This window comes from Oncorhynchus gorbuscha, linkage group LG16 (genome assembly GCF_021184085.1).
Source record: "Oncorhynchus gorbuscha isolate QuinsamMale2020 ecotype Even-year linkage group LG16, OgorEven_v1.0, whole genome shotgun sequence".
Taxonomy (NCBI): domain Eukaryota; kingdom Metazoa; phylum Chordata; class Actinopteri; order Salmoniformes; family Salmonidae; genus Oncorhynchus; species Oncorhynchus gorbuscha.
This window is the reverse complement of record NC_060188.1, coordinates 87,578,998-87,709,177: the sequence shown is the minus strand read 5'-3', so window position 1 is coordinate 87,709,177 and position 130,180 is coordinate 87,578,998. Positions and strand designations below refer to the sequence as shown.

The following is a 130,180-nucleotide window of genomic DNA, read 5'->3' as shown; positions in this document are numbered from 1 at the left end:
GTTGAGACTGGAATATCTAGTATTGGTATTTGGTTCATCAAAATATTAGAAGGGTTCAATGAAAATTCTGTATTTAAGGTTGATATATACTTCAAAGTGCACAAGACTTCACTCTCATATCTTACTATCACTTCGATAAGGTCAGTTGATGTGATCATGTCGCAGTCAAAAAATGTGGCAGTGGCGTTTGCACCAAAGAAGAGTAGTAAACAATACATAATACAAACAGATAGTTCTAAGAACTCTCGCCTGTCCAAGAACAGCAGCTCATATTTCTGGTAGCTACATTACTGGCTGTTGTCTTTGTCCTTTCTCTCTTCTCTGGCCACTCTCTCAGACAGATAAAGAGGGAGCCCCAGCCTGGCTTTGTCCGTTGGTTTCAAAGCCTAAACGACTGTCTGTCACATTCTTTTATCTGAGACTGAGGTGAGGGATTCAGGCTTGCGTCCCAAAATGGCACTTTATTCCCTACGTAGTGCACTACTTTTGACCAGAGCACCTATGTACCTTGGCCAAAAGTAGTGCACTATATAGGGGATAGGGTGCCATTTTGGATGCATCCTCACTACGGCTTCTCCTGTCAACCTTCTCTTTGTCCTCTGCTGCCCAGGGGTGGCTGCATCCCTCCACTAACACAAGATTGACGATGCATAAAGACATTTGATCTAACAAAAGATTGCCACCGTCTCTGACAGACACATTCTAACAAGCCACATGTACTACCACAACTACAGCAAATAAAAAGGTATTTGGTATTATTATCCATGTCTTGGCTTTCATCCAAAAACAATAATTACACTCAAAGGTGATGAGAACTCATGAGGGTTGGGATGAGTAAATACTATGTAAATAATGAATGATCAGTGCAAGGTATTAAAATGTATTGGCTGGCATAGCTGTGATTGTGAAACACTTCAATATTATTTTATCTCACTGAATCGCATCTGTTCTGCCCTTGAAAGCCAAGCATTCATGTTTGCAAATTGCTTTCCTGGGAGCTTGCTTAACTGACTTGCCTAGTCAAATAAAGGTAAGAACAAATTCTTATTTACAATGACGGCATACCGCAGACAAACCCAAACCCGGACGACGCTGGGTACTCCCTATGGTGCTTCCAATCACAGAATGGAATCGAACCAGGGTCTGTAGTGACACCTCTAGCACTGAGATGCAGTGCCTTAGACCGCTGCACCACTCCGGAGCCCCTTAGAGCCTATTCATTTACAATTCATGACATCTGTCGTGATAAGCATACTAATATATACGCCTGTACAAAGTGCTGTTTTTGGAGTGTCAATAACCTGAAACAATGGTATGGTGTCCTATTCAAAGTATTGGGTGGATTGACCTGGGATTTCTGGGAATTTGTGATAATGGAGAATATACTGATCCTGTGGTGTCAAAAGACACCAGATATATCTGATTGGAAACAACAGATGCACAAAGTGGAACTCTGATCCATGACAACAAACACAATATACCGTTATCTGATAACTTTATTAACAAGTTAAAAAAAGACAATGAATTACAATATTTACAGAATATCCAGAGATCAAATGGAATACAATTGTAAACAATCATTCTAGGCCCACCTTTAGGAATCAGATTTTCACAGGAGAAAAGGCAAAATGGAGAATCTAAAGTAGTAAAACTATAGAGAACAGTCTGAAGAGAGGAGAGAAACTTAATGAAGACAAACTAAATATATATATTATATATATATAATATATATATTACACACACACATACAAGTATCCAGTGTGTTATGACGAGCAGGGATTAAATTGGGAGGTGGGAGGAAGGGGTGTGACCAACAACCAATAGTCCCACCACCTTCAGGGTACAGTGACAGTTCAATAGATTTATATGAAAAATTTACCAATTTTGGGGAACAGAGAGACAGGACAGTTTCATCACCTTACAAAATCCATATTTAACCCCTGGTTTTCAGTGAAGCGGCTGCCACTTTAAAAGCTTATTTCCTCAAACAAACATTTCTCTAACGGGTTAATGTTTAAAAAGCTAGGCTAGTCCTTTAAAAGGAAAATAGGACAAGGGCTAAAAGACTCAGCGCCCCCCCCCCAAGTTGTTTTTAAGGTACAAAAAAATAACCAATATTTCTTATCAACCAGACGTTGTACAACAGCTTATTATTAACATTTTGATTTGGGAGTCTGAAAAACACTCCAAAATGTTTTTATCTTTAGATTTTTTGTTTGATTTATTTGTTTAATTTGAGACCAACACCTAAAGGAAACGGGTTAAAGTATCCTTTCTGAAACACCACAGTTTCAAACACTTAACAAGCAGTTTGTTTTCTCTATACACGGCTGCATGTCACATACGTACATGCAGGACACCCTATAGGGGAACTGGATTCTATCAGAGCCATATATACATTACTACTGTATATATATATATATGTCTCTGGGTTCTTCCCCCTATGCAACAATGGTTCTTTACCCAGGAAAGACATTTGTAGCAAACATAGCCAGCTAAATATTTTGGTACCAAGAAAACTTTTTTTTTCTGTCATTTTGATGGCTCAAATGAGTTATACCAATAACTGTCAATCACTTTGTATTGTATCGTTTTTTTTGTTGTATTGGTTCCAACCAACCACTGTTGGAAAGAAAACATTTGTTTTGATGAAGCTTGAAATAATTGCTATTCATAATTCTAATAAGGCTTTGGGGTATTTGAGCAGCAACTTCTAACATATACAATCTCTGCCTTGTTTGTCAAAACAGCCTAGTCTAAAAAGAAGCATACAGAAGAGCAGGCTCTCCTAGTTATCTCCATCAACAATGACAGAATCATAGAATACAGCACAAATGCACTGGAGAACATTAGTTAAACACCCCAGTGTTCTACTTTCACATTGCTGGTCAGTCACATTTAAAATCCTTTTTCTTTAGCATACAAGTTGGTTGTCTTTCAAATGCTGTCACAATTCTCTATTGATGAGGTGAATTAGCTGCTAACGTCATGCTATTTTCCACACATTATTCCCTCTATTGTCTTCTGACGTTGAAGATATATATATATATATCACCAGAGTACAGTGTAGATCGCTATCGTTAGACAAAATAGCAAGGGAACTTAACCAATTAAGTCAAGCTGCTGGTTATCATGTTGTGGGAACACGGTTGTGTCAGTTCACTTTCAAATGTCAAAATCTCAACTGTCAGAAGTTGAACTATAGACAATAAATGCAGTTATAAAGAGTGGAAGTGATGGGAATGCCTAAGGCTGAAGGCATCACATCATATTCAAGGAAACCATATTAGGGCAAAAGCCAAGACAATATTCTAAAAGTTGGATATATACTATAGATAAATAAGGTGCAACTATTCCTCAATGAATTATTCTACTTGATTTACACAATGCTAAAAAAACGACTGTAAAGTTATCATTGGGGTCAAATCCCAGAAATGTCCTACTGTTTTACAGCTAGTATAGATGGGTGAAGAGTGACACGTTGAGAAGGCATATCTAGGATCAGGTCCACACTGTCCATATAATCTTCTTCATTATGATCTAAAAGGCGAAACTGACCCTAGATCAGCACTCCTACTCAGAGACTCCTGAATACAGGCACAGGTCAAGAAGAGTCATCTCTCATATACTGTCCACCTCTCAACATCATGAAACTGACGGCAGTCAGCTGCTCACAGTATATCGTCCTCCACTGCCCGTGTCCCCATAACGGGCTCAAACCAGCGACCATCCTCCTTGACAACGTACCGGCCGATTGAGCTATACAAAAGGATCCAATTGGATGGCTCCATCGACGACATTTCAAGCTAGCTGTGGAGTGACCTTACGGCACATTCTTAACTCTGTGACAACGACAACACTAGACGATGGGATTATTAGGATAAGGACATGAGGATCTGGATGGTAGCATTGAGGTTAAAGGTGGGCCAGGGATTAAATGGGGGTCAGTGAGCTGCATGTGTGACCCCATACAGTAGGAGGTTAAAGGGGGGTCAGTTAAATGTGTTACCCCATACAGTAGGAGGTTAAATGGGGGTCGAGGTGAAGGGGGTCAGGGAGCAGGAGGTTAAAGGGGGTCAGGTTGCAGTAGGAGGTTAAAGGGGGATCAGGGAGCAGGAGGAGGTTAAAGGGGGATCAGGGAGCAGGAGGAGGTTAAAGGGGTTCAGTTAAATGTGTTACCCCATACAGTAGGAGGTTAAATGGGGGTCGAGGTGAAGGGGGGTCAGGGAGCAGGAGGTTAAAGGGGGTCAGGTTGCAGTAGGAGGTTAAAGGGGGATCAGGGAGCAGGAGGAGGTTAAGGGGGATCAGGGAGCAGGAGGAGGTTAAATGGGGTCAGGTTGCAGTAGGAGGTTAAAGGGGGATCAGGGAGCAGGAGGAGGTTAAAGGGGGATCCGGGAGCAGGAGGTTAAAGGGGGATCAGGGAGCAGGAGGTTAAAGGGGGATCAGGGAGCAGGAGGAGGTTATAGGGGGATCAGGGAGAAGTAGGAGGTTAAAGGGGGATCAGGGAGCAGGAGGAGGTTAAAGGGGGATCAGGGAGCAGGGGGAGGTTATAGGGGGTCAGGGAGCAGGAGGTTAAAGGGGTCAGGTTGCAGTAGGAGGTTAAAGGGGGATCAGGGAGCAGGAGGAGGTTAAAGGGGTTCAGTTAAATGTGTTACCCCATACAGTAGGAGGTTAAATGGGGGTCGAGGTGAAGGGGGGGGGGGTCAGGGAGCAGGAGGTTAAAGGGGGTCAGGTTGCAGTAGGAGGTTAAAGTGGGTCAGGTTGCAGTAGGAGGTTAAAGGGGGATCAGGGAGCAGGAGGAGGTTAAAGGGGGATCAGGGAGCAGGAGGAGGTTAAAGGGGTTCAGTTAAATGTGTTACCCCATACAGTAGGAGGTTAAATGGGGGTCGAGGTGAAGGGGGGTCAGGGAGCAGGAGGTTAAAGGGGGTCAGGTTGCAGTAGGAGGTTAAAGGGGGATCAGGGAGCAGGAGGAGGTTAAAGGGGGATCAGGGAGCAGGAGGAGGTTAAATGGGGTCAGGTTGCAGTAGGAGGTTAAAGGGGGATCAGGGAGCAGGAGGAGGTTATAGGGGGATCAGGGAGAAGTAGGAGGTTAAAGGGGGATCAGGGAGCAGGAGGAGGTTAAAGGGGGATCAGGGAGCAGGAGGAGGTTATAGGGGGTCAGGGAGCAGGAGGTTAAAGGGGGTCAGGTTGCAGTAGGAGGTTAAAGGGGGATCAGGAGGAGGTTAAAGGGGGTTCAGTTAAATGTGTTACCCCATACAGTAGGAGGTTAAATGGGGGTCGAGGTGAAGGGGGGGGGGTCAGGGAGCAGGAGGTTAAAGGGGGTCAGGTTGCAGTAGGAGATTAAAGGGGGTCAGGTTGCAGTAGGAGGTTAAAGGGGGATCAGGGAGCAGGAGGAGGTTAAAGGGGGATCAGGGAGCAGGAGGAGGTTAAAGGGGGATCAGGGAGCAGTAGGAGGTTAAAGGGGGATCAGGGAGCAGTAGTAGGTTAAATGGGGGTCGAGGTGAAGGTGGTCAGGGAGTAGGAGGAGGTTAAAGGGGGATCAGGGAGTAGGAGGAGGTTAAAGGGGGATCAGGGAGTAGGAGGAGGTTAAAGGTGGGGTCATAGAGTAGGTTATATATCTTTAAAGAACCCCTTGTTTGGAACTTCCATGGTGTCAAAGGTGCTTTGATACATACAGTGCCTTCAGAAAGTATTCACACCTCTTGACTATTTCCCACATCTTGTTGTGTTACAGCCTGAATTTAAAATGGATTAAATGTAGATTTGTTTGTCAATTGCCGACACACAATACAGAATAATGTCAAAATGGAATTACAGAACCAGTCAAAAGTTTGGACACACATACTCATTCAAGTATTCATTTATTTTGACTCTTTTCTACATTGTAGAATAATAGTGAAGACATCAAAACTATGAAATAACACATATGGAATCACGTAGTAACCAACAAAGTGTTAAACAATTCAAAATACATTTTATATTTGAGATTCTTCAAAGTAGCCACCATTTGCCTTGAAGACAGCATTGCACACTCTTGGCATTCTCTCAACTAGCTTCATGAGGTAGTCACCTGGAATGCAATTCAATTAACAGGTGTGCCTTGTTAAAAGTTAATTTGTGGTATTTCATTCCTTCTTAATGCGTTTGAACCAATCAGTTGTGTTGTGACAAGGTAGGGGTGGTATACAGAAGATAGCCCATTTTAGTAAAAGGCCAAGTCCATATTATGGCAAGACCACCTCAAATAAGCAAATAGAAATGACAGTCCATCTTTACTTTAAGACATGAATGTCAGTCCATTCAGAAAATGTCAAGAACTTTGAAAGTTTCTTCAAGTGCAGTCGCAAAAGCAATCAAGCGCTATGGGGCGGCAGGGTAGCCTAGTGGTTAGAGCATTGGACTAGTAACCGGAAGGTTGTAAGTTCAAATCCCCGAGCTGACAAGGTACACAATCTGTCGTTCTGCCCCTGAACAGGCATTTAACCCACTGTTCCTAGGCTGTCATTGAAAATAAGAATTTGTTCTTAACTGACTTGCCTAGTAAAATAAAGGTTAAACATTTTTTTTTTTATAAAAAAAATGAAGCTGGGTCTCATGAGGACTGCCACAGGAATAGAAGACCCAGAGTTACCACTGCTGCAGAAGATAAGTTCATTAGAGTTACCAGCCTCAGAAATTGCAACCCAAATATATGCGCTTAGTGGGACTATCATTTGTTTTTCAATAGGACAATGACCCAAAACACACCTCCAAGATGTGTAATGGCTATTTGACCAAGAAGGAGAGTGATGGAGTGCTGCATCAGATGACGTGGTCTCCACAATCACCTGACCTCAACTCAAATGAGATGGCTTGAGATGAGTTGGACCAAAGAGTGAAGTAAAAGCAGGGGGTGATTGTGGAGGCCACGTCATCTGATGCAGCACTCCATCACTCTCCTTCTTGGTCAAATAGCCATTACACATCTTGGAGGTGTGTTTTGGGTCATTGTCCTGTGCTCAGTATACGTGGGAACTCCTTCAAGACTGTTGGAAAAGCATTGCAGGTGAAGCTGGTTGAGAGAATGCCAAGAGTGTGCAAAGCTGTAATCAATGCAAAGGGTGGCTTTGAAGAATCTAAAACATATTTGGATTTGATTAACAGTTTTTTGGTTACTACATGATTCCATATGTGTTATTTCCATAGTTTTGATGTCTTCACTATTATTCTACAATGTAGAAAATAGTAAAAATAAAGAAAAACCCTTGAATGAGTAGGTGTGTCCAAACTTTTGACTGGTACTGCACGTTGTTAGAAATTATTTGAAATTAATAAAAAAAATGTTTAGCTGAAATGTCTTGAGTCAACAAGTATTCAACCCCTTTGATATGGCAAGCATAAATAGGTTCATGTTACATAATATGTTGCATGGACTCACTCTAGTGCAATAATAGTGAATCATAGTAAAAAAACATGATTTTTGAATGACTACCTCATCTATGTAACCCACACATACAATTATATGTAAGGTCCCTCAGTTGAGCAGTGAATTTCAAACACAGATTCAACCAATGCCTCGCATAAAAGGGCACCGATTAGTAGTTGGGTAAAAAAAGCAGACATTGAATATCCCTTTGAGCATGGTGAAGTTATTAATTACACTAATTACACCCAGTCACTACAAAGATAGAAGCGTCCTTCCTAACTCAGTTGCCGGAGAGGAAGGGATCGCTCAGGGATTTCACCATGAGGCCAATGGTGACTTTAAAACAGTTACAGTGTTTAATGGTGGTGATAGGAGAAAACTGAGGATGGATCAACAACATTGTAGTTACTCCACAATATTAACATAATTTACAGAGGGCAAAGAAGGAAGCCTGTACAGAATAAAAATAATCAAAAACATGCATCCTGTTTGCAATAAGGCACTAAAGTAAAAAAGCAAAAAATGTGCCCCCCCCAAAAAACCAATTACCTTTTTTTGTCCTAAATATAAAGTGTTATGTTTGAGGCAAATCCAATACAACACATTATTGAAAACCACTCTCCATATTTTCAAGCATAGTGGTGGCTGCATCATGTTCTGGGTATGCTTGTAATTGTTAAGGACTGGGGAGTTTTTCAGGATAAAAATAAATGGAATGGTGCTAAGCACTGGCAAAACCTTGTTCAGTTTGCTTTCCACCAGATACTGGGAGATTAATTAACTTTTCAGCAGGACAATAACCTAAAACAAAAGGCCCCATCTAGACTGGAGTTGCTTACCAAAAATACCGTGAATGTTCCCGAGTGGCCGAATTACAGTTTTGACTTAAATCTACCTAAAACTTTATGGAAAGACCTGAAAAGGGTTGTTTAGCAATGAACAACAACCAATTTGACAGAGCTTGAATGATTTTGAAAATGATAATTGGCAGATGTTGTACAATCCAGGTGTGGAAAGCTCTTAGAGACTTACCCAGAAAGTCTGTAATCGCTGCCAAAGATGCTTGTATCTCCAACAAATTGACTCAGGGGTGTAAATACTTACGGAAATGAGATATTTCTATATTTACTTTTCAATAAATGTTCAAAAAAATCTAAAAAAACATGTTTTCACTTTGTCATTATTAGGTATTGTGTGTAGATGGGTGAGAATTTTTTTTTTTAATACATTTCGAATTCAGGATGTAACCACCAAATGTGGAATAAATCAAAGGGTATAAATACTTTCTGAAGGCACTGTATAGGCTTCAAAATTGCATTCTCCAATTTCAAACATGTTTTGGGGAAATGTCACCCACTCTTTCTTTAAACAAAATAAATATCTTAGTTCAGTAGACGTGAACTAGGACTTAACCTGTGGAAACTGACGATTTGACCTGAATGTATGCTTTACAGTACCCTTCACTATTGGTTACCAATATATTAACATCTATTCTATGGGACCAGTGACTAATTTTAAAGTTCAGCCATTTACATCTTTTTGGGATGTAACACATGTAAACCCTGGATTGCTGATGCTATGTATTGGCCAATGAGAGGCTTTGAAGCCACCGGTTGGCCATATTGGCCCTCCACAGAAGAAGCAGTCCATAGAAATGAATGGAGTTCTACAGTATTAAAATAGAATGATTCAAGGTCAAAATGAAATGTATTTAAGTATTTTTGTTTCTGTAGTAGGGAAAGTAACATTAGCACTTTCAAAACATTATACTTTAATGAAAATGTTTTTATATATATATTTTTTCAAATTGTATTTTTATGTTTAGCTCACATAATCTAATAACAAAAATATGCATTAACATGTCTGTAATATACCGAACAAAAATATAAATGCAACATGTAAAGTGTTGGTCCCGTGTTTCATGAACTGATATAAATTATATGTTCCAAATGCACAAAAGCTTTTTCTCAGATTTGTTTTTACATCCCTGTTAGTGAGCATTTCTCCTTTGCCAAGATAAACCATCCACTTGACAGGTGTGGCATATCAAGAAGCTGATTAAACAGCATGATCATTACAGGTGCACCTTGTACTGGGGACAATAAAAGGCCACTCTAAAATGTGCAGTGTTGTTACATAAACACAATGCCACAGATGTCTCAAGTTTTGAGGGAGTGTGCAATTGGCATGCTGTCTGCAGGAATGTCCACCAGAGCTTTTGCCAGAAGTCCACCAGAGCTGTTGCCAGAGAATGTTATGTTAATTTCTCTACCATAAGATGCCTACAAGGTTATTTTATAGAATTTGGCAGTATGTCCAACCAGTCTCACAACCACAGACCACGTGTAGCCACGCCAGCCCAGGACCTCCACATCTGGCTTCTTTACCTGCGGGAGCATCTGAGACCAGCCAACTGGACAGCTCATGAAACAGGAGTATTTCTGTCTGTAATAAAGACATTTTGTTGTGAAAAACTCATTCTGATTGGCTGGGCCTGGCTCGCCAGTGGGTGGCGCAGGCTCCCAGGTGGTTGGGCCCTGCCCAGTCGTGAAATCCATAGATTTGGGCCTAATTTATTTATTTAAAATGACTGATTTCCTTATATGAAGTGTAACTCAGTACAATCGTTGAAATTGTTGCATGTTGCATTTATATTTTTGTTCAGTATAGAATAAACATGGCAAAAACAAATGTAGACATTATAAATGCATTTCTATAGCTTCCAAAATATTTTTTTCAACGGTGGGGGAGTTCCAAGATGGAGGTACGGCGGCTTCAAAACAACGCTCCCTGTCAGTCATCTAGTGTATATATAAATCATTGAACACAACCTATTGTTTCCAATATGTTACACTTAAAAGCTAACAATGCTCCAAAAGGTGACAATTCCTTTGACTTACTTTTTTATGTTTACATCTTTTTTTTTTGCAGCCTATTTTTGATACCCAACATCAATATCCATACAACCTAATGTTATGGTCTCTAGCACAGTGACTACAATGTTAGGCCACAGTTCTCTTCTCTTCCATCTCTTCCTATAGGTCATTTTTGGTCTCAAGTATTTCTTTGTCTTCCTCATTCTGATTTTTACTACTCTGTGATAGGTCAGAGGCATATCCTCTCTCCACCTCCATGCCGTTGCTGGATAGGTCCATCCCTCTATCGGTCATTGTCACGACATCCAACGAGCCAATAAGAAGCTGAGCTGAGGTTTCTATTGCTGGAGTGGAGCTAGTGTCTGTTGTTCTGCTGTTGGTAACAGTCCTGCATGGGGATGAGAGGGTGAAAGGTCAGTGTCCATCACCATAGGAACATACTGGGGGAAAACATGCCGAAGGAAGAGGCTGAGAGGGAGGGAAATAAGTAGGAATGGAGAGAGAGACGGGAGAGAGATGGAACAGGAAAAGAAGAAGAGAGGGATGTAAGATCTTAGTAAACAAAATTACGTTGAAAATATGTCTTTCAGACATCTAGTTGCTGAATCAAAGTTGAAAATATGTATTTTCCGGACTTTGAAAATACATATTATACAGGGCATTGAAATCGGGTGAATTTCAGGTGCGGAATGAAAGGTGAAAATACATATTTCCCGGACGTAGAAAAGGCTTCAATTACAGACATTGAAAAGACATTAAAATACTTATTTTTTCAGTCATTGATTCTATCGCCAACTTTCATATGCATATACACTACCGTTCAAACGTTTGGGGTCACTTAGAAATGTCCTTGTTTATGAAAGAAAATAACCCTTTTTTGTCCATTAAAATAACATCAAATTGATCTGAAATACAGTGTAGACATTGTTAATGTTGTAAATGACTATTGTAGCTGTAAACGGCTGATTTGTAATGGAATATCTACATAGGCCCATTATCAGCAACCAACTCTCCTGTGTTCCAATGGCACGTTGTGTTAGCTAATCCAAGTTTAGCATTTTAAAAGGCTAATTGATCATTAGAAAACCCTTTTGCAATTATGTTGGCACAGCTGAAAACTGTTGTTCTGATTAAAGAAGCAATAAAACAAACCTTCTTTAGACTAGATGAGTCTCTGGAGCATCAGCATTTGTGGGTTCGATACAGGCTCAAAATGGCCAGAAACAAAGAACTTCTTCTGAAACTCGTCAGTCTATTCCTGTTCTGAGAAATGAAGGCTATTCCATGTGAGAAATTGCCAAGAAACTGAAGATCTCGTACAAGGTTGTGTACTACTCCCTTCACAGAACAGAGCAAACTGACTAACCAGAATAGAAAGATGATTGGGAGGCCCCGGTGCACAACTGAGCAAGAGGACAAATACATTAGTGTCTAGTTTGAGAAACAGACGCCTCACAAGACCTCAACTGGCAGCTTCATTAAATATTACCCGCAAAACACCAGTCTCAACGTCAACAGTGAAGAGGCGACTCCGGGATGCTGACCTTCTAGGCAGAGTTCCTCTGTCCATTGTCTGTGTTCTTTTGCCCATCTTTTATTTTTATTGGGCAGTCTGAGATATTGCAACTCTGCAAAGAACTCAGACACTGTGTTTTCTGATCAATTTGATGTTATTTTAATGGACAAAAATGTTGCTTTTCTTTCAAAAACAAGGACATTTTTCAGTGACCCCAAACGTTTGAACGGTAGTGTATATTCTCAATGAAGTATGCATTATATCACAATATTTTTCAAGCCTGTTTATTATATGAAAAAGGAACTCAAGATTACAACAGAATATTTATTCTGTCACATGCACTTATTTATGTGAGCTTTTTCAAAAGCTTTAAAATGTGCTATTCTTGCTATGACTCTGATATTTTGTGGTTTATCTACTTAAGTTGAATGCACTGACTGTAAGTCGCTCTGGATAAGAGCGTCTGCTGAATGACCAAAATGTAAATGTAAAAACAAACACTTGCAAAGCATGCCGGGTATTATTCTAATGAGCCCGCCCCAAACAAGTGCATATTTGGTCAGTATGGACCAGATCCAAATCTGAAGAAATCATAGATGTCTATGCTATGTTTCATCAATTTGAACATTACAGTACAGTAGAGCACAGTACAGTATGGTACAGTACAGTCAACTTTAATTCAGAAGAGTACAGTACAGTAGAGTTTAATTCAATAGAGTAGAGTACATTAAGAGTAAAGTAGGGTACATTACAGTAGAGAGGGTGGGGTGAGTTGAACCAAATGGGTAAGTTGTGCCACCCTTGTTTCTAAGAAACCATACATAAAATGAATAAGGTTCATTTAGTCTGTGAAGGAAGAAACCGCATGGAAAAATTGGTAAGCAAGTTGCGTAAAAAAACATTTTTTTACAAAGTCAAATGAATTTATTGTCAAATTTATTGTCAATTGTCAAAGTCAAATGAATTTATTGTGTTTGAGGTTTTGTGATGCTTGTATCGAAACCAAATTAGATAATGTATATAATCTATATAAGCTTCAATATAAGGTCATAAAACTAGCATGAAAGTGCTTCATTGTAGCTGTTGTAAATGTTGACCCAATGGCCATGGGGTAAGTTGACCCAATGGCCATGGGGTAAGTTGACCCAATGGCCATGGGGTAAGTTGACCCAATGGCCATGGGGTAAGTTGACCCAATGGCCATGGGGTAAGTTGACCCAATGGCCATGGGGTAAGTTGACCCAATGGCCATGGGGTAAGTTGAGCCCATGGCAAGTTGAGCAAATTCAAGTGTTTTATTCCCAAGTGTAATGCAAGGCATTATCACTGGGATATATTGGCCAATGTTAAGTGTTTACAAAAGTACAAAGTGTTTTGTTATTTGTTCAAAGATGCTTAAAATGATTAAAATACAAAAAAGTGATTGTGTTGAATTGTGTTTGGGAAAAAAATACAGATATAGTTTTTTAAAAGGTAGTGGTAATATTTCATTCAGTACATAAATGTGTAGGCGGCTTAACTTACCCCATTCCCCTTTTTTTGGACAAACTGTGTTTTCAAAACAGTAATATTTACAGGGATACAAAATATCCTGAAATATGTGTAGATATCTTTATTAGAAAGAATATTATATTTCCCTTGATGAAGTGATGCTGAATGTAAAAAATGGCTCTACTTCACTCTACTTTATTATTATTATTTTCTATTTTCTCTCTCTCTCTATATATATATATATACACATACACTGCTCAAAAAAATAAAGGGAACACTAAAATAACACATCCTAGATCTGAATGAATTAAATATTGTTATTAAATACTTTTGTCTTTACATAGTTGAATGTGCTGACAACAAAATCAGACAAAAATTATCAATGGAAATCAAATATCAACCCACGGGAGGTCTGGATTTGGAGTCACACTCAAAATTAAAGTGGAAAACCACACTACAGGCTGATCCAACTTTGATGTAATGTCCTTAAAACAAGTCAAAATGAGGCTCAGTAGTGTGTGTGGCCTCCACGTGCCTGTATGACCTCCCTACAACGCCTGGGCATGCTCCTGATGAGGTGGCGGATGGTCTCCTGAGGGATCTCCTCCCAGACCTGGACTAAAGCATCTGCCAACTCCTGGACAGTCTGTGGTGCAACGTGGCGTTGGTGGATGGAGTGAGACATGATGTCCCAGATATGCTCAATTGGATTCAGGTCTGGGGAACGGGCGGGCCAGTTCATAGCGTCAATGCCTTCCTCTTGCAGGAACTGCTGACACACTCCAGCCACATGAGGTCTAGCATTGTCTTGCATTAGGAGGAACCCAGGGCCAACCGCACCAGCATATGGTCTCACAAGGGGTCTGAGGATCTCATCTCGGTACCTAATGGCAGTCAGGCTACCTCTGGTGAGCACATGGAGGGCTGTGCGGCCCCCCAAAGAGATGCCACCCCACACCATGACTGACCCACTGCCAAACTGGTCATGCTGGAGGATGTTGGAGGCAGCAGAACGTTCTCCACGGCATCTCCAGACTCTGTCACGTCTGTCACATGTGCTCAGTGTGAACCTGCTTTCACCTGTGAAGAGCACAGGGCGCCAGTGGCGAATTTGCCAATCTTGGTGTTCTCTGGCAAATGCCAAACGTCCTGCACGGTGTTGGGCTTTAAGCACAACCCCCACCCGCATGGAGTCTGTTTCTGACCGCTTGAGCAGACACATGCACATTTGTGGCCTGCTGGAGGTCATTTTGCAAGGCTCTGGCAGTGCTCCACCTGTTCCTCCTTGCACAAATGCGGAGGTAGCGGTCCTGCTGCTGGGTTGTTGCCCTCCTACGGCCTCCTCCACGTCTCCTGATGTACTGGCCTGTCTCCTGGTAGCACCTCCATGCTCTGGACACTACGCTGACAGACACAGCAAACCTTCTTGCCACAGCTCGCATTGATGTGCCATCCTGGATGAGCTGCACAACCTGAGCCACTTGTATGGGTTGTAGACTCCGTGTCATGCTACCACTAGAGTGAAAACACCGCCAGCATTCAAAAGTGACCAAAACATCAGCCAGGAAACATAGGATCTGAGAAGTGGTCTGTGGTTACCACCTGCAGAACCACTCCTTTATTGGGGGTGTCTTGCTAATTGCCTATAATTTTCACCTGTTGTCTATTCCATTTGCACAACAGCATGTGAAATTGATTGTCAATCAGTGTTGCTTCCTAAGTGGACAGTTTGATTTCACAGAAGTGTGATTGACTTGGAGTTACATTGTGTTGTTTAAGTGTTTCCTTTATTTTTTTGAGCAGTGTATATATATGTATATATATATATTTATTTTTACTCTACTATACTATACTACTTTTCTGTATTGTACTGTATTGTACTATACTTTTCTTTACTGTACTGTGTATTGTACTAAGCTGTGCCATACTGTACTTTGATGTGCTCTACTGTACTGTGTACTGTATTGTACTCTACTCTGCTCTACTGTGTTGTGCTCTACTGTACTGTGCTTTACTGTACTCTGCTGTGCTCTACTGTACTGTATTGTACTGTACTCTACTATGCTTTACTGTACTGTACTCTACTGTGCTTTACTGTGTGTATTGTACTGTACTCTACTGTGCTTTACTGTGTGTATTGTACTGTACTCTACTGTGCTTTACTGTGTGTATTGTACTGGACTCTACTGTGCTTTACTGTGTGTATTGTACTGGACTCTACTGTGCTTTACTGTGTGTATTGTACTGGACTCTGCTGTACTGTATTGTACTGTACTCTGCTGTGCTCTACTGTCCTGTGTACTGTACTGTACTCTGCTGTGCTCTACTGTACTGTGTAATGTACTCTGCTGTGCTCTACTGTACTATATTGTACTGTACTCTGCTGTGCTCTACTGTCCTGTGCACTTTATTGTACTGTACTCTGCTGTACTCTATGGTCCTACACTGTACTATATTGTACTGTACACTGCTGTGCTCGACTGTACTGTGTACTGTACTGCATTGTACTGTACTCTGCTGTGCTCTACTGTACTGTATTGTCGTCTGCTGTGCTCTACTGTACTGTGTACTGTACTCTGCTGTGCTCTGTACTGTACTGTACTGTACTGTGTACTGTACTCTGCTGTGCTCTACTCTACTATATTGTACCATACTCTCCAAACGTATGAAACATGATACATGAATCTATGATTGCTTTTTGGTAAGGACCAAATCTGAACCAATTATAGATGTCTACGTTTGGGCCAAATAAAGGCCAGACCGGACCAGTTCTGAATCAAACATAGACGTTTATGATTGGTTCAGATTTGGTCTGGTCTGGACTAAAAATCTACATCCTTGGACATGAAAATCAAGGCTGGGCCAGACTGCACCAAAAAATGACGTTGCTGTTGGTAAATGTTTAGCGGGGGTGGGGGTGGGGCACAGAACTAAATACTAATATAAGATATTATAACGTATCTCTATGGACTCACATTCCGTGGCGGAGGACGTGGCGTTCCCACTCTATGTTGTTGGTGAAGCAACGACCACAGAACTCACAGGGGAAACGCTTCTCAGCAGAGGCAGACACACTGCTGCTGCTAGGGGAAACCACAGGGACATCTGGGGGACAGATAGCGATCAGCATGATGAGGGGTTAATATCAGACATACAGCAAACACAGATATAACAGGACCCCAGTCACATCACATTACTGATCAGTGACAGGGCCAGTAACAGGGTTGTGTTCATTAGGGCACATGTAACAAAACGTTTTGAAACAGTCCCTCCATGATTCAGTCAGTTTTCTTCTGTTTGGTGCCTAATGAACACAGCTCAAAGATTCTTGTTTACCTTTAGGAAAATGCTTTTCTGCCACTCCCCCTTCCTCTTCCTCCTCTAGGTCTTCATCTCTACACTCCTCCATCATCTCTTCTTCCATGACCGTTCCATCCTCCTCTCTCTCCTCTTCCTCCTCAGCGCTACTGCGAATCTCCTTTAAAGCATCCAGCTGATCCAGATTGACCCGCCCCATCGACTCAAAGTTACGGATCACCTGATCAACAAGAGAAAGACAGAGGTATCAGCAGTATGTTCTCACTGTTGTCACCTGATCAACAAGAGAAAGACAGAGGTATCAGCAGTATGTTCTCACTGTTGTCACCTGATCAACAAGAGAAAGACAGAGGTATCAGCAGTATGTTCTCTCACTGTTGTCTCACCTGATCACAAGAGAAAGACAGAGGTGATCAACAAGAGAAAGACAGAGGTATCAGCAGTATGTTCTCACTGTTGTCACCTGATCAACAAGAGAAAGACAGAGGTATCAGCAGTATGTTCTCACTGTTGTCACCTGATCAACAAGAGAAAGACAGAGGTATCAGCAGTATGTTCTCACTGTTGTCACCTGATCAACAAGAGAAAGACAGAGGTATCAGCAGTATGTTCTCACTGTTGTCACCTGATCAACAAGAGAAAGACAGAGGTATCAGCAGTATGTTCTCACTGTTGTCACCTGATCAACAAGAGAAAGACAGAGGTATCAGCAGTATGTTCTCACTGTTGTCACCTGATCAACAAGAGAAAGACAGAGGTATCAGCAGTATGTTCTCACTGTTGTCACCTGATCAACAAGAGAAAGACAGACAGAGTATGTTCTCACTGTTGTCACCTGATCAACAAGAGAAAGACAGAGGTATCAGCATGTTCTCACTGTTGTCACCTGATCAACAAGAGAAAGACAGAGGTATTCTCACTGTTTCACCTGATCAACAAGAGTCACCTGATCTCCAGCTCGTTCTCAAAACCCAGAAAAATGCCCCCACCTGGGATGAATTCTGCTTTGCTAGGTATCAGCAGTTGTTGTCACCTGATCAACAAGATTGACTTTATTAGAATTAAATGACGTTTTTTTTGCATCTATTCATGTTTAACGATACTGTATAACATGAAGCACAATTTCTATAATTTACGAGCACCACCAACCATGATTGATAAGTATCATGTCAGAAAATAATTATATAATTGGCTTTTAGTACAAACAATGAGTTCAAGGAACAGGAGCTTCTTTCGTCTTCCCTTAAAAAACAGCTAGTGTCGTCTGAGCCCTTTTAATGTCACTTCAACCTCACGAAAGGCCATCTGCACTCGTTCAGCATCTCATGCATTATCCCCATTTAGGGACTATGGGAAATGAAACCTATTCTTTGTGATATGCACTCAGAATAGATAGCCGGATGTATGTGTGTGGGATGTGAATCATCTTGCTTGGTTTACTTTGTATGACTTGAGATCCTTTTTCCAGATAAGCACATTTTATCTGCATGTAATGGTGGTTTAATAAATTCTATGATAAAGTACTGAAATAACTGAGAACTTATTAGACACGGATATAAAATGCACTGAGACCTCTTGAAGCGATCTCTGAGAGGAAGGGATGCCAAAACAGAATTGTATACAAGTTGGCACGATCTTGTGATATTCTCAGGATGACATCCTTAGAAAACTGCCTATTTTAAAAAGCAAGTAGGTAATTTAGGATTTTTAAAAAAGCCGACCCATCCCCAGGACACGTACAGCTTTATTAAATATGGATGTGTAGGCTACCCCAAAGTAAAAAATAAATAAAAAGATGAACAGGAAGAGCATGGGTCAAGGCAGAGTATGATGGGAGTTGGAGTTCAGACCACATCGTGGAGGGGTGTGTGCCACAGAGTGAAAACAAGACTATACTATAATATCAACACACTTCCCATATTGACAGGATGAAGTTTCTTGCATATGTGCCAGCCAGACAGGCTGCATGATGGGAGTTGTAGTTCTGGGGTCTGACTTACCTTGTGCTCGTCTCGGAGGTGTTCCTCCAGCTGGTGACGCTGCCTGCTGTCGTAGTAACACAGCTGGCACTGGTAGGGTTTCATCTCGTTATGCTTGGTGATGTGCAGCTGCAGGCTCTGGTCGCTGGAGCAGGTGAAGGTGCACTTGTGGCAGCGGAACACCACACCCGCCAGGTGGCGAGACAGCTTGGAGCGGGACACCTCCAGGGGTACCACGCGCTCCTCTGTGGGGGTGAGGGAGAGGGGGGAGAGAGAAAGAAAGAGATAATGACTATTGTGTAAACACCATAACACTTACAACTGTGAAGTCATATCTTAGCACAGGAGGTTGGTGGGACCTGGGGAGGAGGGGCTCCTGGTAATGACTGGGGTGGAATCAGTGGAATGGTATCAAATACATTAACCACATGGTTTCCATGGTTCCCAGGTGTTTGATGCCATTCCATTTGCTCCGTTCCAGCCATTATTATGAGCCGTCCTCCCTCAGTAGCCTCCACTGTATCTTAGTAAGTGTAGCTAATCACTTTGGTTTGCGACTATATAGTGTAATGTCCCGGAACTCCGAGGCGAGTATGGCTGTGACTTTAAGCTCAATAAGATCATGACACCTGGCACTAAGAGATATTTCCCTCTGAATTGTCTTATCAATATTTGAGCAGATAAACTATGGCATACCCCTGTGCAGGACGATGTGGTCGATCATATTGCTTTTGTATTTGGTGTGGTAGAGACAGAGTGGACAGCGCAGGTCTTTGTGACCCTCCTCAAGAACCACGGTGTGTCCTGCTTCCACATGCATGGTGAATGCTGACCTGAGAGGAACCGAACAGATGCAGTGAGGCCCAGCGGACAGAAGAAAACAACAAGCACAATCAGTTGCCAAGCAACCATCATAAAACTCCCCCCCAAAATAAGATAAATAAGACCATTTGTCTTTCCTTGATTCCTCATGTCCACTCTCCTCTCCATTTTGTCAGCATGTATTTGTGAGGGACCTAGGATCCTCTCCTCCAATGCGGTTTAAGGAGGAAAGAGGATGTGAGGACTCAAGGAAGGATACATTTGTTGTCACAGTATCATTCATTTTCTTACTTGGAGCAGGTGAAGAAGGAGCAGTCCTTGCACTTGAACAGCTTCTTCCCTCCGTGTCTGTCTCTGTAGTGGCGGCGCAGGCTCTGCATGTACCCCGAACTGAACTCACAGAACTCACAGGTCAGGATGCCATCCGGACGCGTGTCGGAGGTCGCGCCCTGGGCCGGGGCGGTGGGGGAGGTCACATGACCACGAGATGCTAGCTGATAGTGACTGAGCTGCTGCCGTACGTCCGCAGTCTCATGCAGGTACCCAGCGTCTAGAGTGCGGGAAGAGAGAGTGGGGGCTGAGTGTGTATATCGTATAATACACTACCATTCAGCAGACACTTTTATCCAAAATGACTCACAGTTACAGTACAATTAGTGATTTTTATTTGTGTGTGATCCCTCTGGGAATTGAACCCACAACCTTGGCATTGCTAGTACCACGCTAATGCAAACTAAGCCACACAGGACCATATGGATAAAAACCATGAAGAAATACTGCCTTACAGTAACTTCCTTTTTTATTCTGTAGTAATTAATCATCTACTAGTTATTAACAGAGAAAACACCCTGTCAAGAACTCAAACTGGCTGTGAGGATTCACCCAAAGAGCTATAAAAGTAAACATTGCTTCAGAATCTGGATCTGGAGTGTGTTGGGTTTTACTTATAGAATGCCAGAGGATTCCGGAATGGAAATCAAACCCACCACGGCTCTACACACTAAGAATGGGAACCTCAAGGGTTCTTTGGGAAGAGTGATGGTTCTATGAGGAACCATAATGACTTAAAGAACACTTCGAGCCCTTCAATGGTTCCTTACAGTTCACAAAAGGGTTATTTGCTCTTTTAGTGCTAATTGAAATGTAGGGAAGTGGCTCAATATAATATTTTGGAGCGTGGTTTACGCACAGCTGTTTTTGTGCAACCATGAGTGAGAGTGTCATTCCAGTTGATCTAATCTGTTGTTTTATGCCATAAGATGTTATACATGACAGGTGCCAGTAACAGTGTCTTGTGAAAGAATCAAGTAAGGCCTTGTGTCAATTGAGAACTGTTGAATAAATAAGTGGTTATCAATTCTTTCCTCAGCGACTCCTCAACGACTTCTGGCCCTGGTCGCTAGTACAGCTGATTCAACTTGTCAATTAACACAATAATGACACCCATCGAATTTTAACAATATGGCTAACCAGAATAAAAAACCTTGTATGATTCTTCAAAATGATCAATAAAGAACCTTTGAGATTGAGGAAGGTTCTCTATAGAACCACTCTCCATAAAGGTTCTGTAAAGAACTATTAAAAAGTGTTCTATAAAGCTCCAAAAAGGGTTGTAACTACAGCGAAACCCTTTTTGCAAGAAAAAGTATGTGAACCCTTTGGAATTACCTGGACTTCTGCATAAATTGGTCATAAAATTTGAGTATGTGAACCCTTAGATTTAATAACTGGTTGACCCTCCTTTGGCAGCAATAACCTCAACCAAATGTTTTCTGTACTTGTGAATCAGACCTGTGCAACGGTCAGAAGGAATTTTGGACCATTCCTCTACAAAAAAACTGTTTCAGTTCAGGAATATTCTTGGGATGTCTGGTGTGAACCACTCGAGGTCATGCCGCAGTATCTCAATCGGGTTAAGGTCAGGACTCAGACTGGGCCACTTCAGAAGGCGTATTTTCTTCTGTTGAAGCTATTCTGTTGTTGATTTACTTCTGTGTTTTAGGTCGTTGTCCTGTTGCATCACCCAACTTATGTTGAGTTTCAATTGGCGGACAGATAGCCTTACATTCTCCTGCAAAATGTCTTGATAAACTAGCAAACTCATTTTTCCGTCGATGATAGCAAGCTGTCCAGGACCTGAGGCAGCAAAGCAGCCCCAAACCATGATTCTCCCTCCCCCATACTTTACAGTTGGGATGAGGTTTTGATGTTGTGCTGTGTCTTTTTTTCTCCAAACATAGTGTTGTGTTCCTTCCAAACAACTCAACTGTAGTTTCATCTGTCCACAGAATATTTCACCAGTAGCGCTATGTAACATCCAGGTGCTCTTTTGCGAACTTATGACGTGCAGCAATGTTTTTTTTGGACAGAAGTGGCTGCTTCCGTGGTGTCCTCCCATGAACACCGTTTTTGTTTCGTGTTTTATGTATCGTAGACTCGTCAACAGAGATGTTAGCGTGTTTAGTGTTTTACGTATCGTAGACTCGTCAACAGAGATGTTAACATGGTCTAGAGAGTTCTGTAAGTCTTTAGCTGACACACTAGGATTCTTCTTAACCTCATTGAGCATTCTGCTCTGTGCTCTTGCAGTCATCTTTGCAGGACAGCCACTCCCAGGGAGAGAAGCAACAGTGCTGAACTTTCTCCATTTATAGACAATTTGGACGGCTCATAATAATGGCTGGAACGGAGCAAATGGAGGCTTTTAGAGATACTTTTGTAATCCTTTCCAACTTTATGCAAGTCAACAATTGGGTCTACTGAGATCTCTTTTGTTCGAGGCATGGTTCACATCAGGCAATGCTTCTTGTGACTAGCAAACTCAAATGTTGTGAGTGTTTTTTATAGGGCAGGGCAGCTCTAACTAACATCTCCAATCTCATCTCAATGATTGGACTCCAGGTTAGCCGACTCCTGACTCCAACTACGTTTTGTAGAAGTCATTAGCCTCGTGGTTCACATACTTTTTCCAACCTACACTGTTAATGTTTAAATTATGTATTCAATATAGACAAGAAAAATACAATAATTTGTGTGTTATTAGTTTAAGCAGACTGTGTTTGTCTGTTGTTGTAACTTTGATGAAGATCCGATCTAATTTTATGAACAATTCATGCCGAAATCCAAATAATTCCAAAGGGTTCACATACTTTTTCTTGCCACTGTATATAGAATACTTTATTAATAGTTCTTTATAGAACCTTAGGAACGGGTTCTTTATAGCACCACAGAGGTTCCATTTAGAACCTTATGAACATGTTTCTTTACATAATCTTCAAAAAAGGTTCTATATACAGTGCCTTGCGAAAGTATTCGGCCCCCTTGACCTTTGTGACCTTTTGCCACATTTCAGGCTTCAAACATAAAGATATAAAACTGTATTTTTTGTGAAGAATCAACAACAAGTGGGACACAATCATGAAGTGGAACGACATTTATTGGATATTTCAAACTTTTTTAACAAATCAAAAACTGAAAAATTGGGCGTGCAAAATTATTCAGCCCCTTTACTTTCAGTGCAGCAAACTCTCTCCAGAAGTTCAGTGAGGATCTCTGAATGATCCAATGTTGACCTAAATGACTAATGATGATAAATACAATCCACCTGTGTGTAATCAAGTCTCCGTATAAATGCACCTGCACTGTGATAGTCTCAGAGGTCCGCTAAAAGCGCAGAGAGCATAATGAAGAACAAGGAACGCACCAGGCAGGTCCGAGATACTGTTGTGAAGAAGTTTAAAGCCGGATTTGGATACAAAAAGATTTCCCCAGCTTTAAATATCCCAAGGAGCACTGTGCAAGCAATAATATTGAAATGGAAGGAGTATCAGACCACTGCAAATCTACCAAGACCTGGCCGTCCCTCTAAACTTTCAGCTCATACAAGGAGAAGACTGATCAGAGATGCAGCCATGAGGCTCATGATCACTCTGGATGAACTGCAGAGATCTACAGCTGAGGTGGGAGACTCTGTCCATAGGACAACAATCAGTCGTATATTGCACAAATCTGGCCTTTATGGAAGAGTGGCAAGAAGAAAGCCATTTCTTAAAGATATCCATAAAAAGTGTCATTTAAAGTTTGCCACAACCTGATGGAGTCTGCAAAAGACCTGAGACTGGGACGGAGATTTGTCTTCCAACAAGACAATAATCCAAAACATAAAGCAAAATCTACAATGGAATGGTTCAAAAATAAACATATCCAGGTGTTAGAATGGCCAAGTCAAAGTCCAGACCTGAATCCAATCGAGAATCTGTGGAAAGAACTGAAAACTGCTGTTCACAAATGCTCTCCATCCAACCTCACTGAGCTCGAGCTGTTTTGCAAGGAGGAATGGGAAAGAATTTCAGTCTCTTGATGTGCAAAACTGATAGAGACATACCCCAAGCGACTTACAGCTGTAATCGCAGCAAAATGTGGAGCTACAAAGTATTAACTTAAGGGGGCTGAATAATTTTTCAGTTTTTGATTTGTTAAAAAAGTTTGAAATATCCAATAAATGTCGTTCCACTTCATGATTGTGTCCCACTTGTTGTTGATTCTTCACAATACAGTTTTATATCTTTATGTTTGAAGCCTGAAATGTGGCAAAAGGTCGCAAAGTTCAAGGGGGCCGAATACTTTCGCAAGGCACTGTAGCTCCAAAAAGGGATCATCTGTGGTAACAAGCCAAATAACCCTTATTTGGCACTATATAGAATCATTTGTTTTTAGTGTGTACTGTACCATCCCAGAACTGTGCATGTGATTGGCACCACAACCACAGTGGATGTCTGCATGTGAAAAATGCCTCATTCAGCACAGTAGCAAGACGAAGCCAGTGAATATGTAGATGAGATGGCAGGTACAGTCAAATTCTTTGAGAAAGTAGTAATCTGTCTTCTTAAATGGTAGTAACGGAAGCCAATAGTTCTGCCCAAGAGCTGTTGAACCGTGCTGAACCACTGTGAGGCAGGAAGGAAGCAGCAGACTCCTTGGGGACTTTAGGAGATCAGCCAAGTGAAATATTTTTACACTAGTATCATGACGACCACAGATATTCAACAGTCAATAACTTTCATAGGAAAACCCTGCACCTAAGTACAAGACAGCACAACACACACACATACAAGACAGCACAAACATTAGTTGTAACGTTTAGAACTGCTAACGTTCTGCTCTGTTCCCCCTCAATGGTCTGCTGTAGCCAAGGGTGACATGGCGGTTGCATTCCACAGTGCTTCTCTGCTCTGCTCTCGGTGTTCCACTTCCACCTAGAGGGAACATTCCATTGTGCCCGCAGCTAGATGACACCTGCCAAGAACATTCTAGAACAGAGCGGGGCGGTCGGTTGGGAGGGCCAGGCACCTGACATGCTAGTTTAACACCTCCTGGAACCAGTCATGGGCACAAAAAGAAAGGTGGATTCTGTTTGATCAGGTCTAACAATGTGAATCCTGGGATTTCAGAAGGAGACCATATGTTAGCTCCTATCCCAGTGTTTCCCCTAGCGGTGAAAAGGGCTGCCCTACTGAGTTATGATGCTCGACAGACTTGAAATGAATGAGGCTTGTACTGGTTGTAATTGAAAATGTGTATTTGTGTCAACAGCACCCAACCCCAAATATTGTGTTTGTAGTATTATTGTTCTGTATATATTGTGTTTGTAGTATTATTGTTCTGTATATATTGTGTTTGTAGTATTATTGTTCTGTATATATTGTGTTTGTTTAGTAATTTTACTATTTGATGTTAACTGTGTTGTACACAAATGTACAATTCAGTCCATGATTGCATTAAACTTATAAAACCTATTAATACTACTACTTGAGGCCTTTTGTAAAGGGTGTTTTCACACTTGGTCCTTTTCATACAATTTTTGTGAATTCAGTGCGGTTCGCTTCATTTTTGTGCGGTGTGAACACCCCTACAGAACTCAGACCCCTCAAAAGAGCCCCCGAAGTGAACCAAACTGAGACCATCTCACGTGGTCCAAACTGAGACCATCTCACGTGGTCCAAACTGAGACCATCTCACGTGGTCCAAACTGAGACCATCTCACGTGGTCCAAACCGAGACCATCTCACGTGGTCCAAACCGAGACCATCTCACGTGGCCCAAACAGAGACCATCTCACGTGGCCCAAACTGAGACCATCTCACGTGGCCCAAACTGAGACCATCTCACGTGGCCCAAACTGAGACCATCTCACGTGGCCCAAACTGAGACCATCTCACGTGGCCCAAACTGAGACCATCTCACGTGGCCCAAACTGAGACCATCTCACGTGGCCCAAAAACTGAGACCATCTCACGTGGCCCAAACTGAGACCATCTCACGTGGCCCAAACTGAGACCATCTCACGTGGCCCATCCATCTCACGTGGCCCAAAATGAGACCATCTCACGTGGCCCAAACTGAGACCATCTCACGTGGTCCAAACTGAGACCATCTCACGTGGTCCAAACTGAGACCATCTCACGTGGTCCAAACTGAGACCATCTCACGTGGTCCAAACTGAGACCATCTCACGTGGTCCAAACTGAGACCATCTCACGTGGCCCAAACTGAGACCATCCTACGTGGCCCAAACTGAGACCATCTCACGTGGTCCAAACTGAGACCATCTCACGTGGACCAAACTGAGACCATCTCACGTGGACCAAACTGAGACCATCTCACGTGGTCCAAACTGAGACCATCTCACGTGGCCCAAACTGAGACCATCTCACGTGGCCCAAACTGAGACCATCTCACGTCCAAACTGAGACCATCTCACGTGGTCCAAACTGAGACCATCTCACGTGGTCTGAGTTTGGTTAGCTTGAATTCCAGGTTCTCTTGTCATTATTCCAGAACCACGCACTAGACTACTGCAACACTGTTTCCCCTGACATAACCCCTCATAATAGTGGCACAAAAGAAACGTATGCTCTTTTTGGATATTGATTAGAGATTGTCATTGTACTGACACAATGTTCAGATGATTTGTTTTCAATATGTGATCTACAGTATAAGCTAGTGAGCTGTTCAATCCATTCGATTACAGGCTCAAAATGGCAGATACAGGCTCAAAATGGCCAGAAACAAATAACTTATTTCTGAAACTTGTCAGTCTATTTATGTTCTGGGAAATGAAGGCTATTCCTTGAGAGAAATTGCCAAGAAACTGAAGATCATGTACAACGCTGTGTACTACTCCCTTCACAGAACAGTGCCACCTCGCTCTAACCAGAATAGAAAGAGGAGTGGGAGGCCCCGGTGCACAACTGAGCAAGAGGACAAGTACATTAGTGTCTAGTTTGAGAAACAGATGCCTCACAAGTCCTCAAATGGCAGCTTCATTAAATAGTACATGCAAAACATCCGTCTCAATGTCAACAGTGAAGTGGTGACTCCGGGATGCTGGCCTTCTAGGCAGAGTTCCTCTGTCCAGTGTCTGTATTCTAGGCAGAGTTGCAAAGAAAAAGCCATCCTCCACCAAACTTTACAGTTGGCACTACACACTGGGGCAGGTAGCGTTCTCTAGGCATCCACCAAACCCAGATTTGTCCGTCAGACTGCCACTCCTGCGGCGGGCCGGACGCATACACGCTGACACGGTCGACAGTTGTACGGGGTTTTCTTTGACACAAGTGAGCAGTGTGTTAAGAAGCAGTGCGGCTTGGCAGAGTCGTTGTTTCGGAGGATGCATGGCTCTTGACCTTTGCCTCTCCTCAATCAAAAAGGCAAGGGGAGTGTTCTTCTGTTTTTTTTTTTAAACCCCAGAGTTCACTTTAAACAGGACTGAGATAATCTATTTTAAAAGAGGTGTTCTCCTGTACAGTGCCTTGCAAAAGTATTCACCTCCTTGGCGTTTTTCCTATTTTGTTGCACTACAACCTGTCACACCCTGGACATAGAGAGGTTTTTATTCTCTATTTTGGTTAGGCCAGGGTGTGACTAGGGTGGGCATTCTAGTTTATATATATATATATTGTCCTTTTTGGTTTGGGTTTTGTGGGTAGTTGTTTTCTGTTTAGTATCTGCACCTGACAGGACTGTTTCGGTTTTCCCTCTTTGTTATTTTGTTGGAGTGTTTTGAGTATTAGATTTATCATGAACACTTAGCACGCTGCGTTTTGGTCCACTCCTTCACACGACGATCGTTACACAACTGGTAATTTAAATAGATATTTATTTGGATTTCATGTAATGGACATACACAAACTAGTCCAAATTGGTGAAGTGAAATGAAAAAAAAAAGACTTCTTTAAAAAAAAACGTAAAACTGAAAAGTGGTGGGTGCATATATATTCAACCCCTTCGCTATGAAGCCACTAAATAAGATCTGGTGACACCAATTACCTTCAGAAGTCACATAATTAGTTAAAGTCCACCTGTGTACAATCTAAGTGTCACATGATCTGTCACATGATCTCAGTATATATACACTTCTTCTGAAAGGCCCCAGATTCTGTAACACCACTAAGCAAGGGGCACCACCAAACAAGCGGCACCAAGACCAAGGAGCTTTCCAAACAGGTCAGGGAGAAGTACTGATCAGGAAGCACCACATTATAAAAAATGGAAAGAATATGGCACCACAACAAACCTGCCAAGAGAGGGCCGCCCACCAAAACTCACAGACCAGGCAAGGAGGGCATTAATCAGAGAGGCAACAAAGATAACACCGAAGGAGCTCCACAGTGGAGATGGGAGTATCTGTCCATAAAATCACTTTAAGCTGTACACTCCACAGAGCTGGGCTTTACGGAACAGTGACCAGAAAAAAGCCATTGCTTAAAGGAAAAAATAAGCAAACACGTTTGGTGTTCACCAAAAGGCATGTGGGAGTCTCCCCAAACATATAGAAGAAGGTACTCTGGTCAGATGAGACAAAAATTGAGGTTTTTGGCCATCAAGGAACATGCTATGTCTGGCGCAAACCAAACACCTCTCATCACCCCAAGAACAACATCCCCACAGTGAATCATGGTGTTGGCAGCATCATGCTGTGGGGATGTTTTTCATTGGCAGGGACCGGGAAACTGGACAGAATTGAAGGAATGAAGGATGATGCTAAATACAGGGAAATGATTGAGGGAAACCTGCTTCAGTCTTCCAGAAATTTGAGATTGGGACGGAGGTTTACCTTCCAGCAGGACAAAGTCCCTAAGCATACTAAAGCAACATTCAAGTGGTTTAACCTTTTACCTCCACCCGACACGCAGGCGTCCCATCTAGACATCTGGAAATGCAAATGCGCTACGCTAAATGCTAATAGCACTCGTTAAACTCAAACGTTCATTAAAACACACATGCAGGGTACTGAATTAAAGCTACACTCGTTGTGAATCCAGCCAACAAGTCAGATTTTTAAACTGCTTTTCAGCAAAAGCATGAGAAGCCATTATCTGATAGCATGCAACATCCCTAAAGACCCGCAGGGGACATAAACAAAATAATTAGCATAGTCGGCGCTACACAAAATGCAGAAATAAAATATAAAACATTCTTTACCTTTGACGATCTTCTTTGTTGGCACTCCTAGATGTCCCATAAACATCACTATTGGGTCTTTTTTCGATTAAATCGGTCCATATATAGCCTAGATATCGATCTATGAAGACTGTGTGATCAAGGAAAAAAACAGCGTTTTATAACGCAACGTAATTTTTTAAAATGAAAAAGGCGACGATAAACTTTCACAAAACACTTCGAAATACTTTTGGAATGCAACTTTAGGTATTAGTAAACGTTAATAATCGATCAAATTGATCACGGGGCGATGTATATTCTATAGCTCTACGTCTCGAAATAATGTCCGGGTAAATCTCAACAAATATCCTGTTGGAGACCGGAAGAAATGGCTGTCTCTTGTTCATTTGACCAAGAAACAAATCCTAGGCAAATGACAAGACTGTTGACATCGTGTGGAAGCTGTAGGTATTGCAACCTCGGCTCCAGGTAATGTGGTTTCTATTCAACAATACATTCAAGTGGCGCATTGATATATTTTCCAGTTTTCAGTGATCAGATTTTCCTGCGCTTTTCGATGAAACGCACACTCTGTTATAGTCACAGCCGTGATTTAACCAGTTTTAGAAACGTCTGAGTTTTTTTTATCCACACATACTAATCATATGCATATACTATATTCCTGGCATGAGTAGCAGGGCGCTGAAATGTTGCGCGATTTTTAACAGAATGTTCGAAAAGGTAGGGGGTAGGATCAACAGGTTAAGGGGAAACATTTAAATGTCTTGGAATGGCCTAGTCATAGCCCAGACCTCAATCCAATTGAGAATCTGTGGTATGACTTATAGATTGCTGTACACCAGCGGAACCCATCCAACTTGAAGGAGCTGGAGCAGTTTTGCCTTGAAGAATGGCCAAAAATCCCAGTGGCTAGATGTGCCAAGCTTATAGAGACATACCCCAAGAGACTTGCAGCTGTAATTGCTGCAAATGGTGACTCTACAAAGTATTGACTTTGGGGTGGTGATTAGTTATGCACGCTCATAACTAATCAGCGTTATGCACGCTCATAACTAATCAGCGTTATGCACGCTCATAACTAAACAGCGTTATGCACGCTTATGTTGTTTTTTGTCTTATTTCTTGTTTGTTTCACAAGAAAAAATATTTTGCATCTTCAAAGTGGTAGGCATGTTGTGTAAATCAAATGATACAAACCCCCAAAATTCTATTTTAATTCCAGGTTATAAGGCAACAAACTAGATTCCAAGGGGGTGGATACTTTCGCAAGCAAGTCTATATATGAAAACACCCTAAAAATAAACGGTATATCAGAGAATAAATGAGGGTTCATTTGAATAAGATATGTTAATCGCAATTACCTTCCTGGTTAAAAAATAAATAAATAAATATCAAACTAAAAACAATCTACGATCAATAAAAGTCTTCCATCTCAGTCTGCTTGGTAATACAGATGGAGCTCTTACCGTCAAGGTTAGAGGTCAGGGGTGTCTGGTGAGGGTCTGAGCCCAGCCTGAGGGGCCTGGTCTGGGGGCCCTGGGTGGTAGCGCCAGCACGAAGCCTGGGGAGGGTCAGAGCCTCCCCATGGTCCCTCAGAGAGTGCTCCTTCAGCTGGCTGATAGTCATTGAGGAGAAGGGGCAGGACAAGCACTTATAGGTGTTCTCGCCTGTAAAATAGTAATAATAATAATAATAGCAAGTAAAGTAACCCAGAGTCAGAATGGCTCATAATAAAACATGGGTTTTATGTAACCGTTAGAGATTCTCAAGGACCCAAAGACACCTGTATGTGTCAAGAATAAATAAAGATCATATCAATATTTCATGTATCTTTTGCAGTTTGATGATAATATTTCACTAAATATAATTTCATCAAAGTCACAGTAAAAAAACAACTAAAAAGAAAAAAAACTATGATAGTGTAAAAGAAAGGACTCTCTCTCTTCGGCAAAGTAGCAGAAGCGTTGGTCAGAGCGGCTCTCTTTTGAGAGCGGCTTTGTCCAACTTAGTATGGAGTCGAACACGCCAGTCAGTTTTTAGACTCCGAGTCACTCAAGACACGACAATCTGCCGCTCGTCTGACAATTTTCTTTTTTTGACACTTTTTATGATGAGAACCCCGAATCTATTCAAGGGCAAATCGATTGGCTTGATACTATATTGTAAGGCCAAAAGCTTTCAGCTAGACTGACAGAGCCAGTGCCTTTGGCAGCCAACGGACCTGAAAAGAGGGGTGCTGACACTCATTTTCTACTGCTCTACCCTTCAATGACTTTTGCACCTTATCGAGAGAAGCAGCATTCACATGCTACAAGCTATGGATTCCACTGCATACACATGATCCATTACCAAGGCAGCAATCCAAACCCAATCTTTTTCAACTGTCCTGTAATCTGGTTTTAATGTCCATTCTAGAATGCCCTTCCAACAAATCAGAAACTAGTTTTCAACACTGCTGTGGTATAAATACTGTAAACAACAGAAGGCGTTTTGAAGAAAACCACCACCAACAGACCATGTTAGAACACTTTCAACATGTAATCAAATGTTAAATGGCTCTGCTTTGGAGTCGATTATCTGAAGCAATTGTTGATTGTTGTTGACTCTTCTTTCTGTGTTCTTTTCCAATCATAACTGAGACAGCATTCATGACTAGTTTTTAGATGGTTCTTCTATGTTCTCGCATTGTCATTTGTGATATGTCATATCTATTTGTCATATCTATTCCTCTGTTCTGGAGTTGGTTCCCTGGCTGCACCAGTGCAGCCTATAGGAGTAAATATCCAACAACATCACACACAGAGCAAATCCGCAGCCAATTGTATGACAGATATTCACTGCACTAAATGACAGGCTGAGTTTAAGATATTCCCATAGGGGACATCTAAGAGACTACTGATATTAGTGTTGATTTAGTATCCTCGAACAGCTCTAGTAAAGTCATACATTCAGACTAGGCCACAGACCCAATACACAGCTGGGGACAATAATAACCCACTAGCTTGGTCCTAGATCAGTAGATCAGCCAGCTCCTATTAAGTCATGTTTGGCAGCATGAACAGATCTGGGACCAGCAGGCTAATAACATACCATGTTACAGTACACGTGGGTTGCGTCTGAATTGTCATCCTATTAACCACAGCCCTGTAAAGGTAGTGCACTACCCACATGAAAAAATACTACAGTTTACTATACTGCCCTACCAAGTAAAAGATATATAACTACTCATTGAGTGTAACTGGGAAAAATAGCTTTAAAGTTTTAATTGTCCAGCCAAATGAGTCGGCAGATCACTGAAAATCTGTTGTCTTACTATAAAGCCTTTTTTTCTTTTCATATTGACTCTGACATGACCTTTGACCCTAGACTGCAGTTACTGCCTTCTTGCTTCATACACCCACTGGAATACATTTCCATTATGATTTTTTTAAAACACAAACATGTGTTCATACATTTATTTGTATGTGGCTATCAGTTTCATATAGTTTGATACTTGTATCAGCAAAGAAGAATCAATAATATTATTATTATATTATTATATTATTATACCAAGGTAAACCATACACACTGCAGATTGGTGACACCAAGGTAAAAGGCAGTAACAGGCGTGCTTTTTTCCTTCTTTTTTTTTCTTCCTTGGTTTTTGCAGTTACTGAAAACATGACACACCATTCTGTCCATAGCACAACACAATTGAGGTAGGATATTTGTCCACATGATAAAGCATGTATTTACAGGGCCTTGCGAGTATTCGGCCCCCTTGACCTTTGCGACCTTTTGCCACATTTCAGGCTTCAAACATAAAGATATAAAACTGTATTTTTTTGTAAAGAATCAATAACAAGTGGGACACAATCATGAAGTGGAACGACATTTATTGGATATTTCAAACTTTTTTAACAAATCAAAAACTGAAAAATTGGGTGTGCAAAATTATTCAGCCCCTTTACGTTCAGTGAAGCAAACTCTCTCCAGAAGTTCAGTGAGGATCTCTGAATGATCCAATGTTGACCTAAATGACTAATGATGATAAATACAATCCACCTGTGTGTAATCAAGTCTCCGTATAAATGCACCTGCACTGTGATAGTCTCAGAGGTCCGCTAAAAGCGCAGAGAGCATCATGAAGAACAAGGAACACACCAGGCAGGTCCGAGATACTGCTGTGAAGAAGTTTAAAGCCGGATTTGGATACAAAAAGATTTCCCAAGCTTTAAACATCCCAAGGAGCACTGTGCAAGCGATAATATTGAAATGGAAGGAGTATCAGACCACTGCAAATCTACCAAGACCTGGCCGTCCCTCTAAACTTTCAGCTCATACAAGGAGAAGACTGATCAGAGATGCAGCCAAGAGGCCCATGATCACTCTGGATGAACTGCAGAGATCTACAGCTGAGGTGGGAGACTCTGTCCATAGGACAACAATCAGTCGTATATTGCACAAATCTGGCCTTTATGGAAGAGTGGCAAGAAAGCCATTTCTTAAAGATATCCATAAAAAGTGTCATTTAAAGTTTGCCACAAGCCACCTGGGAGACACACCAAACATGTGGAAGAAGGTGCTCTGGTCAGATGAAACCAAAATTGAACTTTTGGCAACAATGCAAAACGTTATGTTTGGCGTAAAAGCAACACAGCTCATCACCCTGAACACACCATCCCCACTGTCAAACATGGTGGTGGCAGCATCATGGTTTGGGCCTGCTTTTCTTCAGCAGGGACAGGGAAGATGGTTCAAATTGATGGGAAGATGGATGGAGCCAAATACAGGACCATTCTGGAAGAAAACCTGATGGAGTCTGCAAAAGACCTGAGACTGGGACGGAGATTTGTCTTCCAACAAGACAATGATCCAAAACATAAAGCAAAATCTACAATGGAATGGTTAAAAAATAAACATATCCAGGTGTTAGAATGGCCAAGTCAAAGTCCAGACCTGAATCCAATCGAGAATCTGTAGAAAGAACTGAAAACTGCTGTTCACAAATGCTCTCCATCCAACCTCACTGAGCTCGAGCTGTTTTGCAAGGAGGAATGGGAAAGAATTTCAGTCTCTCGATGTGCAAAACTGATAGAGACATACCCCAAGCGACTTCCAGCTGTAATTGCAGCAAAAGGTGGCGCTACAAAGTATTAACTTAAGGGGGCTGAATAATTTTGCACGCCCAATTTTTCAGTTTTTGATTTGTTAAAAAAGTTTGAAATATCCAATAAATGTCGTTCCACTTCTTGATTGTGTCCCACTTGTTGTTGATTCTTCACAAAAAAATACAGTTTTCTATCTTTATGTTTGAAGCCTGAAATGTGGCAAAAGGTCGCAAAGTTCAAGGGGGCCGAATACTTTCGCAAGGCACTGTACAGCTTATGGAAAATGTGCTGTTTTAGTATTTCTCCAGTAGGTTTCCTGAAGGAGAAAGCCTCCACTTCCATGTCATAGATAATTAAACAAAAACACTACAGTATAGTACAGTCCACAAAAATGCTACAGTCCACAAAAACGCTACAGTAAATACTACAGTATAGTACAGTCCACAAAAACGCTACCGTCCACAAAAACACTACAGTCCACAAAAACACTACAGTCCACAAAAATGCTACAGTAAATACTACAGTATAGTACAGTCCACAAAAATACTACAGTAAAGTACAGTCCACAAAAATACTACAGTATAGTACAGTCCACAAAAATACTACAGTAAAGTACAGTCCACAAAAACGCTACAGTAAATACTACAGTATAGTACAGTCCACAAAAACACTACAGTAAATGCTACAGTATAGTACAGTCCACAAAAACACTACAGTTAATACTACAGTATAGTACAGTCCACAAAAACACTACAGTTAATACTACAGTATAGTACAGTCCACAAAAATACTACAGTAAAGTACAGTCCACAAAAACACTACAGTTAATACCACAGTATAGTACAGTCCACAAAAACACTACAGTAAATACTACAGTATAGTACAGTCCACAAAAACACTACAGTAAATACTACAGTATAGTACAGTCCACAAAAACACTACAGTTAATACTACAGTATAGTACAGTCCACAAAAATACTACAGTATAATACAGCATTCACTGTAGTGTTCTTGCAGACAAAAATCTGCACCATAGTATAATATAGTATTTCTTTACGTGGGTGTATAGGGAATAGAGTTCTATTTCGGACCCCCCCATGAACACTGTCTGTTTCAGGTAGTTGTATAGAGCTCAGTGAGGTGTGTTGTGGTTGTTTTCTACCTGCGTGTGCTTTGTGTAGGTGACTCTTCAGGCGACTCAGGTAGGCAGACTTAAAGGGACAGAGCTTGCATCTGAAAGGCTTGTGGTGCCCATGGTGGGACTGCACGTGTCTGTCCAGACTGAAGAGATGGAGACAGAGAGGAAGTAGGAGGAAGAGAGTTTGAGAGAGAGGAGACAGAGAGGGAGACAAAGAGAGATATAGAGAAAGAAATATCTTCACACATGTTCCAACACATCACAACAGAATGCTTTCAGGGAAGCAGAGGGAATCTGTTTCCATACTGCTTCCCTTTTCAAAACCACAATTTCCAATGACTATAGAGCAGAGGCCGTAGGGGAAAACATCTACCACAGTCCCTGTATCCCTGGTGTATCTCTTTGTGTCTGACTGCAAACCACATAGAACGTATCTGGGGAATATTAGTGTGTTTTCATCCAAGCCTCTTGGGTGGCATGGGAACACATTTCCTTTCTGGGTCAGGGCACATGCAGTACAGTGGGATTACACAATGGAGCTCAACAAAGATGAAGTCTTTCAGCTTTGGATAAGAAGACAAATTAAAATCAAAATGACTGCCATGCCTGCAGTGTCTCACTGGACTGAACTGGAGTGAGATTGGGAGGCAATGTGTGTTTCATCTAGCCTGGTGCCAGATCTGTTTGTGCTCTTTCCTTCTCTATTGCTGTCATTGTCAATCGCCAACAGACTGGCACTTAGGCTCCATTCCATCCAGAAAGAATGTTGAAATAAATCACAGCTAAGGAGACAGGTGCAGTAGAGTAAACGCCATACAGAACACAGCCACACAGCCACACACACACACCAAGACATTAGAGGACACTAATCATCGAAACAGCAACACACTCAATCTTAAACAATTCAGAGGGCCTACGAAAGTGAACTCCAAATCCCAGAATGCCTATGGTATATACATGTACTGTATGCCCTTTGGTGTGTGTGTGTGACAAGCAGTGAATCAATCATTTATATTGTCTCTTTAAGTCTATATTATGTCCTCTTACTTGTGTCTGAAGGGGGAGACGAACTGGCAATACTGGCAGCTGTACTTGTCCTCTCTGGTGAACATGGCCATGGCTGAGTGGCTCCTCTCGTGGGACCTCAGCCCCTGCATCGACATGAAGACGCGGTCGCACTGAGCACACGGGTGTCCCCCAACAAGCCTCTCCTTCACCTGCTGGCCGACGGGCGCCACTACCCCAACCCCCCCCTCTCCAACTGCCATCTCCGTCGTTTCTATGGCAAACGCATCCCCGGCGACCATCGTCATGTCCTTGGGGGATGTCTCCATGATGGAGTTGTCGGTCACCTCTTCCACCTCTCCGTTGGTGATGCTGTTCTCTCCCGGGATGGTGGACAATGGTACATCTGTGACTTCCTGCTGAGGTGAAGGACAGAGGGAGAACAGCATTATAGCAGCTATATTTATTTATCATTTCCATATGCTTTGGCAGTTAACAGGTCGTCCTGACTAATATACTCCAAACTGTTCATTCTACCAAACTAACCTTGCTTTAGGCTTTGGCTCACTGGGTTAACAGTCTCGTGGTGCGTACAGAACTTGAGATTGAGCCTAGTCAGTCACACCATCATGGTCGAATATGTTATTTGATTCCTGAATTTTATTTAAACCAATATTGCTAGCTGTGATTGAAGTTAACTTTGAATAACCTCCCTACTGGCATGGACATACTGTAGAGCAGGGATAGCCAGCTAGATTCAGCCGCGGGCCTTTCTTTGTTGGAGTGGATGGTCAGGGGATAGGAACATAATCATAAACATTTTTACACTGCAAATTGACCGCAACTAAGCTCAAAACGATATTGTATGTGAAAAGAACAATTATTTCCTACCTTGACTACATTGATACACGATCGCATCAGTCTCTTTTTTCATTTGTGGACATACTTGGGAACATATTTCCTAAATTAAACTAATTTCTCGCTGAATTCCTGGTCCTCTTTGACCAAATATTATTATTTATTTTTTTATAAAACCTTTGCAAGCCAAAAACAAATCACTTGCAGGCCGGTTTTGGCCCGCGGGCCGCCCATTGCCGAGAACTGCTGTAGAGAACAGTAAATTAGACATACCGTAGAGAACAGTAAATTAGACATACCGTAGAGAACAGTAAAGTAGACATACCGTAGAGAACAGTAAATTAGACATACCGTAGAGAACAGTAAAGTAGACATACCGTAGAGAACAGTAAAGTAGACATACCGTAGAGAACAGTAAAGTAGACATACCGTAGAGAACAGTAAAGTAGACATACCGTAGAGAACAGTAAAGTAGACATACCGTAGAGAACAGTAAATTAGACATACCGTAGAGAACAGTAAATTAGACATACCGTAGAGAACAGTAAAGTAGACATACCGTAGAGAACAGTAAAGTAGACATACCGTAGAGAACAGTAAATTAGACATACCGTAGAGAACAGTAAATTAGACATACCGTAGAGAACAGTAAATTAGACATACCGTAGAGAACAGTAAATTAGACATACCGTAGAGAACAGTAAATTAGACATACCGTAGAGAACAGTAAATTAGACATACCGTAGAGAACAGTAAATTAGACAGTAAACTAGACATACCGTAGAGAACAGTAAAGTAGACATACCGTAGAGAACAGTAAATTAGACATACCGTAGAGAACAGTAAATTAGACATACCGTAGAGAACAGTAAATTAGACATACCGTAGAGAACAGTAAATTAGACAGTAAATTAGACATACCGTAGAGAACAGTAAATTAGACATACCGTAGAGAACAGTAAATTAGACATACCGTAGAGAACAGTAAATTAGACATACCGTAGAGAACAGTAAATTAGACATACCGTAGAGAACAGTAAATTAGACATACCGTAGAGAACAGTAAATTAGACATACCGTAGAGAACAGTAAATTAGACATAGACAGTAAATTAGACATACCGTAGAGAACAGTAAAGTAGACATACCGTAGAGAACAGTAAATTAGACATACCGTAGAGAACAGTAAATTAGACATACCGTAGAGAACAGTAAATTAGACATACCGTAGAGAACAGTAAATTAGACATACCGTAGAGAACAGTAAATTAGACATACCGTAGAGAACAGTAAATTAGACATACCGTAGAGAACAGTAAATTAGACATACCGTAGAGAACAGTAAATTAGACATACCGTAGAGAACAGTAAATTAGAGAACAGTAAATTAGACATACCGTAGAGAACAGTAAATTAGACATACCGTAGAGAACAGTAAATTAGACATACCGTAGAGAACAGTAAATTAGACATACCGTAGAGAACAGTAAATTAGACATACCAGTAAATTAGAACAGTAAATTAGACATACCGTAGAGAACAGTAAATTAGACATACCGTAGAGAACAGTAAATTAGACATACCGTAGAGAACAGTAAATTAGACATACCGTAGAGAACAGTAAAGAGAACAGACATACCGTAGAGAACAGTAAATTAGACATACCGTAGAGAACAGTAAATTAGACATACCGTAGAGAACAGTAAATAGACATACCGTAGAGAACAGTAAATTAGACATACCGTAGAGAACAGTAAATTAGACATACCGTAGAGAACAGTAAAGTAGACATACCGTAGAGAACAGTAAAGTAGACATAGAACAGTAAATTAGAGAACAGTAAATTAGACATACCGTAGAGAACAGTAAATTAGACATACCGTAGACATACCGTAGAGAACAGTAAATTAGACATACCGTAGAGAACAGTAAATTAGACATACCGTAGAGAACAGTAAAGTAGACATACCGTAGAGAACAGTAAATTAGACATACCGTAGAGAACAGTAAATTAGACATACCGTAGAGAACAGTAAATTAGACATACCGTAGAGAACAGTAAATTAGACATACCGTAGAGAACAGTAAATTAGACATACCGTAGAGAACAGTAAATTAGACATACCGTAGAGAACAGCATAATGGTTTAGGTGTAAAAGTAGGGCTTTAAGACACTGATTGTTTTTTCTAGTTTACGTTTAGAACGCCCTGTGAAAGTGGAGCCAATTCCCAAGGTCTACAAAATTAACTACTAAATTCTTACTACTGCTGTTACCACTAACACTAACCAGGTCTTCTGTGTGGTTTCTTTAATCTGACAGTTGGTGATGGTTAAAGTAGGATCTGTTTTTTAACAGACCTTCCTCATTATTAGCCAAAGAGAACTAACTTTGCCCTCCTGTGACTGTAGTTGATTATGTGGACATTAACCTTGAAGACGCCACGACAGAGACCAGGCGACCAGAGACCACAGCCTGAGACATATTCAATGGCCCATTGAAAGAAAAAAAGGTTTTAAATGCTTTGCAACAGGAAACAGAAATTAGTATTTCTGACTGGGCAAGTCCATGTAGTCCCTCCCGGTTTCAGTCCGTTTTCCGTTGTTTGGCGCCTAATGAATAAGACCACGGTCTGTCCTGGTCTGCATGTCCCACTTCCTTGATCTGGGAAAGGCAGCACAAAGTGTTTTCTGTCCTAGGCCCCTCGCAAACTCTCCCTCTCTCTCTCTTGCTCTCTCACACTGACATGACGGCCAACAGACAACCAACGTGGCTTTTTATGGCCTACAGGAAGCTCACTATTTCTGCTCAAGGACCTGACCCCGCACTTCATAGGACCATAAATAAGATGGGCGTCCGCAGAGCTGGCCAGCCTTGCATCGTCAGCCTATTCTCACCCACCCTCTGGGAGAGCTAGGGGACAGGCCAGGGCCAATGTAAATGACAAGAGATCTAGTACAAACTAGTACACAAACATGTAATAGCCTAGATGTTCATATGAAACAAATATGCAGTGTAAATATGTGCTATAAGCTGTGTTTCTCTGATTGACTTTCTCTTCATATTCAAAATATTTCCACCACACTTAGTCGGGGGCAAATTTCCAGAGTGGTTTAGTTTAGTTTTCTAGTCCTAATAGTTGGTGCCATCACGGAGATGGCTTCTCTCGCTCTCTTTCTGACAGGACTTCAGCCATGCCATCTTCCGTATACAGCATTTTTTTTTTTTTTTAAACCTTTATTTTACTAGGCAAGTCAGTTAAGAACAAATTCTTATTTTCAATGACGGCCTAGGAACAGTGGGTTAACTGCCTGTTCAGGGGCAGAACGACAGATTTGTACCTTGTCAGCTCGGGGATTCGAACTTGCAACCTTTCGGTTACTAGTCCAACACTCTAACCACTAGGCTACCCTGCCGCCCCATTACAACGGCCTGGAGTGGCAGAATCAACCAGGCATTAATTTGGCTTCCTTTTTGGGTGAGGCTTTAAATCTTCAGGCCTGTCGTCCCTTTGCCAAGTCCCTGGCAAGCTCAGTGGAATACTAATGTCCAAGCGGTTATCCGCTGCACTCAAAGTGATGGCTTCTTTTCCCCCTGCCTGCCCTGCAATGGAAGGGAGGGACTACCTCACTTGTTTTCTCCAGGGGAAGTTGACAGACTGTCTACCCAGGTGCCTGCCTGCCCTGCAATGGAAGGGAGGGACTACCTCACTTGTTTTCTCCAGGGGAAGTTGACAGACTGTCTACCCAGGTGCCTGCCTGCCCTGCAATGGAAGGGAGGGACTACCTCACTTGTTTTCTCCAGGGGAAGTTGACAGACTGTCTACCCAGGTGCCTGCCTGCCCTGCAATGGAAGGGAGGGACTACCTCACTTGTTTTCTCCAGGGGAAGTTGACAGACTGTCTACCCAGGTGCCTGCCTGCCCTGCAATGGAAGGGAGGGACTACCTCACTTGTTTTCTCCAGGGGAAGTTGACAGACTGTCTACCCAGGGGCCTCCGTTGCAATAAACAAAACTAAAAACAGAACCCTGCTGCCCCCTAAAAACCGACCTCAGCAGTGTGGGGGTCTCTGAGGGCTAGGAGTCAGAAGTCATGACGGACTCTGAACCAAAGAAAACGGGGGGACACAGTGGCTTTTAGAGATACGTTTTAGGGGAATTTTTAATATTTAAAAAGCAGCTTCAGAAGTAACCTTTCAGTTTCAGCTGAGATCATGTTTTAATGAGAGGTAAAGGGCTAAAATGTGTTATGGGATGAAAACACGCATAATAATAAATTATACTTCTATTTGTAAGAATGTATTTAACTATCTTAATGCACGTACATTAATAATATGCATATAAAGCATTTATATAAGCAATAAACCTACTACCTCTACAGTCTAAATGAACTAGTGACTGAATACTGATAAAACCCCTAAACTTAGAGCCTGCAGCTGCAGGTAGAAGGCATTATGATGCAATTATAATTTACTGTAAGACTTGTCAAGAGTATGTGTGACACCCGTATGTTACCAAACCCTTGGCTATGTGATCATCATTACCTTGACATGGCCCTCCTTGACCTCCCCGTACTGGACGTGTTTCCTCAGGTGGTTACAGATGGCTCTGAGAGTGGGGTGGACCTCCACACAGAAGTTACACCTGTAGCCGATCGGAGCTTTGTCAGCATTGTTCACCAGCTAAAAGAATGGGGAAACGGGGGGGGGGGGTCAGACAAAATTGTAAACAAGTTGCTTTTCACAAGACTAGTTGCAAATATATTTTCTATTGCTGATGAAATTTCTTAAAATAATACTTAAAACATTTCATATTCGTTATTCAATACTATGGGTAACATTGCTATTTTAGCCATTACATTTTAGACGAACTGTAACGGCGTTCGTCTGTTGAATGAAGAAAGTCGGACCGAAATGCAGCGTGTAGGTTACTCATGACTTTAATGAATGAAAACGGTACATGAAATAACTGAAATACGAAAACAACAAATGAAACGTGAAACTAATTACAGCCTATCTGGTGACTACTACACAGAGACAGGAACAAACACCCACAAAATACAAAGCGAAACTCAGGCTGCCTAAATACGGTTCCCAATCAGAGACAACGATAAGCACCTGACTCCAATTGAGAATCACCTCAGGCAGCCAAGCCTAACAACACCCCTAATCAGCCGCGATCCCAAATATTACAAACCCCAATACGAAAACAACATATAAACCCATGTCACACCCTGGCCTACCCAAACATATAACAAAAACACAAAATACAATGACCAAGGCGTGACACGAACAGTGAAATGCTTACTTACGAGTCCTTTTCCAACAATGCAGAGTTAAGATAAACGCTCCCTATAGTCTTGCTTATTATGCCTGTCTCATTCGACTCTGACCACATCAGGTATTTTACTGAGATGATAAATAACTTGTCCTTGAACTGTACAACTCACCTTCTCAGTCTTTGTCTCCGGTGGCTCAGATGCCTTCTGCTTGCTGAGGAGCTGCCTCCTCCTCTCCTGCCTCATCGCCCTCTTCTGGAACTCCTCGTTATGGTTCATCAGGTGAGTGCTGAGGAGAGGAAGGCCCAGGAATTTCAGCTCACAGTGGGCACACTGATAGAGCTCTGTCTCCGTCCCATCCTCCGTAAGGCTGGGGTGGATGACGAAGTCCCGCTTCAGGTCCTTGCCACTGTGATGGTCGTTGTAGTGCATGGAGAGCAGATCGACCGTGCTGAAGGATAGCTGGAAGCATTTCAGACACTTGAACGGCAGCCACTCGGCAACCTCTCCCTCTGGCTCGGGCTTCGGTTCAACCTCCACCACTTTGTTCACCTCTTCGATAGGTTCGGGTTCTTTGGCATAGAGTACAGTGAAGTAGCGTCCGAGTTTGCTGGAGTGTTGCCGTTTGGGGAAGACTCCTGGATGGCGTTTGATGTAGTGGGAGACTATGCTCTTCCTGCTGAAGGCCTGGAAAGCACAGAGCGAACACTTTCTCCTCTCCACGGCCAATCGTAACTCCTCGGTCAGCTCCGACCCTTCTGCCTCCGACGCCAAGGGCACCACCACTTTACTGGGCTTCTCCGTCAACGTCTTGGAGGCTGCCAGGCAATGTGTGTAGTAGGCATCAATGTCATGACGCTTCTGATAGTGAGCCGCCAGGCCTTTGCGAATGGGATTGGTGTACGAACAGAGAGCACACTTGAAGACATTGTTCTTGCCTTCCGGCTGAGCTCTGACATTGTTGTGTTTGATGCGGTAGTGTCGAGCTATGCCTTTTCTGGTCGAGCAGAAGTACTTGCAGAGCTGACACCTAAACACAGCATGGGCCTCTCCTTTGTTGATGGGGAACTGGGTGAGAGCAAGTTCGAATTCGCTGACCTCTTGTACCTCTGACGATAGACTCGTAGCACTGCATTCAGCCACCGGCTCATCTTTCACTGTGGAACACTGCATGTGGGGAGTCTTGAACATATCTGAAGCTGGCTGATTGTGATATTTCTCGTAGTGAATTTTCAGTTTCTCCAATGTCCCATGAGTGTAAGGACACATTTTGCACCTGTACGCACCATAGCCCTGTCTTTGGGTTTTGCACTTGTCATCCACTTCAGTTATATCTTTAACCTGCTCTATATCATCTGAGAAGTCCTCCGCGGTGACCTTCACCAACGGATGCCTCTTCTGGTAATGAGTGAGAACTCCATGGATGCGTGAGTTCACATACGGACAGTGGCGGCACTTGTAAACCGAACTTGGATTGATATCAGCTTCCTGTGCGAAGTCAGCCGCCTTGACTTTCATGCCTGGGTGTTTCTTGCCATAGTGTGTCAGAAGTCCATGTAGGCTGTTATACTCAGACAGACATACAGTGCACTGGTACGGGCTGTTTGAGATAGAGCTGCTTGTGTGGGAGAGCCTGGGATGGTGTTGGAGGTGTTCTTGAGGTGGCGTAGGGATATCCAGTGAGCCTTCATCGTGCGCAATCGGAAGAAAAGTGAAAGGTGGTCCTTTAGCCATCGACGGGTGGAGTGTTACTTGGGACCTTTGACCTTTGATGATGTCCAGTAGCACAGACTCATCCCCTTTGACAGCCCAGGGGTGGACAGCTTGGTAGTGGTTAGTGATATCCCAGATGGAACAAGCCTCGAAGGCACAATCTCTGCATTGGTAGTGCTTAGTGTCCCCAGCGTTCCCTCCCGGCTGGGAGGCAGTAGTATCTGGCCCTGCCCACAGCTTGCTGGCCATGTATGTGTAGTCAACGTTGTGCTCTGGGTGCCGTCTTTGGTAATGCAAGAGCAGGCCGTTGGGTTCTCCGTGGGAATAGATGCACCACTCACAGTGGTAACCAGCCTCCAGGATGCCATCTTGGTACGCCCAGTGTAAAATGGTCATGGCTGTGGCCTTCACAGTAGGATGATCCTTCTTCAGGTGCTTCTTCAAGGCATACACGTATGGAGATGTATAAGAGCAGTGCCTGCACTTCAATGAGCGAAGGGTTTCGGAGGACGTCTCTATCTCAGCAGGAGCAGCAGGAGCAATGGCAGAGGCTGCAGTGCCTGACTGGCCCATCTGAGCTCGCTCTCGTTGACTGCGGACCACTGCAGTGTGCCGGCGTACAAGGTCAGCATTCGACTTTGCGTCCCTGTGCTTCTTTTGGTAGTGAATCAGCACTCCTTTTACAGTGCGGTTCCCATAGTCACAGTGCTGACAGAAGAAGAGCATCTCTGCTTCTCCCTTCTCTGTGCCAACCCTACCGTGGGAATTACTGGATCCATCGAATCCGTTGTTGTTGAACTGTTTGAGGAACTGCTTTGGAGGTGCAATCTGTAGCTCATCCATTAGTTTCATCAACCCAGGGGTGGGAGTGGCATGCTTGATGTATTTCGCTGTCACTTTTATCTCTGGATGTCTCTTTTGGTAATGGACAAGAACACCCACAACAGAGCGGTTGCTGTAAACACAATGTTTACAGTAGTAGATCTCCTCATCCGTACCAAATGGCATTGTGGCGCTGGATGACTTCACAGGGGTGGGTATGTTGACGTTGTAGGAAGAGCTGCCTTCTGACAGTGGCCTATCAACTGTGATAACCCTCATAGTTTTCTGAATGCGGAAATACGAGGCCTTCTGCTCTGGGTGCTTCTTCTGATAGTGAACTAGAACAGAGTGCATGTTAGGGCTAGCAAAGGAGCATACTTCACAGTCATACACCACAACGTTACCACCCTCTTTCAGGGCTTCCGTCTCTGCAGTTGTATCTTGCGTCTTTGCAGCATTTTTGTGGGCAGGACTGGATGAGGACTTGGGCGTGGAAGTGGAAGAGCTACAGGTGAAACTCTTGGGACCGGAGTTTAATATTTCTCTCAGAGTTTGAGATTCTGCACCCTTGTGTTGCTGTTCCACCACATAGCTTGAGAATATCATAGCGTTGTTTATTTTCACTTCAGGGTGCATTCTTTGGTAATGGGGCATCAAGCTCCTGACGTTTGGACTTGTGTACGAACAGAAGCGGCACATATACACCAGATCTGGCTGGTTGAAGTTCAGCACATTGCTGGCTTCTGGGTGATGATCCATGTAGTGATCGTGAAGATCGTTGAAGTTGGTGTATTCGATGAAGCACTCCAGGCAACGGAAGACTGCGCTCTGATCCTCGGGGTCGAGGATGTATCTAAAGCTAAACTTGATATAAGGGTGCATTCTCTGGTAGTGGGTGCTTACACTGCGGGCTGACTTGTTGTGGTAGTCACAGTGCTTGCAATAGAAGCGTGCGACCCCAGAGACCTCTGAATAGTCCAGGTTCTCATGGAAAGAAGTGTCCCGGCTGTCTTGGCTGCTCTGGTCCTGGAGATCAGCTTTAGGATCAGCAGAGTCGTTGTCCTCATCCTCAGAGAGTGTCAGCGCAATGGGAATGTTTCTTAGCTTTGACGTAAGAGTTCTTTTTCTTTTCCCCACCCGGCTTTCGTAAAGCTTGTTGTAAACGTAGCCATGATTTTTACTATCGCTGTCATTCTCCTCCTTGTCTCGGCCCGCATCTTCATCAATGTTGAGCTCTCCTTCCTCTTCATCATCAATTTCTTCCAGATTAATCACCAGATCCTCCTGTTGTTGACTGATCTTACTCTGAAGGTTGTTGGCGATTTCATCAATCCTAGTTCTCTTTTTGACTGGAGACAGATCCAAAGGTAGGTCGTTGATGGACTTTCTTGCTGTTTTCCCGGTTAAGTGCTTTTTGGATCCAAGTCCAAGAATCGAAGTCTGGGTTTTTTGTACAAAGCTCTGAGAATTGGAGAGAGTTTCTAATTCAGTGTCGTGCTGCTCATTTGCTGACTCCTCCAGAACGACAGCTTGCATTTCGTCACAGTAGGAGTGTTTGTGTTGCTGGTGGACCCTCAGACCTTTCAGGGTGGTGGTCGAGAAGCTACAAAGAGTACAACGGTGAGGGTTCTGCTGATTAAGGTCATTTAGCACACTGTTTAGCTTTTTCCCATTGACTTTGGAAGCAGCAACATTTCCTCCGTTCACTGGTTCTGGAGTCTCGTTCTGAGGACCTGGGCATTCACTGGTCAAGTCCATGGTGTCCCAGTCTGAGGAGTGGCTTTGCTTGTGCGTGCCTAACTTGAGAGGGCTGGTGCAGATGAAGGGGCACACGTCACACTTGTACACTGTAGTCTTACCAGACAGGTGTATGTTCTCGATGTGACGGGAGATGCTTCTACGATGCATGGTGAGGAAAGAGCAAAAGGGACATTGGAACCTGTTCATGTACCTTCTGAATGGTATCCCTTTAGTCTCCAGCATCTTGTTATCCTCCTCAGACAGAAGCTGCTTAGCAGAATCACCGGCTGACGGGTCGGTGTATTTGGGGTCATCCTCGTCACCCAGTTCATCGTCGTCTTCAGAGGTGCTCCTAGGGTCGTCCAGCATGCCTGAATCCATCTCTATGGCAGAGTTGGAGACATCAGACATCACGAAGGTGGACCTTTCAGACAAAATGGAGGATCCTGTGCTGTTGGGCGCTACCGATTGGATCTGTGAATACTGATAGGGTGATATCCCAGAGGCAGTCTTGCTGAGCTTGAAAACTGAACAGTTCGCTACTGAGGAGCCTTCATTAACACTCTGGTCATTGGAAACCATATTGGAGTTAGGAGGGCTTCTTGGGGAAGAGGGGGAATCCGATTTAGAAGAGCCTGCGCTTCCCTCTCCTTCTCCACCTGGGTGGATGGCTGAGATTCTTTTCGCCATGTTGTTGTTTTTCATCATGTTATCACACCATTCACCACGAAGAGCCTGGTTCCCCCTGGACGTTCCCAGAGGTTTAACCATGGACTCCGAGATGCCACGTTCCACCACATCCTCTTCTAGTTCCTCACTGGGTTCCTCAGACGACAATGCCTCAGATTCTTCAACAGCCTCAGACGGAGATTCTGAGGGGTCCAGATTAAGTTTCCCTTTATGATACATCTTTTGGTGTTTCAGGATCCTGGCTTTGCGTGGAGACTTGTATGTACAATACTGGCAGGAGAACACTTTCCCGAGACTGTCATGGATAAGGATGTTGTAGTTGGACTGTTTGGACGCATGGGAGGCTGGTGAGCTCCCACCACTTAGTGTGGCTCCATGTACCTTCTTGGTGTGTTTACTCAAGAGAGATTTGGATCTAAAGTAACGGACACAGATCTTACACTGGAATAACTGGTTTGCTGACTTGTTGGACTGGTTTGTTGACTTGTTGTATGGCATTTGGTTCGAGCTGGAAAAGTCTGTTTCGAAGCAGTGGCCTGTGGGAAAGAAAGAAGAAAAAAAGAGACCAGTGTAAAACTTGAATCAATCTTTCCTTTAATAATTATATGCATCTTTATATAAATATTTAAAATATGTACGTATAAGAAATATATGTAAAGTATAAATATGTAAAGTATAAGACATATCATTCATAATAATGAATCATAATCATTTGTCCATACACAACACAGTCGATGGAGTGCCCTTACCCGTTTCAGTTTGGGGAGATTCATTCTGCTCATCCTCCTCCTCCCCCTCTGTCTGGCTGGGCGAGTTAAGAGAATCTGACCTGGACTGGCAGGGACTCCCGCCCCCCTCTCCGTCTCCGACGTCCGTGGGCTGCAGGAAGGCTGTGTGGACATCCTGGATGTGGGCCTTGAGGTCGTCATATGACTCAGCACGGAAGTCACAGCCATCGCACTGTAGCACCTCCATCGCTGAGGACTCCCTGGAAAATCAGGGAAACCTGGCAAAGGAAAAAGAGAAGAGAAGAGAATGGGTGAGTAGGGAAAGAAATTAAAGTGAAGGGACGATGCCTCAGTCTCAGTCAAAAAACATGTCACATTTAGGCCACATGGGTGGAAACACAAAAGTATTTAGGTCTAGCACCGGTGTAGGCTAAAACCCTGGGATAGAAATTAGTGTAGGCTAAAAGCCTGGGATAGAAATTAGTGTAGGCTAAAACCCTGGGATAGAAATGCAACAGTAGAGCCATTTTGGAGAAGGCAAGACAAGAGAATTGGTCAGTTTCTGCCTCGGTCTCACACGTCAACATTAGAGACATCTACAGACGGCTGGATTCTTCAGCTCTGACATCACTGCAGCGCATACTAAGAAGATCTGTTGTTGTTGTTGCATGGTTCCAAGAACAATGGGCAATCTGAGGAGGGATTACTGAGTTGATTTGTTCCATTTTTATTACCTTGGGATAAACTACAGCTGGAGAGCAGGGCCATCAGGATGCGTCCCAAATAGTACCCTATTCCTGATATGACGCACTACATTTGACCAGGGCACTATGGGCGGTGGTCAAAAGTAGAGCGCTAAAAAAGGGACTAGGGTACTATTTGGGACGCATAACCGTCAGACTGCGTCCCAATATTTACATCACACACACACATACAATTCCCTCAGATTGCATCAAGTCCCTCCCAAATAAGACTTAAATCAATCCACACAGAGAGAAAGATAAAGCTTTGTGTCCGCAGTGCTATTCTGTTCCATGATGAAACACACAACTGATGTAACTGATAATGGTCAGTGCTATCTGGTATCCTTGGGACGTCCCGACCCTAATCCTTAACCCCTACCCTAACATTAACCATAATCCTTACCTTAAACATTTTAAACGCGGTAGAGAAGTCCCAAGGTTCACGGATAGCGAGGACCAACTGATAATAACCTGTCACCTCTGACCTCGACATTCTAACTAACCAATGGCATTGCTTGTTGGTCAAACTGACTTGCTGCACCTAAATAAACCGATATGCCATTCATTGACATTTCTCTGTTTCAAATAGACAGTTTTCAATGTAGACCAATGCCACATAAACACACGCTGGTGTGTATTGTTACGATACAAACATAAATCCCAAACTTGTGGACAGACTAGTCCCAAGAGGAATAAAGTATTACACAGTGTGGCAAAAAAACACACAATTCCAAATGTAACCCGCTTCCCATTCTAAAACATGTTTCCAAAACTATGGATGGTAAACAAATAGCACAGGGCAGTTTTTAGAGCATCACAAAAGACAATCTTAATTAGCCATCTCTGTCTACAGTCCGTGTCAGTTAAAAAGCAAAACACAGAGAGTGAAACATGAGTGGGGCATAAAATGGCTGTTTATGTGGCTGTTATGACAACTATTTCATCAAAAGGGGTTTCGCCTCTTGTCCAAACTTCTTTGTGTGATGACACCCAGAGAGACACACGGCATTACCTTGAAATGTAACTCATTAACATTCAAACTCATCACAGCGTGATGGGCACTCTCTTCTTTTATTATTAACACTTTCTAAATGAAGGCTGAACTAAAACACTAGGCCTAATTCTGCAGAAAGCAGAACAGGCCATATTTAATACATTTGCCACAGGTCATCTGTGCTGTGCATTCGTCTAGACCAAGGACATTAATATTTGCATGTATTCAAAAGAGGATTATTGCTTCCCTCTACTAGCACAGTGTAGCCCAGTGAAATATGCATCGTATTGTATAATCCTTTGGTCTTGGCAGAACAATCATAACATAGCATTCTGGGGGTTATTTATTGGTAAGATGTCTATAGAATTTGACCAGCCCTAATGGCAATAGTCTATACAACCAGCACAAGTTCCTATTCAAATATATACTGTTCAGAACAGTAGAAGGTAGGAAGAGGAGCACTAAAAAGCTGTTGACTTTAGAAAGCCTCTGTTATTCGACTACCTGACCCTGTCTTACAGAGCCATCCACCAGCATTCCTGTCCTAGGAGGATCTTTGCAATACCACCACAAGGCCAATATATATCCTGTTTATCTGAAGCTCCTGCACCTGTGGCAAAATGGTGGCCAGTAAATGTCCATTTGAGTTTGAGCACAAACTCTTCCTTTACCTGGTCCTGTAAACATACACCATAGTAGCAACAAAATAACAGGTTGAACAGTGTAACCTGGTGCAGAGCTCCAATGACACAGTGACTTCTCCTCTCCTATGGCTAACTGTGGTAGAAGGGGACGTTATTTTCAGTCATCTGTCCATTTGTTTTGGTATTGCCCCTATGTAGCTTATTTTTGGCTGCAGGTTCAGCAGACCTCTGTTATGAAACCATAGCAGTTAACGTCCGTCCAGTAACCAACCAATCTCCACTGGAACAGCCCCTGCAGCCTGCCAGTGGGTACCGAGATGCCAGTTCCTGCTCCCTCATTGTTGTCCAGGGTCAAGTTGATCTGTGGCAGCTCTCTCGTTGGAACTCGGAACATGGAATACAAAACAAAGATGCATTCTAATGCCAGGATCCTTGACATGGATATCAAGAACGTTCCTGCTACTATCTCCCTTGGTGTCAGTTTAGTGACTCCATGCCAGCCACACCAAGTTAATGGACGGTATTTGTAATGCTTTTATCTGCTCTGTCGGCGCTCTGACAGTCAGGCACTGGGCTGTGCAGCAGATCCTTTGAGCTTCAAGGGCAGCCATTTTAGGAGCCAGCCAGCTATGTGTGCTTAGGTGTTCAGCCAGTGCTCTCACTGCACAACATGGCTCCACAGATCAGATCCTCCTCACAGAGGCTGCATCCCAAATGGCTCCCTATTCACTACGTTTGACCAGATCCCTATGGGGCCCTGGTCAAAATAGGGCTCTGGTCAAACGATAGGGCTCTGGTCAAATGTAGTGGACTATATAGAGAATAGGGTGCCATTTGTGACGGGTCCTGAGACAGCCCAGACAGTCACTTGAGAGCTGCTGACAGAAATCTATCTGCCAGATGTACTGTGTCTCAAGTCCTTCAGCCTGCCTGCCTTGCCTGCAATGTAGCTCAGCAAAACCACCTCGCACTTGCCAGCCTTCCTGACTTAGCCCTTTCATTCATTGATGACAATACAGTTATTGGAGACAAAAAAAATGCCTTTAAAAATAACCAAATAATTAAGAGGGTCAGGCCTTTGGAATGACACCACATCAGCTTCTTTAAAACAAATTGGGAAGAGAAAAAATATTTTGAAATTGCCAACTAAGCCCCACAAGGAGGTCTTAACATGTCTGAACTTCCTTTTTTCAGAGCTCAGAGAAACATCTACAGTCTTTAGCTTGAAGAGCCAGAGAAGAGGGGTGGAGAGTAGAGGTCGACCGATTAATCGGAATGGACGATTAATTAGGGCCGATTTCAAGTTTTCATAACAATCGGAAATCGGTATTTTTGGGCGCGGATTTGCCGATTATTATGATTTTTGCTTTTTTTACACCTTTATTTAACTAGGCAAGTCAGTTAAGAACACATTCTTATTTTCAATGACGACCGAGGAACGGTGGGTTTACTGCCTCATTCAGGGGCAGAATGACGGATTTTCACCTTGTCAGCTCGGGGGATCCAATCTTGCAACTTTACAGTTAACTAGTCCAACGCAATAACGACCTTCTCGTTGCACTCTACAAGGAGACTGCCTGTTACGCGAATGCAGTAAGCCAAGGTAAGTTGCTAGCTAGCATTAAACTTATCTTATAAAAAACAATCAATCACTAGTTAACTACACATGGTTGATGATATTACTAGATATTATCTAGCGTGTTCTGCGTTGCATATAATCTGACTGAGCATACAAGCAGACAAGTATCTAAGTATCTGACTGGTGGTAGGAAGAAGCAGGCTCGTAAACATTCATTCAAACAGCACTTTCGTGCGTTTGCCAGCAGCTCTACGTTGTGCGTCAAGCATTGCGCTGTTTATGACTTCAAGCCTATCAACTCCCGAGATGAGGCTGGTGTAACAGAAGTGAAATGGCTAGCTGTTAGCGTGCGCTAATAGCGTTTCAAACGTCACTCGCTCTGAGCCTTCTAGTAGTTGTTCCCCTTGCTCTGCATGAGTAATGCTGCTTCGATGGTGGCTGTTGTCGTTGTGTTGCTGGTTCGAGCCCAGGGAGGAGCGAGGAGAGGGACGGAAGCTATACTGTTACACTGGCAATACTAAAGTGCCTATAAGAACATCTAATAGTTAAAGGTTAATGAAATACAAATGGTATAGAGGGAAATAGTCCTATAATTCCTATAATAACTACAACCTAAAACTTCTTACCTGGGAATATTGAAGACTCATGTTAAAAGGAACCACCAGCTTTCATATGTTGTCATGTTCTGAGCAAGGAACTGAAACGTTAGCTTTTTTACATAGCACATATTGCACTTTTACTTTCTTCTCCAACACTTTGTTTTTGCATTATTTTAACCAAATTGAACATGTTTCATTATTTACTTGAGGCTAAATTGATTTTATTGATGTAAGTGTTCATTCAGTATTGTTGTAATTGTCATTATTACAAATAAAATGTAAAACAATTGTCTGATTAATCGGTATCGGCTTTTTTGGTCCTCCAATAATCGGTATCGGAAAATCATAATCGGTCGACCTCTAGTGGAGAGGAGTGAGGAAGAGAGGGGAGGACGAGAGGAGAGGACGAGAGGAGAGGAAGTTAGGAGAGGAAGATAGGAGAGGAAGATGGGAGGAAGAGAGGAGTGAGGAAAGAGGGGAGGAAGATAGGGAAAACAGGCCAGCATGACCCTGCCACCTGATTCTGCTCCCCAGATTCCAAAGTCTACTGACATTTGTTAATCACCAACCAGTCTCTCTGCATCGGCGAGGCCTGCCAGCAGTCACACCCTCTACTCAAACTGGGCCCGGCCTGGCGGCAGCAGCTGCCCTGTCTGAAAGAGGGCCTTTGAATAAGCCAGCATTAAGCTGATTAAGAGTACAGAGGTTTTGTTCTTAGCCGTTGGTCGGTCTGGTCTCAACCAATCCACCATCTCATGCAGTATACAGGAGAGGCAGGCAAGGGAAGCCGCAGATTAAATTATGTGGCCACATTTAACTGATAACACACTACAGACATGTTATGGAGGTGTAGAGATCCTCAATTATTAATCCAGGATTGATTGAGAACATTATTGATCTCTTGTGTTGTGTCATCTATCATGGACATCAATCTATTGTTGTCCATGAGAGATGACACAACACAAGAGAGATTAATAAATTATTATTTAATATTTGAAAAGGTTTACAAATAACAAACATACAACCAAATGTTGACAGAAACCAGATATCTGTCACTTCATCTAGAAGCTCTCTCCCACAGCTCCCTGTGACTTCATCTAGAAGCTCTCTGACACTTCATCTAGAAGCTCTCTTGACACTTCATCTAGAAGCTCTCTTGACACTTTCTCTTCTCCTGTCACTTCCTCTAAGATCTCCTGACACTTCATTTAGAAGATCTCCTGACACTTCCTCTAGAAGATCTCTGACACTTCATGTAGAAGCACTCTCCCACAGCTCTCTGACACTTCATCTAGAAGCTCTCTGACACTTCATCTAGAAGCTCTCTCCAACAAATCTGACACTTCATGTAGAAGCTCTCTCCCACAGCTCTCTGACACTTCATGTAGAAGCTCTCTCCCACAGCTCTCTGACACTTCATCTAGAAGCTCTCTGACACTTCATCTAGAAGCTCTCTGACATTTCATCTAGAAGCTCTCTTGACACTTCCTCTAGAAGCGCTCTCCAACAAATCTGACACTTCATGTAGAAGCTCTCTCCCACAGCTCTCTGACACTTAATCTAGAAGCTTTCTGACACTTCATCTGGAAGCTCTCTGACACTTCATCTAGAAGATTTCTTGACACTTCCTCTAGAAGCTCTCTCCAACAAATCTCTGACACTTCATGTAGAAGCTCTCTCCCAACAGCTCTCTAACACTTCATCTAGAAGCTCTCTGACACTTCCTCCAGAAGCTCTCTCCCACAAATCTGACACTTCATGTAGAAGCAATCTCCCACAGCTCTGTTACTTCATCTAGAAGCTCTCTTGACACTTCATCTAGAAGATCTCCTGACACTTCATCTAGAAGATCTCCTGACACTTCATCTAGAAGATCTCCTGACACTTCATCTAGAAGATCTCCTGACACTTCCTCTAGAAGATCTCCTGACACTTCCTCTAGAAGATCTCCTGACACTTCCTCTAGAAGATCTCCTGACACTTCCTCTAGAAGATCTCCTGACACTTCCTCTAGAAGATAAAATAATAAATAAATAAAATAATATGCCATTTAGCAGACGCTTTTATCCAAAGCGACTTACAGTCATGTGTGCATACATTCTACGTATGGATCTCCTGACACTTCCTCTAGAAGATCTCTGACACTTCCTCTAGAAGATCTCTGACACTTCCTCTAGAAGCTCTCTCCAACAAATCTCTGACACATCATGTAGAAGCACTCTCCCACAGCTCTCTGACACTTCATCTAGAAGCTCTCTACAACAAACCTCTGGCACTTCATCTAGAAGCTCTCTTCAACAAATCTCTGACACTTCATGTAGAAGCTCTCTCCCACAGCTCTCTGATACTTCATCTAGAAGATCTGACACTTCATCTAGAAGCTCTCTTGACACTTCCTCTAGAAGCTTTGACACTTTATCTGGAAGCTCTCTGACACTTCATCTAGAAGCTCTCTTGACACTTCCTCTAGAAGCTCTCTCCAACAAATCTCTGACACTTCATGTAGAAGCACTCTCCCGCAGCTCTTTGACACTTCATCTAGAAGTTCTCTCCAACAAATCTCTGACACTTCATGTAGGAGCTCTCTCCCACAGCTCTCTGACACTTCATCTAGAAGCTCTCTCCCACAAATCTGACACTTCATGTAGAAGCAATCTCCCACATCTCTGTCACTTCATCTAGAAGATCTCCTGACACTTCATCTAGAAGATCTCCTGAAACTTAATCTAGTAGATCTCCTGACACTTCCTCTAGAATATCTCCTGACACTTCATCTAGAAGATCTCCTGACACTTCCTCTAGAAGATCTCTCCAACAAATCTCTGGCACTTCATCTAGAAGCTCTCTCCCACAGCTCTCTGATACTTCATCTAGAAGATCTCCTGACAATTCCTCTAGAAGCTCTCTCCAACAAATCTGACACTTCATGTAGAAGCTCTCTCCCACAGCTCTGTTACTTCATCTAGAAGCTCTCTTGACACTTCATCTAGAAGATCTCCTGACACTTCATCTAGAAGATCTCCTGACACTTCCTCTAGAAGATAAAATAATAAATAAATTAAATAATATGCCATTTAGCAGACGCTTTTATCCAAAGCGACTTACAGTCATGTGTGCATACATTCTACGTATGGATCTCCTGACACTTCCTCTAGAAGATCTCCTGACACTTCATCTAGAAGATCTCCTGACACTTCATTTAGAAGATCTCTGACACTTCCTCTAGAAGATCTCTGACACTTCATGTAGAAGCACTCTCCCACAGCTCTCTGACACTTCATGTAGAAGCTCTCTCCCACAGCTCTCTGACACTTCATCTAGAAGATCTGACACTTCATCTAGAAGCTCTCTTGACACTTCCTCTAGAAGCTTTGACACTTTATCTGGAAGCTCTCTGACACTTCATCTAGAAGCTCTCTTGACACTTCCTCTAGAAGCTCTCTCCAACAAATCTCTGACACTTCATGTAGGAGCTCTCTCCCACAGCTCTCTGACACTTCATCTAGAAGCTCTCTCCCACAAATCTGACACTTCATGTAGAAGCAATCTCCCACATCTCTGTCACTTCATCTAGAAGATCTCCTGACACTTCATCTAGAAGATCTCCTGACACTTCATCTAGAAGATCTCCTGAAACTTAATCTAGTAGATCTCCTGACACTTCCTCTAGAATATCTCCTGACACTTCATCTAGAAGATCTCCTGACACTTCCTCTAGAAGATCTCTCCAACAAATCTCTGGCACTTCATCTAGAAGCTCTCTCCCACAGCTCTCTGATACTTCATCTAGAAGATCTCTTGACAATTCCTCTAGAAGCTCTCTCCAACAAATCTGACACTTCATGTAGAAGCTCTCTCCCACAGCTCTGTTACTTCATCTAGAAGCTCTCTTGACACTTCATCTAGAAGATCTCCTGACACTTCATCTAGAAGATCTCCTGACACTTCATCTAGAAGATCTCCTGACACTTCATCTAGAAGATCTCCTGACACTTCCTCTAGAAGATCTCCTGACACTTCCTCTAGAAGATAAAATAATAAATAAATTAAATAATATGCCATTTAGCAGACGCTTTTATCCAAAGCGACTTACAGTCATGTGTGCATACATTCTACGTATGGATCTCCTGACACTTCCTCTAGAAGATCTCCTGACACTTCCTCTAGAAGATCTCCTGACACTTCCTCTAGAAGATCTCCTGACACTTCCTCTAGAAGATCTCTGACACTTCATGTAGAAGCACTCTCCCACAGATCTCTGACACTTCATCTAGAAGCTCTCTGACACTTCATCTAGAAGATCTCTCCAACAAATCTGACACTTCATGTAGAAGCTCTCTCCCACAGCTCTCTGACACTTCATCTAGAAGCTCTCTGACACTTCATCTAGAAGCTCTCTGACATTTCATCTAGAAGCTCTCTTGACACTTCCTCTAGAAGCTCTCTCCAACAAATCTCTGACACTTCATGTAGAAGCTCTCTCCCACAGCTCTCTGACACTTCATGTAGAAGCTCTCTCCCACAGCTCTCTAACACTTCATCTAGAAGCTCTCTGACACTTCCTCCAGAAGCTCTCTCCCACAAATCTGACACTTTATGTAGAAGCAATCTCCCACAGCTCTGTTACTTCATCTAGAAGCTCTCTGACACTTCCTCTAGAAGCTCTCTCCCACAAATCTGACACTTCATGTAGAAGCAATCTCCCACAGCTCTGTTACTTCATCTAGAAGCTCTCGACACTTCATCTAGAAGATCTCCTGACACTTCATCTAGAAGATCTACTGACACTTCATCTAGAAGATCTCCTGACACTTCATCTAGAAGATCTCCTGACACTTCATCTGGAAGATCTCCTGACACTTCATCTAGAAGATCTCCTGACACTTCATCTAGAAGATCTCCTGACACTTCATCTAGAAGATCTCCTGACACTTCATCTGGAAGATCTCCTGACACTTCATCTAGAAGATCTCCTGACACTTCATCTGGAAGATCTCCTGACACTTCATCTAGAAGATCTCCTGACACTTCCTCTAGAAGATCTCCTGACACTTCCTCTAGAAGATAAAAAAATAAAATAATAATAATATGCCATTTAGCAGACGCTTTTATCCAAAGCGACTTACAGTCATGTGTGCATACATTCTACGTATGGATCTCCTGACACTTCCTCTAGAAGGTCTCTGACACTTCCTCTAGAAGATCTCTGACACTTCCTCTAGAAGCTCTCTCCAACAAATCTCTGACACATCATGTAGAAGCACTCTCCCACAGCTCTCTGACACTTTATCTGGAAGCTCTCTGGCACTTCATCTAGAAGCTCTCTTGACACTTCCTCTAGAAGCTCTCTCCAACAAATCTCTGACACTTCATGTAGAAGCACTCTCCCACAGCTCTTTGACACTTCATCTAGAAGCTCTCTCCAACAAATCTCTGACACTTCATGTAGAAGCTCTCTCCCACAGCTCTCTAACACTTCATCTAGAAGCTCTCTGACACTTCCTCCAGAAGCTCTCTCCCACAAATCTGACACTTTATGTAGAAGCAATCTCCCACAGCTCTGTTACTTCATCTAGAAGCTCTCTGACACTTCCTCTAGAAGCTCTCTCCCACAAATCTGACACTTCATGTAGAAGCAATCTCCCACAGCTCTGTTACTTCATCTAGAAAATCTCCTGACACTTCATCTAGAAGATCTCCTGACACTTCATCTAGAAGATCTCCTGACACTTCATCTAGAAGATCTCCTGACACTTCATCTAGAAGATCTCCTGACACTTCATCTGGAAGATCTCCTGACACTTCCTCTAGAAGATCTCCTGACACTTCCTCTAGAAGATCTCCTGACACTTCCTCTAGAAGATCTCCTGACACTTCCTCTAGAAGATCTCCTGACACTTCCTCTAGAAGATCTCCTGACACTTCCTCTAGAAGATCTCCTGACACTTCCTCTAGAAGATAAAAATAATAATAATAATAATAATATGCCATTTAGCAGACGCTTTTATCCAAAGCGACTTACAGTCATGTGTGCATACATTCTACGTATGGATCTCCTGACACTTCCTCTAGAAGATCTCTGACACTTCCTCTAGAAGATCTCTGACACTTCCTCTAGAAGCTCTCTCCAACAAATCTCTGACACATCATGTAGAAGCACTCTCCCACAGCTCTCTGACACTTTATCTGGAAGCTCTCTGGCACTTCATCTAGAAGCTCTCTTGACACTTCCTCTAGAAGCTCTCTCCAACAAATCTCTGACACTTCATGTAGAAGCACTCTCCCACAGCTCTTTGACACTTCATCTAGAAGCTCTCTCCAACAAATCTCTGACACTTCATGTAGAAGCTCTCTCCCACAGCTCTCTGACACTTCATCTAGAAGCTCTCTCCCACAAATCTGACACTTCATGTAGAAGCAATCTCCCACATCTCTGTCACTTCATCTAGAAGATCTCCTGACACTTCATCTAGAAGATATCCTGACACTTCATCTAGAAGATCTCCTGAAACTTAATCTAGTAGATCTCCTGACACTTCCTCTAGAATATCTCCTGACACTTCATCTAGAAGATCTCCTGACACTTCCTCTAGAAGATCTCTCCAACAAATCTCTGGCACTTCATCTAGAAGCTCTCTCCCACAGCTCTCTGATACTTCATCTAGAAGATCTCTTGACAATTCCTCTAGAAGCTCTCTCCAACAAATCTGACACTTCATGTAGAAGCTCTCTCCCACAGCTCTCTGACACTTCATCTAGAAGCTCTCTGACACTTCATCTAGAAGATCTCCTGACACTTCCTCTAGAAGCTCTCTCCAACAAATATCTGGCACTTCATCTAGAAGCTCTCTCCCACAGCTCTCTGATACTTCATCTAGAAGCTCTCTTGACAATTCCTCTAGAAGCTCTCTCCAACAAATCTGACACTTCATGTAGAAGCTCTCTCCCACAGCTCTCTGACACTTCATCTAGAAGCTCTCTGACACTTCATCTAGAAGCTTTCTGACACTTCATCTGGAAGCTCTCTGACACTTCATCTAGATGCTCTCTTGACACTTCCTCTAGAAGCTCTCTTGACACTTCCTCTAGAAGCTCTCTCCAACAAATCTCTGACAATTCATCTAGAAGCTCTCTCCCAACAAATCTCTGACACTTCATGTAGACGCTCTCTCACACAGCTCTCTGACACTTCATCTAGGATATCTGTCACTTCATCTAGAAGATCTCTGACACTTCATGTAGAAGCACTCTCCCACAGCTGCCACTTTATCTATGTCAACATTGTACAGATCCAGAGTCTTCAGAACATCATATGGGTTCATTTGTTAAGCTAATTGTCATATATTCAAAATGTAACTTTCAGAATGAATATGGTACAATGAAGACTCGGCAATGTCAACACAAAACTAGATTTAGACTTTGAGCTTCAGGCTTATTACTTCAGACCTTATGGGTCAAATATTTATATATTCAACCCATGGCTTTCAGAATGAATATGGAAAAAACAAGACTACCACTAGACAGCTTCAGACTTCAGACCTAATGGTTCAACATGTTGTCCTTTCATATTTCTAAACCAGAATGAATATGTTACAAGCAAGAGTCTGCCACCTATAAAATTGCCTCATGGGTCAATGGATTTAAGTGGAATATTAATATTGTCTGTATATGCATTGTTCTTTCGAAGGCAAAACCCACCATTGGTGTGCGTATCCAAAGAGCTCTTTTTTTCCATGTCATATAACCATAGCACCGGTTCTAATCTTAGTGCCAATACAGTGTATCAAACTCCAGGCGGTGCAATTGTCAGATGACATGAAATAGAGACGTTTGGCCACGCACACCAATGCTGGGTTTGGCCTTCAAAATAACAATGCATGTGCAAAAAATACTTCCACCACCATATTTTACAGTAGGGATGATCTTTGAAATTATGGGGCTATTTTGCTTCCAATGGTCCTGGGGCCCTTGTTAAGGTCAACTGCATCATGAATTTTATCAAGTACCAGGACATTTTTGCCAAAATCCTGGTTGCCTCTGCCAGGAGGATGAAACTTGGCCGCAAATGGATTTTCCAGCAAGACAATTACCCCAATTTGTATTTTTCTATATATAGACACACTGTGTATTAACTTGAATCAAACATTTCGGGAAGCCTTCCACAAGCTTCCCACAACAAGTTGTCCTCCTGACAGAGCTGGTGTAACTGAGTCAGATTTGTAGGCCTCCTTGCTCGCACACAATTTTCAGTTCTGCCCTCAAATTTTCTATAGGATTGAGGTCAGGGCTTTGTGATGGCTACTCCAACACCTTGACTTTGTTGTCCTTAAGCCATTTTGCTACAACTTTGGAAGTACGCGTGGGGTCATTTTCCTTTTGGAAGACCCATTTGCGACTAAGCTTCAACTTCCTGACTGATGTCTTGAGATGTTGCTTCAATATATGCAAATAATTTTACATCCTCATGATGCCATCTATTTTGTGAAGTGCACCGGTTCCTCCTGCAGCAAAGCACTCCCAAAACATGATGCTGCCACCCCCATGCTTCAAGGTTGGGATGGTGTTCTTTGGCTTGCAAGCCTCCCCCTTTTTCCTCCAAACATAACGATGGTCATTATGACCAACAGTTCTATTTTTGTTTCATCAGACCAGAGGACATTTCTCCAAAAAGTATGATATTTGTTCCCATGTGCAGTTGCAAATCGTAGTCTGTTTTTTTATGGAGGTTTATGGAGTAGTGGCTTCTTCCTTGCTGAGCGGCCTTTCAGGTTATGTTTATATAGCACTTGTTTTGCTGGGGATATAGATACTTTGTACCTGCTTCCTGCAGCATCTTCAAGGGGTCCTTTGCTGTTGTTCTGGGATGGATTTGCACTTTTCGCACCAAAGTATGTTCATCTCTAGGAGACAGAACGCATCTTCTTCCTGAGCTGTATGAAGGAGGTCTACTATTTTTTCTGAGGTCTTGGCTGATTTCTTTTGATTTTCCCATGACGTCAAGCAAAGAGTCACTGAGTTTGAAGGTAGGCCTTGAAATACATCCACAGGTACACCTCCAATTGACTCAAATGATGTTAATTAGCCTATCCGAAGCTTCTAAAGCCATGACATAATTTTCTGGAATTTTCCAAGCTGTTGCACAGTCAACTTAGTGTATGTAAACTTCTGACCCACTGGAATTGTGATACAGTGAAATAACCTGTCTGTAAACAATTGTTGGAAAAATGACTTGTGTCATGCACAAAGTAGATGTCCTAACCAACTTGCCAAAACTATAGTTTGTTAACAAGAAGTGTGTAGAGACCTACACTAGGCCTACCTAACGATCAAGTCAATTATTGTCATAAAGGCTGTGCTGGCCTGTTTTTATTTGTATTATAAAACAGTAGCCTAATAAACTGCATGTTTTTCCGACTCGTAGTGGGAGGACCAAAAGCCATGTATTTACGTCCACAGGAGATCATGGATTAGGGTGTGGTTCAATACAGGTTGACCCTTTCAACACAACCTAACATAAGTTTGATTTGATTTTTTTCTCTAATAAAGCATTTTTTATATTCAAATTTTCCCAGCGGTGGTGTGTTTCCACCAAACAGACATGTTGTGATACATGTTATTTACCATAATAACTGTAAGAGCATGTTGTGATACGTGTTATTTACCATAATAACTGTAAGAGCATGTTGTGATACGTGTTATTTATCATAATAACTCTAAGAGCATGTTGTGATACTCTAGTAGCATATACTGCATGTTCTTTACCATAATAACTGTAAGAGCATGTTGTGATACGTGTTCTTTACCATAATAACTGTAAGAGCATGTTGTGATACGTGTTATTTTCCATAATAACTGTAAGAGCATGTTGTGATACGTGTTATTTTCCATAATAACTGTAAGAGCATGTTGTGATACGTGTTATTTACCATAATAACTGTAAGAGCATGTTGTGATACGTGTTATTTTCCATAATAACTGTAAGAGCATGTTGTGATACATGTTATTTTCCATAATAACTGTAAGAGCATGTTGTGATACGTGTTATTTTCCATAATAACTCTAAGAGCATGTTGTGATACGTGTTATTTACCATAATAACTGTAAGAGCATGTTGTGATACGTGTTATTTTCCATAATAACTGTAAGAGCATGTTGTGATACGTGTTATTTTCCATAATAACTCTAAGAGCATGTTGTGATACGTGTTATTTTCCATAATAACTGTAAGAGCATGTTGTGATACTGTAGCCTATATGTTATTTACCATAACTGTCAGAGCTTGTGTTGTGTCATTGTATATCGATAACGTCATCGCCGGTTGGGGCGTGACTCGTTTAAGTGTACAGTTTCATCTCCAGCTGCAAGGAGATGAAGCTTTGACACGATGAAACAACTTGCTATAAAAGGATCAATTCCGCCACTTTAGAACCAGTTATTATCCTGTTAGTATATACGCAGTACTTCAAATCAACATCAAATCAAATTGTATTTGTCACATACACATGGTTAGCAGATGTTAATGCGAGTGTAGAGAAATGCTTGTGGAGTAGTCAGGAGGAAGATTTGATACACATTTTGATCTTTTATCGTTGTTGTTAGTCATACTGCACAATTCCTTGTTTTTGTCATTTTGAAGCTTCTGTGTTGCCCTCGTCTACAGCATACTACGATTCCCATGGTGCATTACGTCTCCCATAATGCAATGCTCCGTCTAGGTTAGCCTGCAGTTAGCTTAGCTTAGAATGTCATTTTGAATTCATTTCATGTCATTGACCACGTTCCCATCCACAGTTTTAATGCGAGTAAAGTCATATAGTATTTTTTTTAAATAACGACAGCTGTGTAATTTTATAAATGACGACAGATCATTTGTTTGTTCGACATGGTGAGATATTGTCTGTAAAATTAATTATGCAGGAAACGGCGGTGGTAACCGATATATCAAAGTAAATTTGGAGTCACGCGATGATATGGTGATATGGTGTATGATCCTCAGGAAACCATACAGTTTATTAGGCTACAGATGAAATAAGTTATGAAGGGTGGTGGAACTGCACGGTGATAAACTTGATGCTGCTTTCAAATAAATAGAGGGTCTTATTCTGGTGACATGGTGATCGATGCGTGACTGCCGTTTGACAAATACAAATACTCTGGCTCTTATCCATCATCATCTCATGTAGATAGCTAACCTGCACAGCCTACCCACATCGTATATAAGAGATGTGGGGTAGGTCACAGGTGCCAAGACCAGAGTAGGCACATTTCCTATTTAACACAATAGTTTTTGTGACAAAACTAATCGGTAGTGTTGAAAATGCGATGGAAACACATTGAACTTCAATCGGTATGTGAAAATGTAAGCGATAAAGTCCGTTTTGTGTGCACTACGTCATCACACATTGATTTTGACCTGAAACAAGTCTGTTTGGTGGAAACACCACCGCTGGGAAAATGTGCAAATTAAAAATGTTTTATTAGAAAAAAAAACTAAAATCAAACTTATATGCAACTGTTCAGGGAAGTCAGGAACCAATACACGCAGTCAGTCAGGAAAGCAAAGGCCAGCTTTTCAAGCAGAAATTTGCATCCTGTAGCTCTAACTCCAAAAAGTTCTGGGACACTGTAAAGTCCATGGAGAACAAGAGCACCTCCTCCCAGCTGCCCACTGCACTGAGGCTAGGTAACACGGTCACCACCGATAAATCCATGATAATCGAAAACTCCAACAAGCATTTCTCAACAGCTGGCCATGTCTTCCTCCTGGCTACTCCAACCTCGGCCAACAGCCCCCCCCCCCAAGCCTCCCCAGCTTCTCTTTTACCCAAATCCAGATAGCAGATGTTCTGAAAGAGCTGCAAAACCTGGACCCGTGCAAATCAGCTGGGCTTGACAATCTGGACCCTCTATTTCTGAAACTATCCGCCGCCATTGTCGCAACCCCTATTACCAGCCTGTTCAACCTCTCTTTCATATCGTCTGAGATCCCCAAGGATGGGAAAGCTGCCGCAGTCATCCCCCTCTTCAAAGGGAGTGACACCCTGTACCCAAACTGTTTACAGACCTATATTCATCCTGTCCTGCCTATCTAAGGTCTTCGAAAGCCAAGTCAACAAACAGATCACTGACCATCTCGAATCCCACCGTACCTTCTCCGCTGTGCAATCTGGTTTCCGAGCCATGGGTGCACCACAGCCACGCTCAAGGTACTAAACGATATCATAACCTCCATCGATAATAGACAGTACTGTGCAGCAGTCTTCATCGACCTGGCCAAGGCTTTCGACTCTGTCAATCACCATATTCTTATCGGCAGACTCGGTAGCCTCGGTTTTTGACTGGCTTGCCTGGTTCACCAAATACTTTACAGAGTTCAGTGTGTCAAATCGGACGGCATGTCGTCCGGTCCTCTGGCAGTCTCTATGGGGGTGCCACAGGGTTCAATTCTTGTGCCGACTCTTTTCTCAGTATATATCAATGATGTTGCTCTTGCTGCGGACGATTCCCTGATCCACCTCTACGCAGACGACACCATTCTGTATACTTCTGGCCCTTCCTTGGACACTGTGCTATCTAACCTCCAAACGAGCTTCAATGCCATACAACACTCCTTCCGTGGCCTCCAACTGCACGCCCGACTAGCATCACCACCCTGGATGGTTCCGACCTAGAATACGTGGACATCTATAAGTACCTAGGTGTCTGGCTAGACTGTAAACTCTGCTTCCAGACTCATATCAAACATCTCCAATCTAAAACCAAATCTAGAGTCGGCTTTCTATTCCGCAACAAAGCCTCCTTCACTCATGCCGCCAAACTTACCCAAGTAAAACTGACTATCCTACCGATCCTAGACTTCGGTGATGTCATCTACAAAATAGCTTCCAATACTCTACTCAGCAAACTGGATGCAGTTTATCACAGTGCCTTCTGTTTTGTTACTAAAGCACCTTATACCACCCACCACTGCGACCTGTATGCTCTAGTCGGCTGGCCCTCGCTACATATTCTTCGCCAGACCCACTGGCTCCAGGTCATCTACAAGTCCATGCTAGGTAAAGCTCCGCCTTATCTCAGTTCACTGGTCACGATGGCAACACCCACCCGTAGCACGCGCTCCAGCAGGTGTATCTCACTGATCATCCCTAAAGCCAACACCTCATTTGGCCGCCTTTCCTTCCAGTTCTCTGCTGCCTGTGACTGGAACGAATTGCAAAAATCGCTGAAGTTGCAGACTTTTATCTCCCTCACCAACTTTAAACATCTTCTATCGGGGCAGCTAACTGATCGCTGCAGCTGTACATAGTCCATCGGTATATAGCCCACCCAATCTACCTACATCATCCCCATACTGTTTTTATTGATTTACTTTTCTGCTCTTTTGCACACCAGTATCTCTACCTGCACATGACCATGTGATCATTTATCACTCCAGTGTTAATCTGCAAAATTGTAATTATTTGCATACCTCCTCATGCCTTTTGCACACAATGTATATAGACTATTTTTGGTCCTGCCACTACGAGTCGGAAAAACATGCAGTTTATTAGGCTACTGTTTTATAATACATATAAAAACAGGCCAGCACAGCCTTTATGACAATAATTGACATGATCGTTAGGTAGGCCTCGTGTAGGTCTCTATTCTATAATGTTCTCTACCCTCGTACCATGACGAGGGTAGAGAACAGGGAATACATTATGCATCACTGTGCCTTGGTATAAAAGAAAGGCCCAACGGACACGAAACGGCTGCACTGTGTTGTATTTCTGTCTGTGGCAAGGGATGCCATTTTTCACACTTGACCCCTTACATTCTTGATATAATTACAATCACATTCTAAGTGCATTATTTATGTTGAACGGACCAGACTATCAGACCCAGGGCTGCTCCTGTTTCTAAGTTGCACACCTGAGGAGAGAAGCTCCTAAATCACATATCACCTAAGCTAGCATTGGTAAGTCTGTGCTGAGTATGTCATGGGCCTGTTACCTAAAAAGGGTCTCCAAAGGATCTCCAAATGCATGCTTTGCTAGTTTTTTTGGTTCAAAATGGGACTGGTGCCCCCCACTGTGCACACAAAGGTTATGCAAGCAACCAAAATAACTAACTAATCTCTAGTTCAAACGGATCGTTTTGGCTATACTACATACATAGTATCTTCTCACGAAAATGTCCTTAGCGTCAGAACGTTCTCCGTTTTTCTCTACGACCCCCACAAGCCCCACGGGACACATCTGCACTCAGTAGCGCCAACGTGCCAACTTCTGTCTGTAGAGTCCAAACCATTTGGGCTACAAACTAATACGATCTTATGGAAAGGAGATACTCTCTCTTTTGCTCTATGACCCCACGGTAAAAATGTATCTTTTTTAAATATGGAAGTTCAGTTCCTTCAGAAAGTATTCACACACCCTTTTTCTGCATTTTGTTGTGTTACAGACAGAATTTAAAATGGATTCAATTCAGATTTTTCCCCCACTGGCCTACACACAATACCCCATAATGTTAAAGTGGAATTGTGTTTGAACAACTGAGATCTATTGGGTGTGGATACCGTTGGAACCAGGATAATATTTGACCCCTCTCTAAACTTCCTTTCATTAGGCCTGTGACTTTCCTTTCACGACTGTTTCCTCTCCATCTATGGGAGACAGTGACAGTTATCACACAACAATTCTCCAAAGGTAAGAACTTCATAAACAACCTTGCACAGGGCCTTTGTTTTCCAGTGTATGTAGTTACGTCATAAACAACCTGCACTGCGTTTTCCGTTAAATGTTACTTATGTAGGCAAGCTATACATAAAACTCCATTGCCCCACGCCCCAAAACCCAGGCCCAGTGCCCCAAAACTCAGGCCCAGTGGCCCACGCCCAAAAACCCATGCCCAGTGGCCCACGTCCCAAAACCCAGGCCCACGTCCCAAAACCCAGGCCCACGCCCCAAAACCCAGGCCCAGTGGCCCACAATCCAAAACACAGACCCAGTGCCCACACCCTAAAATCCCCACACTCCGAAATACAGGCCCAGTCCCCACACTCCATACTGATACTAAACCCATACTGATACTAAACCAATAATAATACTAAAGCCATACTGATACTATACTAATACTGAACCCATTCTAATTCCAAACCCATACTAAAACTAATACTAATACTAAACCCATACTAATACCAAACCCATACTAAAACTAATACTAATACTAAACCCATACTAAAACTAATACTAATACTAAACCCATACTAATACCAAACCCATACTAATACTAAAGCCATACTGATACTAAAGCCATACTAATACTATACTACTACTGAACCCATTCTAATTCTTAACCCATACTAATACTTAACCCATACTGATACTAATACTAAACCCATATTGATACTAATACTTAACCCATACTGATACTAAACCCATATTGATACTAATACTAAACCCATATGGATACTAATACTAAACCCATATTGATACTAATACTAAACCCATACTGATACTAATACTAAACCCATACTGATACTAATACTATATTAATACGAAACCCCTACTGATACTAAACCCATACTAATACTAATCCCATACTGATACTACACCCATAATAACACTAACCCCATACTAATACCAAATCCATACTAATACCAATACTAAGTCCATTCTGGGATTGTTGAGAAATAGACCGTTTTGAACAGGGTTTAACACCTATTTCCATGGACCATCAATTTGTAATAGTTCCTATTATGCAATAGTTTCTAGTCACCAACAAATAGCAATATATTACCACAAGCTCTAACCAATTAACATACTATTCATCACTACCTTACAAGTTCCACTCAATAATACATGTTTCACAACTTATTTACTATATACATGAGTGGTAAGTCAGGACTGATGATGTTGACCGATTTCCTTATTTCATTGTTTTACTTAACCTTTATTTAACTAGGCAAGCAAGTTTAGAACAAATTCTTATTTACAATGACGGCCTAGGAACAGTGGGTTAACTGCCTTGTTCAGGAGCAGAATGACAGATTTTTACCCTGTCAGCTCGGGATTCGATCTAGCAACCTTTCGGTTACTGGCCCAACGCTCTAACCACTAGGCTACCTGCTGGCCTGCCACCCCTTATATGAACAATAATTCAGTAAATCTTTGTACTTGTTGCATGTTGAGTCTATATTTTTGTTCCGTGTACATAATAAACTCAGCAAAAAAAGAAACATCCTCTCACTGTCAACTGCGTTTATTTTCAGCAAACTTAACATGGGTAAATATTTGTATGAACATAACAAGATTCAACAACTGAGACAAACTGAACAGGTTCCACAGACATGTGACTAACAGAAATGGAATAATGTGAATAATTTGGAATTTTGGATGAAAAGCATGCCCAAATTCAACTGCCTGCTACTCATCCCCGGAAGATAAGATATGCATATTATTCGTAGTTTTGAATAGAAAACACTCTGACGTTTCTAAAACTGTTTGAATCATGTCTGTGAGTAAACCCCGAGGACAAACCATTCAGATTTGTTGTTTTTTTGAGGTCACTTTTCATTGGGTTTTCAATGGGAATCCAGATTTCTAAAGGACTTGCTTGCAGTTCCTACTGCTTCCACTGGATGTCACTAGTCTTTAGAAATTGGTTGAGGTTATTCCGTTGTGTAATGAAGATGTACGGCAATCTTGAACGAGGGTCACTTCATGTGTACTGTTTGATAGAGGCGCATGACCAGAAAGCTAGCGTCAGTTTGTTTTCTTCCTGTATTGAACACAGATTATCCCTTCTTCAATTTTATTGATTATTTACTTTTTTTAAATACCTAAAGTTGTATTACAAAAGTAGTTTGAAATTTTTGGCAAAGTTTACAGGTAACTTTTGAGATATTTTGTAGTCAAGTTGCGCAAGTTGGAACCAGTGTTTTTCTGGATCAAACGGGCCAAATAAATGGACATTTTGGATACATATGGACGGAATTAATCGAACAAAAGGACCATTTGTGATGTTTATGGGACATATTGGAGTGCCAACAGAAGAAGCTCGTCAAAGGTAAGGCATGATTTATATTTTTATTTCTGTGTTTTGTGTCGCGCCTGCAGGGTTGAAATATGTTTTCTCTCTTTTATTTATGGAGGTGCTATCCTCAGATAATAGCATTGTTTGCTTTCACCGAAAAGCCTTTTTGAAATCTGACATGTTGGCTGGATTCACAACACGTGGAGCTTTAATTTGGTATCTTACATGTGTGATTTCATGAAAGTTAGATTTTCAATTTGGCACTCTGCATTTTCTCTGGCTTTTGGCCAAGTGGGATGCTACCGTCCCACATATCCCACAGAGGTTAAATACTGCAGTGCATCTCCTCCTCATGGACTGCACCGGACTTGCCAGTTCTTGCTGTGAGATGTTACCCCACTCTTCCACCAAGGCACCTGCAAGTTCCCGGACATTTCTGGGGGGAATGGCCCTAGCCCTCACCCTCCGATCCAACAGGTTCCAGACGTGCTCATTGGGGTTGAGATCCGGGCTCTTGCTGGCCATGGCAGAACACTGACATTCCTGTCTTGCAGGAAATCAGCCATACTGCTCGTTCTGCTCGTGGTAGCATTGTCATGCTGGATGGCCATGTCTGGATGAGCCTGCAGGATGGGTACCACATGAGGGAGGAAGATGTCTTCCCTGTAACGCACAGTGTTGAGATTGCCTGCAATGACAACAAGCTCAGTCCGATGATGCTGTGACACACCGCCCCAGACCATGACGGACCCTCCACCTCCAAATCGATCCCGCTCCAGAGTACAGGCCTCGGTATAACGCTCATTCCTTCTACGGTAAACGTGTATCCTACCATCACCCCTGGTGAGACAAAACCACGACTCGTCACCAAAGAGCACTTTTTGCCAGTCCTGTCTGGTCCAGTGATGGTGGGTTTGTGCCCATGGGTGATGTTGTTGCCGGTGATGTCTGGTGAGGACCTGCCTTACAACAGGCCTACAAGTCCAGCCTCTCTCAGCCTATTGCGGAAAGTCTGAGCACTGATGGAGGGATTGTGCATTCCTGGTGTAACTCGGGCAGTTGTTGTTGCCATCCTGTATCTGTCCTGCAGGTGTGATGTTCGGATGTACCGATCCTGTGCAGGTGTTGTTACACGTGGTCTGCCACTGCAAGGACGATCATCTGTCGTCCTGTCTCCCTGTAGCGCTGTCTTAGGTATCTCACAGTACGAAAATTGCAATTGATTTCCCTGGCCACATCTGCAGTCCTCATGCCTCCTTGCAGCATGCCTTAGGCATGTTCACGCAGATGACCAGGGTCCCTGTGAATCTTTCATTTGGTGTTTTTCAGAGAGTCAGTAGAACGGCTTCTTTAGTGTCTTAAGTTTTCACAACTGTGACCTTAATTGCCTACCGTCTCTAAGCTGTTAGTGTCTTAACGACCATTCCACAGGTGCGTGTTCATTAATTGTTTATGGTTCATTGAACAGGCATGGGAAACAGTGATTAAACCCTTTACAATGAAGATCTGTGAAGTTATTTGGATTTTTACAAATGATCTTTGAAAGACAGGGTCCTGAAAAAGGGATGTTTCTTTTTTGCTGGGTTTGTTAAATTGTCTTTATGTTTAAATTGTCTTCAAATTTCACAACATTTTAGGCCCCACAGGCTGTCCTAAGATATGACATGAAAGTGAATTCTGACAAAGGCCCTTACTTGACTCTAAAATGTTGTATTCTATACCCATTTGAAGATAAACAAGTTATTCATGTGTTTGATAAGATTAAAGACTCTCTCTTTGGACCCAATTTAAATTTTAGGGGACCCCACATGGGTCCCGGATCCCAAGTTTGGGAACCATTGTACAACTAACTTCTCTCCCTGCTTGCTACAATTTTTCCTCTCTCTGTGTATCTCCTTTGCCTTCTTCATTGCAGCCTGACTCACCACTGTCTGTCTCACTACTCTCTATAAAGAAAAGGTATTTTGTTATGAGAACTTATAGTTGTCCATCTTTTGACTATAGCTAGCTTAATTTCAGTCAACTCTCCTGCTGAGGTCAAGCTCCGTTCAACATTAGCTTCTAACGTCGTCCTTTTAGCCAGCTAGTTACAGCTAGCTACCTGGCTAACAGCCAGAGCCCTTGAGCTAGCTAGCTAGCTAGACATCTGACTGAAATATCTACTTACAAGGGGAAGTGTGTTTCACGGCAGAGGTCGAGAGATGTTAAAATAATTCCGACTGTCAGCGGTGTCTCTGCTACATGCCACTGATCTGGGCTGAGGTAGTTCGTTTCACCTCTCGGCCTATGTCGTGTGCGGAATTTCCCGTTGGACAGAGTGAAGAGTGAATGTGCTTCTAACAAGACAAATCCAGGGGGAGCAGGCAAACATAACGAGCATTCATGATTCAACTCGTTCGCAGAGGTCGGCACGATTATAACTCAGATCAAGAAGCCTTCTGAGCGTTGATCAACGTTGGGAATGCAATAATATTTGGGTAAACGATAATCAACTAAATAAAAAGGTGAGTAAATGCTATTTCACAAATAAAAAGCTGTGTAAACAGCTTTTACGTGTGTTTATCCTCCACTACATCCCTGGTTGAATCTGGAAAAAAACATTAATAAATGTGAATATCCTGCCAGGCAAAATTGAATCTACATTTGTCTGGCATTTTAGCTGTCGATGTGACGTTTGGAGCGCGCCTAATCAGTCAGTTCTGTACCTACCTGGCTAAGTGGCAGTGTGGGTGGAATGAGCAAGCTCGCCTGGAAACCAGAGTGCGAAACACGTGAGGACATCTGCTTTACAAGACCAATACATTTCTACTATTTTTCATATTAACATATGTGATCGTTTTCTGTTCTCTCTTTTTAATTCAAGTACTTTTAAAGTACCAACTTGAGAAAATGTCTGATTTTCAAGGTATTCCAGTACTTGAATTTCAGAGTTCCAAATTCAAGTACATCAAGCAACTTGTGCGATCCCTGTTTGAAACAAAATACTTACCTGAAGAAGAAAAAAACATAATATACACAAATTGTTCTCCTATATCCATTTATCAATATTCCACATTTCTGGAGATTAGCCAGAACACGGTTCACAACGGCGAGGAAAACAATTACTGTTTATTCTATTCCCTCTGTTCTATTCACTCATCGTCATAAGAGGACAAACCTTCCTTTAAGGATTTGATCATGTGGCTCTGCTCATTGGAGGAAGTGTCTGAAAACACACAGACATGAAGCATTGATTCCACCTGGCTGATCGATGAGGCAGCCGGCCCTATTATTATATTCAAAACAGGGGAAATATTCAGTAGAAAAAGCACCATGTAGTTCAACATATACCAACTAGTGTGTGTCCAAAATGGCACCCTATTCCCTATGTAGTGCACTAAACTGACCAGTAGTGCCCTATAGGGAATAGTATGCCATTACAGACACAGCACTGCTGGTATCATGGGCCATATGAGGTAACATCAGCCAGACATAGTCATCTCCCAGTGAATCTCTCTCTACCCGGTGGGGCAGCTGCTAGTTGTGGTGGAGGTGACATCAACCCAGGCTCATAGTTTCGAGTATGAGATGTCTCCTCTAGTCTGAACTGTGGTGACATAAATTAACCATTTAGTGATTAATCTATTAAAAGGACTTAATCTAGCTAAATGTTAAAACCACAGTTTGGCTGGATGATGAATCAATCAACCACTATGGATAGATCAGGATCATCATAATTCAATATTTTACATTTTCTAAATGAGTTGCAAAGTGTTTTCTTATTGTGAAGCCTTGGCTTGAAACATTACTAAATTAGATGATTGTATATTACAGTAATCTTCTCCACCACCAACACCACCATAATGGCTTTTATTTCAGATGAAATGTGTTCCAGGAAGCATATGGCATATGGAGCTGAACTAGGTCAACCATTAACGAACGAACACGAAGCTTCTCAGACAGAGAACACCCAACTGAAGCCCCGCTTCTAATCTACACGGGTAGATATTTCACTGTTTGACTGACCTTAGCTAATGTATGAATGGGCCCTAGTTAATAAGGGTGCACTATAAAGGGAATAGGGCGCCATTTCACATACACGCCTATGTTTATGGAGCAACAGCTCTCCGTCCCCAGAAATATTTATCTTCAATCTTCTTGTTCAACAACATTTGAATGGATCTTGGAGTAATAAAAAACAAATCAATTCACCGCCAGTCAGCCTCAGATGACCTGACGTCACCCGAGCTAGCCAACGCTCAGCTAGCATTATTACTTAATATCACCACATCGCTTTCTTCTTCTGTACGGGGCCAGCCAAGCCTACTGCCTGCCTGCCGACCAAACCATTTCCCATTTTGTCTTTCCATCAAAGCCATCAAAGAGCACATCATGGCACAGTACAACCTTGCTCCGAGGATAGCGTAGCCTTTGTCTCTTATAGAAGGCTTCTATTGTTGCTCCACTGATTCTAAAAAGGGCGGTTGTGACAGAGCACTCAAGAGCAATGGCCCCTCTTGCACAAGCAGGAGATAATGGCCCCTCTTGCACAAGCAGGAGACAATGGCCCCTCTTGCACAAGCAGGACACAATGGAACTGCAGATCAAGAAGAATGTTGTCCCATAGCTGTCCCTCTAATGTCATCTAGCAAGCTGGGTATTTCCTCATGTTAGAAAGCATCACAAACATGGATGATACGATCTAATCATATACAATGTGCTAGTTTAATATTCTGCTAACATTAACATTTCCTGAAGCAAAAGTACAGTTGGCTTTCAAAAAGAAAGGAGAACCAAGGAACTATTCATATAATGAAATGGCCTTCGTCAGGGAGTACCTTATACAAGAGGTTACATTCAATAACAAACATTTCTGGATTAATCAAAAGTGCAGCCATTAACATTTCACCATCTGACTGTGTGACCTTCAAACCTTCAAACCGAAAGGAAAAGCAATCAACAAAAGCAACAAAACATAGCCTATTAAATCCTTAAAACCATTTAGGTTTGGTTTGAAGGCAGCTAAGCTAGATAAGTCTCAGCACTCTGGATCCTTCTTGCCATGCATGGCTATGGTTCAATGTCTAATCAGAATATTGCTCAACCTGCTTTAACAGAGTCACCTCACTTGGCTGGCTGCTCCCTCTGGCCTGACAGAATTATCTTCTGCATCACAGAGAGACCAGCAGAGCAGAGATTGGGTGAACAGAGCTAGCTACGCAGAGACAGAGAACTCCATTTCATAGAGCACCCACTGCAGAGCAAAACAGAGAGAACAGGGAAGTATCAGTGGCTCAGTGGCATTGGACGGTCATCCACCATTTTGTGATCCTCAAGGTCTGCATGGGCAACCCAGTCCCCCTCCCTGCCCTGCCTGCCTATACCCTGCTATCTTGTTACACAGATGGGACTGTTTAGCTAGGAGCACAGACCCGGACCAGTTTCTTTTCTCGATTTCTGCTGTCATAGCTGCCAGAGAAAGGAGAAGTGAAATGTTCTCTCTGCTCGGTGGTTGCCTTGTCACCACAAGGTCTTCTTCAGAAGACAGGTAGACAGAAGAGATTTGAGGATCACAGTTCAGCCACCACCAAATATGGAACTTAATCTCCCTTTGAGATAGCAGTCATGCTGTAGGTTAACCAAGGTTTCCAGAGAAGGCCGTGAGAAGTGTTTACTGATAACACGATGAAACACAAACATACATTTGCAGTGCTTCAGCCTACATTTGCAGTGCTTTCAAATTTAGGTAATTGGGTTTTATTTCTGATAAAACCACACAACTCAGGCTTTTAGGCTCACAGCAATAAGGTTAATTAAATATGCCATCCCCAAAAAGTATTAAGTGCACAAACTAATTGCAAGCCTTCAGCACAATTATTTTAAAAAACATTTTTTTTTTTTTAATCGGTGGAGGTACTTCTCACTTGGTTTCTCTGCCTTTTGGGTTAGAGTATTCTCCAAGGTCCTTCTGTAGCTCAGTTGGTAGAGCATGGCGCTTGTAATGCCAGGGTAGTGGGTTTGATTCCTGGGACCACCCATACGTAGAATGTATGCACACATGACTGTAAGTCGCTTTGGATAAAAGCCTCTGCTAAATGGCATATATTATTATTATTATATATTAAGGTCTGAGCTGATACATGTACCTTAGCAACTTCTCCAATGACGCAAACCTCACTTCTCTTTGATATTGCTTCTGCTCCAAACACCTGGTCTAGAGTGTTAAATCGCAAGGTAAACCATTCTGAATACATACAGGAACAGGTAAGCACCGTCAATGTGTCACTGTGTCAAATTATACAGCCTATTTCATTCAAATGCCATTCATGTCATTTAATCCATATCACAGTTTTATATTTTTACATTTTAGTCAGTTAGCAGATGTTCTTATCCAGTGTGACTTACAGTAGTGAGTGCATACATTTTCATACTCTTTTCAAACCGCATCACAGTGCTTGGCTTGGCATCGTGTCAAGAGTCTCATCATCATTTTTATTAACACACTTACTGGCTACATGAGTTGCTAGAAATGCATTAATAGTAAAGGAAATCTGTGTAGTATTGAGAAGAAGAAAAAACATCTCATACTGCAAAGGCCTCAAGAAGCAATCATTCAGCATTCATTCATCAATCAATCATTCATCAATCATTCATCAATCATTCATCAATCAATCAGCATTCATTCAGCATTCATTCAGCATTCATTCAGCATTCATTCAGCATTCATTCAGCATTCATTCAGCATTCATTCAGCATTCATTCAGCATTTATTCAGCATTTATTCATCAATCAATCATTCATCAATCATTCAGCATTTATTGATCAATCATTCAGCATTCATTCATCAATCATTCAGCATTCATTCATTCATCAATCATTCAGCATTCATTCATCAATCATTCAGCATTCATTCAGCAGTTGTAAATGAGAACTTGTTCTCAACTAGCCTACCTGGTTAAATAAAGGTGAAATTAAAAATTAAATTTTTAATTCATTCAGCATTTATTCATCAATCATTCAGCTACCATTCAGCAATCATTCATCAACAGAGGCACAGCCAATATGAAACAATAATAATATCCGCCTCCCACACTAACAGTTAAACCACCACATAATTAATCAGTCATCTCACACTATTTGACATTTCCATTATCTTACCCAGCTGACTGCTGCTCGCCATTCACAAGGCAGAACAATGACTAAAACAGAGATCTCAATCAAAAATCTATCAAAATGGTCTGATTGTCGAAAGTTCTCTCAAGGTCAATTACAAAGCCAAAAGGTTAGCATAAATACAAACAAGTTGAACCACACTTACTATGTGCTCATTAAGAAATTATTAAGTTCTTTACTACTAGTAAACACTGTAATGATATCTTACATAAATTAGGTTCTTAGATGTAGTGACCAGTGGATAGGAAAGCCACAAGCCCAGAACATCTGTTTGAAGCAAAACTCAAAACTCAAGCAAAACGCAAGCTGTGGCTCTGTTTTGAAAACGTCTTGGATTGTATTTCCCAAAGGGAATGTGCTGGGTCACGGATGAATACGTAGAGTTAAAGAAAGAAAACTGAAGAAGGATGTCCAAGGACATTCTTGGAGAATAACCAGGAAGTGTTTTTCCACAAAGACAATAAGGCCAACTTCAGCAAACCATGATGCATTCAGCATTCCACTACACAACCAAGCAATCCATAACCCATCTCTGTTTGACTTTGGCACCATTTCCCAAAGTTAGGCCAAAAGAGCCGACCTGCCAATGCTATGTGTCCAATTCAAAATAGATTTGAGGCACATGGATTTCTCCCCTGAGAGGTCACACATTGCAGGCCTACAGAAAGCATGACTATTATTGGTCACTGATGACAGAAACCCACATAGGTGTGAAACAAAGGCTGTGAATAGGTGGTACAAGCTGGTAGGTCTTGAAGTGAACGAAGCAAGACAGTGCACAGAGATACAGATCCCACTGGTGGAAACAGGGAAGCCTAACAGAAGTATTACTTTCTAGATGTGAAATTTTGGAACAGTTTTGAAACTGTTTCCGCTGTATGCTAGTCTCTCCTACTTGTATAGAAGTATCTTAAGGTCCCTCTTCAGGTGAGCCAAACCACCCTCTTGAAGAGCAACACAAGACCCATTAATATTAACTTACCAGCGAGACCTCCTTCCCAACTCCTTAAATATTTAATCAGCCTTGGACAGCTTCATTGCTCTGTAGGCTGAGGCCAGTGGATCCCCTTTACAAGACCACTCCTGTTCCCTCTCAAAGAGGGCCTTGTCCCCTGCCACTAGACTGCCTCACAAACTGGCGTCTCCAAAGAATTCAGAAGTTTTCCACCGCAGCTCAGCTCGACTCGGCTGACAGAGTTGGTTTACTGTGTCTCGTTTGAGAAACTTATGAAGCATTGTGGATGAGACTGATCAGACTTGCTAACCTATGGGAAAGCTGGTGGCTACTGGCTAAGCCTATATCAGTCTGATTAAATATGGTTTACTAGATATCTTGAAAACAACATAAAGGCACATAGAGCTTCTTAAATTCAGTTCAAAATAGTCCTAGATGTCCACAGAGACTGCATGCATGTGCAATGATGCCACATGTCTCATGATCGACACTGTGTCTGTTTAAAACAACAACATGTATTTAACTAGGCAAGTCAGTTTAGAACAAATTCTTAACTTTGTGTGCCTCATCGCTTCAAAAAATATAAATATAAGTGCACCCTGTCACATACTGAGCAGTAAAAAGAAATCTCATCAGTATATAGTGTAAGATGTTTCTACAGATCAAACAAGGAAGCTCCTTACACAGGCTGACCTTACTAGGGATGTACCCCTGGCACTAACATCTTATGTAATATAAAGTCAATATTATAAAATATTAAAAACAGTTAAGTAATGTTATTTCATAACCCCTTCCAAAGTTGGTATACAGATAGAGAGAAGATGCCATTTGCACTGAAGTGAACCACGACAACAGTAACCAGAATGTCACTTCCACAAGAAAATCACTTCCTTTGACAGTTTCATTTATTCTACCATGATCTGTGCTCTTGTACCTAAATAAAAAATAATGCCAAGAAGAACTATAATGTGGGTTAGGTTTGATTTACACGCAAGCTAATCAGAAAGCAGCTGTGTTTTGCGGTGGCAAAAAAAAACACTCAAAATATCCAATATTGACAGAAAGGGAGCCATTCTGAAATAGGGCCATAGCATGAACTACTAAAAGAAAGTGTGTTCACCGTTGCAGTAGGCTAGGCCCTACATCTTATGAGCCAATGCATCATGTCAAGAAAGCACTCACTGGACCATTTCAATTGGCTTTTGTGCCTCTCTCTCTCGCCCCTGCCACGGCCCCAGGTATCTACACTAGAGTGCATCACTCTGCCCGAGCTCCATTTCATTCTTCCTATATGTCCAAACCGTCACTGAACTAAGAGGTCACATTCATTCTGTTGTCTAATTCTTCCCCTTTTCTTCAGAAGACTGAAATACCTCGCTAAAATCCTGTTATGAAATGTTTATAAAAGTGTCTCTTATGATTATAAGAACTTGACTAATGTTCACAACAGTAAATCCCTTACAACAGAATGGGTATAAAACATTAAATTATATATAATTGTATTTGTCACATTCGTCGACTACAACAAAGTGTAGTTGTAGTCGGCGCATGTGAAATGCTTACTTATTAGCCCTTACTTTTTAACTCTGCATTTTTTGGGTAAGTCAAAAAAAATGTCAAAAGGAAATAGTAACACAAAAAATGTCAAAAGGAAATAGTAACACAATAAAATAACAATAAGGAGATTATAGACATCTACCGAATCAGTGTGCAGGGGTACGAGGTAGTTGAAGTAATTCAGATGATATGTACATGTAGTCAGGAGTCAAAGTGACTCGGCAATCAGGATAGATAATAAACAGAGTAGCAGCACAGTATGTGAAGAGTGTGAAGCGTGTGTATGTGTGGAGTGCCTGTGTGTGGTGTCAATATTCATGTTTGTGTGTGTTAGCGTATGTAGTGTTTGTATGTGTGTGTTGGGGTGTCAGTGTAGTATGTGTGAGTGTGTCGGTAGAGTCCAGTGAGTGTGCATAGAGCCAGTGCATAGAGCCAATTGTTTTCTATGGGATACCCTTATTATTAGGAACCTGGTTGCGGTTCCAATGGCTTCCACTAGATGTCAACAGTCTTTAGAAATTGTTCGATGTTTTTCTTTTGAGAAATTAAGAAGTAGTCCTATTTATTGTAAGTGTCATTCCAGGTGGACTGTTTTGGTGCACGTAAACTGGAGCGCGCTTCACATTGTTTTTATCCGGTATTAGAAACAGTTCATTCCGTCTTAAATTTGATAGATTATTTACATTTTAGGGTACCGGAGGTTGGATTAGGAACGTTTTTTGAAATGTTTGGACCAAGTTTACAGGTAGCTTATTAGATACTTTGTAGGCATTTTGGGCAAGTTGAAACTGGTGTATTTCTGAATCAAACGTGCCAAATAAATGGACATTTTTGGGACATTAAGAAGGACATTATCGAACAAAAGGACCATTTGTGATGTTCCTGGGACATTTTGGAGTGCCAACAGAAGAAGATCTTCAAAAAGTAAGGCATTAATTATATCGCTATTTCTGACTTTTGTGGCACACCTGCCTGGTTGAAATATGATTTTCATGTGTTTGTATGCGGGGCGCTGTCCTCAGATAACCGCATGATTTGCTTTCTCTGTAAAGCATTTTTTAAATCTGACAGCGGCTGGATTAACAAGAAGTTAAGCTTTATTTTGATGTATAACACTTATATTTTCAAGAAGGTTAAATATTTTAATTTGGTATTTTTGAATTTCGCGCTCTGAAATTTCCCCGGATATGTATGCGTCTCTGTGTGTGGAGTATAGGTGATCTAGGTTCATATCAATATTTGTATAGGAGTAAAAGTCGCCTTGTTTAATTTGGAAAGACTGCGGTGCTTTTGGTGGCTTAATCCTTCCTACAGCAGGGCACAAATATTTAAACATAAACACGGTAATAGCCTAATGCATTGTCAGTCAGTTCAATGAGGAAGTAGACTAAATATTTGTGCATTAATGCTGAAGAAAAACAAAACTACTTTGATAAGCAAATGCACTTTAAACCCCAGAGTGTCAAAACACAACTTCTGGAGGTCTTGGACAATCCATCAGAATTAGGCTACTGTGTAATGCTGGAGATCTGCTAACTTCATCCAGACTGGTTGAGACTAAAAATAGCCTAGACATGAGGTTCACAGAGATGTTCTATCAGTGATCAATTGTGATCATAGCATAACATGTAGGCTATAATGCAGCTAACTTGGGTCATAAGTATCCTTCTTCAAGGTGGAAGCTATTTGCGTTGTACAGGAATGACTGATCTGTAAAATATCAAGACTATAGCATGAAGTCTCGCAAGAACATAACTTCCCAGCAAATACCAAAATCTGCCCTGCTCTGAAGCCATCTAGCCCACATATTTTCAGTCCAAACATCCCAGCTAGCTCCTCCTTGAGAACCTGTTTCCCTTGACATGTGAGACTGAGACTAGCGCCACCATTTTGATTGCCTCCTAGCCCACAGTTGTCGCAGAGTGTATAGTTCAGTCTCCTTGTCAGCAAGATTTCCCCGTGGCCAGAGTGAGTGAGTCCGCAGGAGAGTCAGGCACACATTGCCTTCTCTTGACTGAGTGAATGACAAGGAATGCCATTCCTTCAGCCATACGGTACACACCAGTTAAACTGAGGTTGAGGAGAACTAGATGTATTGTACATGCTGAGAACATAAGTACATAAATAACAAATGACTATTCAAACTCTAAATCTCAAAACAATGTGAAATAAAACATGTAAATTGTTCATTTCACTTGTTGGATAGCTCTGTCTATCTAATTTACTGTAGCCTAAATTGACGAATAGCCATTTGGCATAGCCTGCATGGTGAGACGGTTGAAGTGTAGCAAACTGCTTCTGAAAGTTATCTACTTTACTCTCAGGAACTTTGTAAGACTGCACTCCTCTGTGTGTGTGTGTGTGTGTGTGTGTGTGTGTGTGTGTGTGTGTGTGTGTGTGTGTGTGTGTGTGTGTGTGTGTGTGTGTGTGTGTGTGTGTGTGTGTGTGTGTGTGTGTGTGTGTGTGTGTGTGTGTGTGTGTGTGCTGTTTGGGGACCACCAGTTTGTAGAGCATGAACAACCCGCAGCTACAACCAGTACATTATTAAGCATTAAAAATTCCCATCTCATCCATGTGTGTTTGCTACTGTCCTTCTCTCACCAGCACATTGACAGCTCCAAACCATCACAGACTAGACCTACCACTGGGACCCATAATAACACGTACTCTACATTTACCCCTAAACTCAATGACAATAATAGAACAGGTGGAAAGGAAATTAATCTAATTAATCCCAAATAGAATATAATCTTCACCTTTACTTGTTCTCGTAAATCACTATAAATAAAACTAACAATACTTGGAGGTATCCATAAAGACCTCCAAACTATAGCTACATTAACCCTGTAACAACCCAGAATTGGCTGCTGTACAGGAGAAGAAAGTCAACCTTTGTTCTTCCGTGAAGGCTCCTGTCTGACTCCAGGCTCTCCTCTGAGACTCATCTGCCTTCCTCCATTTTATGGTGAAGCCCTAATGACATACCTGACTTCAGAGCCGTGGCTGACAGCATAACATCCAACACAGTTCTGCTTACAGCGTCACATCAGACTCAGAATACGTTTAAAAAAGAAGTCAAACTGATCATACGGATATTTCATCCAAGAAACTCGTAGCTAGATAGTTCCAATCATATGGAGAACCATTTAAATCCACATCAGATTAGATTGTAATTGGAGGAATAAACCATCGGCAGCATAACATTGTGGACATGGAGTGTCTGGACGTGTACCAGCGGCTATGCCAGCCAGACTGTCGCTAATGGAGGCTGGGCTCTCCCTTTCTGCTCTGGTTGGGAGTGGGAGAGGAGGTAGAGCAGTCCGTGCAATGGCTTCTCCTTGGAGCAATCGCACAACACAGCCGGGGGACCGACAGCTAATCTCCTGACTCTTCAGACCTAGCGCAGCTCACAGCCTCGGCTTTCTTATTTCCTCCTTATCCAGTTTGACAAGAACACGAACGATAGATAGCTAGATAGCTACACGAATGGAAGGTTGGTGGAATATTGGTAGAAGAAGCTAGTTGACTTTGACTACCATGGTTTCCAGCGCCAGCCAGTTCGAGCATTCGTTTGTCCACTCGTTAATTCACGCTCGCCCAGGCTGGCTCAAGCAAGTCACCACGTCTGGTGCTACACTAACTAAGAAAGGAGATAAGCTCTTTCCAGGTCATTCACGAGGCGCTCTCTGTCTCCAAATTATTCCATCTATCAAACAACGACGTACTCGTGAACCATGAACCCAAACGAGCAGTGATCTTGAACAAACTGGCACATTTTATTATACACTCACAGTTACGTCTTCTTCTGGTGGAGAAGCGATCTTCTACATAAAAGTTGTCCTGTATTTCATGCGTTCGCCCGGTCTAATGGATGAACGCCATGTTTCCTGCTTCTCCTTTGCTGCAGCTGCAGATGACCTGAGATCCGCCTGTCTCTGAATAATGAGCAACCACAGAGACAAGGAAGACAATCTGCAAAGCAGGCAACACAAAGAAGTTTTGGAGACTAGCAAGCACCAGAGGGTGCACAAGAGTTTGCGATGAGACGACAGGAAAGGAGCAGCAGCAGGATGATGGTCAACGTGTGTATCCTCTGAGCAACTCATCACAACGTGTGTATCCTCTGAGCAACTCGTCACAACGCGTGTATCCTCTGAGCAACTCATCCTTCACCGAGTCAAATTAAACCCCAGTCTCAGGCAGCCACGAATAGGCGTCGTTAACATCCCGAGAGGGAATCTAGTGCATGAATATAGAAGGTATATCCATATGCACACGTCATGAGGGTTATCAACAGTTCACAGACTGAAACTGGGTAATGATGCTGGTGGATACTGTATCCCACATCCAACCTGACAGACAGGCAGACAGACAGACAGACAGACTAGATTAGACAGACAGACATACTAGATTAGGCAGACAGACTAGATTAGGCAGACAGAAAATAAGAGAATTGAAGAGACTATAATAGAACAATGTAATATAGAATAGAATAGCATATTGGCTTCCCCACCACCCTTGTCTCCCATTGTGTAATAACGTGCATGTGTATGTGTTATAAATAGATTCAGGACACATTTTAAAAAATCACAGTAGCTTAAATATGACCAATAAAGTCCATGGTGATCCACTTGGCTGCTGTAGTCAATGTTGCTCTTCCATCAAGATGCTAACCAAGGGGAAACAAATAGGGGCAGCAGGGTAGCCTAGTGGTTAGAGCGTTGGACTAGTAAATTCATATCCCCGAGCTGACAAGGTACAAATCTGTCGTTCTGCCCCTGAACATGCAGATCAGGGACCCACTGTTCATAGGCAGTCATTGAAAATAAGAAGTTGTTCTCAACTGACTTGCCTAGTTAAATAAAGGTTAAAAAAATTAATAAATAGGACATCCTGTTTTGATCCTGTATTGGTGGAGTGTGAGAAGAATGAACTACCTCTCAAAATAGGAGTTAAACATTTCCTGATGAGTTACAACATCACGTTCTAAGTTCTGCCAGAGCCCTCAGAGACTATAATAAATGTCCACGTAGCCTATAGTGTAGCAAGCTGTTTAGCAATGTAATTAACACCCGCAACAATTGTCTAGACTCATTTTCTACTGTTGTGTTTTCATTACCGTGTAATTATTCTTCAAAGCACATTGTAATAAGTATTGTATTTAGAGTTATGTTGGTTATGATAATAATTTTATGATGGATAATTGTGAGACTCTCTGACACAGAAATACTACATTGATTAATTATGTTTTGTTTGAAATGTTTTCATGTCATTGATGAATTATAAACAACTTTGGTTATAGAAGTGGGGGGGACAACTTTTTATATGTATATTTGTATTTTTTTTCTTTGCCTGTCAGGTAAACACTTCAAACAGCCTACCCAACCGCCCAGAGGCGTCCGCATGGTCCTAAAGCACACCGGTGCATCGTTTTGTATCACATTCCAATGATAAAACTAAGGGGAACAAAAATGCAATTTCAGAATGTGGGGGGACATGTCCCCAGTGAAAGTGTTAAATCCAGTTCAATCAGTGTAGATGAAGGGAGGAGACATGTTAAAGAAGGATTTTGAAGCCTTTTGACAATTGAGACATGGATTATGTATGTGCGCCATTCAGAGGATGAATGGGCAAGACAAATAATTGTGCCTTTGAACAGGGTATGGTAGTAGGTACCAGGCGCACCGGTTTGGATCAAGAACTGCAACGCTGCTGGGTTTTTCACACTCAACAGTTTCTCATTTGTATCAAGTATGGTGCACCACCCAAAGGACATCCAGCCAACTTGACAACTGTGGGAAGCATTGGAGTAAGAATTTCTTCTTAACTGACTTGCCTAGTTAAATAAAGGTGCAATAAAAATAAAAAATAAAAAATTGGACACAACAAGGGCCAGCATCCCTGTGGAACGCTTTCGACACCTTGTAGAGTCCGTGCCCCAACGAATTGAGATTGTTTTGAGGGCAAAAGGTGGGATGTGGTTGATTTTAAAACACTTCCGCGCCAGCAAAAGGATATTCATGAGAATCCTCGGCGAGAGGAGGCTATCGAGGAGTGGAGGACACTTCATAATTCGCCAACTAACAAATTGATACTCTCCTTGACGCATGACCACTTTTTTGTTTCCAGGTCAAGGAGGAGAGGAGGACGGAGGAGCCGAGGAGAGGACGGACTTTTGCTAAATTGTCAATCTCCCAGAGGGAGTAGGTGTGTCATGAAATGGGAGGATCCATCTTGACTCCATCTTGGTCAGAAATGAGAGGACTCCAATAATGCCCCAGGCATGCCCTGGGTGAACTGGGTTAGCGTCGACTGCATTTGATTTGGAGCCGGGTGCCCTGTTCTGGCCATATAAGAGGCTTTTCCAGCAAGACAATAACCCCAACCACTAATAAAAGTCCACAATGAAATGGTTATTGACCACAAAATCAACATTTTGCAATGGCCGCCTCAGTCTCCGGACTTGACCCCATTGAAAACCTATGGTTTGAATTGAAGAAGGCAGTCCATAAGAGCAGATGAAGGAAATCAAGGATATGGATAGATTTAGTGTCATGTTTTGTCTTATATCATCTTGTCATTTTGCTTTTCCTTCTGTTCGTTTCCCCCTGCTGGTCTTATTAGGTTCGTTCCCTTTTTCTATCCCTCTCTCTCCCCCTCCCTCTCTCTCCTCTCTCTATCGTTCCGTTCCTGCTCCCAGCTGTTCCTATTCCCCTAATCATCATTTAGTCTTCCCACACCTGTTCCCGATCCTTTCCCCTGATTAGAGTCCCTATTTATTCCTTTGTGTTCCGTTCCTGTCCCGTCGGTTCCTTGTTTTGTATTCACCATGCTGTGATTGTGTTTCGCCCTGTCCTGTCGTGTTTTTGCCTTCATCAGATGCTGCGTGTGAGCAGGTGTCTCTGTCTACTACGGCCTGCGCCTTGAGGGCAGCGACCTGCAGTCTGTGGCCGCTTCTCTTGTTATTCCCCTCTACAGACTAGAGGATTTCTGTTATTCCCTGTTTGGATTTGAATAAACTCTGTTTCTGTTAAGTCGCTTTTGGGTCCTCTATCACCTGCATGACAGAAGGAACCGACCAAGGAATGGACCCAGCGACTTCAGACGCCGTTACACTGCCGTCGAGATCCAAGGAGCCATGCTCGACACGAGCAGGAATTGTCTGCTGCTCGCCATGCCGTGGAGAACCTGGCCGCTCAGGTTTCCGACCTCTCTGGACAGTTCCAGAGTCTACGTCTCGTGCCACCTGTTACTTCCTGGCCTGCCGAGCCTCCAGAACCTAGGGTTAATAACCCACCTTGCTACTCCGGGCAGCCCACTGAGTGCCGCTCCTTTCTCACGCAGTGTGAGATTGTGTTCTCTCTCCAACCCAACACATACTCTAGAGAGAGCTCGGGTTGCTTACGTCATTTCACTCCTTACTGGCCGGGCTCGAGAATGGGGCACAGCTATCTGGGAGGCAAGGGCTGATTGCTCTAACAAGTTCCAGAACTTTAAAGAGGAGATGATTCGGGTTTTTGACCGTTCAGTTTTTGGTAGGGAGGCTTCTAGGGCCCTGGCTTCCTTATGCCAAGGTGAACGGTCCATAACGGATTATTCTATTGAGTTTCGCACTCTTGCTGCCTCTAGTGAGTGGAACGAGCCGGCGCTGCTCGCTCGTTTTCTGGAGGGACTCACGCAGTGGTTAAGGATGAGATTCTCTCCCGGGAGGTTCCTTCAGATGTGGACTCTTTGATTGCTCTCGCCATCCGCATAGAACGACGGGTAGATCTTCGTCACCGGGCTCGTGGAAGAGAGCTCGCATCAACGGTGTTTCCCTGCTCCGCATCGCAACCATCTCCCTCCTCTGGCTTTGAGACTGAGCCCATGCAGCTGGGAGGGATTCGCATCTCGACTAAGGAGAGGGAACGGAGGATCACCAACCGCCTGTGCCTCTATTGCGGAGTTGCTGGACATTTTGTTAATTCATGTCCAGTAAGAGGCCAGAGCCCATCAGTAAGCGGAGGGCTACTGGTGAGCGCTACTACTCTGGTCTCTTCATCTAGATCTTGTACTGTCGGTCCATCTACGCTGGACCGGTTCGGGTGCTACATGCAGTGCCTTGATTGACTCTGGGGCTGAGGGTTGTTTCATGGACGGCATGGGTTCGGAAACATAACATTCCTTTCAGACCGTTAGACAAGCCTACGCCCATGTTTGCCTTAGATGGTAGTCATCTTCCCAGTATCAAATTTGAGACACTACCTTTAACTCTCACAGTATCTGGTAACCACAGTGAGACTATTTCTTTTTTGATTTTCCGTTCACCGTTTACTCCTGTTGTTTTGGGTCATCCCTGGCTAGTATGTCATAATCCTTCTATTAATTGGTCTAGTAATTCTATCCTATCCTGGAACGTTTCTTGTCATGTGAAGTGTTTAATGTCTGCCATCCCTCCTGTTTCTTCTGTCCCTACTTCTCAGGAGGAACCTGGCGATTTGACAGGAGTGCCGGAGGAATATCATGATCTGCGCACGGTCTTCAGTCGGTCCCGAGCCAACTCCCTTCCTCCTCACCGGTCGTATGATTGTAGTATTGATCTCCTTCCGGGGACCACTCCCCTCGAGGTAGACTATACTCTCTGTCGGCTCCCGAACGTAAGGCTCTCGAGGATTATTTGTCTGTGTCTCTTGACGCCGGTACCATAGTGCCTTTCTTCTCCGGCCGGGGCGGGGTTCTTTTTTGTTAAGAAGAAGGACGGTACTCTGCGCCCCTGCGTGGATTATCGAGGGCTGAATGACATAACGGTTAAGAATCGTTATCCGCTTCCCTTATGTCATCAGCCTTCGAGATTCTGCAGGGAGCCAGGTGCTTTACTAAGTTGGACCTTCGTAACGCTTACCATCTCGTGCGCATCAGAGAGGGGGACGAGTGGAAAACGGCGTTTAACACTCCGTTAGGGCATTTTGAGTACCGGGTTCTGCCGTTCGGTCTCGCCAATGCGCCAGCTGTTTTTCAGGCATTAGTTAATGATGTTCTGAGAGACATGCTGAACATTTTTGTTTTTGTCTATCTTGAACGATATCCTGATTTTTTCTCCGTCACTCGAGATTCATGTTCAGCACGTTCGACGTGTTCTACAGCGCCTTTTAGAGAATTGTCTCTACGTAAAACTGAGAAGTGCTCTTTTCATGTCTCCTCCGTTACTTTTCTCGGTTCCGTTATTTCCGCTGAAGGCATTCAGATGGATTCCGCTAAGGTCCAAGCTGTCAGTGATTGGCCCGTTCCAAGGTCACGTGTCGAGTTGCAGCGCTTTTAGGTTTCGCTAATTTCTATCGGCGTTTCATTCGTAATTTCGGTCAAGTTGCTGCCCCTCTCACAGCTCTTACTTCTGTCAAGACGTGTTTTAAGTGGTCCGGTTCCGCCCAGGGAGCTTTTGATCTTCTAAAAGAACGTTTTACGTCCGCTCCTATCCTCGTTACTCCTGACGTCACTAGACAATTCATTGTCGAGGTTGACGCTTCAGAGGTAGGCGTGGGAGCCATTCTATCCCAGCGCTTCCAGTCTGACGATAAGGTTCATCCTTGCGCTTATTTTTCTCATCGCCTGTCGCCATCTGAGCGCAACTATGATGTGGGTAACCGTGAACTGCTCGCCATCCGCTTAGCCCTAGGCGAATGGCGACAGTGGTTGGAGGGGGCGAACAGACCAGAAGAACCTTGAGTACATCCGTTCTGCCAAACGACTTAATGCCCGTCAAGCTCGTTGGGCGTTGTTTTTCGCTCGTTTCGAGTTTGTGATTTCTTACCGTCCGGGTAGCAAGAACACCAAGCCTGATGCCTTATCCCGTCTGTTTAGTTCTTCTGTGGCTTCTACTGATCTCGAGGGGATTCTTCCTTATGGGCGTGTTGTCGGGTTGACAGTCTGGGGAATTGAAAGACAGGTTAAGCAAGCACTCACGCACACTGCGTCGCCGCGCGCTTGTCCTAGTAACCTCCTTTTCGTTCCTGTTTCCACTCGTCTGGCTGTTCTTCAGTGGGCTCACTCTGCCAAGTTAGCTGGTCATCCCGGTGTTCGAGGCACTCTTGCGTCTATTCGCCAGCGCTTTTGGTGGCCGACTCAGGAGCGTGACACGCGCCGGCTTCGTGGCTGCGTGTTCAGACTGCGCGCAGAAGAAGTCTGGTAATTTTTTTTCTGCTTCTGCTCCTGGTCTTGCTGGGTCTCAGTCTGTTCCCTGCCATCGCATCTCTCCTGTTCTTGTCCCTGCCCTTGCTGTGTCTCAGTCTGTCCCTAGTTCTCATTTTTTTTTTAGAGTAGTACCCTAGTTTCCCTTTTTATCGTTTTTCGTTACGGTCCTGAGGAGAGGAGTTGGGTTCTTCTCGGGACGTGCTGGACCGTTTGATCTATGATTTCCTCCGTTGCCGCCAGTGTTCCTCCTCGAGAGCGCCAGGAGGCGCCGGTGAGTGGGGGGTACTGTCATGTTTTGTCTTATATCATCTTGTCATTTTGCTTTTCCTTCTGTTCGTTTCCCTGCTGGTCTTATTAGGTTCGTTCTCCTTTTTCTATCCCTCTCTCTCCCCTCCCTCTCTCTCCTCTCTCTATCGTGTTCCTGCTCCCAGCTGTTCCTATTCCCCTAATCATCATTTAGTCTTCCCACACCTGTTCCCGATCCTTTCCCCTGATTAGAGTCCCTATTTATTCCTTTGTGTTCCGTTCCTGTCCCGTCGGTTCCTTGTTTTGTATTCACCATGCTGTGATTGTGTTTCGCCCTGTCCTGTCGTGTTTTTTGCCTTCATCAGATGCTGCGTGTGAGCAGGTGTCTCTGTCTACTACGGCCTGCGCCTACCCGGCGACCTGCAGTCTGTGGCCGTCTTGTTATTCCCCTCTACAGACTAGAGGATTTCTGTTATTCCCTGTTTGGATTTGAATAAACTCTGTTTCTGTTAAGTCGCTTTTGGGTCCTCTATCACCTGCATGACATTTAGTATGGAGGAATGGTCTGAGACCGGAATCATCATCTGGATTCAGCTGGGGACAAAAATAATTATTGAGCGGATGGTCAGGAGGCCGGAACATATTTATAAATATTTTGTAGGCTGTAAATTGACAGCAAGAAGACCAAACAGATATAACATTTGACTAAAACATAATCATTTCAAATCTTGCTTAAATTTGAATACGATCATGTGTCTCTCTATTATGTGTGAGAATACTTGGGAACAGATTTCCAAAATTAAAAGCTGATTTCCTGGTGCTTTTATTATGGCCAACAATGAAAATAAAAAAATAATATACAGTACATATATATATATAGTTGCTCAGAATACTTGGGGGGTCAAATAAACCACCAGTTGGGGAACCTTGCTCTCCCAATGTGTTCTCCAAGCTCATAAAACATTTTAGAGAAAGGCTCCGTGTCGTTATCCTCGGGAGGGTGCTAGAGTGCGGGACGATGCTAGAGTATTGAAAACAGACGTGACAATAATTGTTAACAATATATCTTTTTAGAGATGTTTTGTATTAATTTTTAAACAAAATATCTTTCTCTGAGTAATTGTATTCGCATAAAATAATAAACATTTCAATTTTTTTGGCGCATACAATATAGCTCAGTATTTGTGTTATTGGTTTTAGAGAGCTTTTTTTTGCTAAGCTTTATCAAAGGTGCTAATAATTATTGACCTGACTGTATATGTCTATATAACTACAGATGAATGATGATGGGATAACAGATATGACTAGTACATAATGTATTAACACACACAAACACACACACACACACACACACACACACACACACACACACACACACACACACACACACACACACACACACACACACACACACACACACACACACACACACACACACACACACACACACACACACACACACACACACACACACAGAGAGAGAGAGAGAGGGACAGATGGGATAACAGATATGACTAGTGACATACTGTATCATCACAAACATACACACACAGATGGGATAACAGATATGACTACATACATACTGTAGTATCACACATACAATAAATATACATGGTATGTGGACACCCCTTCAAATGAGTGGGTTTCGGCTATTTCAGCCACATCTGTTGCTGACAGGTGTATGAAATCAAGCACAAAGCCATGCAATCTCCATAGACAAACATGGGCAGTAGAATGGCCTTACTGAAGAGCTCAGTGTCTTTCAACGTGGCACCAACAAGTCAGCTTGTCAAATTTCTGCCCTGTTAGAGCTGACCTGGTCAACTGTAAGTGCTGTTATTGTGAGGTGGAAACCTCCAGGAGCAACAATGGCTTGGCCGCGAAGTGGTAGGAGCGCTGAAGCACATAAAAATCATCTGTCCTTGTTTGCAACACTCACTACTGAGTTCCAAACTGCCTCTGGATGCAACGTCAGCACAAGAACTGTTCGTCAGGAGCTTCATGAAATGGGTTTCCATGGCCAAGCAGCTGTGCAGAAGCCTAAGATCACCATGTGCAATGCCATTGGACTCTGGAGCCGTGGAAATGCGTTCTCTGGAGTGATGAATCACGCTTCACCCTCTGGCAGTCCAACGGATAAATCTGGGTTTGGTAGATGCCAGGAGAATGCTACCTGCCTGAATGTATAGTGCCAACTGTAAAGTTTGGTGGAGGAGGAATAATGGTCTGGGGCTGTTATTCATGGTTCGAGCAAGGCCCGAACGTTACAGCATTCTAGACAATTCTAGCCTTTCCTGTTACAGGAAGACAATGCTTCCTTGCACAAAGCATGTTCCATACAGAAATGGTTTGTCGAGATTGGTGTGGAATAACTTCACTGGCCTGCACAGAGCCCTGACCTCAACCCCATCGAACTCCTTTGTGATGAATTCGAACACTGCCTGCGAGCCAGAACGAATCCCCCAGCATCAGTTCCCGACCTCACTATTGCTCTTGTGGCTGAATGGAAGCAAGTCTCAGCAGCAATGTTCCAAAATCTATTGGAAAGCCTTCCCAGAAGAGTGGCTGTTATAGCAGCAAAGTGGGGACCAACTCCATATTAATGCCATGATTTTGGAATGAGATGTTCGACGAGCAGGTGTCCACATCCTTTTGGTCATGTAGTGTACAGTAACAATTCATCCCTACTAACATGATGACGTGTGTAGCTATGTGAACGTCCTGTAGCCTACGCAGTAGGCCAGGAATCCATATGGTCAAAAGCACTGATGAGGGTTCCAAGATTGTTGTTGTTGTGAAAGTGAGTAATCCTAATTTGGCAACCTCCTCACCACTTTTGAGCACTCCTCTGTGACTTTTGTTATTTTTCTTTTTCACATTTACCACAGAGAAGATTACAGAGATCCACAAGCCTTGTTGTAGGCCTAAGATAGCCTTTGCTGGAGTGTAGGAATGTGTTCCGATATGTAAGGAGATCCTTGTAAAAGACACAGCCGCGGCCAGGGTTGAGAGTTTGTTGTGATTCCCAGGGGTGCTGGAAAAGGTGGCTGGGTCTATCACGCTGATACGACATATGGCTGCTGAGGAAAATCTGGTTAATGTGGGCGGAGTCCCAAATGGTGACCTATTTCTAATACAGTGCACTACTTTTGACCAGGGCTCATAGGGTAGTGCACTGTCTATGAAGGATAGGTTGTTATTTGGGATGTAACTCAGGACAGACTGCACCGGGAAACACCAACCGTTTCCATGTCCCCTCTGTGCCTCCAGGCCTTCCTCCAGCGCAGGCAGCTAAAAACAGACAGACGGACGTCACGGATTCACATGGTTCCACTGTGGGAGGGTGGGAGGTCAAATCAAAATCAAATCAAATGTTATTGGTCGGATACATGTATTTAGACAGATGTTAATGCGGGTGTAGTGAAATGCTTGTGTTTCTAGCTCCAGCAGGGCAGTAATATCTAACAATTCACAAAAATACACACAGATCTAAAAGTAAAAGATCTAAAAGTAAAATAATGGAATTAAGAAATATATAAATATTAGGATGACCAATGTCGGGGGTCCAGAAAATAAATACATATATATATATATATGTGATGGGATGTATAGACATTATATACATTATGGTCAGTATGTGGATATAATATTTAGTATATCTGTAGAATACATGGGATAGAGTAGTATATATAGATCAATAGTTGAATAGGATAGTCTTGACTAGAATACAGTATATACATATGAAATGAGTAAAAAACTATGTAAACATTATTAAAGTGACCAGTGATTCCATGTCTGTGTACATTGGGCAGCAGTGCAGGTTGCAGGGTTGAGTTGCAGGGTTGAGTAACCAATGATGGGAGGGGACGGGGAGGGGGAGGAGAGGGTGAGGGTGAGGCACAGAGGAGAGGGGACAGGCACAGATTCAAGATGACCTAGAGCTTTATGGATCCATATTCAGATGGTCCTCCTTGTATATATAAATGGTCAATACTGGATCATAATTGTACATGTATTATTGACGGGGATGATTGGATTCACAATTGTGATTAGACAGATTGATTAAATAAGTGAATCTTATTAAAATAAATACTATGTGTGTACACAACTTATTATGTGGGGTGCCAGTAACCATCTTATGTTTGTAGTTGGTATTAGTACACAGGAAATACTATATATATTAGCAATTCAACAATCTCAGCTTACATTGTTCACCTTTCAAGGAGCTACGTTCTTCAGCTGTCTGTCGATCTCAGGACCTGTTCCATCACATCCACATCTCAAAGTCTGATTTCTTCTCTCAGTTTCAAGCTGATGTCAGGTTGTGTCTAGGGTTCAATGAACTGTTACCCAAAAAAACATTGGGGCTGTTAAGACAGACAGACAGACAGACAGACAGACAGACAGACAGACAGACAGACAGACAGACAGACAGACAGACAGACAGACAGACAGACAGACAGACAGACAGACAGACAGACAGACAGACAGACAGACAGACAGACAGACAGACAGACAGACAGACAGACAGACAGACAGACAGACAGACAGACAGACAGACAGACAGACAGACACCAAAATGAAAACAGTTTGTTCAAAATGTGTGCAAAGATTGACAATATCTGCAAGGTTCTTGGTCTTGTCTGAGAAAGCTTAGAGAGTGATTTGTTGAGTTTGTCAAAGCCTCTAGTCGTTTATTGGGTTTCGAGTCTTCAGAAAGTAATTTTCAAGTCAAATTGTTACCCAAATCAAAACTAGAGGAACTGCTTTGGGGACACGTAGGCATGAATACAAAAAAGCAACCATGAACTGAACAATCGCCGTGCCTGCTGTGTAATTTGAATGCAATTTTGAAATATTTTAAGTGAAAAAAAAACATTACTTTTCAAGGGAAGCACCAGACTACCGAGGGTAATTTTAAACAGAAAATATTATAATATAAATTTAGGCAAATGCAGGCTCGAAGCATACCTGATAAGGCCTCAACACTGTGCCCTAATTATTTCTCTGCAAACATAAAGATTTTTTTTTTTTGCAAATCACACTCCGTTTTCAGCACATTGCTCAAAGATGAGAATGAAAATAAGAAACCCGCACACTGCTCTTGCTAGTATAACTGCTCTTTATTAAGCTTTTTGTATCGGTCTCAAGGCCTTCGTCAGAGCAATGTGCAGGTTTCTTATTTTTTTCTCATCTTATTCAACTATTACCATGCACCTGAAACAAAGATAGCTCTGATATGCGAACGCCTTTTGAATTTTGAAGCACATTCCTCAAAGACAAGAAGAAATTAGGAGGAACATGAAATGAAACAGATTATTTGTAGCTAGATCAATAACTATTCCTGTGAATATTTTGTTTTAACACAGGTCTTATTTTCATCAGGCCATGAAATCCCCAGCAGAGGAGGCTGGTGGGAGGAGCTATAGGAGAATGGGCTCATTGTAATTGCTGGAAAGGAATGATTGGAACGTACCAAACACATCAAACATATGGAAACCACGTTTGACTCCGGTTTCATTCATTCCCTTCCAGCCATTACAATGAGCCCGACCTCCTATAGCAGGGATGGCAACTCCAGTCCTCGGGGACCCGATCATGATTAGGTGATTATTGGAGTCAGGTGTATTAGTTGGGGCTGGTGCAAAACTGTGACACCAATCAGGCCCTGGAGAACTGGAATTGCCCACCCCTGTACTATAGCTTCTTCCACCAGCCCCCTCTAATCCCCACATCAACCAGGGTGTTGCAGGAGCACCAGTGGTCATCTCGCCCATAACCTAGTGTAAAAGGTGGTTGAAATAATGTCAGTACAAGCTCATAGCAACCAGAAGAGGTCCTTTCAACTATCTTTGCATGCTGGGATTACACGTCACCAACACCTTCCAAACAGATTTGAGTAACACATGCAGAGACATGTACAGTTCCCTGGAATCAGCTCATCGTCATCGGTGTTAGACACTGTGTAGCACCTGCTAAAAAAAGATCCCTCTCTCTATCCTCTTTCTCAGATCCTGCCTTTTCTGATGCCACGCGGAATGCATTCCATATTTGCATAGCACTTACACCCAGAGGAGGCTGGTGGGAGGAGCTATAGGAGGATGGGCTCATTGTAATGGCAGTTGGTTGTTGATCTTTGCTAGACAATCCATTTTCAAATCTTGCCATAGATTTTCAAGACGATTTAAGCCAAAACTGTAACTAGGCCACTCAGGAACATTCAACGTCATCTTGCTAAGCAGCTCCAGTAGACAGTTAGCCTTGTGTTTTTTGTCCTGCTGAAAGGTGCATTTAAAAATAATAATAATAATAATACATGGAATAGAGCTAAGCACAGGCCAAATCCTTCAGGAAAACCTGGTTCATTCTGCTTTTCAACAGACACCGAGAGACAAATTCACAAGATCTATGGCAAGACCTGAAAATTGCTGTCTAGCAATAATCAACAACCAACTTGATAGAGTTGTGCAATATTGTACAATCCAGGTGTGCAAAGCTCTTAGAGACTTACTTACTCAGAAAGACAGCTGTAATCGCCGCCAAAGATGGTTCTAACATGTTTGATTTACTCAGGGGTGTGAATAAATGTGATATTTGTGTATTTCCTCTTCAATAAATGAGCAAACATTTCTAAAACCATATTTACGCTTTGTCATTATGGGGTACTGTGTGTACATGGGCGAGAAACATTCAATTTTAAATTCAAGCTATAACACAACAAAATGTGGAATAAGTCAAGGGGTATGAATACCTTCTGAAAGCACTGTATATGTTACCTTTAGAAGTGTCCAAATCAAATGAAAGTATCTACAAAATGTGATTTACAGTGACACAAGTCGAAAGGAAGACTATAGCTAAATGATTTCCTTTTACTGTTTGCTATTCACAAATTATTATTTTGATTCCCATGATTTGATTCACTGCAATTTTACCAAACCCCAACTACTACAATGGTATTTGAAAAGATTGAATTGAAAATAATCGATTCATATAAATGAAATGAATCCCTATTTTATATAATCAACTATTTTCAGAAATTTGGAGAGGGCAATCAGTTATACGTTAAATATAATTTGTATGACCTAAACGAGATCAATAGGAGTTTTTTTGAGCTGCGTGTCTCATGTCTTGACTGTTCTTTCATGCGCAATGACCCACCTTTTGAGCTGCGTTTCTCATGTCTTGACTGTTCTTTCATGCACAATGACCCACCAGCCTCTCCGCTGCCTATCAGATGTTCCTATATGTTCTTGTTATATTGAAAATTGGTACAGATTTGAATTATTTTATATGTGATATGTTTCAAGTTTTAAGTTTGAATGTCACGTGCACAAATTCAGTGAAATGCCATTATTTGTTCTTTTTTTCTTTATTACAGCTGTGCATGTGTGTGTGGACCATTTGAAGTCCTTAGTGATTTGGACACAGAGGAAACTGAAGCTCTTGACCCGCTCCACTGCAGCTACTTCGATGTGGATCCCAGGAATCTAAGTTCGATTACGAGCTTGGAGGGTTAATGGTGCTGAACACTGATCTCTAGTCAATGAACAGCATTCTCACATAGGTATTCCTCTAATCTAGGTGGGTGAGGGCAGTGTGGAGTGCAATTGAGGTTGTGTCTATAGATGTGTTGGGGCGGTATGCAAATTGGAGTGGGTCTAGGGTGTCTGGGAATGGTGGAGTGAATCTGTGCCATAACCAGCCTCTCAAAGCACTTCATGATTACAGATGTGAGTGCTACAGGGTGGCACTGTGGCATGTCATTGTGGCATGAATCCCATTATCTCAGCCAATCATGGCTAGCGGAAGGTTCTTGTCTTTTCCGTGGCTAAACCAACTAGGCTCGTGTAACAATTTTATTTGTATTTACAGACAGTTCACATGTTCTAGAAGGCATTTGTTCAAATGGCATTGTGTTCAAATGGCTCTCCTGTGAAATATTGAGCAACATATGTCTAGTTTTCTGAGACAAGTCACATATGCACTACCCTCCCCTGTGCCCAATAAAAAAATCACACAACCCTTCCCAAAAATTCAGTTAGACAATCCTCCTCTATTTTGGACCAGCCTCCCTACCCTAGTAAATTTCGAAACTGTCCCTAATTAGATTGACGCACTGGTGCTCTTAAAGACTTGTGCTCTTAGAGACTTATGGGATTAGAATAGATATCTCTTCTCTTGCCCTCAAAATATCTATGATCCTAGTCTGGGTTATAGGACAATGGCAAATGTAGCCTACAGTACCAGGACAATATTATAATCTACATATCGAAATCAATATTTTACCCATTTGATTATGTTAGACTTAGTATTGTAAATAAAAATTTCACATAATGTTACCTAATGATGACCAGAAGATGTCACGTATGTTTCATTTGAATCATTTCACTATACTGTATAATTCATGTTTTTATGGATATGTCAATGGTCTATGGTTTTGAGGTACAGAGATGACATATCAATGACACACATATTTCACAGTTAGACAGTGTAGATCATTATTCTCCCACCAGTGACTGGGTCAATACTGCCAGTCGATGGGGAGAAATGAATGATTCTAGAGTGATGTGATGACTATGAATGATTCCAAAGAACAAAATGATCTCCTCATACTCTGTCTCCAGCAAAAATGAAACCATATTTAGCAACTGTCTAGATGATCTCAGAGAATGTAGAAATGTTAGGCAATTTGGAATAGTATGGTTTGATATTATGCATTGCACCATGCTGCATCCCTCCCACATCGACACTGGAAGCCCAGGAGATGGTTCCGGAGTCCCATCTCCAGGTCCATCTTGTGTGGTAGGATAACCTCTCTTGGGTAGGGGCAGTATTTTCACGTCCGGATGAAAAGCGTGCCCAAAGTAAACTGTCTGTTACTTAGGCCCAGAAGCTAGGATATGCATATAATTGGTAGATTCGGGTAGAAAAGACTCAAAAGTTTCGAAACTGTTAAAATTATCTAAAAAAAAAACATCTAAAAAAAAAGTTCAGCCTACCACTGTTTTCAATAGCTGTCACTTTTATTATAAGGAGAAATACTCCCAGATTGCAGTTCCTAGGGCTTCCACTAGATGTCAACAGTCATTAGGAAGAGTTTCATACGGGGTTTTGGAAAAATGAACCAGAAATTTTTGTTTTCCTAGGTGGCTCCCATTTTGGCTGTAGTGTTTCCAAGCGCATGGAAGAGAGCGAGTTCTTTGGTATTTTTCTCCGGTAAAGACAAGATTCTCCGTCTTAAATTGTATTGTTTATTTATGTATTTGGGTACCTAGGGTTTGATTACAAACTTCGTTTGACTTGTTTGGAAAAGTTTATAAGTAACGTTTGGGATTAATTTTGTATGCATTTTGATGGAGGGAAACTGGGTTGATTATTGACTGAAGCGCACCAGCTAAACTTAGTTTTTATGGGTATAAAGAAGGACATTATCGAACAAAAGGACCATTTGTGATGTACCTGGGACCTTTTAGAGTGCCAACAGAAGTAGATCATCAAAGGTAAGGCATTTATTATATCCTTATTTCTGACTTTCATGGCGCACCTGCCTGGTTGAACTATGTTTTTCATGCTTTTGTATGCGGGGCGCTGTCCTCAGAAAATCGCATGGTGTGCTTTTTCCGTAAAGCTTTTTTGAAATCTTACACAGCGGCTGGATTAACAAGAAGTTAAGCTTTATTTTGATGTATTACACTTACGATTTTATGAAAGTTAAATATTTATAAGTCTGTAGTTTGAATTTGTCTCTCTGCAATTTCACCGGATGTTGGCCAGGTGGGACGCTACCGTCCCACCTGCCCATGAGAAGATAAACTAGCCTGGTCCCAGATCTGTGCAGTAGGATAAACTAGCCTGGTCCCAGATCTGTGCAGTCGGATGAACTAGCCTGGTTGTCATATGTGTGCATACTGGTAGCGAAGTCAGGTGCAAGAGAGCAGAGATTCGTGAACAGGCGCACACTTTATTTAGGCAAAAGTGCAAAACCGCAAAACAGCCACAAGAATTATGTTTAACAATAAATATCTTTGTGAAAATAACACGGAAAAAACAAGCCAGTCTGGTGCGTCAACAATACACACGAACACAAACAATCTCACACAAAGACATGATGGGGAACAGCGGAATGAATACATGTAGATTGATTGGGGAATGAAAACCAGGTGTACAGGGAACAAGACAAAACAAATGGATACATGAAAAATGGAGCAGCGATGACTAGAAAGCCAGTGACGTCGACCGCCGAACGCTGCCCAGACAAGGAAAGGGGCCGACTTCAGCGGAAGTCGTGACACTGGTCTTAGATCTGTGTGGTAGGATAAACGTGATCCTTCAGGGAGAAAGATGAGAGGATGAGAGAAGATGAGCAAAGACCACCAATCAGTGAACAACCAACCGACCATATAGTACAGTGGACACCACCTGCGCCATGCTCTCTGAGGATTAAAAACAGCTGCATCCACTGCTTCCCCTGCTCTATTGACGGATGGAAAAAGCCTTGGACTTTACCTTATTGAAATAGGAGAAAGTGCCTTGGGAGCCATGAAATCCATAGACCCTGCTTAAATGGGTTTGTAAGAGGCTTCTGCCGAGAGGACCATGGGTGCATCCCAAATGGCACCCTATTCCCTATATAGTGCGTTACTTTTTAGCAGGACCCATGGCCTATATACTGAACTATCTTTTACCAAGGCCCATGAATAGGGTGCAATTTGAGATGCAGAACCATGGCTGAGAGAGAGCACATTAAACACAGCTAGCTCCTCCCTGGCAGCAGATTCCAGGACCAGGGCAAATTCTTCAGAGAAGGAAGACAAAAATAATGATAGCTCGTGGCCTCGTGTGATAGACGGTGTGAGTGAGACATTTGCTCCATTGGTCTGCTCCAGGGGGACCCTGTCAACAACAACATGGCCATTCTCCTCTCTCATTCTTCTTCTTCTTCTTCTTCTCTGTCTTTCTCTGTCTTTCTCTGTCTTTCTCTGTCTTTTTCTCTTTCTCGCTGTCTTTCACTCTCAATTCAATTATTTTTACAGGGCTTTATTGGCATGGGAAACATGTGTTTACATTGCCAAAGCAAATGGGATAGACAATAAACAAAATGGAAATAAACAAGGGAAATAAACAATCAGTAAACATTACACTCACAAAAGTTTTCAAAGCATATAGGCATTTCAAATGTTATATTATTGGCTATGTACAGTGTTGTAACGATGTGAACTTTCTCTCTCTCTCTCTCTCTCTCTCTCTCTCTCTCTCTCTCTCTCTCTCTCTCTCTCTCTCTCTCTCTCTCTCTCTCTCTCTCTCTCTCTCTGTCTCTCTCTCTCTCTCTCTCTTTCTTACCCCCCTCCCCTCGCACCACCACCAAGCATGTTTCACAGTCAAGAGGTGAGTGGGGTTGGTGTGTATTGTTCTAATTTCATAGTTGTGTTTGTTGTTGTTGTATGGTCTCTCAACTCTCTTGTTTCTTTGGATTAATCATTCATTAACCTACACTCATTACCAGAAGCAATATAACAGGCTTTAACAAGATGCTGATGGGGTTGCAGTGCCCTTAGGAAACATGTTAAACACCATTATAACGTATTGCCACTTTTGAATGTGGTGTAATCATTACCAGACGATCAGACCATGAATAATATGACAGTAATAACTTTATTTTACTGTGTGTTTTGGTTGTATTTAATACATATTAAACCAGGAGGTTTACCTCTTCCTCAAGGTAGACCTGGCCAAGAAGGGAAGCTCAATAGAAAAGGACAGTGAAGACAGTATGTTCTAAAACTACAGAACATTCCAGAACATCCCAGAACATTCCAGTGACACTCTGTCACCACAAAGTTCTTTTACCTTGGGGAGAGTATATGATTAAAAACCAATAAACGCAATAATGGTTAAAAAAAAGACTTGTTGTTCTTCAAATCTGGTGGTGACAGACAGCAAAACAACATTCCAGATTACCAGAGGACTTATTCCAGTTCAAAGGATACGCTTTCCTTGTCAGATCAGACTGAGCCCTCCCCTGTCCCTCCCCTGTACCACCTCTGTAGGGAGCTTTGTGAAGGGTAGGAATCAGAGAGAGGAGGATTATTTAACCCTGCCTGCCCCTCCGTAGGTATGCAGCAGCCAGAAGAGCCCTTTGTGTGGTGGCTCAGGATGGAATGCTGTGTAGATTTGAATATCAATGTGCCAGGGGGGTCCGTGAGAGGAGCAGGGAGCAGGGAAGGAGAGAAGAGGAGGAAGAGCGGACAGCAAGAGGAGAGGAAAGGAGAGGAGGAGCGGGAGAGCAGGAGAGGAGAGCAAGCGGAGAAGCGAGGAGAGGCGAGGAGAGGGGGCCTCTGGCAGGACAGTGAGAGATGTGTAATTTGCTCTTCGTTCCACCTGCTCTCCTGTCATGCATCCTGCCCGAAAAAACACATCCCTCCCCTGACGTCTGTCTGAGAGGAGAGGAGAGGAGACGAGAGAAATATATGCATGTCATTGCGTATTCTGGGGTCTGGGGCTTGAGATGCGGTAGGTAACAACAGGGGCTGGCAGGTATGCAAATAGGAGGGAGTAGCAGTCAGCCACCAGATTACATTCTAGAACATTTGCTATTCATATATTTGCAAGGTGACTCACTTCAGACAAAGCAGGTGATCAAGAGCTTTCTCCCTCCATCCGCCTCTCTCTCTCCCTCCCACTCCCACCCTCTCTCTCCTCTCTCTCTCTCTCTCTCTCTCTCTCTCTCTCTCTCTCTCTCTCTCTCTCTCTCTCTCTCTCTCTCTCTCTCTCTCTCTCTCTCTATATATATATATATATATATTTCTCTCTCCTTCTCCCTCTCCCACCCTCTCTCTTTCTTTCTCTCTCTCTTCCTCTCTCGCTCTCTCCCTCCCTCCCTCCATCCATGAGGCAGAGGAGAAGAGAGGGGAAATGTGTGATTGATCCAAAGTCATAAGCCTTGCAAATGAATAGAGCCACAAATGCACGCTGCAGATTTGATATGTATTCCGTCTGCAAACCCCATTTAATCCATTTTGCTGTCAGGGCCTTTTAAAAAAGAGCTTCAAGTAAGACAGAGTATAGTGGGAAGAAAACAGGCTACACAGACATGTGATAAACACCTATGGGGTAGTTACAAATGTGGAATATTTCCCTCCTGTTGTTCCCTATTCCAAACCTGCCGGCTAAAGATGAACATGAATCATCAGTGGTTTAAGTGATTTTAAAAAATGGCCATATGAATATGAACACTTCCTACAGTATAATTTACAGTAATTGATGTTCCTTTTTGAGCAGGTTGGAAGGATTCCGGCTTCAAATCAAATGTTATTTGTCACATGCGCCGAATATAACAGGTATAGTAGACCTTACCGTGAAATGCTTACTTACAAGCCCTTAACCAACAATGCAGTTCAAGCAATAGAGTTATGAAAATCTTTACTAAATCTATTAAAGTGAAGAAGATATAGGGAACGCTAAAATAAAGGGAACACTAAAATAACACATCCTAGATCTGAATGAATGAAATATTCTTATTAAATACTTTTTTCTTTACATAGTTGAATGTGCTGACAACAAAATCAAAAAAAATTATCAATGGAAATCAAATTTATCAACCCATGGAGGTCTGGATTTGGAGTCACACTGAAAATTAAAGTGGAAAACCACACTACAGGCTGATCCAACTTTGATGTAATGTCCTTAAAACAAGTCAAAATTAGGCTCAGTAGTGTGTGTGGCCTCCACGTGCCTGTATGACCTTCCTACGACGCCTGGGCATGCTCCTGATGAGGTGGCGGATGGTCTCCTGAGGGATCTCCTCCCAGACCTGGACTAAAGCATCCGCCAGCTCCTGGACAGTCTGTGGTGCAACGTGGCGTTGGTGGATGGAGCGAGACATGATGTCCCAGATGTGCTCAATTGGATTCAGGTCTGGGGAACGGGCGGGCCAGTCCATAGCATCAATGCCTTCCTCTTGCAGGAACTGCTGACACACTCCAGCCACGTGAGGTCTAGCATTGTCTTGCATTAGGAGGAACCCAAGGCCAACCGCACCAGCATATGGTCTAACAGGAGGTCTGAGGATCTCATCTCGGTACCTAATGGCAGTCAGGCTACCTCTGGCGAGCACATGGAGGGCTGTGCAGCCCCCCAAAGAAATGCCACCCCACACCATGACTGACCCACCACCAAACCGGTCATGCTGGAGGATGTTGCAGGCAGCAGAACGTTCTCCACGGTGTCTGCAGACTCTGTCACATGTGCTCAGTGTGAACCTATGAAGAGCACAGGGCGCCAGTGGCGAATTTGCCAATCTTGGTGTTCTCTGGCAAATGCCAAACGTCCTGCATGGTGTTGGGCAGTAAGCACAACCCCCACCTGTGGACGTCGGGCCCTCATACAACCCTCATGGAGTCTGCTTCTGACCGTTTGAGCAGACACATGCACATTTGTGGCCTGCTGGAGGTCATTTTGCAGGGCTCTGGCAGTGCTCCACCTGTTCCTCCTTGCACAAATGCGGAGGTAGCGGTCCTGCTGCTGGGTTGTTGCCCTCCTACGGCCTCCTCCACGTCTCCTGATGTACTGGCCTGTCTCCTGGTAGCGCCTCCATGCTCTGGACACTACGCTGACAGACACAGCAAACCTTCTTGCCACAGCTCGCATTGATGTGCCATCCTGGATGAGCTGCACCACCTGAGCCACTTGTGTGGGTTGTAGACTCCGTCTCATGCTACCACTAGAGTGAAAGCACCGCCAGCATTCAAAGTGACCAAAACATCAGCCAGAAAGCATAGGAACTGAGAAGTGGTCTGTGGTCACCACCTGCAGAACCACTCCTTTATTGGGGGTGTCTTGCTAATTGCCTATAATTTCCACCTGTTGTCTATTCCATTTGCACAACAGTATGTGAAATTTATTGTCAATCAGTGTTGCTTCCTAAGTGGACAGTTTGATTTTACAGTAGTGTGATTGACTTGGAGTTACATTGTGTTGTTTAAGTGTTGCTCACATTGAGGGAGAGGTTGTTGTCCTGGCACCACACTGTCAGGTGTCTGACCTCCTCCCTATAGGATGTCTCATCGTTGTCGGTGATCAGGCTGTTGTGTCATCAGCAAACTTAATGATGGTGTTGGAGTCCTGCTTGGCCAGTCGTGGTTGAACAGGGAGTACCGGAGGGGACTAAGCACCCACCCCTGAGGGCCCCCAGTCTTGACGATCAGCGTGGCAGATGTGTTGTTGCCTACCCTTACCGCCTGGGGCGGCTCATCAGGAAGTCCAGGACCCAGTTGGAGAGGGAGGTGTTTAGTCACAGGGTCCTTAGATTAGTGATGAGCTTTGTGGGCAATTTTGTGTTGAACGCTGAGCTGTAGTCAATGAACAGTGTGCTCACATAGGTGTTCCTTTAGTCCAGGTGCGAAAGGGCGGTGTGGATTGCGATTGAGATTGTGTCATCTGTGGATCTGTTGGGGAGGTATGTGAATTGGAGTGGGTCTAGGTTTTCTGGCATGATGGCGTTGATGTGAGCTATGACCAGCCTTTCAAAGCAATTCATGGCTTCCGATGTGAGTGCAATGAGGCGGTAATCATTTAGGCAGGTTACCTTCACTTTCTTGGGCACATGGACTATGGTGGTCTGTTTGAAACATGTAGGTATTACAGACTCAGTCAGGGAAATGTCAATGAAGACACTTGCCAGTTGGTCTGCCCATGCTTTGAGTACACTTCCTGGTAATCCGTCTGGCCCCGCAACTTTGTAAATGTTGACCTGTGTAAAGGTCTTTCTCACATCGGCTACGGAGAGTATGATCCCACAGTCATCCAGAACAGCTGGTGCTCTCATGCATGCTTCAGTGTTGCTTGCCTCGAAGCGAGAATAAAAGGCATTTAGCTCGTCTGGTAGGCTCGCGTGACTGGGCAGCTAACGGCTGCGTTTCCCTTTGTAGTCCATAATATTTTTCAAGCCCTGCCACATTCAACGAGCGTCAGGGCCCGTGCCGTAGCATTTAATCTTACACCTGTATTGACGCTTTGCTTGTTTGATGGTTCGTCTGAGGGCATAGCGGGATTTCTTATAAGCATCCAAATTATTGTCCCGCTCCTTGAAAGCGGCAGCTCTAGCCTTTACCTCGGTGCGGATGTTCCCTGTAATCTATGGCTTCTGGTTAGGGAAATATACGTATGGTCACTGTGGGGATGACGTTGTCGATGCACTTATTGATGCAGATGGTGAATGAGGTGGTGTACTTCTCAATGCCATTGGATGATTCCCGGAACATATTCCAGTCTGTGCTAGCAAAACAGTCCTGTAGCGTAGCATCCGAATCATCTGACCACATCCATATTGAATGAGTCACTGGTACTTCCTGCTTTAGTTTTTGCTTGTAAACAGGAATCAGAAGGATAGCATTATGGTCAGATTTGCCAAATGGAGGCGAGGGAGAGCTTTGTATGTGTCTCTGTGTGTGGAGTAAAGGTGGTCTAGAGTTGTTTTTTACCTCTGATTGCACATGTGACATGCTTGTTGAAATGAGGCAAAACGGATTGAAGTTTTCCTGTATTAATGTTCCTGGCCACTAGGAACACCACTTCTGGATTTTCTTGTTTGCTTATGGCCTTATACAGCTAGTTGAGTGCGGTCTTAGTGCCAGCATCGGTTTGTGGTGGTAAATAGATGGCTATGAATAATATAGATGAGAACTCTCTTGGAATATTGTGTGGTCTACAGCTTATCATGAGGTATTTTACCTCAGACGAGCAATACCTCGAGACTTCTTTAATATTAGACATCGCGCACCAGCAGTCTTTGACAAATAGACACACACCCCCGCCCCTCGACTTACCAGACGTAGCTGCTCTGTCCTGCCGATGCACGGAGAAGCAAATTAGCTCTATATTATCCGTGTCGTCGTTCAGCCACGTCTCGGTGAAACATAAGATATGACAGTTTTAAAGTTTTTGGTAGGATAATCCTAATCGTAGATTGTCCAGTTTATTATCCAATGATTTCATGTTGGCCAATAATGCGTTGGCAAATTCTTACAGGGCACCTCCCCCTTTCCCTCCTCTTTTCTTCATGCTGATGATGGGGATTTGGGCCTTGTCTTGACAAAGCAGTATATCCTTCGTGTCAGACTCATTGTGGTCCTTCTGTAGCTCAGTTGGTAGAGCATGGCACTTGTAACGCCAGGGTAGTGGGTTCGATCCCCGGGACCACCCATACGTAGAATGTATGCACACATGACTGTAAGTCGCTTTGGATAAAAGCGTCTGCTAAATGGCATATATATATATATATTAAAGAAACAATCTTCGCCCAGTTCAAGGCAAGTCATTGCTGTTCTGATATCCAGAAGCTCTTTTCGGTCAAAAGAGACAGTAGTAGCAACATTATGTACAAAATGAGTTACAAACAATGTGGAAAAAATAAATAAAAATAGCACAATTGGTTAGGAGCCCGTAAAACGGCAGCCATCCCCTCCGGCACTATTATATAGATACATTATTCTAACAGCTTTCCCCTGCTGTTAGTTTAATAAGGAAGACCACTAGAATAGAACAAATCAGAGCTTATAGGGCTCCCTTGGCATACAAATGGAATGCACCACCATCTTGCCTGCCCTGACCAAAATGAAACCGCTGCAGTAGATAGGAGTCTGGAGATACAGACACATGTATTTAGGAGAAGGCTGGCAGTGTGTCCTAGATACCAGCTCCTTCACACAGACACAAACCACCGCGGACCAAGCCTTGGAAAATGTCATATTTCCCTTTTTATTATTGCAACCTTCAGCTGCTATAAGTAACGCAGAGCTCCAGTACTGGGATTTACTCCATCTTAAATCATCATATTCATAGCGTGACACAACTAGAGTTATACACTATATTGTATATCAGTGGAGCCTGCTGAGGGCAGGACGGCTCATAATAGTGGTTGGAACGGAAAAAAATGGAATGGCATCCAACCATGTGTTTGATGTAATTGATACCATTCCACCTACTCCACTCCAGCCATTACCACGAGCCCATCCTCCCCAATTAAGGTGTCACCAACCTCCTGTGGTGTATATGTGGCTCTATATACACGTGGCTCTAGATACCACCTTATTTTTGTGTAAATGTCCAATCCATATCATATTACTTGGCCAGTATGCTTGGACAGTACCTATGGTATATGGTAAGTACCTATGGTATATGGTAGAGTGTAGGCTGGACTTGCCGTGACCAGTTTGTCTTTGGGTCACCAGAGGGATGAGGAAACAAAAGAGACATTGGGTTCAATGCCTTCAGAAGAGCTGCTGATGACCTCAGTCTGATTGCCTTCTCTTGATGAAACACCTGCATGTTGTCCTGGAGAGGAGGGCCAATGAACATCAGGCAATAGATTATACACAGTGAGTACTAGTGAATATATCAGTTTCAACCTAATTTCATATGATAAACATGATTCAAACACTGGAAATGAACATCAATCAAAAGCAATCCTTTGAACAAACACATCAATCTTTATTGGTGTTTTTTTATAGATTGTAACATACGCCGTGTAGCACCAGTGAGGAATAGGAGCAAAGCAAACTGTCAACATAGGCATCCCTAAATATCACACCAATCCCCCAGAGGTTGTACTGTAAGTAACAGGTCAGATTGATCAATAAAATATATGAAAGAGGGATAAGAAATATTAGGGCAGCAAAATAGAAACTAGACGAGAGGAGAAGTTGTTGGCATTTCATTTAATATGAGTTCTTTGTTGAGATTCTAGAATGAGACAAGGCCTTGGTGTCAGCAGATTCCGCCCGGCAACAGCAGCAGTAGCAGCATTAGCACCAGGGTTGAATTCCAAATGGCACCCTATTCCCTATATTGTGCACTACTTTTGATCAGGACCCATAAGTCTCTGGTCAAAAGTAGTGCACTAAATAGGGAATAGGGTGGCATTTGGGATGCAGAGGTAGAATTCACGAGACAAGTGACCAAGTCAGCGTTTTCTCCCACAGCCACTGTATTAAAGAACATCACAGTTGTCAGCCTCACCAAGCAAAAATTATGAGGACAAATAAAGCTGCCTGTAGTAGTTTGCAGGTTGCACCTACTCTTACAAAAAAACATATGAAAAAAATCACACGTGAAAAAGAAGCACATGGTTTTCAGACAAGTGTGAACAAATCACATGTAAATAATTTCACATGTAAAAAACTAAATATAATAATCACATGCAGTAAATTTCAAGTTGGGAAAACAGACACGAGTCAGTCACCTGTTTTTTGGACATGTGTGTGTGAAGTTTCAAATGAATTTTCACGACTCACATTTCACATGTGATATTATCAGGGTTGGGTAGTTAACTTTCTAAATGTAATCTGTTAGAGTTACTAGTTACCTGTCCAAAATTGTAACCAGTAACATAACTTTTGGATTACCCAAACTCAGTATCGTAATCTGATGACATTGTTACTTTAAGAGTTCCTTTTTTTTAGGGATCCCTTGTGCCGCAGCGGTCTAGGCACTGCAAATCAATGCTAGAGGCGTCACTACAGACCCTGGTACAATCACGGGCTGTATCACAACCAGCCGTGATTGGGAGTCCCACAGTGCAGTGCACAATTGACCCAGCTGGGTCCGGGTTAGGGGAGGGTTTGGCCGGGGTAGGCCGTCATTGTAAAATCATAAATGGTTCTTACTTTTCAGGTTAAATAAAATGTAAATATGTTACTTTCCCCTTAAGAGCGATTAAAATAAGAAAAAAATGTATGTTACCAATTGAATGATATCTGTTGCAGAATAAGTTAAAGTTTACACAACTGGCCATATATGGATGTAAACTTTTACTTTATGGGTTGATTATGTAGTCTTCTTCTAACCCATCGCTTTCTACCACACATAATAATATGATTAAATTATATCTTTAAATTAAAAACCAAAGTCTATCAGAATTCCAGTCATTCCAATAAATGTTATACCCCTAGATCTTGAAGAATAGGACTTGGAAATATGGAAGTATAGATTAGCCAAATTGTTTAACCTGAGCATAAACCCCAACACTAAGGACTTATTAGCCAGCCCTACTCGGTTGTTTATGATTTTGTTGTCATGTAGGACTGATTGGGCTCAAGGATTCGAGTTGAAAAATAAATGCTGCTCTCATTGAATGGCATGCTTTGAGCACTACTGAAAAGTGTTATTTACATGTGAAAAATGAATACCATATGTTGCATTTGCTATAGGCCTATTGTTTACCTTTTTGTTGGTGACACTTTGATATCAAAAGTATTGTTTTAACCATGTTATGAGGCTGTACAATGTTTGTTTACATTTACAATGTTTACAAAAGTTGGGCAAAAACTTGTGCGACAGTTAAACTAAGCTCATAAGACATTTATAAGTTTATATTCTTCAAGAATCTATGGATATAGTTTGGACACACCTACTCATTCAATGGTTTTTCTTTATTTTTTACTTTTTTCTACATTGTAGAATAATAGTGAAGACATCAAAACTATGAAATAACATATGGAATCATGTAGTAACCAAAAAAGTGTTAAAATCAAAATATATTTTATATTTGAGATTCTTCAATAGCTACCCTTTGCCTTGATGACAGCTTTGCACACTCTTGGAATTCTCTCAACCAGCTTCATGATGTAGTCACCAGGAATGCATTGCAATTAGCAGGTGTGCTGTCAGATTGTCTGTTCATAAATTCAGAGCATTTCGCTCTCAGTGTGTTCAGAGAGCACACAACACTCTGGCCGATGAGTAGCTAACGTTCTGACCTCACAACGGTAGTCAAGCACCCAAGCTAACTTGTGTATTTCACCCTCTGTTTCCCCTCATGTCTTTGTCGGTGATTGTTTGTTGTATGTTTTGTGCAAGTCATGTTCTGGTGTAATGCGGGTTTTGTACCCTTTTATATTATTTTTGTATATATTGGGTTTCAGAGGTTTTTTTTAGCATTTATTAAACTGCTCCGTTTATACCAAGTTAACTCTCCTGCGCCTGACTTCCCTACCACCAGCATGCACTCATTACACTAAGCTTGTAATTTCACAATTGTATTCGTATATACAGATGGCATACACGTTTGGTATTAAGGCACATGCAAGTCCACATGTTCGAGAAGGCATTTCTGAAGAAAAAAACGCGTTTTGATAAATAAAACATTTTTCCTTTCAAACACTCTCCTGTGAAGTAGTAAATTTTAAAAAATCCTTTCAAACACTCTCCTGTGAAGTAGTACATTTTTTAAAATCCTTTCAAACGCTCTCCTGTGAAGTAGTAAATAAAACATTTTTCCTTTCAAACGCTCTCCTGTGAAGTAGTAAATAAAACATTTTTCCTTTCAAACGCTCTCCTGTGAAGTAGTAAATAAAACATTTTTCCTTTCAAACGCTCTCCTGTGAAGTAGTAAATAAAACATTTTTCCTTTCAAAAACTTCCTGTGAAGTAGTGACCCAAGTGACATACGCATAGTTTCCTGAAACGGGTCACATATTTCTAAAATATAAAATCTATTTTTATTTGTTTAGCACTTTTTTGGTTACTACATGATTCCATATTTGTTATTTCATAGTTTTGATGTCTTCACTATAACTCTACAATGTAGAAAATAGTTTTAAACAATGAAGAAAAACCCTTGAGTGAGTAGGTGTGTCCAAACTTTTGACTGGTCCTGTATATATATTTAATTTATAAGTCAACAAAAATTGATTTAGCAACTACAGATTGCCCATTTAAGTGTATAAAAAGTGTACAAGTTTGAGTATGTGTCCATTTGGCCTATGGTTTTTAAATCAGCATAAATCAGATTGAGCAATAATATTGTCATGTTTGTCATTCATTGTCATGTCTTGTCCCTGTGCTCCCCATGCTATTCGTTTCCCTCTGCTGGTCTTGTTTGGTTCTATCCCTCTCTCTCCCCCTCCCTCTCTCACTCTCTCGCTCTCTCTTCTCTCTGTCGTTCCGTTCCTGCTCCCAGCTGTTCCTATTCCCCTAATCATCATTTAATTCCCACACCTGTTCCCGATCCTTTCCCTGATTAGACTCCCTATTTATTCCTTTGTGTTCCGTCCCTGTTCCGTCGGTTCCTTGTTTTGTATTCTATGCTGTAATGTTTCGCCCTGTCCTGTCGTGTTTTTGCCGTGATTGTGTATCACCCTGTCCTGTCGTGTTTTATGCCTTCTTCAGAAGCAGGTGTCTCAGTTGACTTTGAATAGTCTTGGCCGCTTTTGTTTTCCCCTCTATATCTGAGGATTTCAGTTATTCATTTGAGCATTAAAAGCTCTGTTTCTGTTAAGTTTTGGGTCCTCCTTCACCTGCATAACAGAAGGAACCGACCAAAGAATGGACATTAAACACTGCCGTCGAGATCCAAGGAGCCATGCTCGGCAACACGAGCAGGAATTGTCTGCTGCTCGCCATGCCGTGGAGAACCTGGCCGCTCAGGTTTCCGACCTCTCTGGACAGTTCCAGAGTCTACGTCTCGTGCCACCTGTTACTCCCTGGCCTGCCGAGCCTCCTGAACCCAGGGTTAATAACCCACCTTGCTACTCCGGGCAGCCCACTGAGTGCCGCTCCTTTCTCACGCAGTGTGAGATTGTGTTCTCTCTCCAACCCCACACATACTCTAGAGAGCTCGGGTTGCTTTCGCATTTCACTCCTTACTGGCCGGGCTCGAGAATGGGGCACAGCTATCTGGGAGGCAAGGGCTGAGTGCTCTAACAGATTCCAGAACTTTAAAGAGAGATGATTCGGGTTTTTGACCGTTCAGTTTTTGGTGAGGAGGCTTCTAGGGCCCTGGCTTCCTTATGCCAAGGTGAACGGTCCATAACGGATTATTCCATTGAGTTTCGCACTCTTGCTGCCTCTAGTGAGTGGAACGAGCCGGCGCTGCTCGCTCGTTTTCTGGAGGGACTCCACGCAGTGGTTAAGGATGAATTCTCTCCCGGGAGGTTCCTTCAGATGTGGACTCCTTGATTGCTCTCGCCATCCGCATAGAACGACGGGTAGATCTTCGTCACCGGGCTCGTGGAAGAGAGCTCGCATCAACGGTGTTTCCTCTGCTCCGCATCGCAACCATCTCCCTCTGGCTTTGAGACTGAGCCCATGCAGCTGGGAGGGATTCGCATCTCGAATAAGGAGAGGGAACAGAGGATCACCAACCGCCTGTGCCTCTATTGCGGAGTGGCTGGACATTTTGTTATTTCATGTCCAGTAAGAGGCCAGAGCCCATCAGTAAGCGGAGGGCTACTGGTGAGCGCTGGTCCCTTCATCTAGATCTTGTACTACTCGGTCCATCTACGCTGGACCGGTTCGGGTGCTACATGCAGTGCTTTGATTGACTCTGGGGCTGAGGGTTGTTTCATGGACGAAGCATGGGCTCGGAAACATAACATTCCTTTCAGACCATTAGACAGGCCTACGCCCATGTTTGCCTTAGATGGTAGTCATCTTCCCAGTATCAAATTTGAGACACTACCTTTAACTCTCACAGTATCTGGTAACCACAGTGAGACTATTTCTTTTTTGATTTTCCGTTCACCGTTTACACCTGTTGTTTTGGGTCATCCCTTTAGTATGTCATAATCCTTCTATTAATTGGTCTAGTAATTCTATCCTATCCTGGAACGTTTCTTGTCATGTGAAGTGTTTAATGTCTGCCATCCCTCCCGTTTCTTCTCTCCCTACTTCTCAGGAGGAACCTGGCGATTTGACAGGAGTGCCGGAGGAATATCATGATCTGCGCACGGTCTTCAGTTCCCGAGCCAACTCCCTTCCTCCTCACCGGTCGTATGATTGTAGTATTGATCTCCTTCCAGGGACCACGCCTCCTCGAGGTAGACTATACTCTCTGTCGGCTCCCGAACGTAAGGCTCTCGAGGATTATTTGTCTGTGTCTCTTGACGCCGGTACCATAGTGCCTTCTTCCTCTCCGGCCGGGGCGGGGTTCTTTTTGTTAAGAAGAAGGACGGTACTCTGCGCCCCTGCGTGGATTATCGAGGGCTGAATGACATAACGGTTAAGAATCGTTATCCGCTTCCCCTTATGTCATCAGCCTTCGAGATTCTGCAGGGAGCCAGGTGCTTTACTGTTGGACCTTCGTAACGCTTACCATCTCGTGCGCATCAGAGAGGGGGACGAGTGGAAAACATAATACTCCGTTAGGGCATTTTGAACCGGGTTCTGCATTCGGTCTCGCCAATGCGCCAGCTGTTTTTCAGGCATTAGTTAATGATGTTCTGAAGACATGCTGAACATTTTCGTTTTTGTCTATCTTGACGATATCCTGATTTTTTCTCCGTCACTCGAGATTCATGTTCAGCACGTTCGACGTGTTCTACAGCGCCTTTTAGAGAATTGTCTCTACGTAAAGGCTGAGAAGTGCTCTTTTCATGTCTCCTCCGTTACTTTTCTCGGTTCCGTTATTTCCGCTGAAGGCATTCAGATGGATTCCGCTAAGGTCCAAGCTGTCAGTGATTGGCCCGTTCCAAGGTCACGTGTCGAGTTGCAGCGCTTCTTAGGTTTCGCTAAACATTCTCAAGTTGCTGCCCCTCTCACAGCTCTTACTTCTGTCAGACGTGTTTTAAGTGGTCCGGTTCCGCCCAGGGAGCTTTTGATCTTCTAAGAGAACGTTTCGTCCGCTCCTAACTCCTGACGTCACTAGACAATTCATTGTCGAGGTAGTTCTATCCCAGCGCTCCCAGTCTGACGATAAGGTTCATCCTTGCGCTTATTTTTCTCATCGCCTTTCTGAGCGCAACTATGATGTGGGTAACCGTGAACTGCTCGCCATCCGCTTAGCCCTAGGCGAATGGCGACAGTGGTTGGAGGGCGACCGTTCCTTTTGTCGTTTGGACAGACCATAAGAACCTTGAGTACATCCGTTCTGCCAAACGACTTAATGCCCGTCAAGCTCGTTGGGCGTTGTTTTTCGCTCGTTTCGAGTTTGTGATTTCTTACCGTCCGGGTAAAGAACACCAAGCCTGATGCCTTATCCTCTGTTTAGTTCTTCTGTGGCTTCTACTGATCCCGAGGGGATTCTTCCTTATGGGCGTGTTGTCGGGTTAACAGTCTGGGTAAAGACAGGTTAAAACATTTTTCCTTTCCTAACTCGTCTGGCTGTTCTTCAGTGGGCTCACTCTGCCAAGTTAGCGGGTCATCCCGGTGTTCGAGGCACTCTTGCGTCTATTCGCCAGCGCTTTTGGTGGCCGACTCAGGAGCGTGACACGCGCCGTTTCGTGGCTGCCTGTTCGGACTGCGCGCAGACTAAGTCGGGTAACTCTCCTCCTGCCGGTCGTCTCAGACCGCTCCCCATTCCTTCTCGACCATGGTCTCACATTGCCTTAGACTTCATTACCGGTCTGCCTTTGTCTGCGGGAAGACTGTGATTCTGACGGTTGTCGATAGGTTCTCTAAGGCGGCACATTTCATTCCCCTCGCTAAACTTCCTTCCGCTAAGGAGACGGCACAAATCATTATTGAGAATGTATTCAGAATTCATTCCCGTTAGACGCCGTTTCAGAAGAGGTCCGCATACGTCACAGTTTTGGAGGGAGTTCTGTCGTTTGATTTTCCGTCAGTCTCTCTTCCGTTTCATCCCCAGTCTAACGGTCAAGCAGAGAGGGCCAATCAGACGATTGGTCGCATACTACGCAGCCTTTCTTTCAGGAACCCTGCGTCTTGGGCAGAACAGCTCCCCTGGGCAGAATACGCTCACAATTCGCTTCCTTCGTCTGCTACCGGGTTATCTCCGTTTCAGAGTAGTCTGGGTTACCAGCCTCCTCTGTTCTCATCCCAGCTTGCCGAGTCCAGCGTTCCCTCCGCTCACGTTTGTCCAACGTTGTGAGCGCACCTGGAGGAGGGTGAGGTCTGCACTTTGCCGTTACAGGGCACAGATGAGAGCCGCCAATAAACGAAAAGAGTCCAAGTTTTGTGGCTTTCCACTCGCAAACAATGTAAGAAAATTGGTCCGTTCCGTGTCTCCCAGGTCGTCAATCCTGTGAGTCTTCGTCGCGTCCATCCTGTCTTCCATGTCTCCTGTGTTAAGCCCTTTCTTCGCACCCCCGTTCTCTTCCCTCCCCCTCCCGTCCTTGTCCACCTGGTACATAAGATTATGGACATGCGTTCTCGGGGACGGGGTCACCAATACCTAGTGGATTGGGAGGGTTACGGTCCTGAGGAGAGGAGTTGGGTTCCGTCTCGGGACGTGCTGGACCGTTCGCTCATCGATGATTTCCTCCGTTGCCGCCAAAGTGCGCCAGGAGGCGCTCGGTGAGTGGGGGGTTGTCATGTTTGTCATTCATTGTCATGTCTTGTCCCTGTGCTCCCCATGCTATTCGTTTCCCTCTGCTGGTCTTGTTTGGTTCTATCCCTTCTCTCCCCCTCCCTCTCTCACTCTCTCGCTCTCTCTTCTCTCTGTCGTTCCGTTCCTGCTCCCAGCTGTTCCTATTCCCCTAATCATCATTTAATTCCCACACCTGTTCCCGATCCTTTCCCCTGATTAGACTCCCTATTTATTCCTTTGTGTTCCGTCCCTGTTCCGTCGGTTCCTTGTTTTGTATTCTATGCTGTAATTGCGTTTCGCCCTGTCCTGTCGTGTTTTTTGCCGTGATTGTGTATCACCCTGTCCTGTCGTGTTTTATGCCTTCTTCAGACGCTGCGTGTGAGCAGGTGTCTCAGTTGACTACGGCCTGCGCCTACCCGAAGCGACCTGCAGTCTGTGGCCGCTCTCCAGTTGTTTTCCCCTCTACTATCTAGAGGATTTCAGTTATTCGGATTTGAGCATTAATAAGCTCTGTTTCTGTTAAGTCGCGTTTGGGTCCTCCTTCACCTGCATAACAAATATCCCCAATCCATCAAACACATTTGGTGTGTCATCATAGTCTCTGACTTGACTCAGGTGGAACAAACTTAAACTTGTGCCTTTTTTCAATGCTGATTTGAATGTAATTTAGAAAACAGAGAAGTGTGAAATATTTATTTTTGCACATTGTAATGTCAACTAGGGTTTTCAAACGTAATCGAGTGCCATTGCAGGATTTGCTGTGATTAAAATTGATGAAATTGAGCTGAAATTTAAGATTTCTTTATACAAAAAGTATTACAAAAATAGTGCAGTTTAGGTTTTGTCCAAAGTAAAGGTTAGCCAAATGAGGTAAAGTGATCAACACACTTTGTTTAACCTCCAAGTCAACTTGTTTTGACATGGTTGTTTTTATACATATTATGCCTTCTGGACATTTTCAATGTATTTTCAACCTGTTGAGGGAAAGTGTTTAAGAAAAATTGTGCCCCAAAAAATATAAAAAGTTAACGTGAGTTAACTGATTAACTCTGACAGTGCTAATTTGAACATGTTAAAAATGATAAATAAAGGCACACTGAGCTCCTCTGTTCTTTTCTGCTTCTACCAACAGTCACTCACAAAAGTATGAAGAAGAAAGGTGTGTGCCTGCAGCAGTGACACTCTGAATGGATGGCTCAGAAATAAGAAATCATTATTTGTAACACACTTGAATTATTATACTTGGGAAGGCTGTTACCTTAAAAAAAAAATTCATTTGCCGAGACATTTGTTAACACTATTTCACCACCACATGTGAATTTGCAATTCCACATGTGAAAGTTAGATTTTCATGTGAATGATTCTTACATGTGAAACTGCAAATGTGATTTTTACATGTGATTTATTTTCACATGTGAACTTGCAATTCCACATGTGAACGTGAGATCTTCACATGAGAACGTTTTTCAGATGTGAAACTGCACATCCGATGTTCACGTCAACGTTTTTAACATGTGGAACAGCAAATTTCACGTGCAAATGCAATTCACATGTGAGGTGAAAACATGTTATACTTCTCACATATGAAAGGTGGTGTTATTATGTCAACTATAAATGTAATACATGTGGAATTTCAGCTCAACATGTGAAAACTGCTATTTCAACATCAACATTTTTAACATGTGAAACTGCACACTTTTGTAAGGGTAGCTCCACGAGAGGAGGAGGATTTTGAAAAGGGGAGGACAGGAGTATGGCCCATTGGGAGGATTGGAAGAGATTTCTCATGGTTTGACAGAGAGACATAATATCCATAGTTTGTGTATATATGCGTGTGTGTGTGTGTGTGTGTGTGTGTGTGTGTGTGTGTGTGTGTGTGTGTGTGTGTGTGTGTGTGTGTGTGTGTGTGTGTGTGTGTGTGTGTGTGTGTGTGTGTGTGTGTGTGTGTGTGTGTGTGTCACTATAGAGGCAAACAGAGACCATCAGACCATATCGTTTGCATTTGGTTTATAGAGGACAGGTAAAGGGTTTGGATTTACTGTCTGACTGGTATTGGTTCTGGTCTCTGCTCATTAGAGAGATCCAGTTATATCCCAGTAATCCCTCCGATCCGCTTGTCATTCTCCATGACACCTGTCGGTACCCCTCCTGAGACACACCCTGCAAAACCACTCTCATTAAAAAGCTGTGTTTTCCATTCACTTGATCATAACAAAAACAGCAGCCCACTTCTTTCCCACGTTTTGAACCTAAAAGGCTCAATCCGAGACACACTGTTGATAGAGTTGATGATGTAACACAGAGCAAAATAAGATGATGGTATAGATTTGTGGTTTAATATTCAACTCAGGAAGATGTAGCCCTTTCCTGCAGCCAAATTACTTAGTGGTCTCATTGTTGGACTGTAAATCCATATTTTTCATAATTAATAAACTTTTTTTTTTTTAACTGCTGAAAATACAATGTTTCTATCTCAAACGGTTTTGTTATATTTCAGTCATCTGTGATATGTATAAAGTGTAATATTGGGATGCAAACTCAAAATGTAATACATTTTCAACTCTATATTTCACATGGTACAGGTGTGTTATTAATTTAAACCCATAACCTTGTGTGTGAGGTGGATACTTTTGTTTCAAAATAGATTTAAGACTACCAAGAAACACTCTGTGTGACCCCGATTTAGCCCAGTGCAGTAAAAGCTTAAATGAAAAGACAAATAATTAACAGACATGTCCTTGTCTAAATTCAGTTAGTTAGTTACATTTCTTGGGGCTTTACAAGTCACCGTGACATCTAGCGATCCAGAACCAAAACCCTGCTGGTCACCATGGAACCACAATAAGAACATGTGTGATCACCAACATTCTGAGCCCCAACATTCTGAGCCCCAACATTCTGAGCCCTAGCCTGGTTACCAGTCTTTTTTTTAGCTAACATTGCACTCATTGTACACCATGTCATGTGCCAAATATGTGTTTGTACAAGGAGTGGCATGTTAGCCTGAGAACCAGTCTGTTTCTGCTATCTGAGCCCCACGTCCACATAGGAGCTCATTTTGATTCTACTGAACATGTTAACACACTGGAGATTAGTAACATGACTGTATTATGACAGAACATATTCATCATATTTATTGCAATTAAATAATTAAAATGATCTGATGTGGAATTTATAATGTATATCATTGTCTGTTGGCAGAGTGAAATATAATTAGTGAATAGGTAAAGAAATGTGATTGAGAGTGCATTATGTTTATAAAAACGTGTGCAATGCACACTAATTGTTAACACTTTATTTGGATAGTCCATCTGTAGATGCTCTACACTACAGCCTATCAGAAACATTTCAACTGCCCCCATCAGACAACATGGAGATCTTCCAACCACATACTGTAGGTCTACTGCCCCCATCAGACAACATGGAGATCTTCCAACCACATACCGTAGGCCTACTGCCCCCATCAGACAACATGGAGATCTTCCAACCACATACCGTAGGCCTACTGCCCCCATCAGACAACATTGAGATCTTCCAACCACATACTGTAGGCCTACTGCCCCCATCAGACAACATTGAGATCTTCCAACCACATACCGTAGGCCTACTGCCCCCATCAGACAACATGGAGATCTTCCAACCACATACCGTAGGCCTACTGCCCCCATCAGACAACATGGAGATCTTCCAACCACATACCGTAGGTCTACTGCCCCCATCAGACAACATGGAGATCTTCCAACCACATACCGTAGGCCTACTGCCCCCATCAGACAACATGGAGATCTTCCAACCACATACTGTAGGCCTACTGCCCCCATCAGACAACATGGAGATCTTCCAACCACATACCGTAGGCCTACTGCCCCCATCAGACAACATGGAGATCTTCCAACCACATACCGTAGGCCTACTGCCCCCATCAGACAACATGGAGATCTTCCAACCACATACCGTAGGCCTACTGCCCCCATCAGACAACATTGAGATCTTCCAACCACATACTGTAGGCCTACTGCCCCCATCAGACAACATTGAGATCTTCCAACCACATACCGTAGGCCTACTGCCCCCATCAGACAACATGGAGATCTTCCAACCACATACCGTAGGCCTACTGCCCCCATCAGACAACATTGAGATCTTCCAACCACATACCGTAGGCCTACTGCCCCCATCAGACAACATGGAGATCTTCCAACCACATACCGTAGGCCTACTGCCCCCATCAGACAACATTGAGATCTTCCAACCACATACTGTAGGCCTACTGCCCCCATCAGACAACATGGAGATCTTCCAACCACATACCGTAGGTCTACTGCCCCCATCAGACAACATGGAGATCTTCCAACCACATACCGTAGGCCTACTGCCCCCATCAGACAACATGGAGATCTTCCAACCACATACTGTAGGCCTACTGCCCCCATCAGACAACATGGAGATCTTCCAACCACATACCGTAGGCCTACTGCCCCCATCAGACAACATGGAGATCTTCCAACCACATACCGTAGGCCTACTGCCCCCATCAGACAACATGGAGATCTTCCAACCACATACCGTAGGCCTACTGCCCCCATCAGACAACATGGAGATCTTCCAACCACATACCGTAGGCCTACTGCCCCCATCAGACAACATGGAGGAGATCTTTCATTCATGTTGTTGTGTTATGTTGGCTCCAATTCAACCAATGTGATTTAATCTCATGTGTAAACCAGCAGTAACCAGGAAAATATTTTAGATGATGTTCATCATCATTACCGAGTAAGTAAACTAATGAAATATTGAATTTCATAGTTAATGAAGTTCTCAAATAAGACAGGGCAAATAAAATAAAAAATAATAATTTCAACATTTCTTATCTGTAAACAAATCTGAATACATAATCAAAGGCATTACCTCAGGAGATCTTCTGGCATGTGTCCCAAATATCTCCATATTCCCTATATAGTGAATTACTTTGGACCAGGACCCATAGTGATCTGGTTGAAAGTATTGCACTGTGTAGGCGATAGGGTGCCAATTTGGATACAGCCCTGGTTTATGTGCAGCGAGCTTATCACTTCTCTGATAATAATGAGCTAAATCTTTGAAAGTGTGGGTGGACTCGTTTCTTCAAAGCAAACAGTTGCTGATGTGTTTCAGTATGTTGTTTTTGTTGTCATTTAATTGTGATAGTGATGGATGCATTCAGCAGAAGTAGTTCAAGAGGTAGTTTGTTAGTGATAATGCTCACATCTCTGGTGGAAAGAGAGAGTGAGTGAACGGGAGAAGTGTTTTTTTGTGACCCTTTGCATATTAAATACCTCTGCATCCTAGAAATGTATCCCTGTAGATTTGGATAATCAGGTTAGATTTTTAGCATTTAAATGACTTATGGTTACATTATTTAAACATTTTGATTCATCTCCTAAAGTGTCTGTGTGTATGGGTTTTATAGTGAAGACATGTCATTTAACTGTAAAAATGTATTACCTCATTTAACCATGGCAAGGTGACTGGGAATATGGTCAGACACAAGACATATGTGGCAGGGACTCCAGACAATCAAGGATTACAAAGGGAAAACCAGCCACATCGCGGACACCAAAGTCTTGCTCCCGGACAAGCTAAACACCTTTGCCCTCTTTGCGGATAACACAGTGCCACCGACGCGGGCCGACCCGAGGATTGTGGGCTCTCGTTCTGCATGGAGGACGTGAGTAAGACGTTTAAGTGTGTTAACCCTCGCATGGCTGCCGGCCCAGACGTCATCCCAAGCTGCGTCCTCAAAGCATGTGCAGACCAGCTGGCTGGAGTGTTTACGGACATTTTCAATCTCTCCCTATCCCAGTCTGCTGTCCCCACTTGCTTCAAGATGTCCACCATTGTTCATGTACACAAGAAAGCAAAGGTAACTGAACTAAATTACTGTTGCTCCCTAGCACTCACTTTTGTCAACAAAGTGCTTTGAGATGCTAGTTAAGGATCGATGCAATCGCCATCACACTGCACACTGACCTGTCCCATCGGGACAAGAGGAATACCTATATAAGAATGTAGCGGGGCATGGGGAGCCCTCTAGCGGTGCATGGGGAGGCCTCTAACGGGGCATGGGGAGGCCTCTAGCGGGGCATGGGGAGGCCTCTAGTGGTGCATGGGGAGGCCTCTAGTGGTGCATGGGGAGGCCTCTAGTGGTGCATGGGGAGGCCTCTAGTGGTGCATGGGGAGGCCTCTAGCGGAGCATGGGGAGGCCTCTAGCGGTGCATGGGGAGGCCTCTAGTGGTGCATGGGGAGGCCTCTAGTGGTGCATGGGGAGGCCTCTAGTGGTGCATGGGGAGGCCTCTAGCGGGGCATGGGGAGGCCTCTAGCGGTGCATGGGGAGGCCTCTAGCGGGGCATGGGGAGGCCTCTAGCGGAGCATGGGGAGGCCTCTAGCGGAGCATGGGGAGGCCTCTAGAGGGGCATGGGGAGGCCTCTAGAGGTGCATGGGGAGGCCTCTAGCGGGGCATGGGGAGCCCTCTAGTGGGGCATGGGGAGGCCTCTAGAGGGGAGCATGGGGAGGCCTCTAGCGGGGCATGGGGAGGCCTCTAGTGGTGCATGGGGAGGCCTGTAGCGGGGCATGGGGAGGCCTCTAGCGGAGCATGGGGAGGCCTCTAGAGGTGCATGGGGAGGCCTCTAGCGGGGCATGGGGAGCCCTCTAGTGGGGCATGGGGGGCCTCTAACGGGGCATGAGAAGCCCTCTAGTGGGGCATGGGGGGCCTCAAGCGGAGTGTGGGGAGGCCTCAAGCGGGATGTGGGGAGGTCTCAGCGGAGCGTGAGGGGGTCTCAAGTGGGACATAGGGAGGCCTCTAGCGGGACATGGGGAGCCCTCTAGTGGGGCATGGGGGGGGGCTCTAGCGGGGCATGGGAAGACCTCTAGCGGGGTATGGGGGGGGCCTCAAGCGGAGCGTGGGGAGGTCTCAAGCAGAGCATGGGGAGGCCTCTAGTGGTGCATGGGGAGGCCTCTAACGGTGCATGCGGAGGCCTCTAGTGGTGCATGGGGAGGCCTCTAGTGGTGCATGGGGAGTCCTCTAGCAGAGCATGGGGAGGCCTCTAGTGGTGCATGGGGAGGCCTCTAGCGGGGCATGGGGAGGCCTCTAGTGGTGCATGGGGAGGCCTGTAGCGGTGCATGGGGAGGCCTCTAGTGGTGCATGGGGAGGCCTCTAGTGGTGCGTGGGGAGGCCTCTAGCGGAGCATGGGGAGGCCTCTAGTGGTGCACGGGGAGGCCTCTAGTGGTGCATGGGGAGGCCTCTAAGGAGCGTGGGAAGGCCTCTAAGGAGCGTGGGGAGGCCTCTAGCGGAGTGTGGGGAGGCCTCTAAGGAGCATGGGGAGGCCTCTAGCGGAGCGTGGGAGGCCTCTAGTGGAGCGTGGGGAGGCCTCTAAGGAGCGTGGGGAGACCTCTAGCGGGGCATGGGGAGACTTCTAGTGGATACCTTTTGTATTAGATTTGATTAGGCCTACTAGTACTTTTTACTTGAATTATGCTTTGATGATGTGAAGCCTGATGCAATTACCTCTTCTGCCTAATGGTCCGCCACTGCTTGTTAGACTTGCTGCCATGGGAATCTAATGCCCTTGTCATACACATAGAAATGGCTTTGTTACCTCACGAAACTGGAATCTTTTTTTTTAATACAGTTTTATATTTGACACTTTCTTTGTAATCACAATAAAAGTTGGTTATTACTGCTGTTGCAGCCATATAACATTGACAAATAGCACAACAAAGACAGTAGGCTTCTCCAAGGCACAGAAAATAGGCAGGTTAGCATTTTTCATCATGAATCTTGTTCTGGAGGAAGCTCTGCAGAGTGGCACAAAAACAAAGTCAGGCCTTCAAATACCTATACGCTTTCAATTGTATAAACGAGGTCTCCAAATCTTAAGCTTTTATCGTAGAGTAGATTTAAATGAAGAGAAAAGTCAAAAGCCACTTTGCAATTGTTTTGTCTGAATTACGATGGGCATAAAGAATATTTAACGATAACACCTGACATGTTACTTTTGGGTTTAGAGTCTAACATGAGCCAAATGGATTCATCAGTGACTGTGTTTACTTGGAACCCAGATTACTAGTACATCAAATACCGTATACCTGGCTCTGCTCTTTTGTTGTAGGTAACATCTTGTCTCTGGAGGCTAGAGGAGTGAAGTGTGTAATTCTGAAGGAGTTTTTCAAGAGAGTCACATGGTGCCAATCTTGTTCTTGTGCACTCCCCAATGATTGCACGCAGCAGTGGCTTTTTGGCTGCCAACCGAAGAGATAAGCCGACCAACACACATCCCATCTCAAATGTCACCCCAAAACCTACGCTGTCAAATGTGTTTTTCACTCAGTGGCCTTTGAAGGGACGGATTATGATCTGTTTTCTGAGGCAATCAGTTACCTTTTGGCCTTCGTCTGTTTCAAACCACTATAGAAACATGTGGATTGAGGACTTCAATTGTCACTCTTCTCATGGATGGGATTGTCCATAGCCTTGTGAGTTTCCCACATGTCTTCCTGGTGCACTACAGTTTGATTTGTTGCATCCTGCATTGTAGCTATTTTCTACAAACTTCCATTTGTCACCCAAGAGTGACTGAATGCCTCTTAAATCCAAATTGTTCTGTTCTTCCGTTCATGAACTTTGAACTGTGAGCTTGCAACAGTGTACAGTATGTTTTCTTTTAGCACTGATGCAGCACAGAACCAGTCGGGTAGCAACACACTATTTCCTGTTTCCTGTTTCAGATCGCAGGTAGGTGACTTGCTAGTTAAATATAGGTTAAATAAAACAGACACAATTAAATATGTTAAAATGGCCCTGTGATCTTACTGTTGGTTGGAGGAGATGCTCATACTACGTAGAAATCCCTTGTTGAAGGTAGACTCAGTGAAATGACATTACCACGAGCAGCACAGCAGATATTGCAATGAGCAAGATGCAAGAATATACTCTCACACAGTCACACACAGTATCTGTGCACGTCCACGGGTTCTCTTTTCGCTCTCACAACATGGTGGCCACAGGACCAAAACAGCAGAGAAGTTGAACCTTTAATGTACAGTACACAGGAAACAGTATAGTGGGTACATTTCAACAAACAACTAATAGTATCTACGGCATATCGTAGACTCTACCTTGAATAAAACCTAATACACTACATGACAAAAAGTATGTGGACACCTGCTCATTGAACATCTCATTCCAAAATCATGGGCATTAATATGGAGTTGGTCCCCCCTTTGCAGCTGTAACAGCCTAAACTTTTCTGGGAAGACTTCCACTAAATGTTGGAACATTGCTGCGGGGACTTCCATTCAGCCACAACAGCATTAGTGAGGTCGGGCACTGATGTTCGATAGGGTTGAGGTCAGGGCTCTATGCAGGCCAGCCAAGTTCTTCACACCGATCTCAACAAACAATTTCTGTATGAACCTCGCTTTGCGAATGGGAGTATTGTCCTGCTGAAACAGGAAAGGGCTCGAACCATGAAAACCAGCCCCAGACCATTATTCTTCCCCACCAAACTTTACACTTGACACTATGCATTGGGGCAAGTAGCGTTCTCCTGGCATCCACCAAACCCATATTCGTCCTTCAGACTGCCAGATGGTGAAGCGTGATTCATCAATCCAGGTAACGCGTTTCCTCTGCTCCAGAGTCCAATAGTGACGAGCTTTACACCACTCCAGCCTACGCATTGCCCATGGTGATCGCAGGTAGGTGACTTCTTCCGGTTCCGGTTGGAGCGAGTGGTCGCATCTGCACGTCGCTCCAACGGGTAGTATAACTTTTTCATTATATTTCATTATATCACAACGGTTTGATTTGTCTTATCTTAGCAATTTCTTCTCAGCTAGCTACATAGCCGTCTTTGTATCAAAGATAATTGCGTAATTATCGTATTTCGCCGTCCTAACGTAGTCTTCACTAGCCAGCTAGCTAACGTCCACTGATTAGCTGCACTGGAGAAACTATTACACTCAACTGAACGACTTGATTAGTTTAGTGTTAGCTAGCTACATAGCTGTCTTTGCTGTCTTCGTATCATCGTATCATCGTATCATCGTATCCAAGATAATTGTGTTGTTTAGGTTTAGAGTGTGTAGTCTTAGAATGATTATCTTAATTTACCGAGGTTAGCTAGCCAGCTATTTGTCGTCCTTAACGTAGGTGACTCTGCTAGCTAGCCAACAGCTAGCCAACGCTAGCCAACGTCTTCTGTATAGAACTCAACTACCCGGTCGCATTCACAGGTAGTATCACATTTTCACTTCATTTCATTACAGTACAACGGTTTGATTTGTTTGATCGTAGCTAGCTACTTAGCTAGCTACATAGCCGTCTTTGTATCAAAGATAATTGTGTAGTCTAGAGCGATTTTCTAGGTTCGCTAGCCATCTATTGTCGTTTTTTAACGCAACGTAACGTAAACAACACTGCTAGCTAGCCTGCTAGCCCCGAATAGCAACACTGCAGAAACTATTACACTCAACGGAACGACTTGATTAGTGTAGTGTCAACAACGCACCCACTGCCAGCTGGCCTACTTCAGCAGTACTGTATCATTTTAATCATTTTAGTCAATAAGATTCTTGCTACGTAGCTTAACTTTCTGAACATTCGAGACGTGTAGTCCACTTGTCATTCCAATCTCCTTTGCATTAGCGTAGCCTCTTCTGTAGCCTGTCAACTATGTGTCTGTTTATCCCTGTTCTCTCCTCTCTGCACAGACCATACAAACGCTCCTCACCGCGTGGCCGCGGCCACCCTACTCTGGTGGTCCCAGCGCGCACGACCCACGTGGAGTTCCAGGTCTCCGGTAGCCTCTGGAACTGCCAATCTGCGGTCAACAAGGCAGAGTTCATCTCAGCCTATGCCTCCCTCCAGTCCCTCGACTTCTTGGCACTGACGGAAACATGGATCACCACAGACAACACTGCTACTCCTACTGCTCTCTCTTCGTCCGCCCACGTGTTCTCGCACACCCCGAGAGCGTCTGGTCAGCGGGGTGGTGGCACCGGGATCCTCATCTCTCCCAAGTGGTCATTCTCTCTTTCTCCCCTTACCCATCTGTCTATCGCCTCCTTTGAATTCCATGCTGTCACAGTTACTAGCCCTTTCAAGCTTAACATCCTTATCATTTATCGCCCTCCAGGTTCCCTCGGAGAGTTCATCAATGAGCTTGATGCCTTGATAAGCTCCTTTCCTGAGGACGGCTCACCTCTCACAGTTCTGGGCGACTTTAACCTCCCCACGTCTACCTTTGACTCTTTCCTCTCTGCCTCCTTCTTTCCATTCCTCTCCTCTTTTGACCTCACCCTCTCACCTTCCCCCCTACTCACAAGGCAGGCAATACGCTCGACCTCATCTTTACTAGATGCTGTTCTTCCACTAACCTCATTGCAACTCCCCTCCAAGTCTCCGACCACTGCCTTGTATCCTTTTCCCTCTCGCTCTCATCCAACACCTCCCACACTGCCCCTACTCGGATGGTATCGCGCCGTCCCAACCTTCGCTCTCTCTCCCCTACTCTCTCCTCTTCCATCCTATCATCTCTTCCCTCCGCTCAAACCTTCTCCCACCTATCTCCTGATTCTGCCTCCTCAACCCTCCTCTCCTCCCTCTCTGCATCCCTTGACTCTCTATGTCCCCTATCCTCCAGGCCGGCTCGGTCCTCCCCTCCCGCTCCGTGGCTCGATGACTCATTGCGAGCTCACAGAACAGGGCTCCGGGCAGCCGAGTGGAAATGGAGGAAAACTCGCCTCCCTGCGGACCTGGCATCCTTTCACTCCCTCCTCTCTACATTTTCCTCCTCTGTCTCTGCTGCTAAAGCCACTTTCTACCACGCTAAATTCCAAGCATCTGCCTCTAACCCTAGGAAGCTCTTTGCCACCTTCTCCTCCCTCCTGAATCCTCCGCCCCCTCCCCCCTCCTCCCTCTCTGCAGATGACTTCGTCAACCATTTTGAAAAGAAGGTCGACGACATCCGATCCTCGTTTGCTAAGTCAAACGACACCGCTGGTTCTGCTCACACTGCCCTACCCTGTGCTCTGACCTCTTTCTCCCCTCTCTCTCCAGATGAAATCTCGCGTCTTGTGACGGCCGGCCGCCCAACAACCTGCCCGCTTGACCCTATCCCCTCCTCTCTTCTCCAGACCATTTCCGGAGACCTTCTCCCTTACCTCACCTCGCTCATCAACTCATCCCTAACCGTTGGCTACGTCCCTTCCGTCTTCAAGAGAGCGAGAGTTGCACCCCTTCTGAAAAAACCTACACTCGATCCCTCCGATGTCAACAATTACAGACCAGTATCCCTTCTTTCTTTTCTCTCCAAAACTCTTGAACGTGCCGTCCTTGGCCAGCTCTCCCGCTATCTCTCTCTGAATGACCTTCTTGATCCAAATCAGTCAGGTTTCAAGACTAGTCATTCAACTGAGACTGCTCTCCTCTGTATCACGGAGGCGCTCCGCACTGCTAAAGCTAACTCTCTCTCCTCTGCTCTCATCCTTCTAGATCTATCGGCTGCCTTCGATACTGTGAACCATCAGATCCTCCTCTCCACCCTCTCCGAGTTGGGCATCTCCGGCGCGGCCCACGCTTGGATTGCGTCCTACCTGACAGGTCGCTCCTACCAGGTGGCGTGGCGAGAATCTGTCTCCTCACCACGCGCTCTCACCACTGGTGTCCCCCAGGGCTCTGTTCTTGGCCCTCTCCTATTCTCGCTATACACCAAGTCACTTGGCTCTGTCATAACCTCACATGGTCTCTCTTATCATTGCTATGCAGACGACACACAATTAATCTTCTCCTTTCCCCCTTCTGATGACCAGGTGGCGAATCGCATCTCTGCATGTCTGGCAGACATATCAGTGTGGATGACGGATCACCACCTCAAGCTGAACCTCGGCAAGACGGAGCTGCTCTTCCTCCCGGGGAAGGACTGCCCGTTCCATGATCTCGCCATCACGGTTGACAACTCCATTGTGTCCTCCTCCCAGAGCGCCAAGAACCTTGGCGTGATCCTGGACAACACCCTGTCGTTCTCAACTAACATCAAGGCGGTGGCCCGTTCCTGTAGGTTCATGCTCTACAACATCCGCAGAGTACGACCCTGCCTCACACAGGAAGCGGCGCAGGTCCTAATCCAGGCACTTGTCATCTCCCGTCTGGATTACTGCAACTCGCTGTTGGCTGGGCTCCCTGCCTGTGCCATTAAACCCCTTCAACTCATCCAGAACGCCGCAGCCCGTCTGGTGTTCAACCTTCCCAAGTTCTCTCACGTCACCCCGCTCCTCCGTTCTCTCCACTGGCTTCCAGTTGAAGCTCGCATCCGCTACAAGACCATGGTGCTTGCCTACGGAGCTGTGAGGGGAACGGCACCTCAGTACCTCCAGGCTCTGATCAGGCCCTACACCCAAACAAGGGCACTGCGTTCATCCACCTCTGGCCTGCTCGCCTCCCTACCACTGAGGAAGTACAGCTCCCGCTCAGCCCAGTCAAAACTGTTCGCTGCCCTGGCCCCCCCAATGGTGGAACAAACTCCCTCACGACGCCAGGACAGCGGAGTCAATCACCACCTTCCGGAGACACCTGAAACCCCACCTCTTTAAGGAATACCTAGGATAGGTTAAGTAATCCCTCTCACCCCACCCCCCCCCTAAGTTTTAGATGCACTATTGTTAAGTGACTGTCCCACTGGATGTCATAAGGTGAATGCACCAATTTGTAAGTCGCTCTGGATAAGAGCGTCTGCTAAATGACTTAAATGTAAATGTAAATGTGATTTTAGGCTTGTGTGCGGCTGCTCGGCCATGGAAACACATTTCATAAAGCTCCCGACTAACAGTTATTGTCTGTGCCCAATAATGTTTGTACCAGGTTTTGTGCTGCTACCATGTTGTGTTGCTACCATGCTGTGTTGCTACCATGCTGTGTTGCTACCATGCTGTGTTGTCATGTGTTGCTGCCTTGCTATGTTGTTGTCTTAGGTCTCTCTTTATGTAGTGTTGTGTCTCTCTTGTTGTGATGTGTGTTTTGTCCTGTATTTATATTGTATTTATTTTGTATTTTTAAGCCGTCATTGTAAATAAGAATTTGTTCTGACTTGCCTAATTAAATAAAGGTTAAATAAAACAATAAATAAAATTAAAAATTGAGCTGATGTTGCTTCCAGAGGCAGTTTGGAACTCGGTAGTGAGTGTTGCAAATGAGGAAAGACGATTATTTTTAAGCGCTACGCGCTTCAAGGCTAAGTGGTCCCGTTCTGTGTGCTTCTGTGGCCTACCACTTCGCAGCTGAGCCGTTGTTGCTCCTGGACATAT

The 130,180-nt window shown here is 43.3% G+C and overlaps 1 protein-coding gene across 4 annotated transcripts; it reads right to left on the bottom strand.

The window, feature by feature from the left end:
- Positions 1 to 9,784: 9,784 nt before the first annotated feature.
- LOC123999357 (zinc finger protein 462-like) lies at positions 9,785 to 83,349 on the bottom strand. 4 transcript variants are annotated; one of them, XM_046305023.1, is made up of 13 exons: positions 82,153 to 83,349; positions 47,950 to 48,206; positions 42,407 to 47,736; positions 41,502 to 41,639; positions 36,145 to 36,521; positions 35,122 to 35,240; positions 30,336 to 30,536; positions 19,699 to 19,957; positions 19,282 to 19,418; positions 18,607 to 18,830; positions 16,625 to 16,826; positions 16,264 to 16,393; positions 9,785 to 10,669 (listed from the first exon to the last, which is right to left on the bottom strand). In XM_046305023.1, exons 2-13 carry the CDS (start codon positions 48,173 to 48,175, stop codon positions 10,441 to 10,443), a joined length of 7,572 nt encoding a protein of 2,523 aa, XP_046160979.1. In that variant the 5' UTR covers positions 48,176 to 48,206; positions 82,153 to 83,349; the 3' UTR covers positions 9,785 to 10,440. The 4 variants fall into 4 exon arrangements, with proteins under 4 accessions (XP_046160979.1, XP_046160978.1, XP_046160980.1 ...); XM_046305022.1 differs by having other exon boundaries at positions 82,959 to 83,349; XM_046305024.1 differs by having other exon boundaries at positions 36,145 to 36,518; positions 82,959 to 83,349.
- Between the last annotated feature and the right edge of the window lie 46,831 nt (positions 83,350 to 130,180).

What these genes read in the sequence shown, in the direction of transcription:
- LOC123999357 (XM_046305023.1), bottom strand. Translation starts at nt 48,175, where the DNA reads ATGGAGGTGCTACAGTGCGATGGCTGTGACTTCCGTGCTGAGTCATAT. An exon ending in CGGAGACAAAGACTGAGAAG is followed by an intron (nt 41,640 to 42,406) that starts GTGAGTTGTACA and finishes CCATTCTTTTAG; the next exon opens with CTGGTGAACAATGCTGACAA. An exon ending in CCTACACAAAGCACACGCAG is followed by an intron (nt 30,537 to 35,121) that starts GTAGAAAACAAC and finishes ACTATTTTACAG; the next exon opens with GCGAGAACACCTATAAGTGC.